A 144,179-nucleotide genomic window follows, 5' to 3' on the forward strand; every position below is an offset into this window, starting at 1 on the left:
GATCTATATGTTGCTCTAGCACACCTAATTATTGCCATAATCATATAGTTTATAGGAGACATTTTTAATGCAGCGTGGCAGTGCGATTAGCTGAGGTTTAGCTCTAGAATTCAGAGAGCATGATCTCTGACGTGTGACTAGTGTTCCTCACAGACTACCATTCACATCAGGATTTCCAAAAAACATAAATGTAAACCAACTGGTCAGAAATGCAGTGAAGGAAAATTGCTGGTAGCTTGAGTGAGCTAACGATATGTGTGATTAATTCACAGAAGGAAATCCAACGACTTATTTCTTCATTATGTCTCTAGCCTATTGATTGTATGACAGTTCTTCAGTTCTTCTCAGTCTTCAAGATAACACAACAGTGGGGAAATATAGTCAGATATTAATAAATATCCTAACGCTTCCACACTTTATAATGGCAGTGAACAGGAAAGTTTAAAGCTCAAAAAAGTGCACCCATCCATTATAAAAGTAATCCATACAGCCACGGGGTGGTTAATAAAGGCCTTCTGAAGCAAATCTATTTTTTGTAAGAAATATAACTATATTTAAAACTATAAAGTAAAATATCTTCCGTATTCAACTTGCGCAGAAAGTATAACGCCTCTCGCAGTTCAAAATGCTTATGCCATCCTAGTCATCCGTTTAATTTAACTCTGCTTGTGTTCATCAGAAAGAAGACTGTCATATACACCTAGGATTGCTTGAGGGTGAGTAAATCGTGGACTAATGTTCATTTTAAAATAAACTAATCCTTTTAAGTTGTAAGAGAAGGCTCTACAGTGTAATTATAGAAATTAATTACAGATGTTATTACATGCAGGTATTTTTTAAATATAAGTACGATGTGAAAACATGCATGTACACAATAAGTGCATTGTATCAAATTAATAATTTAAATTTCAGTACATTGTAATTAACGACACCTAATATAAAAGATTACTCTCCAAAGCCATGCCTTCTTCAAAACACATGAACTCATACAGCAGAGTCTGCAAAGCATCACAAGACGGCATTAAATTACCTCATGTCTCAAAGCACATAACATTATAATAATAATGAACGTACACAACTTACAGAGCTCTTACTTGTAGCACCTGACTGCTGCAGATTAATTAAGTTGACAGTGAAACACATAAATGCGAGTCTAAGGACGTGAACAGCTCTAGGCAGAACGTCACGGTTGCCATCTTTTAATTATGGTAGTTATGGCATAAACGCAGCATAAGCTCATTGTTTTGGTTCAGGAGGAACTGTAAAAGCGGCTGCTGTTTGTTTGTGGGGCTTGGTGTGTCTATTTACCAATCCACATAGCCTTACGTAAGGCGCCGAATCTGATGACATTGGATGTTTGCCTGGCCAGGGTGCACAGAGGTATGGGAATACATGTTGACAGGCAGGTAGGACATCATATCATTGCATTTGTTTTTCATAGGAAGACGCATGTACAGGTTTTGATATTTAGACCACTTCTATGATTGATTGCCATCAGGATGTAAAAAGGGTTTCAACCAGTAAAAGTTTGTAGTGTGATTGTTATAATAATATTAATAATAATAAACAATCATTCCATGACCATAGATGTCTCCTGCTGTTCTGCAGTCTCATAAAATGGGCCATTTGAGGACAACGGGGATTGTTTTGGCACTCTTCTAATAATATCCCTGAAGCTTAGACAGTAATGCAAAGCATCAAGTGGCTTTTTGCCACCAAAGCTGGTAACCATGTAAATAACACTTTCTTTGATAAATATTTTTTATAGTCTAGTTTTTATAGTCAAGATTCCAAGAAACAAGATAAAATAAATATATATATATTTTGTTACATTTTATTAAAATGTAAATAAAAATATCTTTCAAAACCACCAGATTTTCAGAATAAAAGTTTAAAAGTTGAATAAAAGTTCAAACAAATACAATTGTATTACCCTTTACGAGTACAGTTTGTCCACAAAAAAGATGGTCCAACTGTATTGTACAGTAACAAAGAGAACATGCTTGCATTTTGTTAGGGGCATCATGATAAATTTAAGCCTGTGTTTTCCCTCTTTTTTTTCTTTCCTCTGGTCTCCAACGTCCTACACAATCAATCAGCGCCTCCCCCTCACCCCCTTTATTTCCCTGTCTGCTGGATTTCGGATCACTGAATGTAAATCCTTGACAAGGGTATCTATATATAATATTAATGTGCACTGTGGAGGGTTCCCTGTGAACAGAGAGCTGACTGCCAAATAAAGAGTGATCAGAGGCAGGTTACCCATCCTCCCTGGTCCTCTGCAGCTCTCACCCCCAGGATGGATGGGGCATCATTAGGCAAAGGAGCTCGGCCATTCTCCACAGAAACGGCCAAGTCGGAGGTACCCATCAATCTAGTGGCGCCTGTGCTCCCTCAGATACTGTCAGAGTGTTAGGTGCGGAGGGGCCTGCGTTGGTGTTTGAAGACCCTCTGTGTCACCTGCAGCTCGTCTCATCTGCAGGCATCTGGGGTGGTCGCCGCCAAACTCTCCTATGACGCTCACTCCCCCTTCTAATTTATTTACTGCAGGAAATGGCCACCAAGGAGAAAACGGACAGGGAAGGAGAAAACAAAAATGTTGCCATATACCCACCAGTGAAGTGGCCTCCGGGCCTGGGTTTCGCTACAGGGGATGGATACAGAGTCCCTGAGCGGTTAAAGTAACCTTTGCTAAGCCAGCAGAATAGTTGTTACTTAAACCAAATTCTTATGGGCGTATAAATCCACATCACATTCTTACGGCAGACTCGCACCACAGAAGTCCCAAAGGGGCAACAACGATCATGCAGTGTTAATTCAAACACTTTTTTTTTGTATCGTACATAATTATTGTATTTTGCTGAAAATATTTAACATTTGTCAATACAAAAAATGGCCAAATTAGAGAAAACATTCAAACATTGGTACACGTACTATTAACATATACAATTTCAAAATGTTCTAAATGTCAGAAGAAAGCCTTTTCTAAAACATCTTTAAATGATTTCTAGCACATAGATGAGAAGGGAAAAGCATTGTCACATCCAAAAGATGATATCGCACACAAGAACAAAGCCTGCTGGGTATTGTATCTAATTGATTTCACTGTTTGTTATGTTAATCTAATAGAGAAAACTGTGGGATATTTAAATCAAAAGGGAGAGCTGTCAGTTCAGGTCCAAAGAGGAGAACACAATGATACTGAATTCTGCGTCAGGCTATTGGTAATCAATCGGAATGGAGCAGGCATTGAAAAACTGTCTGCTTTGCAATTGTGCTCCGTTTGAGCAACAATTTGAAAATAACAGCGAGAAAAAAGGGATTGTGACAAAGTCAATATGGAGAGCCGTTTGAAGGACAAATGAGAGAATTGCAAAATACCCGGGTCTTTGTTACCTTGTCTGGCTGGATGCACGTGGCAGCGGCATTGAGAAGAGCTGAATGGAGCTTTCAAAGAGCAACACAATCAAAAGCCAATAATGCAACAGCTGAACAGAGACACATGAATATTCTAATGCAACCACTGTGTTGTACAGCAGTAAATCAAATGCCCGAGGGGAATGAGCTAAGTGAATATTTCTCAAGCATTTTCAATATTACTAAAATATTAATGAGAGAACTTAAATAAGAAAATCCCTCCCTGGACCTGCTTTACAATCAAATTTAAAAGCGGAGCCCTGTGTCAGCTGTAGTAACATCATTAATATTATGGATGTTTCTGTAATCATTGCATCAGAGGACTGAGGCTCTGCATTTCTCCCCCGAACGGCATTACTGTAGCGAAATGAAAAATGACAAATGATTTATCACATTTTGTACATTTTGCAAATACATCAAACCGATACAGTGTCACACTGTTACTGCTACGTTTTACATTATTTAGGCTAAATGGATGAGCAACTTTCTTAGAGTAAAGTATCAAAAGTGGACAATATTAATAAATGTTAAGTCGTATTTGTTCTTGAACAATGCTTATCAAATTTGCAAGTCTTTGGGTAGGGAAATGTACATTCAACCTTAGTTCAACCAGTTTACAGTTGAACAAGTACCAGTTGATGTCAAGCACCATAAAAGTAGTCTATACAAGTTCCTTTTCCTTTTCAAAATTTCCTTTTTATCTTTCATCTTTAGGAAAGGGTCATAAATCCCCGTTTCAGCAGTAGTCAGTTCTCACCACAGTTTTGAAAAATCCTACAAAAGAAGGCATGTTGAGCAGTTTTATTTCGCTCTCATTAAAGCATCAAAGCTTCCCACAACTCAACATTGCAAAATAACATGACACGCAACACATCATGGTTTTGTAAGCTCACTGTAAATTGCACAAATACATTGAAAATATATATGAACACGCTGTTGCATCTTTGATGAGATTTGATCTGAGGTTATTTTGCTATGTTTTATAAGCCGTTTAATTGTTTAAAGGGTTGTAAAGACCGGTACACACTCTTACAGTGTGGGTGAATCGTGTTTGTTTTAAAGACTCAGGATCTAGAAGAGAACTTATGTGACGTAGCAGCACCTCTCAGCAGTTGCGGCCTAATGGTTAGAGAGTCAGAGTAGTAACCCGAAGGTTGCAAGTTCGATTCTCAATACCGGCAGGAAATGACTGAGGTGCCCTTGAGCAAGGCACCTAACCCCGAATCAAACCACAGAAAAAATGGCTGCCCACTGCTCTGGGTGTGTGTGTCCACGGTTTGCAGAGAGTGGATAAGGACATGGAGTCTCATGAATAACACAGATGAGTCATCGATGTACTATTATACAAGAAAACGCCACCTCCTGAGACAAATGTAAACCCGGAAGTTGAAAATAGTGCATGAAGTATAAAATTAACTAGTTTTCTCCTACAATTAAAACTGACAGACGGTAGCATTGACTTCTACACACATAATGTCCAACACACATAACTCAGTTAAAATCTCAGAAAATTTGGTTTAGAGCTTTATGACCCCTTAATTATCATCCAATGGTATACACTTAATTAAAAATATTTTTAAAAAATGTAATATAATGAGTAAATCTAAAATCTTTAAGTTTACTAAACTTGACAATAACAACGGAGCAAATATAACCTTGCTGGGAATACCAACATCAAGTGTATTTCAGTTAATTTTATACATTAAATCTATGTACACAAAAGTACAATATATATTTACTTTTTTTAATTGCGTACAAATACAGAATGATTCATATTTTCAAGATCACATTTTAGTTAGCTTGTTTATTGTAGAAAGTAATGCATGTCTGCTGTATTCATAACAAAATAATTTTTCCATTAATTTCCATTGTATAAAAAAAAGGAATAGTAAGAAACTATGCTAAACTTCTCTATTTGTGTTCCACAGAGGCAGAAAAAAATTAAATAAAAAATATGTTGGAACAATATGGTGAAGAGTAAATGACAACAGACTGTTCATTTTTGGCTGAACTGTCCTTTTAAGATATTAAGTTTTCAGGACAAACGTCTCCTGTGTAGTCGAGTCTTACGGTAATACTCTGTTCTCTTGCTGCCATCTCTTGTCTTGTTCTATAGCTTACTCATGCTTTCTCCCTTTCATCTTTTGTACTCAGCCTCCGCACCATCCTGTCTGCCAAAGGAGTTTTTCCAAGGAGAACTTTTAGGGAGGGGAAGAGGAGAAGGGGGTTTAGGAGCCGGAGTTGAGGGAGAGGGGTATCTGACTTGTTAGTCCACCACTGTCCAATTTGTTGAGGGTGGTGCGTTTGATTAAAGCAGGGGTCCCTCCTGCTGCTCGCCCCTCCCATCAATCACAATGATAAGTCCCAGAAAGGCAACATATTGCCTGGGAAGAGGACGGGGAGGGATATCAATTTCACTGTCGTGCCGTTCTTACTCCCACCCCAAACATCTCGTGCCGTTTTGGTGGAAGTGCAGACTGCCAAGGAGGAGGTGAAGGGGAGAGAGGATGTAGCAGTTCTGCTGGGGTTTGAGGGGGCAGCCAGGGCTCTGGGGATTGAGAAGGGGGCAGGTTTGCAGTTAGAAAGGCTGGTCAGGGTCAGTCGAAGTTTGTTAATGTCTTTTTCTTTTTTCCCCTTTTTCAGGTTAAATATGGTAGGTTCTAATACTGGACTCATTTGTGCTGACGCTGTTCGCACCGGGCCATACGCCGCATGAGGCTGCACAGGCTAGCTTCCCCCCGTTGTGCTGAAATACATATGAACTGCTTCCCCTGTCTTGTTAGCAACGTCTATAACATTAAACCAGCTGCCAATCAATAGGTGTACAAAGGTGTGGATGGCAGATAAAGGTGAAGGTCATGATGACTGGCTTAGCTCTAAGGAAAGAAAGAAATGCATGACCACGATGTCATAATAGGTGGTATTCTAATGAACTTAAATTACTTGGTCACATTCACCCTCCTTTACCGACATGGCCTCTTATGCAATAGTCATTTAGCCAGAGATTTAGATTGACTAAAAAAGCTTTAAGACATTATGCACATTCGTTCTATACAGGTAAACATTAAACATGATGCACTATTATATATTTTCATATACTGTGCAACTGATTCATTGCAAGTAATTGCCTCCAAAAAGTTTGTATTTACATATATACATACACATATGTAGAGTATACATACATATACATACATATATATACATATATATGTATGTATATGTATGTATACTCTATATATATATATAATATATACATACATACATACATACATACATACATATATATATATATATATATATTATACATACATACACATACATACATACATATATACATATATATATATATATATATATATATATATATATATATATATATATATATATATATATATATATATATATATATATATATATATATATATATATATATATATATATATATATACTCTACAAATTTAGACAATTCGTTTATTTCTTTGTTTCTAGGTTTCTTGTAGTTCCTAAATAAGCTGGAATTGACATCTGTGAAGTGACAACATGTCTTTTTTTCTTTGATAATCTTTTTATATCTCAATTAGACTTTGCTAAAAGTGCACTCGACTCTGCGTGGACCTCAATCAATTCTTTTTCATCTCCCCGAGCTGTCGTCAAACATAACAAGATCACAGCGGGGAAGTTCATGTCACCAACTTCCCCCCTGAACATGATAACTTCATCTGCCGCTAGATTTCTCCACCAAAGCTCCCATCCTGTCACATTCACACACTCAGTCACGTACAACCGTTACCAGCGTTTGCTTTCCATCTAATGGAATCAAATGCTGCAGAAACCCTGAACGTCAGCGCTTTTCATCACTTTGCATGGACACTTTATTGTCCTTCTCTGTGCCTTTTGAATGATAATGATACAAATTACAGTTTGGCTATATTAATAGCTAAACCCGAAAGCAGAGAAAGAGAGAAGCGAGGAAGGGGGGAAAAAAGGTGTCTGCCTTTTCACCGTTGCTAAGTGCTAACGTGGGATTTCCTGAGCCCATTGTCATGTCAACTGGACCGGCAGCTATTCCATTGTGATGATAATGGATTCGGTGTTGTTGGCTCAGAGGTCACAAGGTCAACATAAGCTCCTTAATGGACTGTGAAATAACTCTAACTGCATTAACCTCCCCAGATCACATGGTGGGGAAAACACTCTCTCTCCTCAAATCAGAGGCCTTTATAGGCGCCACGCGATTGGATTGAATTTTAATTGGCAAGGCGTCCACCTGGCAGCACTGCAGAGATTTTAATCTTTCAGAAAGGTGAGATAGGGAAAGATATGGTAAACAGACAGAGGTAACGGCTGACGGGGTTGTGAGGGTGAGAGCTAGAATATGGAAGGTCACTGTGGCTTGCCTTTAACAAAAATGACTTTTTACTTGTGCGAGTTTGCATTTTCATTGCTTCATTGTGTTTGCATGCTTGAACCATTGGGCATCTGTGCTCACATCCAAGAGTGGGCTTCCCTGGAGACAAGAGCCAGGAGGGGTGTCACGTCCTCACGTATGGCAAAGGGAATTGAACGTTTAAATCACTGTGATTAGCGAGAAAAATTACAAAAATTCAAGACAGTTGGAAAAAAATGTAATTTCCACAAAAATTACATTTAGTCACATTATATAAAGAATGTGTAGGAAATATTACTTATGTGAATTTAGCATACATAAAATGCTGCCTATTAAATGTTTCTAAGACAAAAGAATGGAATTAAATATCAGTGGATTTTTTGAAGGAACAAGTGAAGAAGAATTTTACTTGCCTGACAGGACAAGAAGATGAGGACAAGTAGTCAAACGCCAATAACAAAAAATATCTAGGAAATCACCAAAATGCAAGAATGATTCTACATTCATTTAGTCAGAGGCGGACAGTAGTGGAGTATTTTTACTTTCTACTCAAGTCAATTTTTAAGTTTACTTTGTCAGTGTTTTTCTTTGGAAAACTTTTACTTCACTACATTCCAAAGCATAATATATATATAATGTCATACGTTTTACTGCACTACATTTCATAAATAAAAGTTGTTGTTTTCTTACCTTTAATACTTAATTACATTAAAAATGTAGTAATCTTTTTACTTTTAAAACTTTATCATGTAAAACTTTAATTACTTTTGAGTAAAAGTATACAGTACTACATTTTTATTGTAATTAAGTATTAAATGATATTCGATAGGAAATGTATTGCAGTAAAAAGTACAATATTATGTTTTGTAATGTTGTGAAGTAAAGGTTTTCCAAAGAAGAACACTGATAAAGTACATATACTCCAAAAACAAAAATACTTGGAAAGTAAAAGTACTTCAATACTGTCCGCCTCTGCATTTAGTGTAGCCTAAGTGGCGATCAATAGTGGATAATAATGTAGTATAATCAACTGATGGTAACAAAATTGCGCTGTTGAGGCTCGCACAGCCTCATGAGGAGAAATGAAAACGAGTGCCGCTCACAAATAGAAACTCAGTAACATACTGCGGTAAAAGAGTTTTTATATTTACAACAAAATATGAAACGACAATAATATATGTTAAACAACATCTAACGAGCAAGAGTGCTGTTTTCCTGAATACTATAACGATTAAAAATGTGACACTGATTTTATATGATAGTTCCATAAACAATTAATTCATATTAACTTACTTACATTTTAGATACAATATTGACATATTGTATTGTTTTTTCTAGTTTTTTTATTTAATTTCAACAACGAAAATAGGTCCAAACAAAGATCACAGCAGAACTATAACGCGTTTCACAGCAATAGTGTGTTCCTGAATGATTCAGCGTTTTGAATGAGTCGGTTGAGTCAAAGATTCAATGACCTGTTCATAAACAACTGCCTCATTCTTGAATGATTCAGCCATTTCAACAAATCAACTCAATGACTCACTCATTAAGACGGTCGCCTGTGCCACCTACTGGCAGTTTAGGTTCATGTTTAAACATTCTATCCAAACTTTATTATTTGTATATTCCAAAAACATTTAAAACAATCTCATAATATTATTTAATGCCGTGGTCATTTTTCAGTGTAAATTATTTAATTTGACTGGTAACAGCACTATTGTGTCTTATTCCAGTTTATTTTATTGAACAAATTTAAAAATCTAAAATTAAAGTTGAAGCATAGCCTAAATTTAATAAGATTAGGGGGTGAATGCCCTTCATAAAAGGTAAAAATATCCCAAATGTGACAAATATCCGGAGCCCTGAATATAATTTTGTGGTTGAAACGTTAAAGAGTTTCGAATTCTCTTGTGATATATTCACTTCACTAAGAAAAATTCAACTTGACTGAGTGTGAAAAGTGTTTTACGAGAGTTTATTTTCTAAAAATCCACAAGGCCAAATGTGTCTGTGTATAGACGAAGAACCAAATCCAAAAATAAAGTATTAAGCTGAGGCAGGACTCTGGAAAGGCATAATACGCTGTACGTCTTTACGGTCAGTATCAAGCCACTTCAGCTAGGAAATTAGGGCATGCTTCAGGAGAACTCAAAGTGCCTCCAGCCTCCTCCAGAGCAAATTGCAGGTGGCGAAATGAGGTGCTGAACTTCACAACGCTGATGGAGCATGTTCCGTGTGAATATAGGATAAACATCAATTAATTTCAGTCAATAAATAACGCTTTGAGGTCTTGCATCAAAAAAGCCGAACAATTACTTTTCCATTTTTCTTGCCAAATGGGCTGATGAGGGAAAACAGGGGATCCGGCCGCGTAAATCAGTCTTAATTTTGCCTTCCCCATTAAAAAGCCGCCATTAAGACCCTCCTCGCCTCATTTCATCTTCTTCTTGTTTCACTTTTTCAATTTGTGCGAAAGGGGGAGTTCACTCATCATAAAATTTCACTTTGGCTGGCCTATCATTTGCATCTGAGCCAATAAATAGCAATTAGCATTAACAATTAAACCAGAGAGTGGAACCAATGCCCGCTCCCTTGGAAAGCTGATGAATGGCTACGGGGAGGCTTTTTTCAAAGGGAGCTGGGGGACATTAGCTTCCGTGGCCTTGCCGTAAAACCGTGCGCTCCAGGAAAGGAGTACATCCCAGGCTAAATGCTGATTTATTTGGCTCTAGACACATCTCTTGTGGGGGCCGAGAGGACGCTGTGCACGTCTGTGGGTGGCATATTTGTGTGAAGGAAAGATTACGAGGAATTTCCATCCAATCTGCCGCCGTGGCTCCCCGCTAAAGTACATAAGTGTTATGTGGCGCATTTAGTTGTAGAGAAATCTCATTTTATCCTCGCATCTAGGTGAGACAGAGTTTTGCCCTTGCACATCGCAAGCATACGTTTCCTACGAATCCAGACTATAACCGTCTTGGCTGTACTTTTCTCAGTAATAACCAGAGCACGACACCTCACGCAGTGTATTATCCGCGGGTGGCATATGGGTCTGTTTGGCCTGGTGTAATATGAAAGCACATTTTTAATGTTTCGTTTTAGTGACCCGTTTTATTCCCCCTCAGCAGGAGATGAAAGTAAAGTGCAGGTTTGAGAGAAATTGAGAATAACCTCTAATGATAAGATTCAGACACTCTCTAATGATTCAAACACAGCACCTCTGAGACGACGCCAGACGAGAAATTGCATCGGTTAATGACGTGATGACTTACTGCACGAGACCCCTCCTCTCCAGTCTTGTATGCCTGGATGCTTGGCTTTATGTACACAGTGGGTACGCCGTTCAACTCAGCTGAAAAGGAGATCATATTGTCCGTGCCTTATGATTGCTTTCGCTTGCATTAATCATCCAGTAAAGCACTGACACAGCGGTATGGGCGCCCTGCCTAACAAACCATAGACTAAGGACAGTGACACCCAAAAGCGAAAAAGGGGTTCTGGTGAAATTGGAGGAGAGCGGCAGTCATTCTTTTTTTTCGTTCTTTTTTTTATTAACATCACAGGCCCATTAGAAAGCTCCTTGTTCACCTTCAGTGGAGCAGCAAATGAAGAGGCTCCAGAGCACAGGACTCCTACCGTCTCCACGCGGCCACGGCGCAGGCCAGCGCCAGTCATGTTGTAACGCTTGTAAGAAACAGATGTTCCTTCCCTGACAAATCTCCCCTTTTGATTTATTATTCATTTGCTCAGATCACAATGGAGAAGTCTTTGGCTCATTAATTAAATCCCACGCAAAAATAAAAAATAAAAAAAACCCTGACCCTCACAAACTTATTACCAGCAAAATGACTTTGACACATCACAACTGAGAAATTTTTAATGAGAAATTTGAGAGAAACAAAATAGCATTCCTGAATCTCTCTCTCTCTCTCTCTCTCTCTCTCTCTCTCTCTCTCTCTCTCTCTCTCTCTCTCTCTCTCTCTCTCTCTCTCTCTCTCTCTCTCTCTCTCTCTCTCTCTCTCTCTCTCTCTCTCTCTCTCTCTCTCTCTCTCATATGTGAAGAACCTTAATGTTTCTTATTCCAACAATAATATAATATTAACTATAATATATAATATTGCAGAATAATTATATTTCATACATGATGACATTAAAATTCTGCAACAAATTCTCTATATAAAAAAAGAAAATCCTATACAAATAGTAGAAACATTATATCTTCATGTGATGATAAATAGCATGTTAGAAATTGCAAGACATCTCATGTGACATCATTCAATTCTATCAATGGATCTATCAGCCTACTACTGCTGAGCACTGACTGTGTTTCTGTGGTGTACGTCATCGCACAAGTAGCCAATCATGTTCTGCTCTTTCTGACGGCTGCGCCCTGAACGTCAGTCAGTGAGGAATGCTGTAATGTATTTATCGAAATATCGAAAATGTGTTAAAAAATCATATCACCGTTATTGAAAAAAATTATATCGCGATATATATTGATATTGAATTATTGTCCAGCCCTAATTGAAACTCACCATTGACAGCTCAATAAGAGGGGCGGGATAAACGGTTGTCTTTCAAACTCCCTCTGTACGGCGTGCACGCAATTTGATAGCGCTACAACCAACCAGAGCAACGAAGGTGAAGCAGAGCTTGTTGAAAGATTAAACTTTCGCCGTATGCGGTCAGCAAAACTCTGAACACATCTTCCCTTCTTAAGAATGACTTAAGTTTCTGTGTTTACTAGTAGCACGCAAGTGCAACTCGGCCATCATTATGTTAAGCCCCGCCCACCGACTCTATATACGATGTGATTGGCCCGACCAGAGTTTGGCGTTAACACCTCAGATGTGTATTGAGAGTTGCTAGACGACACTCGCAGCAGATTAGATTTGCTGCAGCTAGGGTGCGTCTAGATTTCTAGGCTAGAAAACAGTAGTTTTCATTTCTTAAAAACCAAATAAAAATCGTACTGACCCCAAACATTAGAAGGGTAAATATAAAGCATTTTAGTAAAAGCAATAGGCTAACTCCAACCAGATATCAGTCAATCGTGACAGCCCGCTGTGCTTGTTATTAAAATCACACTACATGTGAAACACAAGTATATTGTGTGCAATAGCTGCCAATTCCAGTGTGTCAAACGATCTTTTAATTAGTCCTTTTGCTTCACTTGTTGAGAGCAATTAAAAATGAGGAAGCTGTCCCACTGGTCAATCTCCAAACTCTCACCAAACACAACGCCGCTCTGGGGGAAGTCATCGCACAGTTGGATAATGCAGATGTCTATGTCACACCCCAATTAGAGTGCTCTCACACTCCTGAAGGGTGACAGTCTCATAGCGACTGCGTGCCAATCACATTTTGTCATTTCTATGACATCATTTCGCAATAGTAGCACATGCCAAGTCATCCGCTGAAGTCTAATCTGCATCCTGCTCATAAAAATAAAAAAATAAAAAAATAAAAAATTTATTGCAAACTAAAATTGATTGTGTTGTTCCAGTACAGAAGTTTATAATCTGTGCTGTAATCCCTATAAATCCATTTGTGATACAAATGTGAACTGTGCTTTTTATACAGGCCTATGCCCAGAGCCCTATACGAGCGCTGCACAAAATGAATCTGACACAGGAATTTTTAGGAGAACTTTAGCTGTTCCTGACATGTCTGGTGAGATCACATATCCCAAGGACTGTCAGACAAGATCCGAGGAGTTCCAGTAGGTGAAGGTCAATGCAATAAAAGAGTACGGGCCCTAAACAGAGTGAATGGTCACATGACACTAAACTTCCTCATTACATCTTCTGGAGAAGATTAAATACCTATGATTGGCATCAAAATGGATAAAGGTTTGATCTTAATGTTGTCCCCAGTTTCCCCATGCGACTGCTTTGTTTGATGAAAGAATGTAAAAATACCCCTCAAGTCCCGGCGTTTGAGGCTGTTCCTGATGCAAAAACACTCTGGGAGCAGCTAAAATTAAGCGATGTCACTTCTCAATGACACTTTAATGATACTGGAGCTCAATGAAAGAGTTGGGATGCTTTGGAGCATCTGCTGGAGATAGTCAAACACACACACACACATCCAAATGACAGAAACTTCCTTTGTCCCTGCTGCCACGAGGACCGTGGGGGACGAGGCCGGTCTAATTAAGTCAATCCGTGGGGAGAGCTGGTGTCATTTCTACTTGGCATCAGCACTCTGGCACTGGCAGCATGGTTGGCATTGAGCATCTCGGAGGAGAGATGGAGAGACAGATTTGAGGAGAGAGATAAGTAGGAGACATGTAACTGATTTGGCACGCGCCGAGTGCTTTGGCATGTCTGTGGTTCGGCGGCTCCTGTCTCTCTCCATCTCCCCAGGCTCCTCAGTGTGTTTGAGTAAGCACTCTGTGTTCAGACAGCCCATGCCAGCAGAGCAGGTACAACATGTCTTAATAGAGTCAACACAAACGACAACGGGAGCCTGATGATCAGTCGAAGAATATCATCAATTAAAATGTCCATAGATTAAAACCAGTTTCACTCATTTTTGAGTACAGGAAAACAACTGGCTACATAACGGAAAAAAATACAAATGCGTTTTCGGAGGTATTCAATAGCAATGTTTTGGTGCAACCTTTGGCTTCCATGTTCTCACAAAATGTGTTTTTCATTGCTGTAACTCAGACTCAAAAAGTGTACTGTCATGACAAATATTAATAAAAAATATTTACCATAAATAATCTAGCATTCAATACCAAAAAGAAATGATTGAAACTACTGATTTTAAGCTACATGTGTCAAATTGTCACCACAGTTAAGTTTGGAACATACTCTGCAAGAACAAAGACATTTGTTTGTTTTCTCAAGGTGGCAAGAACCAGAACAAAGTTCGTTCTTGCCAGTACATTCATACTTCACGAGAAAAGCAGGTGCTGATCATCTGCGTTTCTCCACATTAACCGCACCCACTTTAGATGTCTGACCAATCACACAATAGTTATCGGACACCCGCAAGAAAAAACTTCTGCTCAGGCGATGTGTCGAGAACAAGCAGCGAGAACTCCCGAACCAGGGCTGGGAGAACAAAATGACGCCAGTTCTCCCAGCCCTGGGAGCGAGAACTTTTTACTCTACTTTTTACTTTTACAATATTTTTTACAGAACATTTTACTGTAAATGTGTGTGTGTGTGTGTGTGTGTGTGTGTGTGTGTGTGTGTGTGTGTGTGTGTGTGTGCATGTTTTTTGACATATGAGGACACAAATGTGTATAATGACATGGGTATGACATGGGTATTACAAGGAAAGGGTGAAATATGAAGACATTGGCCATGTCCTCACTTTTCAAAATGCTGAATGCAAAATTTTTTTAAAAATTTAGAAAGTAAAAATGCAGAATGTTTCCTGTGATGGGTAGGTTTAGGGGTAGGGGCAGTGTACGGGGATAGAAAATACGGTTTGTACAGTATAAAAACCATTACACCTATGGAATGTCCCCTTTTGTCACAAAATACAAACGTGTGTGTGTGTGTGTGTTAAACTGCAGCATGCACTTGTTGAACATTCAATAAGGGTGTGCTCATGTTAACAACTGCCCAAGAGGTTTTAACATGAATGTTTTGTGGTAAACCAAGAGGGAGGATTACAAAGAGGCTCTAAAACATTTTTGTTAGTGATTAGATAATGCAGAACCGCATGAATGCCTGGTGCCACACCGCACAAGAAGTCAGGATGATGCATATCCTCTCTGAAAGAGTATTAATAAGGGTGTAAGTAGGCTTGACCCCAGAGTCCACTCATATGGTGTCTACCCGATGCTGAATGAAGTCGGAAAGGGAGGGACGGCTCCTGCCAGCCTGATAACATGGGGGTGTTGGGCAGGGTGAGCAAGGCGAAGAGCTTAAGGGCTAAAGCAGGCCAGCAGCTTGGTGGATCGCACTAGCCCGGGGAAACAGGGTGGCACGGCCGAGGTGCTGTCCGGCGGGAGATGACAGGAGTGGACAGGATGTCACAGGCAAAGCGCATGCCTTCATCCCCGCGCTCCTCCTCAGTCTGGCAGCTGGCCCCGCTCAGACACAATGTGAAGAGACAAGCCAGAGATGTTCTCTTTTTCTAAATGTCACATGAACTCGCACAACACAAATCGGATGGAGAAAATCATGGCCGCAGAGTCCCTGTGTCACATTTCATGAGTTCACGCAGTCACAAATGCCTCCATTTTCAGCGTTTTGGGGCCTGTTGTCTCCTTTTTTACATCTACGCTAAAGTCTCTACAGGTAGAATCTTGCCCGTAAGCGCTGTCCAAGGTTTCCTCCACGGTGGGAGGAGATGATAGCTTAAACTGTTTGTAAAACTGAGTGTTCAAATAAGATAAAGGCAAGGTTGAACAGAGCAAAGTGGACAGGTAGGTCTCGGGTAACATTGTAGAATCCACAGCTTTATTCTCATGAAAAAGAACTGAAAAACCACAGTTTAGTTAGGGGGGGAAATGTAGCCTCATGTTCATTGGGAATACGCATTACACTAGAAACCAAAGCTGCACTCACACTGCCCAACCGCTAACATGACAATGTCTGCAGGTTTATATGCTCTCATAAAGCATGTGAAATTTTCTCAGGATCCCTAAGGCTTTCCCTGCCAGTGGCATGAGTTTACACGTTTTAATGGAAATGTTTTCCTTGGGTACCACTCTATTCTCCTTTCTATTGCAAAGAAATTTGTCTTTGCATCCCATCGCGTATAAAGTAGTCAATCACTGAGGTAAGGAATGATTAATTTATGGCTCCTTCCTGCCTTCCTTCTATAGCTTCCAAGGGAGCTATATGAGACTTTCTGGCAGGACGTACCACTGACCTGGATCTGTTACCCGCTAAAAGTGCTCCACAGGTCTAAAACTGTAATTTATAAGAACTAAATAAATAAATAATAATAATAATAATAATAATAATAATAATAATAATAATAATAATAATAATAATAGTATAGTAATTTATTACAAAAATTTATTTGCATGTAGATTTTTTTTTTCTAATGAATAAGCTGAGCTATATTTAAAGGCTTACAATAAATACATTATAGACAAATAAACAGTTAAAAATGCTACTTTTGCAGTGTCAAAACAACAAAAGAAAAACACTGGTTGTAGCCTATAAATCTAGAGACGCACCCTAGCGGCAGCAAATGTAATTTGCAGCCAGGATCATCTATCATCTCTCCATTGGCTTCCGAGCATGAAAAACCAAACTCTAGTCAGGCCAATCACATCGTGTAGAGTTGAGCATAATGATGGCAGAGTTGCGACGGTTCCGTGTGAATTTCCTGCTAGTTCCAAACAAAGAACAGCACTGAAGTCATTCTTAAAAAAGGAAGATGTGTTCGGAGTTTTGCCGACTGGATACGGCAACATTTTAATCTATCAACTAGCTCCGCTGGTGGGAAAATGCATTGGACCCAGTCACAACACGCTTGTAATTGTAGTCTCACCACTGATGGCGTTCTGGTTGGTTGTAGCTCTATCCAATTGCGTGCAGAGGGAATTTGAAAGAAAACCATTTATCCCGCCCCTCGGATTAAGCCCTGCCAATGGCGTCTTCCCAGACCCAACACATTGATGTGGGTCTGGCTTGTCAGGCTACACTGGTTTCTTAACTAAACAGATAACTGCAATATTGGCAGTCTCAACTTTGACAACTTCCTTATTTATCTAACTTTTTAGAGGAAAAAAATCCAAACTTCATGAAGTTCTGTTTAAGTTCACAGTAAAAACACCACATTTTTGCTGCTGTTTTCCTTAAACTTCTATTTATTTAATCTACTCTCAGACTAAACTAATGTAAAATTGTTCAAATAGTTAGATGGAAAACTTCATGTTCTCCTGTTTAAAATGATATATGGCACTTGATGCTAACTGCTAGATTGGATGAGAAAAACAAAGAGAAGAAGTAGAGATAAGCCAGGCGCCCCAAAAATGTTCTAGGTCTTTAAGGGTTAAATCCATTTTTGTAGAATATGCTAAAAATAGCATTGAGTTTGTGTCACGTTCAGAGGACAGCACAAGTATTAAATATATAATTAATTATGTTGCCTATTGAATTATTGGACTTGTTTTTCAGTCAAGTGAGGCAACAAGCTGATCAATTTACTCTATAAATACAAAGCACACCTTGCAGATCAGCTTAAGGGGAAATGTGCCACACTGATGTAAGGCTTGTGAATAAAATTAAACATTTGATATATTCTGCTAAATGCTGTAATAAATAGAATCTAATGAATTCTGCTGGCAGAAAGTTTCTAAATGAAGCAACACCAAATTTAGCATTTTAACTTATTTACATTTCATATTCTTCACCTTTTTCAGACTTACCAGTAGAAAGTTTGAAAGTGTTTTAAGAAATGAATAAATAGTGAATTTCTCAAGCAATATTTTTGTCCTAATTTCTACTATTTCTTTCTATAACGTCCATCCGGTTTATTTGACAGAACATTCTGCTTTCAGTCTCAGCTTTCCATGATTATCTCAACAATAAGAGGAACAAATCTTCACATCTAAAACTGAATCTAAAACACACAAAATCATACAATGGCATAATTTTGATAACATTATGTTTATGTTAAATGCAATGCAATGCATTGTAGTAAAATATTTCAAATTATTTATGCCCTAAAGTTTATCAAATAGGCTACAAAAACTCTAAAACATAAGGCAATCTTGAGGACTCTCTTTCACCGGTCATTTGCTGAAGAAGAAAAACAACAAAAGACCTTCAGATCCTATTAATTACTGCAGACGCACTACAACGATTAAATACACCAAGCTGAAGCTACAGATCAGCAATTTATATAAGAATGTGACGCTCTGACTTTGTGTCTGATAGCGTGCGTGATATGAGATTATGGTATTTGCGGGCATTTGAGATAGTGGCGCGTGTTCTTTTGAGACTGCCGTTTGAGTGACAGTGTAAAGGACTGTTCATTAAAACATTGTGATCGTTCTGGTTGCTACAACTCCCAGCGCTTCATCTTTACCTGAAGCCTTCAAGGACACAGCAGTGACACAGACGCTCCAGCTACAAGTTACATGGCTTTAGGCCAGATATCTGCTGTGTTCTGTTTCTGTTTGTGTAGATTCAATTTGACGTCTCACTCCATTTTTTTCTCGTTTTCTCTCTCTCTCTGCTCTTTGCACTTTGCTATATTTTAAAGTTTCCACTTGTCAAAAGGTAGCCACAGAAAAAGAGTATGTTTCTCTTGATGGCTTTTCTGTTATATAACTTTTTTTCTTCTTTGCTCCTTAGCTTTAATTTTATTTTCCAGAGTTCTAATCTGAATGGCCAAACCAAACAACATCTGATTTCCTGAATATCAGTTCACTACATTACATTACAGATGATTTTGGATAAAATGAACCACTCTTATTAGATTGATGCTTGTATTTCTTTCAACCCCTTTTTTCTCTCTCTTCAACAACAGTCCAAACTGAAACTGGCTCTATACTCCACACAAGGGCAGCTGAAAGTCAGCGAATGTGTGCTGGAGTCGGATGTCACATGAAGTCTACATTGTGGCAGCTACGTGCAGCGGCCTGTGGCTCTGGCTGGAAGAACAGGCAAAAATAGATTGAACATGCCGGTGCTCTGCTTGTTCCATTGCTGTGTGTTTGTTACTTTTTTCCTGCAGTGTTAGACTGAGCTGGGACAAAAGGAGACGCAGACTGCAAAAAGGTGCGATTTTGACAGATGAATGGGGCTGGCTGAAGGGGAGCCCAAATGAGAGACTAAATCAGGACAGAGAGAAATGCAGAAGAGTGTGTTTTAGACTCTCTTCATACCTGAACTCATCAGGGAGTCTGTGTGCGATTATAGGACATATTTTTTTATGGTTTTGAAATAGACTTGTGCCCTTCATCGGCAAGAAACAAATTATATCATAGCATAACTATGTTATATGACATATTGTTACATTTCTATGGAATAATAATGGCATAAGTGTAATAGAATAAATTGCATTCAAGTGCATAAGTCTCAGCATTCTTTTTAAATAAATATTTTACACAAAAAAATGTTCAAGCCACAGTAAATTGTGCTTCATGCAGTAACATCTGAATTAACATTTTTTTTTCTTAAGATAATAAATGATCATCCTGAATACATAAAACTAATGAAGGGTGCATTTTTCACTTTTTGTAAAACAGTACTTTTGTTCAGCTAAAATACATTTTGTGAATTTGCAAATAAATGTTTGGAAGGAGACAACACAAGAAAATACCAGTTCTTAAAGCCTCGCATTGCTATAACTTTACCATTAAATTAAATATTTGTGTCATATGCTAATTCTCCTGTATTAATTAATTAATTAATTAACTAACGAATTAGTAGGCAAACACAGAGTCTAGTCTCATTCTTAACTCTCTCCATCATGGACTGTAAGCCAAAACTGTTTAGATTTATCACTTTCAAGAAATATGTGAACTCATGAAATATAATGTGTCATGACCATGGCTATATAACCTCAATATTAAAATGTTGTGGTTTATAATTACAAAACAACAACAAAAATGTTACAATAAAAAATAAATTAAAAACTTATAAATTAAACACTATATAAATAATAATTTAATTTCAATAAATTAAACACTATATAAAACTATTATATATAATTATTATTATTTATTGTAACATTTTTGTTGTTGTTTTGTAACTATTATAAACCACAACATTTTAATATTGAGGTATATATGTACATATATACATTTATAAAAGTATGAATGCTTGATAAGCAATCACATACCAAGTTATTTCATATTTACTTAAATGGATATTAGTCAGAGCACCTTTTGACTGCTCAAGTAAGAACTAAAGAGAGTTTAAATCATGTCCTAATTACCGCCCAGCTATGGAAAGTAGAGCGCTCTGATTTGAATTTGCCCTGCTTCTGAAATAGCTCCCTAGGTCCAATTCAGCGTTTCACCAGAGCTGATGTACTGTTTGCAATATTTAAAGCCCAAATCAAGTAAGGCGGAGTTTCAAATAGGAATGAAAAGTAGAAGAAGAAAAAAATATTCACACAGTTATTATTTTTTAGATATATTTTGGCTAAGTTAATTTAATTTGAAAGCATTTATTTATGCTTGCATTTGCCTTATGGCTTATCTGCTCTGTTTTAAGACATTAAAAACAACTTTGCATCCAAGTGATTAAACAATATCATTTAGGCTAGCTGTTTACAATAAATAAAGCAACAAGAAAATGAACCTCAAGCCTCACTGGTTTCAAAGCCTGGGAGATTTGTCCTTTGACATTTTATTAGTAGCAGCAGAAATAAAATACACTTTTTTTTTGAATCCTCAACTTTTAAAAGATGTTGGTCCATTAAACCACTGCAATTAAGTTGCTCAAAACTCCCCCCTCGTGCCATTAACTGCAATATCTAATTAAAACTAAAAAAGGGAGTCATCTTTGATTGATAGGATCTCTTTTCACTATTTTGCATTTTAATGTTCATTAATAAACTTTTATTGTTTGGCTAATTATAAATACCCCCTTTAGATAATTACTTTTTGCCTTTTGTTGTAAAGTGCACTCACTACATATGGAGAGGCAGAATCTGATGAAGCCATGCGTTACTTCTTATTTAAAATATTCAAAATAAATAATTGTTTATGGGTTTATGTTTTTTTTTTTTTTTGCATGAGAAGTCAGAGATTTTCTTTGAAACTGATATGAATCAAATTCCATTTTTCAGCCCTTAATTCCTTAATTCAGCCCAAAGGACAAAGAGAGCTATTCAAAGCAAATATTAACTCACCAGTCAACAACTATAAGCAGTCATCAAAAATTCACTCTGAGCACACTATGCATAATTCGAGTAAATTATGCAGACATTTTCTTAAGTAGTCTATGAATAAATACAATAATCTCATTCACTAATGATTGCATGAATGCAAATTTTGTATTTGTACCCACAGAACTTCTCATAAAAAATGTCCTGTCTAATTCATGTGCAGACTCACATGAATTTGTTCTTAACCTTGTTCTAATGTTAATGAATTTGGAGTATTCTAAATGAGTGACCGCATGGCCTAGGTTGGTAATAAGCATAAAACACGACCAACCCATCTCCATATAAGGGCTTTCCACACATCCTTTCCCACAACCATTCCGTCACTTTCAGTAAACATGACGCTCTCTAACAGGCTTGTCATTGTACATACATGTATCTGCATTGTTATATAGAGAAATATCGCAGCTCAACCTATAACCTAGATTTTCTTACTCTTTAACTGTATATGATGAAATATGATGGAAATGAAATACTGTCAAAAGTATTGGGACACCCCTCAAAGTCATTAAATTCAGGTGTTCCAATCACTTCCATGGCCACAGGTGTATAAAATCAAGCACTTAGGCATAAAGACTGCTTCAACAATAATTTGTGAATGAATGGGTAGCTCTCAGGATCTCAGTGAGTTCAAGTGTGGTGCCGTGATAAGTTGCCACCTGTGCAATAAGTCCATTCTTGAAATTTCCCCACTACTAAATATTCCATGGTCAGCTGTTAGTAGTAGTAATTGGGAACAACAGAAACTTAGCCACTAAGTGGCAGGCCTCGTAAAATCACAAGGTGGGGTCAGCGCATGCTGAGGCGCACAGGTCGCAGAAGTCGCCAACTTTCTGCAAAGTCAAAAACTAGAGACCTCCAAACTTTGTGTGGCCTTCAGAGTAGCTCAAGAACAGTGTGTAAAGAGCTTCACTGAATGGGTTTCCATGGCCAAGCAGCTGCATCCTTACATCACCAAGTGCGGATGCAGTGGTGTAAAGCACACTGCTACTGGACTCTAGAGCAGTGGAGACGTGTGCTCTGGAGTGACAAATCACGCTTCTCTGTCTGGCAATCCAATGGACAAATCTGGGTTTGGTGGTTTCCAGGAGAGCGGTACTTGCCTGACTGCGCTGTGCCAAGTGTAAAGTTTGGTGGAGGGGGGATTGTGGTGTGGGGTTGTTTTTCAGGGGTTTGGTTTGGCCCCATAGTTCCAGTGAAAGGAACTCTTAATGCTTCTGCATACAAAGACATTTTTAAAAAGGTCATGCTTTGTGGGCCCCTTCCTGTTCCTTTCATACATTTTTTGTGTGCTTTGATCATTAAATAATAATTATTTTATTTTTTATAAAGAGTTATAATTTTGCAGTGTAAAATTACAGCGAACATAAATATTTAAGTATTTATTCAATTTAGTAAATAGCTGAAACATTCACAACAAACTGGCAAAATAAAAGAGTTATAAATGTATAATTCATATATTTCTGCATCAGTATAGAATATCTTTACATCTGTTTGTGGAAATAATGGTCACTCTTATTTGTTAAACACAAAACAGATTTCGCAAAGTACACACGACTTCATTATAGAGAAAACAATGAATAAAAATAAGATATGACAAAAATATATTAAACTAGGTGAGTGGATAGTTACAAAAATTACAAATTCTTGAAAAAATATCTTTGGACTACTTTTTTATAAAATCTAAATGTTAATTAAATATTAATTAAAAAGGTACAAATTACTTTATGCTCTTATAAAATACAGATAAACAATTCAATATTCAGTAATTCAGACTGATTATACAGTTATGATTATTTAATTATCACGACAGGACAAAGCAACAGGCCGAATCTAAGCAAGTGACTGCCTGTCTGAGTCTGAGACGGAGGCGGCACGAAATTCGACAGGAAATTTGACCTTGTAATTGTCTATGCAGGAAAAACCCTGACAGAGTCCTACCCCAATAGAACACCTTTGGGATGAATTAGAACGGAGACTGCAAGCCAGGCCTTCTCGTCCAACATCAGTGCCTGAACTCACAAATGCACTTCTACAAGAATGGTCAAAAATTCCCATAAACACACTCCTAAACCTTGTGGAAAGCCTAGAAGAGTTGAAGCTGTTTTGGCTGCAAAGGGTGGGCCAAATCCATTAACCCTACAGATTACGAATGGGATGTCATTAAAGTTCATGTGCATGTAAAGCCAGACACCCCAAAACTTTTGGCAATATAGTGCATCTCTGCATCCCACCAAAATCGAGGCCACCCCAGAGTAAAACTTAAGCCTGTAAAAGCCAGACAACAGCTGGCAAAATGTTTGTTATGTAGTAAGGGTAGTGGCAAAGGCTAGGCAAGTATTAAACTCCTTACATAATTTTAGAAAACGAGAGAAGGGAAGAAAACAAGAGAGCAGCGGGCCCAGTGGTAGAGTAGATTGATCAGGGCTTGTAATGGGGCAGTGATAACCTTGTGTAATGATATGTTGCTGTGCTTGTGATTCCTACGCCGGCCGCAGCCGCCGTGCATGATGGATCACAACGGCGAGCTGATAGTGCCATTACTCACTGACACGCGCACCTGCCTGACACCCATCCCCTCTGGACACAGCAGCCCCCCCAGAACCCGGTCCACCGAGACACTCCACTGGAATTTCTGCAGTCCAGCAAATCCCGCAAAGTTCCCCGGCTACCTCCCTGTGCCTCTTTTGTAGGACGTTTCCCTTTTTCTCTCTCTTTACCTAATGTTTCCTCTAGTTCCATGTAATCTTTGTCTCTCTAGTGAGTTTGAGTATTTGACCTTTGGAATTTCAAAGTAAACTTCAAAGTGTTTCTCTAACAGCCTGCAAGTATTACAAAAAATCTGATTCTAAACAAACGCAATCATATTTAATATTCTGATGAATAGAAATTTGTTGTTCTGAATTTCAGTACAGTAACAAAAGTAGCGCTAGAATAAAAAACACTCCCATGTGATCTTTAGGGACTGTCACTATATCTTCCTAATTTAATTTCACCCTCATCTTAAAGAAATGGATCTGGAAAACTGCACAAAAAAAGTCATCACTCGCTACCACAGAAAACAAGCCCTCCAGCAGACTTACAAAAACATGTGCTACTCAAAGCTGGGCCATAATAAACACACGCTAACGCTAAAACGGATTGACTATTTATCCAATTTTTTTTGTCATATTCTCATTCAGTTGACTCTTTTTGTTAATGTAAATCAGTGCCATAATAAAAATAAACATATGTATACACATATACACACACAAAGTATACATTTCATCAAGTTTTTTTTTAAACGCATTTTTACATTTATTCCAAAATAACTAAAGGCTGTAACAATTTAAACAATATATATTATTTGTTACTAACGTTCAGCTTTTCTTTTTAATAGTCAATTTTTAAGCGGTCATTAAGCTTGTACACACTGATCACAGAAACAAAGATGCACCCTGATTTATCACTAAAATTCCTGTCATGATGATTTCAGGCCATTTCAAGTTTGATTTTGATGTAAAAAATAAATAAATAAATAAATAAATAAATAAATAAATAAATAAATAAATAAATAAATAAATAAATAAATAAATAAATAAATAAATTCTAAGTGGCTGAGTTGTTTACTTACTTTTTAATTAGCCTTCCCGTTAACGCCATGTCTTCATTCATGCCGATTCCAGTGCCTGAAAACAAGAGGCGGGATTTAAGACACAAACCAATCATATCCAATTATAACCCGTCATATCCAATCACGGGGCCATTGGCTCCTCTCACGTGACTTTTCCAAATTAATTTGAATTACTTAATAAATTTAATTTAATAATACATTTAATCAATCGACACTGCTACTTCATAAAAACTGTACCTGCAGGTGTCGCTGTTGGACCCTGCTACTTTATAAAAACCAGAGACTTCTACACATTTGATTTTCAAATTCTGTAATACTTGCGTTGTTTTATTTTTGCAATATCGATTATTTTCTTATCTAGTTTTTTTGAGGAGACATTTGAAGAAATGCCCCTGATATATATTATATATATATATATATATATATATATATACATATACATATATACATATACACATATACACACACACACAAATAAATTAATAACACTGATAAATGTAAGCTTTAGTAAATACTGTACATTATAATGAGGTGATGCCTTTTACTGCTTATCAGTTATCACCCATAACATAATAATTATAGGCTTATTGAGGCTAGAATTCTGATATAATAATAAGATAAGAGAGATATAACATGCGATAGATACGGCAAACAAGATAAACAATATCAAAATAATAAAAAAATTATCTTGCAAATAAATGAGAAAAGTATGATGGCCAGGTCTCTCTGTGGCTCGTAGTTCAGAGGACCTTCATGACAGAATCACAGCCTTTTACTCTCACAATGTGCACCTCAGCAGAGCACCAATATTGGGCTAGCAAACGTATCAACCCTCCTGATAACTGCACCCTACTAGCCCTACTAGCCACCCAAACCGCAACCGCCCCTAGCCTATCAATCACGACGGGCCAGCACAGAGAGCCTGCCTCCCCTGCCACTGGATGATGGAGGAGGGGAGAACTGGAGCCCCATGCATATCAGCCGCTGCATTTGTAGCCCTCCAGGAGAAGAGCAGGTGAAGGGCTGAGAGAAAGAGTGAGGGTACGCATGGGAGTGATAAAACACTTGCCACTGCTCCATCCTTTCGTGCAGATGTTTCCGTAATCGGTTTCCCTGCTTGTTCATGTAAGAGATCACATCACTTGAAAATATTGTGTTTCTTAGGAGAATGTCAGGCTTACAGAATCATTTTAGTCATATTAATTTGGAGATATTTTATAGCTAGAGTCGAGGGTGCAACAGAGCTAAAACACCCCCAGGGAAGCCCATTTGATTTTATTTCCTTTCAAAAAGCACATACAACTACAAACATAAATCTTATTTAACAAACAGGCTGTTTGCATTATCAAATATATTCTGTGCATAATGCATTTTGGCATAATTCTGTGTGTTTTTGTCTGTTTAAGCGCTGTATGAAGTAGCTTTCTGTGTTCAGCTATGTGTGTATCACAGACAGGAGATTCTCTTTTGAGTCTTATTGCGCTTAAATGTGGTAAAAGCATTTGCATAAATAAGAGTGTGATCATATATTGTAACTAGCCAAAGAATTACGGGGAAAAATGGATGCTGCTTTAATTGCATTTAATATTTTTTTGTGTTAAACTAATCATGCATTTGAAACAGCCTCACAAACTGCTTCAACACATTTCTGTTACAAATTTACACACATGTACAAAGTTTATAGTTTACTGATGTCAACGGTATCAAGATGCAGTGAATCATCTTTTTAAAGTAATTTGGTAAAATAACAATTATATAGTATGCATTGTTATGCCACTAAACGACAACACGTGACAGCTAAAATGATTTAATCAAGAGATTAGTTTTTAAAAAAAATGCTGATTCATCCAGTAATTAAGCAAGTGAAATGATAGAATCATTCATTCAAACTGATTTTTTCTATTTTTATAATTCAATCATATTAATGAAACATTTTTAAATGCAGCAATGAATACTTTGCAAAACCCTCTAGTTAATTGCGTTATTTTGTCAAGTTGTCTTTTAAGAATTGTGGGAGAATCGCAATCTCTATTTGAAACAAAAAAAATCTGGATTCTTAATTTTTACAGAATCATGCAACTCTATATAAATACATATGGTTTAAGCATCATAAACAAAAATAATAATTTTGTGTCATTGTATCCTAAAGTTTCAAACTAGAAATTATTTATTTTTGTTTTTTAAACACACCTTTTAAGAAAATAGGAGATCATGGCTGCATGAGGTTTGTACAAACCTTATTAACTGCACATAAATAGGATGAAATATTGGAGTCATTTAAATTGTATTAGTTCGCTGTGTATTTCAATTCAAAAACTCTCTCATCAATTCCTGCACTTTGGAGATAACTGTAGTAATAAACACTGACAATATAATTTGACACATCTGCATTCTCCACCAAAAGATCTTAACTAAACATATTTTCTCCGATTCATGGCATTTATAAATGTCAAAACATTGTGCATATCCCTCTTTCTCTCTGGCAGTGTTTAGCTCGTAGCAAGCCAGACGAAAGGAGGATTACACTTTATTGGGGGAAAGCTGAGAAAATTACTCAGCGGAAAAGAAAACTGCTGGCATGCCATCAAAAACTCATCCAGAAGAATTACCATATGACTCTTTACCACTGACTGCCAAGAGAGGGAAAAAAAAGGCTTGACTTGAAAACCGTAGGAGTGTTTTGCGCTTCTAAAGGCACACGCTACAACCGCGCGGCTACATCAAACACTTGAATAAGCATGCATTAGTATGCTTGTTTTAATCTTGGATGGCTCTGTGCTATTTCCAGCACCTATTGTGAAAATGTCAAGTGGTGAAATTGAACCAGGTTGCAGATATCTGTGGCTGTCACAAATCTGTCTAAACAGGTTCTGACTGTTTAAAGAGATTCCAGTGAGAACCGTTTACCATATTGCCTATTGACTGCTCAAATTACAACTGTCAGTTTAACTAAAATATTATTTGACTTATTTTGATGACTTTGAAAGTGCATGTCAGGGTTGACGTTGCCCTTAATATCAAAATAATGTCCATTTCAGCCTTTATAACAGAGCATGGTGCTAAAAGGAAGTGGCAATTGTCAAGGTACCTGTAAATGCAATTCTCAGACTAGAAATGCACTTTGACGTGAAGCCTGTCAGCTTCTACTAAACATGTTTGTCGTTTTTTTTTTCTTTCTTTTGCAGTTTTGTTGTGAAGACTATCGGCTCCTCTGTAGTTGAGTGCTTTCTGTTTATGAGAAGTAAAACATTTCAGAATATTTTTGAAACAGATGTCTGTTGATTGGATTTGTCTCAAAAACTAACGTATGACTGCCGAGAAATCCAAATGATTCACAAAAGAGTGAATAACATGACACAAATTGAAGTTTAGTGGCTAATTAGCTTTAAATGGGCCACTTAATTGGTCTCGAATGCAATGAGAAAAACATCCATATTTCACTTTGTCTTCATTAACGCACTGGAAAGTGCTCATTTGATTTATAATAATGAAGTTAAATAGCAGATATTTATTTCTTGGCCTAAAACATTTTACTGAAGCATTTAACGAGATAAACTGAGGAAACAAACATGTAAATATTGAAATAAAATGTTGCCATGTTGAGCACACGGATCAGTGATGAGACTCTATATTCTCATTAAGCCATTAAAGCCCTTACAGAATGTGTCGCTTTTTAGCCCGTCATACATTTGTTACCATATGACGGCTCTGGAAATTGATGCAAAACCAAAAAAATGCAATTATATGCACCCAGAAAGAAAATCGGTTTTGATTCAGAGATCCAGCAATGGTAGATGTTCAAGAGGAAAGAGCTGGAGTCAGGGAACAGCACTGAGCTGTGGAAGGATCACAGACTGGCCCTCTTGAAGATGGCACCTGAGGGATTCTTGCCATATGTTTAAGCTTTGTCTTGTCCTACAAAGTTAGTGCGTCCTTCATCATGCTTCGTCAAAGAGGAGCTTGGCTGTGACAAAGAATACGGGCTACCGGTGAGAAAGAAGGATTCAGTGTGAGGTATCGCTCCTAGCTGCTTTTAAACAGGGCCAACCGCTGCAGTGATTATGGCATAATTAAAGAAGCAAAGCCAAGAGATTATCCACCTGGTTATGGGCTCAAGTCTCTTCACTAATAGGGCAAATGAGCAGCTCCAGCTTGCAGGTTCGGGCCAGCCACACAACCGATTAATGCAGTTTATTGGGATCTGTTAAAAGCATTAAGTAAAGACAAGAGCAGTAATTCGTCATGTTTAAAGGCGGGGAAATTAAATCATAGCAGAGGGAAATGAGCATAGATAAAGCAAAAATGCTCTTTTAGAGGTTACCTGTTTGCAAGCGGTGTACTTTCACGCACCGTACCCCTCCCCTCCGCGAGTCTCCTGGTGGACCACTTTCATTCTCCTTTAAGTGGGTAAATTGGAAATAATTGCCTCAACCGTAAACAGAATTTGATTAAAGGACAAAAGATACCTGTGAGAGCATATGAGAGGGAATTAAATTGGATTTGCGTAACTGCTAAGTGTGGCAAGAGCCGCAAACCCACTTTCTCATTTACCCTCACTGGCAGCTGCGCTCAGCACTGCTGGATGTAGCGACACTTCACGTCCATGGGACAGTTTTTCATTAACATCCCTTGATTTTGATTGTTAAATCTTTTTACAGCTTTTCCTATATTATGCTACATATCATTATGCTCATTTTACATTCCAAATTTTGTCTTTTGCTCTTTTTTTAATATCATAACATAACCACACTTTTATACAACTAAAGTGCAGACTACTAACTTTCAGCTTCATCCTCCTCTCCTTGTTTTTAAGCATTCAAGTAACTCGAATAAACACCAACAACAATTCTAATCTTCAGTCAAATTATGGCCTCACTGAATAAGCAAAAAAGCACTCTGAGAATATATTTACCGCCTTCTTCGGAAGGAAAACAGGTAGCAGGCAGCTGAACTTTGGAAATCCATGAAACTACAATGGAAACAATTTACAAGCTTTTAATTTACATAAACATGCAGCCTTGTCAAGCAAACATGCTTGCCATTAAGCACAGAAAACCGGAAAACAATGCTACATTTCTGATGGAAAGACATTTTTCAACATAATAGTAAAATCCAAAAAGACTCTCCGGTCATAACTCGAATAAACAGACATGCAGAACACAGACATTAAAATACATACAAAATCTGCAGACTGTGTCATCGTTAATGCAACTTTAGCAACCGAACCTATAACCGTTAAAATAACTTCTCACTCACACACAAGTTTGGAGGCTGGAGTTTTAAATTGTAAAAGAATAAAAATAAAGCTAGGTTTTTTAATGTTTTGAAGAGTAGAAGGACAAAACGAAGCCATGGTGCAGGGTCTCATTGTGAAAGCTTGCATATTTTCCCTCTAATTAATTTTCCAAGGACAAAAGACAGGAGTTTTGCTAGACTCCATAAATTATTACAAAAGACAAGAGAGTGGGACCATCCTCTCAAAGAACAGTTTCTGCTTTGTCTAAATTGTGTGGTGTTCTTTTGCAGAGGTGCTCAGAAATGTTTTACCATTTCATGGTAGGGGGGGCCATCTGCTGGTCATATTAAACAACAGATTTTTCAAAGAGCTTAGATCTTGATCCAAGAATGTATATTTATATATATTGCATTTTATTTATAGGTGAATAATGTGCCATGTATATTAATTGCATAAGCATTTGAAAAAATAATTTAATTTGTCATTCAATGGTTTAAAAGCAACTTTGTAACTGTATAAAGGATAGTCTGTCTCTAAAGATTTAAGCTCCCTGTATTGATGCGTCTGAGCTTTAGTGTTTATATTTGTGGAGTAAATGTGTGTTTCTCAGCTTTTGTTTCTCTCCACCTACATTTGTGAACTAAAACAAAGAGGTGGTAACTTAGTGGAAAGTGATGAATAGGTTTGCTGGCACCATCACTCGTACAATGAAGGTGCCAGAGCCGGGTGCAGAAATGTTCAAAGTCATTGTTCCCCTGGAGACGGGTCAGCATATTGGTCAAAGCCTGATGCGACTCTACTGTGCTTTATCCTCATGTGCACCCGACCACCTCCACCCAGAGCCAAGCACTGAGGATTCTCACATTTATTTTGAGTAAAATCTCCCTCCCAACTGCATCGTATGCACAAACATCTCCTTGATGTTTGCAATGCGTCCTTTGATGTTTACCTGCATAAATAATGTCTTTGCTGCGCCTTTGTAGAATAGATCATGTGTGTAATGTTATTCTGAATATGATACATTGTTAGAGCGATAACACATCAAGACGTTGCCCCTGCACTATGTACATTTAACTCGGTTGGTCCTTTACAGACACTTGACTGGGTAAAATTGTGTAAAATAATGCAAACAGCCTGTTTTAAACCATAACGCAATATTGATTTAGCTTAAAGAGCTATTTGTGATCCTTAAAATTTACTTTCTATTGATTATGTAACCTTTTGTATTCAGGTTGAATTGCATGGTCATTGAAATGAATCAACAACGTTAATTAGGATATTAAATTAAGCATATTTTAAGACACATTACAACACATTTTGACAGTCAATAACTGATTTCAGTGGATGTAAAAACATTTAAAATTGTACACAATATACAAACTATTGTTTTAGTTTATTTATATATATAAACTATAACAGATGTTTGTGTGTATGTGTGTGTGTGTATATATATATATATATACACACACACACACACACACACTCACGTTATAGTTTGTATATGAATAAAATAAAATGCATATATAATATATATAAAACCATTTTATGTTATAACAACAATTAATAATTATGCCCATTTTGTGCTTTATCCATTTAAAAGACAATATTGTATAACTGTAAAAAGATCTGTATTGTAATTGAAACAACGTTTAGACATTGTACTTCAAATAAACAAAGATCCACACCAAAGTTTAGAAAAGTTGACTGGTCTAGTTATCGATAACATTTTTTTCAGTCGTTACACTAATCTCCATGAATTGTGTCTCACTTTAAAAGTTGGGTGTGAGGAACAGAGAGCACGGGTGGGTGCGCGCGCGTGCGAAACTGTCAAAGACACGGCGAGCGCCCTGAGAATCCCCACGCAAGGCACACCTTATTAAACACTGCCTGATAGGGTCAATAGCCCGCTCTCCCAACACCAACCTAGAACAATTTCAATTTTAATAGCTTTTACTATGTATTTCACAGGCAAGCCCCCATTGAAATAGAGCCATCAAAAAGTCCCGCCGACAGATTCAAGCCCGGGAGCTTGGCGTAATTATCCCAGCGGACACGCGCCTGTGTAAGGTAGTTCAACCTCGTTCATCATCTCCAGCAGGCCCCGGACTCTGCCTGCTAATTTCATCCCCAGGATTAGCTTTGCTCACTTGTCTATCTTGTTATATTTCTTGAGGGTGAAATATCGCCTTCCACTTTTAATAAGGCTGAGCGGGGCCACGCACCGTTGCCTGCGTGCGGCATACGCGCGGAAAAAGGGGCAGAAGGGGAGCAAAACTTTGCCGCGCGCTCTTCTGGGGAGTGACCGGAGAGAAAGAGTGAAGGTGAAAGCGTATGCCTGCGATACCTGCAGGGCAATGCAAGCTGTTTGCTCTCTGAATAGAAAAGAAAAGAGGTGTGTAGGAGCTCTGGGCCGTGCGCGCTGATACACCTCCAGAGAATGCCCGTGCGCGCCGAAATTAGCAGACGCTCGCGAGGCGGAGCACGAGCGTGACATCTTATTAAACTTGTGGATCAAATCCGCGTATCCTCAGATCATTTGCCATCCGTTTGTCACCTTCACCCTATACCCCGCGCGCCCTGTGCTTAATTACAATGTATTGTGTTTAAAGGGGCAATTAAAGCCATCACACCAATGGCGTGTTGGACTTTAATTACCCATTGACAATAAGGGTGAATGTTTCTGTGTACTTGTAATAGCTTGTGCCTCGTTCGTACAGTGCACCCGTTTACACTCATTCTTGCTTAGAAAGTAAGTTAGTAAGTCATTAATTAAATCATTATAAGATCATTTAGACCAATGGTTAATGCACATTTAAATCTGTTAAACGTTATACGGAATATTTTATTATTATATATTTATTACTTATAAAAGGTGAGATATTTTCTAAAGTATTTTTGCTATGACAATACTGCTATATATTATGATTTTTTTATTATCTTTTCTGTAAGAAAATGGAAAATAATCGTCATGGGGGGTAAGGAAATATGATTTCTAATTTTTATGTATGTTTTAGATGATTTATAATGTATTAATAATATTATTAATTATAATTTATTTAGTAATCATCCAAGTCATCCTGCAGCCTGCTCTGAAATGTTCTGAGGCCTGATAGTGTGTCCCAGCTCACTGGTTGAGAAACACTGTTATAGAGTATTACTTTGCCTCAACAAAATAGAATAATAGTGTATGCAATGGCCACTTATTACAATGCATTGTGTCTCTACAGGCAAAAGTTAACTTAGTTTAACCTTAAAATAGGTGGACCGTGTTATCAAATATGTGCCTGACGGTCCAGGCCAAAAGCTCAAGGAAAAAAAACTATAGACCTAATTACATTCGGATCACAGTGACATGAAGTATTTCAAAACACTGCTAGCTATTATTCTGTTTCTGCTCACCTTGAAATATTCAAGAGCTCACATATCACTCATTCATCAGGCAGAAAAATTGAAAAGAGAGATGGCAAAATATAATTAACCTTGTTACAGCCAGGTCAAACAACCGATTTTTATTCGTTTTATATGACAGCGCTTTGAGGCAATATTTTCCCAGGGAGACTCATGGCATACAACATAAATTGAGATAAAAATGAAAACAAGAAACCTGAATTAATACTACTGTACTGTATCAAATAAAAAGCTTCTTGGCACCTGTGAGATACCCTTAAGCAGTTTAGAGGTAAATCGCTATTGAACCAGATCCGTTTAGCTACTGGAGCTTATTGCTTCAGACTTTCATCACAGAGGCCGGCTAACATTTGATACTTCATCATCTACCCATGGCCTCACAGGAGCCGCTGAGTGCACCTGACACACACACACAGGTTAAGGATACAATATCTTACAAAGAAGGACATTTAAAAGAAATATTAATGTTCAGGTTTATATATATATATATATAACCATATAACCATATAACCTAATGATTTGGTACAGTCTCTTATGCTCATCAAGCCTGCATAGACCAAAAATAAAGATGAAAAATGATAATATTGTGAAATATTATTACAATCTACAATAATGTTTTCTTTTTTAATATACTGTCAAATTTAAATAATTTCTGTGCTGCAAAGCTGAAATTTTCGTGAGCCATTACTCCAGTCATGACTCTTGAGTGTAATATAATCCTTAAGAAATCATTCTAATATCCTGGTTAATTATCAGTGTTGTGTTAATGTTTTTAAACCTGTGATACTCTTTTCAGGATTCTTTGATGGATAAAATTATTTTAAAAAGAACAGCAATCATTTAAAATAAGAATATTTTATAACAATAAACACTACCGTTCAAATGTTTGGAGTTAATCATTTTTACCTTTCTTCTCTTGGAAAGAAATTATTACTTTTATATAGCAAAGATTAAATCGATCAGAAGTGACAGTAAATATTTATATTGTTAAAGATTTCCATTTTGAAAAAATGCTGTTCTTTTTACATTTTTATTCATCAGTGAATCCTGAAAAATGTATCAAAGGTTCCAAAAAAAAAATTAAGCAGCACAACCGTTACGAACACAGATAACTGAGTATCAAATCATTTTATTAGAATGATTTCTGAACGATCATGTGACACTGAAGACTGGAGTATAATGATGCTGAAAATTCAGCTTTGCATCACAGAAAGAAATTATATTTTACAGAAAACCATTCATTTCTAACCACTTATTATATATATATATATATATAATAAGTGGTTAGAAATGAATGGTTTTCTGTAAAATATAATTTCTTTCTGTGATGCATAGTATATATATATATATTACACACACGACAATTAACACCTTACAGGAATATTGTAAATGTGCACTGATTTATTGTGTTGCTTTAATAGTCATGAAAAGACATAATTTATAAATCACAATGTACCAAATCATTAGGTTTGGTAAAACACTTCATAAAATAATCATTTGTTGGATTTTTTTTAAATGTTATTGATTTAAATGAATTACCATATTTAAAATAAATGGATGAGCAAGTACAAATTGGTAAGTTGATGATTAGACAGTGTTATTGAACTGATCCGGTCTAGGTGTTTCCTGCTTAATTAAGACTCCGCTGTCACATTGTTCATTACTTTTGCAACCCTCTTGTGAGTGAATTGCCGCCGTCCGTTAATATTTACAGCCTAATACCCTCAACCCCGAGAAGCCACAGCACTCAAATTATATGTCAGATAATTAAAAGAATAATTATGAACGGTCAGCAAGGTATGAGCCATATTTCATAGATGATTGTGTATTTATTTTCCATTTTTCATGGTTTAAATGTATTTTGTATGCAAATAAGCACAGGACACTTTTTAATTAACCGTGAGGGGTATTATGTGTAACTTGGTTATAAAATATTTTTGTATTCATCAAGCATATACTAAAAAAACGCTATTTGTATACAATATTTTAAAAATATTGTGGAAGAAAAAAAACTATATTTTAAAAATATTGTCCAAATTGGAATGATATTTACTTATCATCATCACTTATAAATAAAATTGTATTTTATGAATGTGTTCTGTGAGGCACTTGATGACAAATAAGTGCAGCCATACGAGGTCATCATCATATATTCTTAAATTATACAAATGCAATCCATCTTACAGATGCTACTGCTAGTACTCCTAGTCAGTACACCCAGCTCCAGCCCCTCTCCCTGCATACTATCCCCCTCTCACATAAAGATGGTCATTAATTGAATCACATAATTTTCTTCCATGCCTCCCACAAAAGGCCATTTGCAACTTCAGGTGTGGCAGGATAATGGGGGATGATATTTCTATCCAACAATGCCAGGGGCAGACTCTGATCATTTTCTCTTCTGAAGGTTAAACTTAGATAACCTGCCTTTGGCATTTAATCAGCTACTTGTTAAATACTCTTTTGGTAATAAAATAATTTAAAATTTTATTGCTTCTCAAATAAGGCTCTTTTTAAATGGATTTAACGACTTTGTTAAGGCTTTGCTGAACGCATCCCTAGTTAGGCTAGTGTGTAAAAGCCTAATGGTAATGATATGCTTTACAGCTTGCAAAATCGCAATGATATTCATTAAAATGACTTTGGTAATCACTGTGTGTAAATTAGAAATACCCGTCCCATCAGCAGACATTTAAAGGGATAGCATCGCACCATATAGAATTATAAACTATAATTACTAGTATACTCCAAAAGTCTCCATGGTTTCTACATAAAGAAACAGGTCCTTATCTAATTTAGAGGTATCATTAATGATGATACCTCTTAAGTTAATGTTCATTTTACAAATACATTTAACATTTCAAGTTGTATACACTTAAATCAGCCAATGAATGTATTCTGAACAAACATGAATTAACTGTTTTTATTCATTTACTTTAACCTAGACTAATAATGCATACATTTGTTGTTCATTGACAGTGAATTATACCTAGTGCATTAAAGGTAGGGTAGGTAGGAATGATCTAAACACTTTTGTCCAAATTTGTTTAAACTTTCTTTATATGTCAATACATAATTAAAATGTAAGTACTCTGAAAAAGAGAGTATAAAAATTAAGTGACTCTAGACTTTTTAATCTGCAATAAACACCGCTCATTATTTTCATTCGGGACGAAACAAATGATTGGCTTTGGCGACTGTCACGCTCTCTCGCTACCATGGCAACCACTGCTTTCGCTACAGGTTCTGCCCACACATGCGCGCACCCCTAGGAAGAGCAAAAGCATTCAAAACGAACGGTGCTGGGTTTTGCAGTCAGCGAAGGCAAACAATGCAAAAAAAGGAAGACAGTAGGCCTACATGTAAAGGCAATCCACAAAAAGTCTTTGGATAAACAAAGAAATCAAACGTGAGTAAATATGGGCGTGGCTTTCCAACGATGTCAAGAACTGAGGGACCTAAAGGGGCTAAAAAACGACTCATTGCTAATCTTTCATTTTGATTAAATTTTTTCAGTTTATGTTTTCATGAAGCATGTATCACTAGCACATGTAGCTGCCTAATATATCATAACATTACTTAGCATAAAGTTACAATATTATACACTAAGCCATTAGTAGAGATGATAAATACTCAGAGCTAAGTTAGCTTTAGCTACTACTAATCAACAATGCTTTCATCATGGAAACTCTTACATGCAAAACACAGTATATGTTATGAATCTTACACAAAATTCATCTTCACAGTATAACTGATGTTATTGGAATGAAAATGTATCCCGTTTTTAGCTTTGCCTTATAAATATAATTAGCTTGTTACTGAATTAAACAAAAATATAGTTTACACTTTACTAGTATCAGTATTCTAGCTTGATAGTGAGTACTAAAAGACATCTTATTTGTTTATATTCATACTGATATAGTTAGATGTTTTATTACATGTGATTCTGACATGATGTCACTACATGCTCAAGTCAATAATGCGTCTTCTAACTGAGTGGTTGGTGAGGCGCGTTCATGTATTTTGGGGGCGTGGCTTTGGAAAAAGCCCAGAAGGGAGAAGATGGAGTGAATGGAAATAATGAGTTGTCTTTAAAACAGTCGTGAGAGGTCTACAGACACTCAAATTTTATACTTTCTTTTTTAGAATACTTACATTTTAATTATGTATTGATATATAAAGAACGTTTGGAAAATTTGGAAAAAAAAGTTAACCAATTCTTACCTACCCTACCTTTAAAGGTCCACTGAAATTAAAATTTAAGTTTTTTAGCTTTTAGTATGACTGTGTTAGCCCTAAAGGTTATAAATAAGCTAGTATGTTCTAAAACTATGACAAAATTTGCATTTAGGAGATATAAGCATTCAAAATTTACAGTCTCCCACTTCCCTTAAAACGAATCTTCATCGCAGACTTTACCTTCTCGTCAAATCTTCTGTCCAATCAAAATGCTCTCTAGAATCTAAAGCCCGACCCCTTACACTGCCGAAGCTAAGGCTGAAATCAGTCAGTTGTTCACACATTTACTAATTTCTACATGGTGAAAGGAACATAGCACACTATATATGTGATAGGAAACGATTCAGTGTAAATATGCTTTCAGTTGAGGCGAATTAAGTCTGTTTGCACGTTAGTTTCACGCAGCAGCACACACACCCAACGGTTCTGGTCTAAATTTAGACTACAGACACGAGAATGCAGCGCGGATCATATGCGCGAGTCTGCGCAGACAACAAACATATCGACCCATTTGAATTCTGCACAGAATGCTGCATTTCAAAGCGCTATGGAGGAGATTATGATGATAAACTGTTAGAGGAAATTGGCTTTACCAAACAGAGAAAGGTCCAAACTTGTGTTCTAGTCAAACTGTATATAAACTAAACGCTATTGGCCGTTTCAAAAAAGAGGAGGAGCTGCTAACAGCTGGAGCCGTTTCAGGGGAAATTACGTCAACACATTGAATAATGCGGCGCGTTTCAAGGCACTTCAGTGGGCCTTTAACTAATGTTAATTTTACACATACTTTTAAAAATACTTACTTAACATTTAAAGGTGAAATAATAATTTAAAAAAATAAATGAATGTATTATGAACAAACAAGAATAGATACACTATACCTAGATTCATTTTGCAGAAGAACTTTTGGTTGTGCGTTTGGCTCTGCAGATGAATATGGTTATCCAACTGCTCAAGCTATACTAGGCTTAAGAGATATACACGATTTAGATGGAAAGGATCTCAAGCTGACTTTACTGTAACTTATATCCTTATTACAAAGTACTTGAAAATAAATTCCAGCACAGCACTACAACAAACATAATAAATTGTAGTAAATAATCACCGTAGGTAATGCTTGAACTCTGTTATAGAGCTATACATAGGCTATGGCAATTTATTGGTTCAATTAAATACCTTACTCTCTTCGTCGCCGTTACAACATTTCAAATCCCTCAGTTCTCTGCATCTCTGCAAAAAGGTCTAAAATATAAACACTTATAATAGGCTTACCCTAGTGAATTGGGGCAAATGGGGGGGGGGGGGGTCCGAATCATCCTTCTTCACAATCCCAACATTGACTTGTCACCATCTGCATAATCCTGAGATATTAGTTCCTCACCATAGAAAACCACGGCATCACAAGCTGCTATTGTAAACTTGCCGCATCGCTCTGGCTGAGAAGGCCATTGAAAAAGATCACTGCAGCCACTATTGCTTTGTTCATCCAAAGCATTACTAAAATATATATTTTAAATTGTTTACTTAAATTAGAAGTTGCGCTCTGATCTATTATTCTCTCACAGTTATTTTTCAGATTATTCAACAACAAAGTCAAAGGGGGAGGTGACATAAAAAGTTTGAGAACCACTGCTGTAAAATGTTACCAGTTTACAGTTGACCAGCAAAATTTAGTTATTTTAGGTAAAAAGTCTGTCCTAAAAATGGTTGCTTTACAAATATCACTCTTAGTTGGTTAAAGACCATCAAATATATACAGGGCCTTCTCAAGAAATTAGCATATGTGATAAAAGTTCATTATTTTCCATAATGTAATGATAAAAATTCAACTTTCATATATTTTAGATTCATTGCACACTAACTGAAATATTTTAGGTCTTTTATTGTTTTAATACTGATGATTTTGGCATACAGCTCATGAAAACCCAAAATTCAAATCTAAAAACATTTGCATATTTCATCCGACCAATAAAATACGTTTTTTTAATACAAAAAAAGTCAACCTTCAAATAATTATGTTCAGTTATGCTCTCAATACTTGGTCGGGAATCCTTTTGCAGAAATGACTGCTTCAATGCGGCGTGGCATGGAGGCGATCAGCCTGTGGCACTGCTGAGGTGTTATGGAGGCCCAGGATGCTTCGATAGCGGCCTTAAGCTCATCCAGAGTGTTGGGTCTTGCGTCTCTCAACTTTCTCTTCACAATATCCCACAGATTCTCTATGGGGTTCAGGTCAGGAGAGTTGGCAGGCCAATTGAGCACAGTAATACCATGGTCAGTAAACCATTTACCAGTGTTTTTGGCACTGTGAGCAGGTGCCAGGTCGTGCTGAAAAACAAAATCTTCATCTCCATAAAGCTTTTCAGCAGATGGAAGCATGAAGTGCTCCAAAATCTCCTGATAGCTAGCTGCATTGACCCTGCCCTTGATAAAACACAGTGGACCAACACCAGCAGCTGACATGGCACCCCAGACCATCACTGACTGTGGGTACTTGACACTGGACTTCAGGCATTTTGGCATTTCCTTCTCCCCAGTCTTCCTCCAGACTCTGGCACCTTGATTTCCGAATGACATGCAAAATTTGCTTTCATCTGAAAAAAGTACTTTGGACCACTGAGCAACAGTCCAGTGCTGCTTCTCTGTAGCCCAAAAGTGCCTTGACCTGGGGAATGCGGCACCTGTAGCCCAGTTCCTGCACACGCCTGTGCACGGTGGCTCTGGATGTTTCTACTCCAGACTCAGTCCACTGCTTCCACAGGTCCCCCAAGGTCTGGAATCGGTCCTTCTCCACAATCTTCCTCAGGGTCGGGTCACCTCTTCTCATTGTGCAGCGGTTTTTGCCACACTTTTTCCTTCCCACAGACTTCCCACTGAGGTGCCTTGATACAGCACTCTGGGAACAGCCTATTCATTCAGAAATTTCTTTCTGTGTCTTACCCTCTCACTTGAGGGTGTCAATGATGGCCTTCTTGACAGAAGAAGTCAATCAATACCCATGATTGCGGTTTTGAGTAATGAACCAGTTTTTAAAAGCCTCAGGAATCTTTTGCAGGTGTTTAGAGTTAATTAGTTGATTCAGATGATTAGGTTAATAGCTCGTTTAGAGAACCTTTTCATGATATGCTAATTTTTTAAGATAGGAATTTTGGGTTTTCATGAGCTGTATGCCAAAATCATCAGTATTAAAACAATAAAAGACCTGAAATATTTCAGTTGGTGTGCAATGAATCTAAAATATATGAAAGTTTAATTTTTATCATTATGGAAAATAATGAACTTTTATCACACATGCTAATTTCTTGAGAAGGACCTGTATATATGCAGAAGTACTGAAAGTATTATTATTATTATTTTAAATCCAGCTTTCACCTTCCAACATTTCCTTCAGAAGACTTGAGTGTCTGCCCTTCAGAGTCCAGATATGGTTGTGCTTCCTGTCCACTGACACCCATATAAATGGCCTTATTATCGCCCATTGGAGTGGGGGAACCTGGTGTGGTCTGGTCCAATGAATCACCAGCAAGCTTTTCTTTTTTTGGCCAGGCTCCAGCTCTTGTTGTCTCATCAGGTTCTGGTGCCTGATAATGACAAAGTAACAATAATTCACCTGAATTAAAAGCCTAAATCTGCAGTTGAGTGGCAGAGTGACGAGCTAATGAGGTGCATTTGGGTAAATTGTTGACAGTACTCTTCACAGAGAGGGAGGGACTATCTTTAATTTACCAAAGCTGAGACAACAGCGTAAAGAGCAAAGTCAAGCAGATGAAGATGAATACACTGGTTGGGTCCCCGGGAACTTCTGCATTAGTGCATGACAACCTAAATGCTCTTGTCACCAATGAGCGTCACATTCGCCTATGGGCACTTAGTGGGGGAATAAGAAGCCGTCAGGATGACAGATTGCCGAAGACGGGGACTTGTGGGAAAAAATGAGAAATGAACATTTGGTGGCGGTGGCACACGATGTGTGACAGTTATGTGATATGCTCGTGTCAATTTAATAATTCTGTCACCGGACGAGTGGAAAAGAGGGAACGTATGAGAGAAGTCATTAACTTCTTACAGGTCTCCGTATTCTGTGAATGGTTAGATCAGCTCTTCAGAGAAACACAACACATTGTTTAGGCCTAGGTTTGCATGTTACAAATGTGAATGTTTAGGGAAGAAAATCCACATGAGAACCTTGACGTCCTGCTTAATTGGTCAGAATCAAATATATACTGTAATGTATTTAAAATCACATTTCAGCACAAGTAATTTCTTATAGTGTTTTTTTTTTTTTTTGTTATTTCACATGCTGAGGTGTATTTCATTGAGATTAAAAAACATGTGATCATACTGATTCTACAGAAGACTTTTTTACTGAAGTTTATCCAGCAGTTAATGATAAATACTGTAACGTGGTAATACTATACTCTGGGTTATACAATTGGACCTATGTTTGAATTGGGAAGATAATTAGGAAAGGAAAGGAAAGGAAAGGAAAGGAAAGGAAAGGAAAGGAAAGGAAAGGAAAGGAAAGGAAAGGAAAGGAAAGGAAAGGAAAGGAAAGGAAAGGAAAGGAAAGGAGTTCCAACCTCTTAAACGCAATAGGTGTTGCAACTTAATTTGTCCAGCAGATGGCCATAAAGAGTTGATGGATACACTCATGTTTGTATCCGTGCTCGTTGAATAAAATTACTTGTCACATCAAGCTTCTTGATGATTTAATAAATAACATATTTTCCATGCCCTTGTTCTGTTTATGGGTAGTTGACAAATAAGCAGTAAAAAAAAACACACACACACACACACACAAAAAAACGCCACTTTTGAAGAAAAAATACATATTCTGTAGTGTGGAGTCTGATGTTTGAGAAAATATAAGTGGCTAGTGACGTCAAATTCTTTCCCAGTTTTTTGAAAAAAAAATGACTGAAAGGTGTCCTATTGTATGACAGAAATATAGGGGTGTCGCACCAAATGACAAATTATCATGTGCACGTGTGGTCTTCCGTAGACTAACAATACATTGAATAGGGTACTTCAACTAATTAAACTTATCAGTGGAATTAAGTAAACTTACTTGATATGGTGTCACACCAGAGGACATGGTTTTCAGTGACAAAACGTATGAAGATCCACTTTTAGAAATATATGAATGAAAACGGGTAGTCATTTACTAAAATATGTCTACACTTGTAAAATTATGCCTGTTGAGATATTTATTAACATTTTTAGGCTATGCTTTTCTTTTTAATTTATAAGTTGTAAGTCACACCATATATTTAATAATTTACTGCATTTTAAATAATGAGAATACTATAATTATATTAATTTTTATCTTGTGTGGCAAAATGCATGTCACGTCGACAACCTTGGCTTTTAAAGTTAACGTTAGTTTGTGTAAAAATTTGGGACCACAGGCCCTTAGGAAAATTACCCATGGTTTTACCACAGTGACCATACAAAGACAAGGCATTTGTGAACTGCGTGTTTTTTTACTTATAATAAAAATCAGCAGCTTACCTGGTGTTTAAATTACACTTGACAGTTTCTTTCCATCAAGGCCTTTCCCAAAATCCCGCTCAAGCGGTGAAGTTGGGTGATACCATCTTGACAGGGGCTGAAGGGGCGAAATCATCTCAGAAGACGATCAACGGGCGATACCACCACACAAGAGGGGGTGGGGGTCTGTTTGCAGTGAGGGGGGGAAAAATCACCACATGCGGCCAGCGGTATTTTCACAGCCAGGGCTGATCTGACCGCTCGTGCTCAGCTAAGGCGGCTGAATCGCGCATCTCGGAGATATGTACATGAACAGTCCGATCCCAGTAAATTTCCCCTGGAATATTTGAGTGCTTTCCCAGTCAATTAAAGGTAAGTTTGTGTTTGCATTTAGTCTGTTGCGCTGCGCTTATTGCATTATGCGATCTATAGTAGCCAAATAGGAAAGACTTTGTTGCAATCAATACTCTGATCCCAGCACCTCTCCAATGAAAACAATCGCTAAATACACTTTAATACACGAAATACTCTGTCACAGAAAGAAGTGACAGTATTATTATTTTTTTAAAGATTACAAAAACTTTTTGAATAAAAGTAATTTTTGTTATAAAAGTTATTTAATCTCTAATATAACTTTTAACTTAAAACTAATGTAACTTTTTGATTGAGAAATCAATATCTATTTTTTTTAATGATTAATTATGAATTGCAAAGATGCATAACTATATTATTTTACTGTCTGTGATGTAATAATAAGCAATAGCCTATAAGTGTTTTGAAGAGTTGGCAAAATATTAATTTGCAGTAGATTTGATTAAATGTTTTATATCTACATCAGGACATGTTGACAGTGCTAACTGACCTGTTGCACAGAAGTTTAATTCCCTGTAGAGTCTCACACTGACTGAACATAATGTGATTGATTGAGTTTATTTCTGACAGCATTCTCAATTGGAACTTTGTAATGGGTTATTTAGGCTACATTAAACATTTTGTATTGCATTATTAAACAGTGTCTAAAAAATGACAAATAACTGTGGACAGAATCAGGAACTTTTTGCTATCCTTAAATAGTATAGACTAATCTGTTGTTCATAATGTGAAAGAGTAGAATGTTTGATTTGCTGGATTTCCCTCCATTTCCCCCTGTAGACAACACAAACAGACAATTTATCTCTTCTTTTCACTCAAGGACAAGTATTGCCTGCTTTCACAGTGAGTTTCCTTTAAAAAAAAAAAAAAAAAAAAAAATGGCTGTGAAAGCACCACCATTTGCTTCACAACACAATATTCAACTGATAAATAAAGAAAAATTTTTTTACAGCACTGCAAATGCAATGCATGTTCCCTGATGTTTTGTGGATGCATTTGCAAATAAATTCACTATCCAAGTGACAAAAGTGCACTAAACAATATTTATGAAGCTTGCAAGAAGAGAGCTGAGGCTGCAGAATAGTTTGCTTGCATTAGGACGAATTAATATGGCATCTGTAACTCCCACACTTGTGTCTGATCAAGCTGACATGTTGAATTTGAATTGAATTGAATTTGTCTTTTAGTAATATTGTAGTCGTGTTTGCATTTTCCCTGATTGATTTGAGTAGATGTTGCATGCCTACATTCAATGCCTGTGTCTTAGAAGATGTGCTTCATTGAATACACCATTTTTGTATATTTTCAGTTTTGTTTTGCACATAATTATATGATATATGAAGCTTTCTTATACTCGATGAGGTGATGACTCTGTATAAGTTCATGGAATATGAATTGTATGTACAAAATACAATTTCTAGGAAAAAAAGTAAGCATAAAGGTCTACCCCAAAACCTACAATTAGCAGTATTAGTGTATTAGCAGATCATATGAAAACTGACAAATTCATACAAATTTGCCAAAACGTCAAAATAGTTGCTAATTGCCATGATAGTGTTGCAAAAGCCACACCACAACCACTGGAAGGAAAACTTGCTCAGCCATTTGATTTATTCAGCAGCCTTTATTCCTCACCAGCTCTGTCACAAGTAAAATGAAAGCCTTTTTTGCCTGCAAAAGTGAAAACTTTCTGTCAGACTGAAGTAGTTATTATATAAATTAGTAACAAAAGCCTCAGATTAACAAAGAATATCTTGAAGCTCAGGACTGATCTTAACTTCAGCTGTCAGATGACATATATCTGTTATTAAGATATGTATATTGAAAAGAACTGCTTTTTTGTGGGAACAGCTGGTGTTTGGGCTGTGTGAAGCAATGTTCACAACGTTCAGGGCCAGAGGGGTATTTTCTGCACATATCACGGTAGACTGTGTTGACTTAGTAGGACTGATGCCATTGGTGGACCTGTAATGTTATTTAGGACAGTGTGCAGGTCATGTGAATGTGACACTCCATCCATATAAGCATCACGCTTTGATACTTACCAGATATCTTCATTTTTATCCAGTAAGGTATGCTTCTCTTCTGCTGAAAATGAACAAATTATTCCCGCAGTAGCCCAACACGGCTTAAGACTGGACAAAAAGGACCTGTCTGAATGCAACAGGCCATCCTTGAAATGTGATCTCTCGCAGGGGTTCAGGGGTCAGAGGCTAAAGGTGATGAGAAGAATGAAGCGGTGCTATCTGACTGCCCTTCTCAGCCTCTTTGTGTCCATTGAGCCTCTGGCTGGACCATGCCTGAGCACATCAAAGCACTGGCCAAACATTGTTTGCCAGCCCTGACCTTTGACCTGTTGCTATGCTGCGAGCTTTACGCAGGAGTGTGTGCGCGGTGCGCGTGTGCTGGTAGAGAGAGACAGTGGGCAGAGGCTAAAGCAGTAACCTGCTGTGTCACCCACTCCCTGATCAATAATATCGTACAATGAGTTTTCTCTCTGTTTCGGGCTCTTCTGCTAGTCGTCTGCTCTGTTTTATTGTATGTGAGGAGCATGGAATGACCCCAACCCCCACTTACACACACAATTCCCAAGGCTAAAAGTCTTAAAAGCAGACCAACCCCTACTTCCATCCTCTTTAGAGAAGAAAAAAGTAGTGAAAGTAGCACTTTCTTTCTGTTTCAGTTCTTCAGATGCCCATTTTTAAAGATACTAATAGTTTGTCCAAATGTTTCTAATGTGGTTTGAGCTTTATAAGAACTAAGTGTTTCTCCTCACCTAAACTCCAATTTTTAATTTTGTTTTTTGGAATAGTTAGACTTAGTGATTGTTTGAAAAGTTAAATATTAGGCTGAAAGTCTAAAACAGCCCCTTATGACAAACTTATACACTAGGTCAGTGAGATTTTGCGCAACAAGGCTGCATTACAATTTAAAATAACCATTTTCTATTTTAATACATTTCAAAAAAATATTTTACCAATTTAAATTATTTATTTATTTGATGATACTCCAGGCTTCAGTGTCATGATCCTTCAGAAATTATTGTAATATGGTGATTTGCTGCTCAATTGAAAATTCATCTTATCAATTTTAAAAACAGCTGCTTAATATTTTTGTGAAAACTGTGATATATTTTTCAGGATTCTTTGATATATAGAAAGTGCAAAAGAAGAGCATTTATTTGAAATCGAGATGTTTTGTAACATTATAAATGTCTTTACTGTCAACACGGAAGTATATATATATATATATATATATATATATATATATATATATATATATATATATATATATATATATATATATATATATATATATATATATATATATATATATATATATATATATATATATATATATATATATATATGTATATATTAATGTCCAATGGTTGGTTTTCTTGGGTCGGTGTGTTAAACCTGTTGGTGTTTGTTGGACCAGAGTGAACCACATGAAACTGAGGGGACAAATGTGGCTCAGCTGTGATATTTTCTAGCTAATTCTTTAGAATTTGAAGTGCACTGTAAGTAAGACGTGTAGGTAAGACAGACAGATAGACTGAGAGAGAGGCTTGTCTGTAAGAGAGAAGGCCATAAACAGAGAAACAATAGTTGGGTGATGTTGTCTTGAGGGGGAGTCTGGGAAAGATGAAAGACCTCGTCACCTCCCTGTAGGAAGCTCTGTCCGGGAGGATGGGGCTGTTGAGCGTTCTCCCTGCTATCACGTCTTGCTCTTTTATCTCCTCGACTATCTGCAGAGCCTGTCTGCATTAGCATTTGTTTATTTAACTGCCGTTTTCTCCCCCTCAGCACAAAAATGCCAATATGTTTTTATTAGCAATAGCACGGCTCCTAACTAGCTAAAAAAAAAAAGAAGAAGGAAAAGGTCCAAAAGTTTTTGCCTTGAGATCCCAAAGATTCTGACTAGCAACATTATGGGAGCATGTGAATTTCACTTTCTGGTTATAAAAGTTTTATTAGCAGTACTGGTTGATGTTTATATGACATGTTGCTGGTCTTCTTCGTTGTTTTAGGGTGTTACTGTGTTGTGAATTCCCAGTGTGTGGGATGTGTTGGAGCTGAGAGAAGGAACATATGGCAGAGAGCATTTAAAGGCAAGGGGATTATGTCCAAGGGGCTTCTTTTCTGCCCCAGAGGATTTTTCATTAGTGGCTTCAGTGTGTTGTCATTCACACGATTGGGTTCATTGGTGTCCTATTAGATTCATTGGTGTCCTATACATATAAAAGCAGACATTAATTAAAGGAATAGTTCTTAAAAAATATCAAAAATCTTCACATGCTCCTCTTCCAAGCCCGTAAGATTTTTTTTCCTTTATGTATTTCTTTCTTCTGCTAAACACAAAAAAATATATATATTTTGAAGAATGTCAGAACAGTTGATGGTTCTCATTGACTTCGATAGTATTTCTTTCCTACTATGGAAATCAATGGCTCCAGGTAACTGTTTGGTTAACTATAGTCTTCTAAATATCTTCTTTTGGGTTCAGCAGAAGAAAGAAATTCACACAGGGTTGGTACAGCTTTGGGGTGAGTACATGATAAAACAATCTTCATTTTTGGGTGAACTGTCCCTTTAAAATGTGTCATCACTGTCTATTGCAATAAATCAGGACTGACATTTTTAAGCTTCAAAAAACACAATAAAAAGTGATCCATACGACTATAGTATGGTCTATATTTCATGTCTTTTGAAGTCATACAATAACATTGTGTGACTAACAGGCTGAAATTTATGAAATATATCCTCCTGTGAGCTGTTATCTATTGTGACTGATTCAAGTCCGTGAGGTGAACGTGTGAACCAGGGGCTGCGTTTCCCAAAATCGTTGTCTGTCTGATAATGTATGGTCACATTTACCATTGCCTTGCAGAATTTTACAGATTTCACTTGTGTTCAAGTTGGTTAATTGAATTTGTCAAGTTATCCAACAGAAGTTTGAAAGTGACTAACGTATGAGCGATTCTTCTGCATCGATAAAATATTGACAGTGGACAATGGCCAAAATGTCACTAATGTGACCACTCCTCAACAAAACTACAGTTTAATTTGAGGACTCTACAAGAAAGCAAACAGTTGTAACATAGAAGTTATTCAAGGACATGTGATTTTAACTGCACACAAACACTGAATTCAGCTCAAATAAGCTGTTTGGATGTCAGTGACTCATCAGGCAATCAACCTCTCTCCGACGTGAGGAAATATATGATTAGTACAGAACAAGACCAAATCATTCACAACAGGCTGTGCAGAGAGCCAGTTCCCCAAGATTTTTGTAGGGTGTCCAATTTGCAACCTCATAATGTCCCTAATGTGACCACTGACCATTTGTGAACTAGTCTCTCAAACCAGTTTTGTGAACAGGATTCATTATTGGATTTGTTCATAGTTCAAGTGAACTTATTCATTAAAAACATCTGCCTGAAAAGAACAATTTGTTGATCTTAAACAAAAGCTAGGGCATATGTCAAGATTTTCCGTAACTTTCAGTCTGTTCCTCACACAATGTTCTAATAAAAAGAGAAAATCTATAAAATACATCATTCATCCTGTAAGCGCAGCCTTTTCCAGTTTCCATCTATGTTTACTGTTAGTGGTAGGTCATTCTCTCTCTCTCTCTCTCTCTCTCTCTCTCTCTCTCTCTCTCTCTCTCTCTCTCTCTCTCTCTCAGTCTAGGTCAGAACGCCCTGACATTGGCTCATGGTGACTTTATGAGGTTGCAAATTGGACACCCTACAAAAATCTTGGGGAACTGGCTCTCTGCACAGCCTGTTGTGAATGATTTGGTCTTGTTCTGTACTAATCATATATTTCCTCACATCGGAGAGAGGTTGATTGCCTGATGAGTCACTGACATCCAAACAGCTTATTTGAGCTGAATTCAGTGTTTGTGTGCAGTTAAAATCACATGTCCTTGAATAACTTCTATGTTACAACTGTTTGCTTTCTTGTAGAGTCCTCAAATTAAACTGTAGTTTTGTTATTTACAGGTAGGATGTTTTACTGGGACAATAGTCTTTAAAATATTCAATAATGTAATAATAATTCAAAAAATAATTCAATAATAATTTGTATTATTTATGGAAGCTTGTTTTCACAGAATAAAAAAAAAAAAGGTAATTGCACATTTTTATCTCACCTTTTTTTTAAGAATTGCGTGATATAAAGTTGCAGTTGCGAGTTATAAAGTCAGAATTGTGCGAAGTAAACACAATTGTGAGAGAAAAAGTTGCAATTATCTTTTCTTCTTTTTTTTTGTGGCAGAAACAAGCTTCCATAATTATTAATGTCCAGTATAATACAGGGATTATCTTATTGAACCCACCACACAAAATTATTAATTTTGCTTTGATATGCTGCATTTTTATAAATAAAATCTTATAAGTGTCCGGAAAATATATATTCCTTTTTAAATTTTAAGATATTAATTTCAAACATTCAAAGATTCACAACAAATTTATCTTGGAATGATTTTTTACAACAGTAATGACACTATGACAGCTATAAACTTTATTAAAGGGTAAGTTCACCCAAAAATGAAATTGATGTCATTAATGATTCACCCCAATGTCGTTCCACACCTGTAAGACCTCCGTTCATCTTCAGAAGACAGTTTAAGATATTTTATATTTAGAAATATCTTATATAATATCTTCCATACGAGAGCGTATGGAAGTATATGCACACTATCCTGTCCATGTCCAGAAAGGTAATAAAAACATCATCAAAGTAGTCCATATGTGACATCAGTTAGTTAATTAGATTCTCTTGAAGCATCGAAAATACATTTTGGTCTAAAAATAACAAAAACTACGACTTTATACCGCATTGTCTTCTCTTCCGGGTTTGTTTTCAATCCTAAAATAAAGATTCAAACGGTTATGAATCAGCGTATTGATTCATGATTCGGATCGCATGTCAAACTGCTGAAATCATGTGATATTGGCAATCCGAATATACTGTATCATAACTGTTTGAATCTTTATTTGAGGATTGAAAACAAACCCGGAAGAGAAGACAATGCTGTATAAAGTCGTAGTTTTTGTTATTTTTAGACCAAAATGTATTTTTGATGCTCCAAGAGAATCTAATTAACTAACTGATGTCACATATGGACTACTTTGGACATGGACAGTATAGTGTGCATACTTCCATACGCTTCCATACGCTCTCGGACTAAATATAAAATATCTTAAACTGTGTTCTGAAGATGAACGGAGGTCTTACAGGTGTGGAACGACATTAGGGTGAGTCATTAATGACATCAATTTCATTTATGGGTGAACTAACCCTTTAACACTTTTATAGAAAATGATGGCTTTTTTTTACTGAGTAACCATTGTAATTTGTTATAACAAATGCTCTCTATTCTATTAAAGGTCATGGGGAATTCGTATACAGGGCACCTTCAGAGTACACGGTTTGAGGAAGTGCTGCACAACTCCATAGAGGCGTCACTGCGCTCCAACACAGTGGTGCCCAGGCCTGTGTTCTCTCAGCTGTACCTGGAGGCAGAGCAAAGGCCTTATTCTCATGATGGTGAGCTTCTTCTGCGGTATCACACTCTTAAGAATGCATTTCTTTGTTTTTTTTTTAGTTTCTTGTAAATCTCCTAACCAGACATGCGGCGACAAAGCAAGTTAGTTTGTTATTTTGTTGTATTAAAAAAAAAACATACTTTTTCCCAACAGGCCGGATAGATGAAGAAGATGACGAAGAGGATGGCTCCGATTCAAACAGCCCTCCAATCCCATATCAGATGAAGCCTCCACCAGAGGGATCCTGTGCTACAGATGGTTAGATCATATAGGCCATATGTAACAGAGCAGAGCAGATCAGTAGTGACTATTTGAATCATAAGTCAGTACATTTATAGCCATTCTGACTATTGATGGATGATCAGTGATTCTGTACGTTCGCTGTCACTGTGTCCTGACTCTTGACACAATGGTGACCAGACGTCTACATTTCAGGATTCTGTCAGGCGGGTAAAGACCTTCGGCTGTTGTCCATGGCCACTGAGTCTTTGGAAGTCCCTCCTGGATTTCTGCTGGTCGGCGCGAAATCTCCCAGTGTGCCTGATCACATTCTGGTGTGTGCGGTGGACCTACGCTTTCTCCCTGATGAATGCGGACGCAATGCACTTTTAGGTATGACGCACTGAACCTGATGAACCAGAATCTGAATACCCTGCATTATAAAAATAAAAAAGAGTTTGAAAGAGAGGTGGAAAATAGGAATGACTTATGTCAGGGTACCCCAACCTCGTAGGAGTCGGTGGGACATTTTTAGTTCTTTAATTTGGGTTTCTATGGCACTCGGCTCAGCACCCTCGCCCCCGTGACGGGTTGTGGCTATGGAAACTGGGCGCTCAGCTGGGTACTGTCTATACTGCAGTACGTCTCTATTTTAGATAACTGATCTTGGTCCTCAAGGAATGTAGACCGCATCTGTGTAATCGTAGACATCCACACAAAAAAAGCAGATATTCACCTGATGTCTTGTCTGTACTAGGTTTTTCAGGGAACTGCATGGGTTGTGGAGAAAAGGGTTTCCGCTACTTCACTGAGTTTGCCAACCACATTAACCTAAAGCTCACCACGCAGCCTAAGAAGCAGAAGCACTTAAAGTACCACCTGCTCAGAAATGCACAGGGCATTCTGGTCAAGGGACCACCAATCTGCTGGAAAAGAATAGGTAAGACCGAACCGAAATGATAAGACGATAAAGATTTTCTACACTTTATGGTAATCTTATTTTGGCAGCGTGTAGCATCAGTGTGGATTATTGACAACCAGTGATTTGCAGGAGGGTTGACTTGACCCTGTTCGGCATCCTGGGTCACCCTGACCCCTTCGCCAGCGCTTGCCTTCTCAGTCTGACAGGCCAGATGGCCAGCACTGTTAGTTGAGCTCGCTGCTACCATGGTGACACATCAACATTGAGCCAAAGAGCTTTAAAATGCGCATATTCTGAGATTTATTTACACAAGAATGCCTACATGACTGTAATGGCCTGTCCACACACAGGACAATAACTATAGCTATATTCTAATTCTATGGAAATAGGAAAGTCCACAGCACATCTACACATAGAGAGACAAAGCCATTGGAATTTTCCAGCTGATGAACAATAAAAGCCAAAAGCAACCAATCAGAAGTCATTCAGCTTACATTACTGCTACACGCTTCTAATAAATGGAACGCTATTGCAAACTATATGTTTACATTTTCTAAACAAAATGTGGCCCATGAGTTGCATATGTGGTTGCTAGGGATTTTTATTTTCTCATGTTATGTGCAGACACCCGAATGAGACATGCAGTCTCTAATGCAGCTGCTGGACCAGAGGAACAGTCAGGACTTGGACCCTCTGACCCGTTTCCCAGTTCAGTCCACACAGCATTGAACACAATTAACCACTCAGGTAGGAAACAAAGGGTGTTCAGAGGAGGTTAAAAAAAATCTTCTGTATACTAGGGTAGACATGATTGATACAGTAGGTTCTACACTATCTAGCAAGTAAAATCCCTGAATATTGAATTATTTTCTAATCATTTTAATTAGCCAGCTAATTTTAATTATGATTCATTAAGAATATAGACAAACTTTATATTACTGTAATTGTCTAGATTGGCAATATGTGCGTAAAATATTTGTAAAAATATATATTTTTACAATGCATGTCATAATTTAAATACTTTTTTTTACTCTACATTTGTGCAGTAAACACAGAAGATCTACATTTATCTTTTTCATTCATGGGAATAACATGTTGGAAAACATTTTAACATGAAAATTACAAGAAATTACCACTATAACCAGTAGATGGTTGCAGAGGACCACTCATTAACCAATTTGCCATGTCCACTGCCTTTTATATGTTTTTTTGCGTGTTTTGCTTTTAGATTTTTTATGAAATTAATATTATAGCAACTTTTAGCAATTTGATTGCACTGAAGTATGAATTATAGCAAGAGTTGGAAAAGTTACAAATTTATAAATGGAATTTCATTAAATAATTAAGCCCAGATTTTACAGTGGAAGGGAAACTGTCTTGAAATGCTCCTGCATCATATTATGTAACTGTGTTTATGACAAAGAACTACACTGATGCAGATATCATAATCTATTAATTCACACGCGTTGTCCTCTGCTTTTGGCGCTGCGTTGCTGGATTGACTCGCTGAATAATGCAGACTCAAATACTGGGATGAGACGAAGCCTCCTACCAGTTTCATATGAGTTTTAAAGGGGACTGAGGCTATTATAAAATAGTGTATATATTATGGAGTTATTTGCAATTTTTAGGGGGGTGGAAGTTTAAGGGGGCTAAGCCCTCTTAAAATGGGCCTAGTGACCCCCTGAATAGATGTCTTGTTGCTAAATTCATAGTGTCCACTGATATATTTACTTTTTCAAGATTAAAATCTATTTTATCTTTAAACTGATATATTTTACCCTGTCCCCATCACACAGATCTGAACGCCCATCCCCATATATCTGAGGCCTCCCCTCCCATAACCAATGGCAGTCATATTCCTGGACCACCACAGCCTGGAATAGTGGCCAATGGCCCTGGAAGGCCCACAGTAATAGGTAATCCTGTCGTCACTATCCAGCTGTCATTATTCACTCCGTGTTCATATTTCAAGCTTGGATCAGAGAAAAAGGAAACCTCAATTTTTCAGGGGCAGTGCCTAAACTAATCCCCCTTCAGACTTCACACCTCTAATGAAAGAGAGACCCCCTTTTGAAATATTTAAATGCTTTAAAAAGAGGCAGCTGTATTGTCTAGGCCTTTTCCTCCTCCTCTTTTGTTGTTGGTGTCTGTCATTATTCAGCATTTGGGGCTGTAAAAGACCCCTCTCTTTTCTTTCAGCACTCTCTGACTATCACCTCCATAAAGTGGTGCTGTAAAGTCTCTTCCCTGCTCTCTCCTGCTCTCTGTCTGCATTGTAAAATGTGAGACTTCCTTCCTGAGCTTTGGTTTTCATTAGGATTTAACACATCTACCCTTTTTTCTGTTTGTCTTTGCATATCCACTTGTGTTTACAGTCTGGTTAATGTGTAACATAATAATCACTTCCTGTAACACCAAAACCCACTTTTAAAGCAAATTTACATCCCATTGCTTTTAGAATAACAAAAAAGGAAAGTTTTTTTTAAAAGTAAACTTTGTTGTGAGCTTGGAAAAGACTTGTCTGTTTAAAGTTTTTAAAAGCTTTGAATTCACAACATCAGACAGACAGACAGACAGACAGATAGATAGATAGACAGATAGATAGATAGATAGATAGATAGATAGATAGATAGATAGATAGATAGATAGATAGATAGATAGATAGATAGATAGATAGATAGATAGATAGATAGATAGATAGATAGATAGGTAGATAGGTAGATAGATAGGTAGATAGATAGATAGATAGATCGAACAGACAAATAAATAGTAACATGTTAAATTGTAAATATTCGACATTTTCTACATTTCTGTTCATATTTACCAGTATTTATCATATTTGTTCAGTCATATTTACCACTGACCAGTTTTGCTGCTTTTCAAGGCTCCAAGGCAAATTCTGGGCCTCCAAAAAAGAGACACAAGGGATGGTCCCCAGAATCCTCTGCTCATACAGAAGTCACCCCCAAAGCTGCTCCCAACAGCACAACCAATGGCACTAAATCAGGTTGGCACTATCATTTTCTTTACTGACATAAAATCCCCTGCCCTCATTTACCACTAGCTGTGTTGTGAACAAATGTTTCCTTCTAAATAAGAGTGCATATAGTATTTAGGGACATATATGGCTTAGCCCAGAGCCATGGTGGATGTGGGGATGGATATTTTTTGAAGTGCACTGTAATGCAGTGGTGTAAAGCACGCCACCACTTGACTCTAGAGAGGTGTAGACGTGTTCTCTGGAGTGACCAATCACACTTCTCTGTCTGGCAATCCAATGGACGAGTCTGGATTTTGGCGGAAAATGGTACATGCCTGACTGCATTGTGCCAAGTGTAAAGTTTAAAGGGATTATGGTGTGGGGGTGTTTTTTAGGGGTTTGGCTTGGCCCTTTAGTTTCAGTGAAAGGAACTTTTAAAGGGGTGATGAGTTGAGAAATCAACTTTCCCTTGAGCTTTTGATATATAAAAGGTCATGATAATATAAGATTATCCTGTTAAGTTTTAGAGCTGAAAACGTCCTTGTTAGTCAAAGAAAAGCTTTTATAGACACCAGGCCCAGAAAACGATTGTGGACTTCATTCTTACGTCACAGCGCTACGAAACACGCCTCTACAGAACGTGGAGCTGTTCGGGCGATCACTAGCCAGCAGCAATAAACATGTGGAAGAAGATGGCAAGATATTGTGGAAGAACACAGTCGCTGCATAAGCTTCCTTCAGATCCTAATATTAGGAATGTGTGATACTTCATTCCTTTTTAATGAAGTTCCAGCTCACGTGGAGAAGAACGTTTGTGTGTTCGCTTTATTTCACTGCGGAATCGTTTGTAAACAAGTCTCAGGTGCTGGATTTGCAGACACAATGTTGTGCCTTCTATATTGGATCCGACAGGAATGGTGCAACATACTTCTGTGAGTAAAACGTCTTTTTTTATATGTAATAGTACTAGTCCCGGGGCTGTACCAGACCAAAACGTACGCCCTTCGGCAAAAATTATTTCTTGATCTGGGCGCGCACGTGTGTAGCTGAAGCTCATTAAATATGCAAATCTTATCCAATCCTAGCTGTGGGCGTTTACTTCCAAGTCTCCAGTGCGGCACGCCCATCAAAACCCAGCGTTTTGGAGAGAGCCTCAAAACCAGTTTAGAAAATAGCCTATTACTTATTAGTTATGATGTTTTTGAATTTAAAAACCACACGAACTTCATTAGTTGACTTCAGACAACAGTATAAAAAAATAAAAAAAAGTTAGTTCATGACACCTTTAATTCTTCAGCATACCAATACATTTTTGACAATTTCATGCTCCCGAATCTGTGGGAACAGTTTGGGAATGGCCCCTTCCTGTTCCAACATGACTGGCCTGCACAGAGTCCTGACCTCAACCTGATAGAACACCTTTGGGATGAATTAGAACGGAGATTGCAAGCCAAGCCTTCTCATCCAACAAATGCGTCTGACCTCACAAATGCGTTTCTAGAAGAATGGTCAAAAATTTCCATGAAGTTCCCATTTTACTACCCCTTGCAAACTCTGAAGCAGATTGGCAACTACTAACCTTAGAGGTTGAGTATTGGGATTGGTTGTGGGATGGTGGCTATTAATAATGTGTATGTGCTCAGACCATATAAATCAAGTGAGTGTTGATACACTATTACATCTACTAAATCAAATGTGGATTTGTTTGTGTTCAGCTGACAGTGGGGCATCTGGGTGTTTGTCTATGGGGTCTTCTGTGCCCCTTGGCCCGGGAGAGTCTGTCACAGTACCTGATCACCTACTCCAGACTTGTGGACTACGGCCTATCATTTTTAAAGGTAAGATTTCCAAGTGTTTTACTTCTTGCATTCTGGTGACAAAACAATTTTTTTCTCTGACCCCATTTACAATAATGCTAGTTTCTGTTACTAATATTTATTGCATTACAATATACAAAAATAACATACAAACTGGGTGGGGGGTGGGGGGGAATTAAAGAAATTGATACATTTATTCAGCAAGGATTTGTTAAATTGATCAAAAGTGACTGTAAAGACAGACATTTTATAATGTTACAAAAGATTCTATTTAAAAACAAATGCTGTTTTTTTTTAACTTTCTATTCATCAAAGAATCCTGAAAAAAATGTTTTACACAACCGTTTTCAACATTGATAATAATCATAAATATTTCTTGAGCTGCAAAATCTAAAATCTAAATATTAGAAAGATTTCTGAAGGATCATGTGACACTGACTACTGAAGTAATGATGCTGGAAATTCAGCTTTGAATCACAGAAATAAATTACATTTATATTGAACATTTTGTTATTTTACAATATTATAGTTGTTTTGTATTTTAATAAAATAAATGCAGCCTTGGTGAGCATAAGAGAATTCTAAAAACATAAAAAATCTTACAGATCAAAAACTTTTAAATGACAGTGTATTTACAATATAAAATATTAGAAATGTATATAGACTTGTAAAAAAAATAATGTTTTCGGTGGTTTGTGCCTGTTTTGTCTACTGTGTTCTGTGAGCAGTGTCTGATATCGGTTCCCAGCACTTTATCTTGGGCCAGCTGTTCAGTTACACCGCGTTTGTGTTTTTGTCTATAGGGCACGGGACACTGCCACATTTGTGTGGGAACCTCGGGGACGTGCTGGTGAGCGGCCTGCTGCAGAAATGCTATCGCAGCTCCCAAAACCTCCCCCGTGTCTACGAGCAGTACGGCACTGCTCCCATTCAGCCCATCTCCACTGAGATGCTGATCCTGCTGACTGTCTACTATCTAGTGCAGCTTGGTGAGAACAACAGTATTTCAGTATGTTTATGTACAATAGTAAACTTTTAAATCCCTGGAACCCCCAATATTCTTCCCTTCCTAAAATCTATGCATGTATAAAGATTGGTTTGTACGATAACCAAATATCAATTAGAGTAATATTTGATAAAGGTGTTTAGTTAATTAAATAATACAAATATTAAAACTAATATTAATATTTAAAACCAATTTAATATTAAAAACTAAACTTTCTCCAATTAAGTATTTGTGTATGAGCATTATATATATAAGTGTATTTGTCTATCATGTTACAACAGCACCTGACCAGGCTCCTCTGATGGAAGACTTGGAGCAGATCTTCATGCGTTCCTGGCGAGAGTCACACCTGACGGAGATCCGGCAGTATCAGCAGACGCATGCACAGTTTCCACCTCCTCTTCCCTGCCTCGCACAGCCACTCACTCCCTCTCAGCTCCCCTGGCTGGCCAAACTGGCCACCAGCTCATGCGGGGAAGGAGTTCTGGTGCTGGACACGGCACCCTCCCTGGCCGAAGCGCTTGAGGACACCTTTCACAGACTGGTGGATGGCAGACTGAGCCAGACCAATTATGTGGTGATCATTTGCATGAACAGGAGCCAGGAAATAGAGTCATGTGTGGTGGTGTCAGGTATGTGGGTTGCAATGAATAATGCTAGATATTTATTTAAGAATATCACTAGAAATGTGCAGTTGTAAACAGGACGGTTTCTTATATGTAATGGGGGGGGGGGGGGGCCTTCAAGGACAAAAGTTTGTGAACCACTGATACTTCAAGTTGATCTTTTAAATTAGCTTTAAAACCCTAAGCTAAGAGGTCCCTTCCAATCCTAAATTTCCTTTTTTTTTTGCTGTATCAGCCAGAATTGTAATAACTCTATGTAAGATCCATGTAGATGTGAAATGAAAAGAAATTGAAATTGGATTATAATTGTATAATATCTATGTTTTCACACAGGGAAGCATCAGACTCGTGCTCTAGCTGAGAGTCTTCTCTCTCCCAGTGATTGTGTGAGAGAGATCATCCATGAACTGTCTTCTGGGATGTCAGCAGAGCTGGAGTCCTATTTCAGTTCTTTGGGTCCAGGTAAGACCTCCTGTTTGATACATGTATCATACTGCTGTAGTTCCCCATTCAGCGTTTAATGCACCCCTTTACCACTAATTAGATGGAGATGTGGAGGCTTTGCTGGAGAAAGCCACTCCTGAGAATGCCTCCCAGTATTCTGGTATAGAACCATCAGGAGACAGTCCTAAACCCAAATGTGCCGGTGAGACTGACTGAATCCAAGTATCCAAGTATGAATTTAATGCAATAAATACCTTCAGCGTAAGGTGTGTTAACACTTCAGAGTCTGATTTTTCGATAGAATTCTCCGTAGAGTGGCACGAGATTAGGCCCATTCAGCTTGCTGTGGCACGGAAGCTGCTCTCGCACGTTTGTGCCATCGCTGATTCCAGCACACAGAACCTGGACCTCGGCTCCTTCGACAAGGTTGAGTTCTTAATCTGCGTTCCGCCCTCAGAGGTCACCTTTCATCAAGTCGTCCTTCACCTGTGGAACTCAGGTAGAGTACCGCCACTCATTATCCATGACTGTCATCAGTCTCTACTGCACCCTTACAGAAAAAGAAGTATAATTTCAGTAGAATTAAGTGTATTTTCTTATTATAGGCTGTGTTAAAGGGTTAGTTCACCCAAAAATGAAATTTCCACACCCATAAGACCTCTGTTCATCCTTGGAACACAGTTTAAGATATTTTAGATTTAGTCCGAGGCCTTTCTGTCCTTTGAATGTAAGTGTATGCCTACTTGCTGTAGATGCAGAGGCGGTTTGTGCGTTGTGCAATCATGATGCTTACTGTAGTTTTAGACAAAATTTGATCATGCATTTACTCATCTCACTTAAAAAAAAATAAAAAGCTAAATGAATAAATAAAGACTATGAATTGCACGCTCACAATAATAGGCAAACCTGCAATACTTAAATGTTAAATAAGTTTTAACTTTTCAAAGTAAATTAAAAGTAAACGCTCTTATTATTTGTTTAAAAGAAGTGTACAAATAGCACACTTGAATAAACTTCTTTTCCTTACCTTTCTTCTTTCTACAGAGCAATTGTCTTTCTCGTTTCTACCTCGGTTTGTTTGTCACAGACTTGGAGAAATTAAATGAATATTGCAAATAGATCTCACTTCCTGTTGTTGTATTTCAGGGGTGTTACGGGAGTTAGGGCTGAACCAAGACTGCTTGTCACTGAAGGAGGCGGAGCAGTACGTGGTAAAGCTGAACCAGAGTGCAGTGGAAAAGATCAACAGCCTCATTCAGAAATCCAAGATGAACCCCTACACACTCTTCATACTGGTGCATGATCACGCACACTCGGACATCAGCAGGTATAGACCTCCCATGATTCTCCTTGAACCTTAGTATCCTCTTTGCTTGGCTGTTGGTGGAACAGTCTCCGTATCTTTTTTTCTTATGACAGTGGGCAGTGCACTGGAGGAGACTCCAACATAGGATTAGTGGATGGCCTGTTGAACTGCAGGCAGATTCAAGATGCTTCCAACATCCTGACGCTCCATGTGACTTCATTCCCCTTCACCTTGCAGACTCAGTACACGCGCATCAGCCCTTACAATGAAATCCACTGGCCCTCTGGATTCAATAAAGTAAAAAGGCCAAATACTATCTATTTAAATCGTAAGTTAAGCTCGACCACAGAACGTTTTTATTTAGTCTCCCTGGTTTTCTCACTTAGGATGTGGATCTTTATCATGAGAAGACAAAGTACTTTGGTGTATCTGAGCTTCTGGAGACGACCCGCTCTGGGAGCGGCCTTCCTCTGCTACGATATGACAGTTCCTTTGAGAGTATGGCTGCTGCTATGGAGGAGAGGTATGTTTTCAGTGTTATTTTTAACAGCACAGCTATTCATTCATGTATATTTTATATAAGGTGCATATACGCTATGGTTCAAAAGTAAAGGGTCAGTAAGATTTAAATGAATACTTTTATTCAGCAAGGAAGCATTACATTTATCAAAAGTGGCTGTAAAATAACATTTATAATGTTACAAAAGGTTTCTTTTTCAAATAAATTCTGTTATTTTCAACTTTATATTTAAGAAAAGATTCTTGTTTTTTTTTTTTATGTATCACGGTTTCCATAAAAATATTAAGCAGCATTGATTGTACTTTTTTGATAATAATAATAAATGTTTCTTGAGCACCAAATCAGTAGCCCTGACATGGTCATACTCAATTCTAGTCAGAATATGAGTCTGAAACTGCTCCATTGGGCTGTAATTATGGGGCGTTTTTTTTTCGTGGGTTGTTTTCTATGTCCGCGGGTTGAAGCGACTGTTATGTGATATATAGACTCATGGTTGCGAATTTTAGCAGGCAACTTTGCCAAAATAACGCACATTTTACCCCCCCAAACACAATTTATTTCCCAAAGAACCCCCGAGAAGCTATTGTTTAGGGCTAGCAGTTGGCGGGTTTTGTTGTAAAAACTTGGCAACCCTGTCTGCACGCGCGCTGGAATAAACGATCTTTGCCAGTGTTGTAAAAAAATAAAAGAATTTATTGATACACAGAGTACTTACCCAACATGATCATCATTTTTGAGAGAAATAGTGAAGGTGAATGCAGATACAAACAAGCTCTCTGTTTAAGATTTGAACAAATATAATCCAAGCCCCTTTGATGACGTGCATGATTACGTTACTGTTGATCATCTGTCCGTCATCGTCTAAAGTGCGCCCTGATGATTTCATTGGTCCGAACAGTTTCTGTATTCATAATTCCTCATGGATTGAGGCCAGACCGAACTGCCCGACCTAAAAATGTTGTGGGTGGGGCTAAATTCGGCTGGCATCCAGGCTACCAAATCAGCATATTAGCATGATTTCTGAAGGATCATGTGACATATGAAGACTGGTGTAATGGCTGCTAAAAAAATCATATATGATGTTTTTGTTCCCGAAAGGTTCCCGAAACTACACAGCGCAGTGATTCGCACCCATGTCCTGATCCAGCATTACTCTCTGGCCCTGATGGCAACAGCGGGCGGCCAGGCTTTACAGGCTTTGCAGAAGCACATCTCAGTGGAGACTCTGGAGATGGTGCAGTGCCTCCTCAATACATCCCAGCGGTGTCCCAGCCATCACGGTCACATGCTGCTCTTGCGGATCCCCTCACTAGCTCTCGCTGCCTTTGCTCACCAGCGCCTATGCCATGTGCGCAACAGACTCGGCCTCCACAAGCAGTTTGAGATCATTCTAGGGGATCCTTGCTCTGCTCTCACTGTAGGAAAGCACTTCCTTGATCAACTGAGGGTATTTACCTTTAAAACTTTAGTTAAATAAAATAAAATGTGTCATTTATTCTTGGCGTATTTGTCTTGATATCACTAAATCATGGATCCTTTTGCTCTTTAACGGTCTTTAGGTGTGGCTGGAGATCTTAGACCCAGACTGGTGTCCTCGGACATATCTAGAGCTGGAGGCTTTGCCCTGTATCCTCATCTTAACTGGCATGGATCCACTTGGAGAGTCTTTACCCAGGTAAAATGCTCATAGTAACTAATTGTTTTCTTTTTTTTATTTTAGACATTACAGGCATGTATCCAGCTGTTAAATAGGTTCTTTTTTATTGTATGTTATATAATAAAAACCACCATCCTTTAGGAGTTGGTTCTGCAAATTATTCAATGAATCATGAAATTGGCCTTTTAAAACCTTCTAATCTATTTAGTTTGTTTGCCCAAATAAAGATTTGGTGAATTTGTACAGAGGTCAGCTTGACCTTAGAAAAATAATTACCTGTGGCTATTTGAGGCCCTTTTAAAATAGTTTAGATAAATTAATTGTTGTGCTTTCCCAATTTTATGGGTTTATTTTATTAGCACAGGCTATTTGGATTTGTATTACATTCAAAATGTCAAACAGTCACAGGGCTTTTAGCCCAAATTTTAATATCACTTTTAACCTTTGCACATCTCCATGCAAATTTTGAGAAGTGTATCTATTTATAATTTTAAAGCTTAAAATTGCTATAATTTATTCATTTAACACACCATATTTTTGAATTTGTACATAACATACCTGTACACACATACATCTCTTCATCACGGCACCTGTTAGTGGGTTGGATATATTAGGCAGCAAGTGAATATTTTGTCCTCAAAGTTGATTTGGCAAGCATAAGGATTTGAGCAAGTTTGACAAGGGCCAAATTGTAATGGCTAGATGACTGGGTCAGAGCATCTCCAAAACTGCAGCTCTTGTGGGGTGTTCCCAGTCTGCAGTGGTCAGTATCTATCAAAAGTGGTCCAAAGAAGGAACAGTGGTGAACCGGAGACAGGGTCATGGGCAGCCAAGGCTCATTGATGCACATAAGGAGCTAAGGCTGTGTGGTCTGACCGAACAGACAAGCTACTGTAGCTCAATTTGTCCAAGAAGTTCTGATAGAAAGGTGTCAGAATACACAGTGCATCACAGTTTGTTGGGAATGGAGCTGCATAGCCGCAGAACATTCAGGGTGCCCATGCTGCCAACAGTGGGCACATGAGCATGAGAACTGGACCACGGAGCAATGGAAGGTGGGCTGGTCTGATAAATCACGTTTTCTTTTACATCATGTGGATGGCTGGGTGCGTGTGCGTGGCTTACCTGGGGAACACATGGCACCAGGATGCAATATGGGAAGAAGGTAAGCCAGTGGAGGCAGTGTGATGTTTTGGGGCAATGTTCTGCTGGGAAACCTTGGGTCCTGCCATCCATGTGAACGTTACTTTGACACGTACCACCTACCTCAGCATTGTTGCAGACCATATACACCCTTTCATAGAAATGGTAGTCCCTTGTGTCTGTGGCCTCTTTCAGCAGGATAATGGCCCTGCCACAAAGCAGAAATGGTTCAGGAATGGTTTGAGGAGCACAACAATGACTTTGAGATCTGGGGAAATTGGAGGCCAAGTCAACACCTCAATCCAATCGAGTATCTGTGGGATGTGTTGAACAAACATGTCCCATGGACGCCCAACCTTGCAACGCATAGGACTTAAAAGATCTGCTGCTAAAATCTTGGTGCCAGATACCACAGCACACCTTCAGGGGTCTCGTGGAATCCATGCCTTGACAAGTCATGGCTGTTTTGATAGCATAAGGGGGGCCAACACAATATTAGGAAGTTCAGGTCATAATTATATGCATGATTGGTGTGTGTGTGTGTATATATATATATATATATATATATATATATATATATATATATATATATATATTATAGTCTATTTTTGAATATTGTTATTTCCTATTTACTTATTTGATTTATTTTACACCAAAACAAATTTCAATAAAGCTCTTTCTGATTCTGAATGTAGAGCTTTTGAACATGCTTGTTAGTTTTAGTGATTGGATGTGAGAGCAAAATTTGAGTGAACTGAATTGTTCAATTGAGCCTGTTTTAGGAATTGATCTTTAAACAATAGCATTGCTTTCATGATATGTACTTAGGCTTTCCTCTCACCCATGTTGTTCCTTTGTCCCCAGATCTCTGAAGTACTGTGACCTGCGTGTTATCAGCCTCTGGTCTCTGCAGCGCACCACTCTAGAGCAGGAGCTGGGATTGGCTGCATATCTACTGAAGACAAAACAAGACACCCCGCATGGGCCCCACGCACCCAGCGACCTTTCTGAAAGTGACCCTGAAAAACTTAGCAGCACTGACAACGAGGAGGAAGAGGTTGTGGTGGATGGTCAGTATTTCAAAGCCAGAAAACATGAAGTTCATATTAAACTGAACATAAAATTTTGCATAAATGTGCACCATTTATACACTAAATTAGACGGACATTTTCATGGTCAAGGCATGCCACAACTACTCTAAACATTCATATAGTCAGAGAAAAAGAATATCAAGCTGTTAGCTCAGCCTCATGCCGTCTGTGTTTTAACACAGTCTTCATCAAAGCTTTTGAGAGGAAGAGGATCCTCTTCCAAGACTCCAGCAGCTCCTCACTGTCCTCCCAACATCTCATGTAAGAGGAAATGGAGGAGCTTAATGACTGAGAACTTTCTTCGGGGACATTTCCAATAATTCAAAACATCATAGATGAATCAAAATCGATATCTAAAATGCATTTAAAATTAACATCAAAGGATAACTTTTTAACCAGCTTTGTATTGTTACAATGTCTGTAAATAAACAATGTGTACTTTCTCCATGTTAGTTTATGTTATAGTTGTCTTTTAATTGTTAGTTAGACTCGAACAAAAATGCTTGTAATTATTTTAGCAATTGTTTGTAAGTTACTGCAACACTCTTTCAATTTAACTCCAAAAACATCCTGGAAATAACAATCAATTTTTTCTGATAAAAACTGATCAAATAAAATGATATCCTGAGTGGACTGCGTAACTTCACTTTAATACTAATTAACCATGGGAAATGGGTCTGATTTGGGACTTGGGACAGTGATCTGTGGTTTTGCTTTCAGGAAGGGTTTCCAAAAATTCAAAGGTTTTTACTTGCATGTTTTTTAAGGGATTCTCTTACACTGACCTTACCTCTCTCTGGTGGTCTATAGTAAACAACGATCTCCCTAGACTGGGTAACCAGGCCTCCCCAGCTGGCTCCCAACCCCCACAGTCTGACTGGACTCCTTTGGATCCAGAAAAGCAGCCCAACCCGAGGCGGCAATCCAAATCCACTTCGTCCGGCTCTTCGTCCACGCGCGCCTCTCCTCTACGGCAGAGCTGCTCCTGGGCATGCAATCTAAGCCGCCCGCCTGTGGTGCTGCTCCCTAAGGCTGTCTACGACCTCATCACCACTGTGGATTCCAGTGGCCTGCCCAAGTCCACTTCCTTCCTTCCTCACTCTTCGGTAGAGTGGGCCAGCTCCTTTAGACCCCTCCTTAGTAAGATGATGACCTGCACAGAGCAGTCGCTGTATTATCGCCAGTGGACTGTCCCTAAACCCTACCACATGGACAGCAGTAACAGAGCTGAAGGACGCACTGATAACTTCCACCCACGAAAGCTGCTGCTAAGTGGGCCACCACAGGTAAACAAGGGTTTGGAGCACTGGGTGACAATGTCGATATAAGACTGGTAGGATAAAATGGCTATTGTTGTGCATGTTTTAGGTGGGGAAGACTGGGGCGTATCTGCAGTTCCTGGGTATTCTCTCTCGTATGCTGATCAGACTGATGGAGGTGGACATCTACGATGAGGAGGACATTAACTGCAGTAAGAGTTATTCATTCAGGAATCGGCTGGATTTCACCGTTTGTGCTGTTGGCTCTTGATTCACTGAGAAGAACTGACTATTTGTTCAAGAGTCAGACCACACTGGTCACTAGGGATGCAACAATACAGTTAGTCCATTACATACCTCGGTTTTTAACCATGGTTTTCGGTTTCGGTTTGGTTTTTCGCTATTCTATTCTTAGTCAACAGGAACGGAAAGTGTTTTTAATGTTTTTATTGTAATACTCTCTTTATTTTACTTAATAGACTTGAAAAACCTTACTTAAACTTAACTTAAGTCCCATGGCATGGATTTTTTTTTCTCTTTTATAATGTTTCCTGAGGTCTACTTATATTGTCATATAATCAAAATGTCATAATATAAAAATAAGAGGCATTTTTCTATACTGATATTAGCCTTCTGTCTTGAATGCTCTGTTTCAAGGGGCGTGTCTGCTGTGAACTTCAGTAAAAACACCCACTGTTGTGATTGGTTGACATCTTTTAATTTGAAATGAGATTGTGGCGGAGGGGGCGTGGTTTAGTCAGACACAAGCAGCAACTGCAGCACTGCCAGTCCAGAGACAGACAGAGAGCTGGGGAAAGATTGCTGAGAAAGTGTTATTTTACCGCGTTGTTGAGAGAGCTGTGCGTACGCAAATGTTTTTTGTTTGAATCTGAGCGCTCTGAATAAACACGAGTGAACTTTGCAACATTATTTCTCTCACAAAATGCTTTCACCACAACTAAGAACAAACACAACATCAACATGAATGCAGTAAGAGCTTCTGTTGAGCAGATTAACAGCGTCATTTATTATATCAGCAGTTTGGACAAGTGTGCACTGCAGATATATACGTGTGATTGACAGATCCAGACATTATAAAGAGTGTTCTTTGATCGCTCTCTGTTGAATCATTTAAATAACAGATTTGTTTCATGCTACTAACAGAAACGATGTGAAGTTGATCGTTTTAGTCACTGGCTTGATTCACTGATGCATCAAGAAGGCCATCGGTGGGCTGACAGAATTAAACGATTTAGAAAGAAAGTCTGTGTGAACTTGAATGATTAGCTACACATCAGAAATCACAGGCATTAATGAACACTGTTACTCGCTGTTTGTCGATTCCATACGGTAAAGCCTGTGATGACGTCGCGACTGATAAACTGAATCCATTCCCTACTAATTCTCTGGGCGGGAAAAGCAGAGGAAGGGCCGGTAACCTGTCCTGGTATGACGTCATTACAGGAGAATTCAAGATCAGCTCGTCTGAGCTCTCATTTTCTCAAAGGCAGAGAAAGACAGCCAGAACTCGGTTTACACCAATCAAAATTTCTAACCACTTGGGGACAATATTCAGGCTAGGGGAACTCATATTAATTTAGCAAAACCTCATAAAATAAAAATGTCATGTCATGGGACCCTCAAAAAAACCTTGTACACATTCCTAGTGTATTGTATAGGATTAGTGTGTGTCGCACTGGCAAGACTGGCATCGGGGCTTGTGGCATCAGGATGGTTGCGGTCCATCGTGATGTCGGTCATCCGTCACGGCACAACCCTACTGAACATGACGATGAACTTGGACCGGCCTTTATTTGTTCGTGCCGGCCACGACCCCGGCAACTATCAGAGGCCCGGCGTTTAATTGACTACAGGCTTTTATTTGAGGAAATATGGTATATTTATTTTATATTATGCAATACACTGGGAACGTGTACAAGGGTTTTTTAAGTAAAGTTTTAAGTTTAGGTAAGGGTTTTCAAGGGTCTTAAGTGAAATAAAGAAAGAGTATTGCAATAAAAACATTTTCTCCTTAACCCTTTTCTGTTCCTTTCGCCTAACAATATAATACCAAAAAAAAACGAACCGAACTGAAAAAACGTGGTTAAAAACGGAGGTATGTATTGAACCGTGGACTAACTGTATTGTTGCATCCCTAGTGCATATGATTGGATATTTGCTTATATCACCGCGTAGACTCAAAAGCACACTCAAACAGAGCCGAAATAAACTGAGAGAAATATTTCAAACGGAAAGGAAAATAAATAATTAATTAAATGCAAAACCGAAAAAAACGCAATTAACAAGCACATATTGAACCGTGAATGCCGTACTGAACGGTTCAATATTGAGAATTGTGGCATCGCTACTGGTCACGCTGTATTTGTCATACTTAAGATTTATGTGTTTCAGTACACGTACGAGAACCATTAATGAACCATAATTCGGTTCTGGTATTGTAAAACCTTTTTCTGAATTCCTTTTATTCAAATTCGTGAGCACTAAAGTCCTAAAGCTGTCTTGGTGTCCTATAGGTATCAGTGAAATTATTGTTTTTTTTCTCCAGATTGCGTGACAGATTTGATGCGATATCATCAGCCCACTGCATCGTGGCCCAGCACAGACACTGTACAAGGGATGCCATTTGATTACACCATTCATGACCCTCAATACGAGGACATTAGCACTGTCTACTCACCAGACTTCACTCCGAATTCAGATGGTGAGACCAGCAAGAAAATCATATATGATTTAGTTGAGCCCTGCTGTTGTAGTTCTGGCATGTAAGTAGGTATTATTAAAATAGTTTTTGTCTTTACTGCTTTAGATGGACACTCCAGGAGACAGGAAGATGTGTACCTACGCAGACGAACGGCCCGGATAAAACTCTCTAAATATGCAGCATACAACACGTACCATCATTGCGAGCAGTGTCACCAATATATGGGTTTCAATCCACAGTATCAGGTGAGTCCTTGTACACTATCACGATGACTAACAGACAGTGGATAAATGGCTATCCACCTGTCAATCAAAGTGGCCACGCCCTTAATTATGCAGAACTTTAAGGCTTTATATAATGTAAACGAATGAGTTATAAAAAAAAAATCACCCCCCTCACAGTTGTCATGAAGGGCACAATTAGCTGTATAGACCAAAACAATTTGTACCAGGCTGTAAACATGTTTTTTTCTGCTGTAAAGTTGGACATTTTAAAATGGGACTTAAGATTTTGCTCCATTCTGGAGCCTATCCCTAGTGGCCAGTCGAGGAATTACAGTTTAAGCCACTTCCGTATTGGCTTCAAGAGAAACTGTAGGAGGTTGCCGCTTGATTATGATGTGTGTGTTTTGGTCTGACTATATTTTGAGATGTTGATTTTCTGTTTGTAGCTGTATGAGTCCACCCTGCATGCCTTTACATTTTCACATCTTCTACTGGGAGAGGAAATCCAGCTCTATTTCATCATTCCCAAATCCAAAGAACATCACTTCTCCTTCAGCCAGTCAGGAGGCCAGTTGGAGAGCATGAGACTCCCCCTTACTTCTGATTGGGTATGGACTAGTAGTGAACAAATTTTTCTATGAGCCCATTTTTCTATGAGCGCATGATTAAAATTTTACATTTTCACTTCATATTTTGTATGTCTTCTAAAAGCTTAACTCATTTTGACTAGCTTTTGACTATATCATTGAGAAATTAACAGAACAACAATTAAAGCTAGATTTGATGTTTGTAGAATCCTGATGCTATCAAAAGTCCAATTTTCACGCCCACCACCGGTCGCCATGAGCACGGCCTGTTTAATCTGTATCATGCCATGGAAGGAGCCGCCCACCTGCACATTCTAGTGATTAAAGAGTACGAGATGGCCGTCTACAAGAAGTACTGGCCCAACCATATAATGCTTGTCCTGCCCACTATCTTTAATGGAGCTGGAATAGGTAACCACCAGTAAATTATTATCCTGTTTAATTGATGTCGATGTCAGTAAGTCTTTAATAAAGTTGCCTTCTTCTCAGGAGCAGCTCATTTCCTGATTAAAGAGCTTTCCTATCATAACCTGGAGTTAGAACGGAGCCGGAGAGTGGAGCATGGAAATCGGCCACAAGATGTCTGGCCCTTCATCATCCTTGCAGATGATTCCTGTGTCATGTGGAACAGTGTCGATGTTGATCCAAAAAGGTGCATAATTTTGTTTTAATTTACACTTTATTAATCTTACATGCACTATATTGCCAAAAGTATTGAGACACCCCTTCAAATCACTGAAGTCAGCCACAGGTGTATAAAATCAAGCATCTAGGCATGCAAACATTTGGGAAAGAATGGGTAGCTCTCAGGATCTCAGTGAGTTCAAGTGTGGTGCCGTGATAGGTTGCCACCTGTGCAATAAGTCCATTTGTGAAATTTCCCCACTACTAAATATTCCACAGTCAACTGTTTGTGGTATTATAACAAAGTGGAAGCAATTAGGAGTGGTATGCCACGTAAAATCAGAGATCAGAGAATCAGATAAAAAAAATTTGTTCCAACTTTCTGCAGAGTCAATAACTACAGAACTTCAAACTTCATGTAGCCTTTAGATTAGCTCAAGAACAGTACGTAGAGAGCTTCATGGAATGGGTTTCCATGGCCGAGCAGCTGCATCTGAACCTTAAATCAAGTGCAATGCAAAGCGCCAGATACAGTGATGTAAACCACGCCGCCACTGGCTCTAGAGCAGTGGAGACATGTCCTCTGGAGTGACGAATCACGCTTCTCTGTCTGGCAGTTGCCAGGAGAGTGGTACTTGCTTGACTGCATTGCGGCAAGTTTAAAATTTGGTAGAGGGGTGATTATGGTGTGGGGTAGTTTTTTCAGGGAGTGGGCTTGGCCCCTTCATGCTCCCAACTGTGTGGGAACAGTTTGGAAATGACCCCTTCCTGTTCCAACATGACTGTGCACCAGTGCACACAGCAAGGTCCATAAACATGGATGAGCGAGTTTGGTGTGGAGGAACTTGACTGGCCTGCACAGAGTCCTGACCTCAACACTATAGAACACCTTTGAGATTAATTAGAGTGGAGACTGCGAGCCAGGCCTTCTCGTCCAACATCAGTGCCTGACCTCACGAATGTGCTTATAGAAGAATGGTCAAAAATTCCCATAAACACACTTATAAACCTTGTGGAAAGCCTTCCAAAAAGAGTTGAAGCTGTTATAGCTGCAAAGGGTGGGCCAACTTTATATTAAACCATATGGATTAAGAATGGGATGTCATTAAAGTATATGTGCATGTAAAGGCAGATGTCCAAAAATTGCCAATATTGTGTGTGTGTGTGTGTGTGTGTGTGTGTGTGTGTGTGTGTGTGTGTGTGTGTGTGTGTGTGTGTGTGTGTGTGTGTGTGTGTGTGTGTGTGTGTGTGTGTGTGTGTGTGTCTGTGTGTGTGTCTGTGTGTGTGTGTGTGTCTGTGTGTGTGTCTGTGTGTGTGTCTGTGTGTGTGTGTGTGTGTATCTGTGTGTGTGTCTGTGTGTGTGTCTGTGTGTGTGTGTGTCTGTGTCTGTGTGTGTCTGTGTCTGTGTTTGTATATGTATGTATGTATGTATAAATATGTATATGTTGTTTTTATATATATATATATATATATATATATATATATATATATATATATATATATATATATATATATATATATATATATAAAATTATTTTGTTTTTAGCGTTTTAATCAAATTACTTTTTGGAGAATAATAATTAAAAAAATGATTAACTACTATTTTTAATAAAAATGTTAACTGTATCCTGTCATCAAAAAAGTCTCATAGAAAAGTATGAGTACGGGTCTGATGGAAAAATGGGAACAGAATTGTAATATTGGATATATCCCTATTTATTATGTTTTTCAGTGGTACCGCAGGGACAGAAAGAAACGTGTCCTTGAAGCAGGTTCTTCAGCACATGGAGTCTTCTCCAGATATAACTCAATATGGCTTATGCGGGATGAGGAAGTGGTCCAGTCGTGGAGGTGGGGCTGGGCTGCAGAAAGAGCCCTTCTCGCGCGGGCACCTACACGACTTCCTGCTACTTAATGTGGACCTCACACAGAATGTGCAGTACAACCAGAACCGGTGAGTTCTGAGAATGTCCAACTAAGTTGGTTGGTTTTTCCTCCATTATTGTCCAAATATTCTCATCTTCCCCTAATTCTCTCCACAATAGTTTTACATGTGATGATGTGGACTTCAACCTGCGTGTCCACAGTGCAGGACTCCTCATCTGCAGATTCAACAACTTCAGTGTGATGAAGAAGCAGATCGCCATTGGTGGATACGGTACCTTCATCATCAAGACTAAGGTACGTTTCTAGTCAGCTTCCAAAACCATTTTACTGTATAGCTCTGACAAAAATCACATTTCATGCAACTACTAAAACAACCTCCTTCTGATATTTTTCTGAATTCACCACAGATGACAGATGTCCCCACCACAATCCAACCGTCCCAGTACATCTGTGCTCCAGACAGCAAGCACCTGTTCCTGGCCACACCAGCTCAGCTACTGCTGGAGAAATACCTCCAGCACACCAGTCATCGCCTCTTCCCCCTCAGCGCCCAAAACTACAGCCACCCAATCCTTTCTGTTGACTGCTACCTGAACCTCGGCCCAGAGGTACCTGTACCTTTACATAACATTTTTATAGTTGACCAATGTAGAGCTGCACAATTCATTGAAATATAATTTCAATATGGCTTACAGTGATTTATCAAATCACGAAAGCTGCAATTTTAAAGTAGAGTAGCACGATTAATCGCTAAAAGATTGAAATCTCGATTCAAGCACCCACGCTATCTTATTTCTAAATGACAACGATTCCGCTGCAAAGGCCATTTCACGTCATAAGTGTCAAAGTGTGAACTGCACATATTTTGTTGCATCCAATGTTAGTGAATGAGAGCGAAAACATTGATAAGCGAAAACAAACGTTGCTCACACTCCACTGATACTTGTGTAACCCCTCCTGTTCGAACCGCCCGCTCCAAGCAGGACTCGAACCCAGGTCCGCCGGCATGAGAGTCGGACACTCTAACAAGGAGGCTAGAGGCTGCAACCTCTAGCGTCAGTTGCTAGAGCATCTCTTGAGGAGAGAGGAGTGAGGTTTACTTACACGGTGCCTACTAGCTGGCCTCTGTTACACTTGTGACTGAAACAGGCTTTAAACCTAAGACTTTAAGGACTTTAAAGTACATTTGAATTTAAATCAGCCACTGCTGCTGATCCTGAGAGAGAGCCGCTGCCATGTTAATGTAAAGATAAACTTCTTTTCAACCATACATTTCCTTATTTACATGATACAAACATTTAAAAAGCAGGGGATAAATGTGTACTGGGAATAAAAGTTTGTAGTTTTGGAATGAACATTGATATCTAGCGATCAAAATAGATGTATTAATAAAAGTCATTGCTTATTACACCAGGAGGTGGTGAAAAGAGACTGTTTAAAAAAGTGTTTTTTGTTGAATCATTCATTCACAAGCGCTGGTTCATTTAATAATAAAACTTGTCTGTATGAATGAAACATGAATCCATTCAAATTATTTTCTTAATTTTGTTCATATTATTGTATTTTTTAAATAGACTGGAGCAATTTAAAATGGTCAGAACCTCTAGTAAATGACGTGGCATTTTTAGTTTCCTCAAATGTTTTGTTTTTTGTTTTTTTCAGAATCGTGGGAGAATCGCAATCTCAATAAACAAACAAAAAATGTGTTTCTCAATTTATCTAGAATCGGCAGCTCTTAGTTAAAGGGTTATTGAATGAGGCATTTGAATGAATGAGGCATTTATATAGCGCTTTCAAATGTACAACTGTACACCCAAAGCGCTTCACACTCATGTCAGGGGTCTCTCCTCAACCACCACCAGTGTGCAGCATCCACTTGGATGATGCGACGGCAGCCACAGTACAACGGCGCCAGTGCGCTCACCACACACCAGCGAAAGGTGGAGAGGAGAGAGGGTGATAGAGCCAATTCAGTGGATGGGGATTATTAGGAGGCCATGATTGGTAAGGGCCAATTAAGGGAATTTGGCCAGGACACCGGGGTTACACCCCTACTCTTTTACGAGAAGTGCCATGGGATTTTTAATGACCACAGAGAGTCAGGACCTCGGTTTAACGTCGCATCCGAAAGACAGTGCTCTTTGACAGTATAGTGTCCCCGTCACTATACTGGGGTGTTAGGACCCACACAGACCACAGGGTGAGCACCCCCTGCTGGCCTCACTAACACCTCTACCAGCAGCAACCTGGTTTTCCCAGTTGGTCTCCCATCCAGGTACTGACCAGGCTCAGCCCTCCTTAGCTTCAGTGGGAAACCAGTCTTGGGCTACAGGGTGACATGGCTGCTGGTTATTTTCATGAGCAATCAAAGTTGCCTTGATCTTTTGTCAAATAGTCTAAGGACTAATAAGTCTGTACCATTAAAACATCCTTCAGGTTTCATAGCTTAACCTTCTCCTCATCATTAAGCATTTATTTAATCAAGCTCCATAAACAGCTCATTTGAAAATTGAAAATTAAGAACGTTGTTTTTTTTGTATTTTAAAGTGAACTTATTATATTATTTTATATGAAATACAATATAATAACAATCACAGCCTACATCAGAAAAAATGCAATTCAAATAAACCTTTTTGTGGTTTATTTGTGTCCGTTCCCAGGTGACCATTTGCTTTGTCAGCTCCAGACCTCACTCCATTAACTTCAGCACTACTGGACTGCTCTTCAGTGGCCTTCTCTTAAACTTTTGTGATTCCTTTGTGTCTCCTGGATTTCTCAAAAAGTTCCAGTTCCTGAAAGGTAAAGACCAGGGAGATAAATAATGCATGCATCTATTTGTCTGTCTATTTGTGTGACTTTCTGTTTAATAAGTATTTGCTCTTTTGTGCTCCAGGCGCGACTCTGTGTGTGATCTGTCCCAACCGGAGCTCTCTACGCCAGACTGTAGTTCGGCTCGAACTGGAGGACGAATGGCGGTTTCGTCTCAGCGATGAGTTTCAGACTGCCAACGCCAAAGAGGACCAGCCTCTCTTTTTCCTCACAGGAAAACACATATGACTTTACTTGAATACTTTCCTGAATGTCTATTTATGTTAGGACCCAAAATAGGGATCAACATAAAGAGCCATTCAGGAAAATCTAAGGCCAGGGTAATAGAAATATAACATTTATTGGCAACAGAAAGTAACAAAAAATCTAAACTACAAAGAGTTACTGCTTTTCTAGCTCCCTAGAAACAACAAAACTGAAGGGCCACCAGCAGCTCATAAATGGGCTGAGGCCTCAGGTGTTTGGAATAATCAGGCTCTGCCCTTATCCAATTGGCAACTATACTCAGAAAGAAAAGAGAAAATGAGAAAGAGCAGGGGCTCGTAACACTCTCAAAGCCGAAGACTTAATCACTTTGGTCTTATCAACTGTCCTATATGTATATAATATTAGCTCTGTATATAATGCACTGGATGTGCTGTAAATTTCCTGCTTGCTTGCTGTTGGTGTTTTTTTCTCTTTTTAAGATCATATCATAAAAGATGATAACATTGCATTACGGACACACCCTCAAAACAAGATTTACATCCTCATCATTGTTTAAAATGTATTTATTTACTGTGAACTTTCTATGTATTATTGTTTGGTGTTTTAATTGTTTTTTTTTATCTTTTAATGTCCCCTTTATTGCAGTTATAAAGTGTTAAAAAACAGATTGAAGTATTTTGTTGAAAAGAGTATTTTTGTAGCTGTGTTTGGTCAGTTCTGTGATGAGTGTGAATGAAGGCGTAATGTCAATAAAGTACTTATGTCATACATTTCAAATTTCCAGTTATCCGCTCAGAATTGTTTCTTTTCCAAATGCTTTTGCAGCTGTACCACACTATGAACACTAGAGGGCAGAACAACCACAATCCTTTTCTTAGCTCTTGTGTAATGAATATGCCCAACAGGGAGCACTACATTGCAAAAAATGCTCTTCTTATTTCATATTTTATTCTTGTTTCCAGTCCAATTATCTAAATATTCTTACATCAAGATGCAGTTACTAGATGAGTAAAATGACATAAGATATTTTTTCTTGTTTTCTGGGGGAAAATATCAAAATGCATTTGAGTTTTATTTTCACGTGTACAAGAAAGATTATCTGCCAATGGGGTGAGAAAAATAATCTTATTTCTGTTTGGGACGGAAAAAAGAAACACGAGTTCAATCAGAAACAAGATTATTTTTCACACCCCATTGGCAGATCATTTTGCCTGTTTAAAGGAAAAACTCACTTCATTTTGATTTTATTTTCAACAAAACAAGAAAAAATCTTGTCATTTTACTTACAAAGTGAATGCATCTTGATTTAAGAATTATTATATTTAGACTAGAAACCAGACAAAATTACTTAGTAAGAAGAGCATTTTTTGCAGTGTAAACCTTGGGGTCGCTGCATTGTGAAAGTAAACTGGTTATTTCAAAATATGCTTGAAATATTGACATTGCAAGTTCACAATGTCAGTTGTCCTTGCCTCCAAAAAAACATGCATGAATTATGACAACCTCAGTCAGGTTTCCCTTTTGTTCCCTTTCCCTATGTGTTTGTATTGCTCTTATGGCTTGAAAAACAATATAGAAACTTCTTTACACATTTTTTTCAAAGATATTTTAAGATGTCCACTTGAGTGGAAAGTGTGTGTTTTTGGTTTTAACTGAAGAGTTAGGCCTACTATATTAAACATAATACAGAAATAACAGTAATACTTTGTGTATTTTACAAAACAATTAATACAATTATGTGAAAACTTTGTAATATATATATATATATATATATATATATATATATATATATATATATATATATACACACCAATAATATAATACTTCAATTAAATACTTTTACAATTATTGTAAATGCAATTAAGTTTGTTCCTGTTCGACCAGCACACTGAGAGGAAAAAACTAGCGGGGTTAGGGTCAGATTACTTTTTGAGTAAAGCAATGCATTACAATTGACATGCATTACATAATCAGATTCCTTTTTTGCTGTTAAAAGTAAAGTAATGCATTACAAGTAACATGCATTGCGTTATCAGATTACTTTTTAATGTAACAAGTAAAGTAATGCATTACAAGTAACATGCATTATGTAATCAGATTACTTTTTTGATGTAACAAATAACATCACATGTAACTTGCATTACACAATCAGATTACTTTTTTGATGTAACAAATAACATCACATGTAACTTGCATTACACAATCAGATTACTTTTTTGTTGTTACAGGTAAAGTAACACATTACAATAAACATGCATTATAATCCGATTACTTTTTGATGTTATGTAATCAGATTACTTTTTGATGTTACAATTAACGCAATATAAGTAACATGCATTACCTAATCAGATTACTTTTTTGATGTAACTGCAAATTACATTCTAATAACAGAAATACATTTAAATACAACCAAAAAAAGTTACTGCAGATGAAGTATTTTCAAGAGCAAGAGTCACAGAATTAGTATGAATTGTAATTAAAACTGAAATATAGCTGCGTGATGTCCTATTTTGTGGACAGGTGATTTTCTTCCAATATAAAACCATTATTGGAAATTGAACAAGATATGACTCCTTAGATGTTACAACAATTTGTTTTACCTGCAAGAGTCACCTAGGATTGAAGGAATGGATGGATATTCTGACAAAGCACTCGTGTTCACTGTAGTGGTTGATGTACATTTGTGCAATTAAAACTCATGCATATACAAAAATGGCTTTTTGAATAGATGTCCACTGTAGTGACATCTATGCGTGAAAGAGCTAATACTCAGATAAATTCAGTTTCCATAACAACACATCTGCTCAACGTTATATTCTGGATGGCAAAACGGGTGAATAATTATACCTTCTATGTTCTCAGGGCATGTTATGTAACAGGTACATGTACCATTCATCATTCAGTTAATAAGGGACATCAATGTGTCACTAAAATCTTTTACAGCAACCACAGCGCGTGTCATGTTTATATGGATCCTGCAGTTATGACCACCCACATACATGACTGCAGCTTGCAGTTCCAATCCACATTGGTATCACCGATAGATATCCGATCACAAATCGTTTGGAAAAGGATCCACTCTGGTTACTGAGTATCTCAACCTTTTTTGTCTGAGCTTATTTAAAATATCCATCATATTGTAGTTGTACTTAGTATGTGTGGCATTTTTGGTCTAGTTAAATAGTATTTTGGGAAATAGTTAAACTAAAAAAATTCTAAAATACTGCAGGAATGTTTGAACCTAAATTAACATTTGAACATTGTGTACCTGTAATCAGATCAGTGTATGAATGTGTGTGTGCGTGGATTTGTGCTGACCACATTCATCTTTAGTCATTGAATCACTAGCCTATCTCTATACACAATAGTTTAAGAAGAAATATCCAGTCTGTCATTTGGTGTGAATTTATGGCTTCTTCTTTGAAGCGTGTGAAAATGGTGCCTCGTGTTGCAAGTGTACATTCTGACCGTGTCTGGTGGGGTAAGGGTCAGTCTCACAGAGAGAGTCACAGTAACCGCAGAACCGGCCCCTCCTGAAATGACATGTGACATGATCTGACGGGTCCCTGGAACTGTAACATGTACAACTTAAAAATAACGTTTTTATAATCAGACCTACAGTTGTTGCAGCCTAATTGTAAGTTAAGGCCTTTTTAATAACTTTAACTTCAGCAATTATTTCTGTCATAATTTACAACCTTATAAAAATTCACTTACAGTTTTATTATAACTTAAACATTTTACATTTTAGTTTTTTTTTCTTTTCTTGTTTTGTTAGACTTTTTAGACTACGTTTATTTGTATTATTTCTGTTCCAGACTGAACTTTTATTTAAAAAATGAAAATCCATCATAAAAAAACAATTTTAACTAAACAAAAAGTAGATCAACTTCAATGTGTGTATGTGTGTGTTTTTTGTATGAAAATAGTTTATATCACTTTTTTACATAAACTACAACTGTCCTACAGTGTTTGCTAGTGTACTTGGCACCTGTAGTGCCAAATATGAATTACCAACAGTGTTATTAGGAGTGTGATATTGATTTTATACAAAAGTTTAATAAACTAAAACTCCCTAATCAGATTCCATTTTTGATGTTACAAGTAAAGTAATGCACTACAAGTAACATGCATTACGTGATCAGATTACTTTTTTGATCTTATGTAATCGGATTACTTTTTTGATCTTATGTAATCAGATTCCATTTTTAATGTTACAAGTGAAGCAATGAAAAAGTCATGATATCACAGAAAAACTTTTCTCAATAGCATCAGTTTGTTGAGTTGGCTGTACACATGTTTATGGTTGGTCTATAGATCATGTGTGCATCTTTGTGGGTGATTATATACTAATTGTGAGAAAGCTATAGTGATATCCCCTCTCAAAGGGAGGGTCTGACCGCTTGGGGCTCTTCATGCCAGACCTCTCAAGTTTCGCCTGTGGACACCATTCCAAGAACACGCTTGGTAAAATTAGTATATGAAAACACCTTCAAGCCCAGTATATAGCTCACTGCTCAGTTGTTAGCACAAGCATTGTGTAAGGACTAGTCTTAGCATCATAATAAAGGCTTATTTCATATAAGCGAGTGGATAATGGAATCATGATAGCAGAGGATCAAGTGGAAGGCTACGATGAGATATTCATCCCAAATGAGACGAGCTGGACATGGGTAACATTTGTCAGTTTAGTATTCAGTATGATGGACTAAAACACTGAAAAATGTCTTTCTGGATTTGACATTATTATAGAGACGTACTTTAATTGCTTTATTGTATTTAAAGCTTTAACAGTTTGAGCTTTTTGAGAGTAGCTTTTGTGCTGATTGTAGCCTGAATGATTGTTCTGAAACAGTGATTGCTCTTATTTTCAAATAAGATTCTCATTTTAAGAATGAATCATCAGCAGATTACAACAAAAGTGCATATAAGCATATTAAGCTTTTAATATGCATGTATTTGAGATATGTTGCATATGTGACTATAATTGAACATGATTTGAATATGTATTATGTTATGTTTATTTATTAGTTTATGGAACACGAGGTGTTTTGCCGTCTGCAAATCAAATGTCCGTTTGGCACGAACGGTCGGTCATCGGCAGGGATACCATGAGCGTGTGTCTGCTTACAGTCTGTTATGTGACCTAGAATCAAAGAGCATCGAGTGCGTCATTGTGTCAGGTTACACGGTCATTTCCAAATAGACAGGTTTGCATAACATTTGAGCGATGTCATTCTTCAAAGTGTGTGTTAATAGGATGTCTGCACAATCTTATCATTTAATTAAAAAAGAAACATCAGATGTTTAATTAAAGGTCAGGCAATATCTGGGATAAATCATAAGTGTTCAGCAGGAGCAAGTGAAGGTCAGGAGCTGTATGCTGTTGTATATTCATAATGCTGTGTTCATTATGGTTATGATTCATGAATGATTCATATTTTAAGAACCCTTGTTAGTGTTTGTTTGGAAGTGCGCAGTGATTAAATACAAATACAAACTAGATTTTTACATTTTCTTAAAAAAAATGAATGCAGAACTAACCTCAATTGTGCTATAGGTTGATGGAACACAAAATATGCTTTTAATATTTGACCTTGAGTACTTTGTCCTTATGTGTATCTTTGTTTTTTACAACAGATGCAAGTTTATTGTGATTCATGTAATGCAACCATCTTTTAAGCCATGCATTTGAAGTTAATTATGGCCAATCCTACGTCACGACTGAAATAACTGATGTAAAGCTCAATAGCACTGCAGCAGAGCAAGCATCTGCTTGTGCTGAGACGAGGGAAACGGTTTTGCTATGTTTTGAGATTGAGAACAGCTCTTTAGCTTGATTGACTATAAACAGACATCAGCATGAACGTCCAGCCAAGCCTGTTCTTTGGTTTCCAGTTTTGCACTCTGTGTTGTGTGAGGACGGGTTTAGGAGAGACAAGATATCACCACTCATGTTCCTGCAACTTCAACATGTTCCTGTACTTAGACCAAAAACTCCAGTGGTTTAACCCCCACCCCCCAACAACTGCTTGTTTCCCATCGAACAACCAGTTTCCCACATTCTCTTCCTCATATATCAAGGAAAAACTATATGAAGAAGCCTATAGTGTAATGTGTAGACCTTGAACTCTTAAACCTTGAAACTCTTGAAACAATGAAAAACACAATACCATTTTTATAATGAATATACATTTGTTAATGCCAAGTTACAAAATATATTATTGGGTAGAAACTGTGAATAAAAAATGTTTTTAAAACCCTTATCGTTATGAACATATAGCTCCAAAACGTATAGAATCAAGAAATTCTATTATTTTAATTGCAAGCATTATTGTTATTGTGTTTTATTTTATAGAAAGTGTCCATACTAAAGCTGCAGTCCGTAACTTTTTGCGCTCTAGTGGTTAATAAACAGTTCTGCTTTGTATTGCGTAAGAACATTACGGAGCTACTTATCTTTGTTTATGTCTATGGCGAGTCATGCAGGGACTGTGCTCCTCCACAGCAGCTCTTACCATGCACTGTCAGAAAAAAAAGGTACATTTGGGGCGGTACCCTAAGGTACAAAACCGAAAAGTACTAATATGTACCTTTAAGGTTCTACTATGTGCCTTTAAGGTACTAATTTGCACTCTTAAAGTACTGATATGTACCTTTTAAGGTACTAATATGTACCATTTAGGGGTGAGTAAGGTACAAAGATGTACCTTTTCACTTTTGTACCTTAGGGTACTGCCCCAGCGACAGCAGTGGACCTTTTTTTCTGAGAGTGCAGTCTGGTCTGAAATAGTCCCAATATAAACACTTATTATATATGTACCATAAAAAAAATAATAATAATAATTTAAAAAAACACGGTTTGGAAAATGTATTCATGTTGTACATTCTCAATATATATATTTTTTGTAAATCTTGAACACAAAAAAGTTACAGACAGCAGTTTTAAAATACATATATCTATATAAAGTACATTTTTCAAACAATTTTTATTATATATATATATATATATACGTTTGATTTAGCACTTTTGATTTTTTGAGAGTGCAGAGTTGCATGCTGTCTGTTCACTGATTTATTCTAAATCATCCTAAATCACCATTTCTATAGTAACTTGAAGTTGATTAATATATGTATAATAACACTGTAAAGAGGACACCTTAAAATAAAGTGTAACCGCTTATTTCAGCAAATATTGATATATATATAATCAATTGGAATAATTAATCAACATAGCATGTAATTATCGAATAACATTTTTAATCAAGTGACAGTCCTAACTCCTTATTAGTACAGTGTTTTTGACCTATGAACTTGGACATTCACACACTCAAATATACTTCCTCCACTTGTTTACAACCCAATCTGTCATCCTAACTGAGCAGGATCTCGTTTTATAGCCTATGGTACATACTGTGCTGCCCCAGGACGTCAAAAACACAATGGCTTGATGCAGAAAAACAGGCCCCATTTCACAGAAGAGTCTCACTGTCACTCTTCCCTCTTACAATAGTAAGGTCAGCAGTTTAGTCAACACATGACCCCACGTCTTGTGTCACAGGCCCCCTCTCTGATTGGTGGAGACAGCCCAACCCAGATGACTCCCCCTTCCTCCACGTGAATGTATTCATGAGCTTTCTTGGTAAAGTTGTTTCACCGTCAGTCACGTGCTAAGCTTATAGACCAAAATGTAAAGAGCCATATGGACAGGTTTAAGACTAGAACATATAAGATAGTATTTACATCTACTGTAAATAGTGATTTTTTTTTTTTTTAAATAAAGTGTTACAGTATGACTGACAAGAGACAGCTAAACAAATCAAAATATAGTATGAAATTTAAATATATCAGTGTTTATTAGTATCTCGACTGCCATGTCAACAAATTTTATTCAGTTCCTTTACTATTATTTTTCTGCACTCTTATCACACAGAGCATTAGAAGTCTCCTTGGACTGCTCAGACCCCAGACCCTCTAAATCACATTCACTGATTCTTAGAAACCGAGCCAGTGTTTCTGGAATGTACTCTAGTGTGCTGGTTCATCCAGTGGAGAGATCAATGGATCATCATTATGAAATAGAGAGTGTACTGAGAGTACACTGTGTAATAAGAGTAGTGGGCAGTTCTTTCTTTAGCATAGGCAAACTTCTCTAAGGTTGTTCCCCTGCACAGTGCTTCTTAGAAACTTGCACACACACACATGCACATACCTTTGTCTTTACTCTCTTTTCAGAGAAAGGCAGCAATTTGTGAACTTGAAATACGCACACATTATCCATTGAACCACTCAAACAAACACAAGGTCTGAAATTCCTCTTTAAGGACAGGCAGGTTACCACAGTACACTACAATAGCATCAAGTTTATTACATAATTCGTAAAGATGCACATGGATCTTTGCAATACTAATACACTGTACTACCATGGTTTACCATGGATATTTGATGAAGGCTTTGAAGTTTGCAGAAATTTTTAAAGAAATTACGTATGTAGAGAAGTATAGTGTGGCACTTTCCCCTTCTAAAATTTTAAACTACCATTGTTTTAGATAGTATGGTGTTTTAGACATTTACCATGATAGTACCACTATAATCTCTGCAGTACCTTTATTAAGTAATGTAAATGCAATGGTACTTTCATATAATCATTCAGTATTAAAGTTATAGGCTATTAACATATTAACATTACTATTCACTGTACCATGTAGCCTATAGCCTACTCAAATCAAATTAAAAACACTGATATTTTATACAAAATAAATCACCACACAGAAAATTACTGTATATACACATCTGATATGCAGCATGCATTTTTGAGACACAAATGCCTGTAATTAAAACCTTTTGTTTTGACTGCATGTAAGGGTGGTGAAACAATAACCAGAAAACCACCACCACACACACACACACACACACACACACACCTACAGTCTCTGATCAATCTCTCTCTCATACACACACACACACACACACACACACATCTGGTTCGCTATTTTTGTAGGGACTCTCGAACAACGTAATGGTTTACATACTGTACAAATATTCTATTGACCCCCCCCCCCACACACACACACACACGAACACACTACTGCAAATTTTCGTTTGCCACTGCTGCTGTTTTCCTGCCACGTGAGCAGACTTGTGTGCGTGTGTTAAATCCATTAAACGCGTGCATTAAATGCAGAGCATTTGACATTGACAACATTACTTCACCGCCGTAGTGGCAGATTCAGCAAGCAATTATAATTACAGTAGACAGAAAATAGACAGAATAATGAATTTGACTATTGAGCGTTCTAGTCGCGTTGCGTCGCATAAACAACGCGTTTGATTGGTCCACGGGGTGATGACGACGTCATGACTCCATCCACAAACGTGAGAGACGCGTCCCGTGCATACATTAGACTGCTACATTAACTGTAAACGGGAGCTAATAGCTGGTTTTCGCGTCGCGTATTTATCAGTGTTGATGGGCGCAAAGGGTTAACTGTGATGTCAGTTGCAGAGGCAGGGACTGCTACTCACTGCAAGCAGTTCCCACCCTGCTTTAAATACAACGCCAACACAGACAGTCAGAGAACAGTGTGTCAAACGTTAAAGACAAAATACAGCGAAGAGCAGCGAACATCAACTGGATTCAGCAGCGCCCGAACATCCACTAAAGTGCATTTGAATGGCTGTCTCATAACGCGTCTGCCGCATCCCACGTATGTATTACAGGGAATTCTCAGGCTTCTCATTTCCATCCTGTTTATAATCATCCTGTTTATAATCATCATCTAAAGTAAATGCATGCATTTGTTTGGTTTCATATATTTATATACACACAGTGAAAGAGGCTTATCTTTTTATAGCACAAGGGATGATTGTTTACATTCTTTGGATCTATGACTGCAATGATCCGTGACAATTGGTTTCTATAGCAATCATGCAGTTATCAAGAAGATTTATATTACTTGACTTAGAATGACAACAACAATTCTGCTTTTTTTTAATGTACAGCAGTATACTTAACTGCACATTATTATGTTATTATATATCTATTATATATATGTATGTATGTATGTATGTATGTATAGATAGATAGATAGATAGATAGATAGATAGATAGATAGATAGATAGATAGATAGATAGATAGATGTAGGTCACCTTTGCCTTCCTTGTATGGTGGATATTTTGATCGGTTGAAATTAGTCTTTAAATGTTTGTGGGTATGGGCAATTATGCAATAGTTGTCCTGGAGCTCTAGCTTTTAAGCATCATGCACTGTATATTTGAATGCCTGTGCTATTATTGGCACCCGTATCTAACAGCAGAACCATTGGAGCCATGTTGTGCAGACCCATGGTGTCTGTGTATACCGGTATGTGAAGGATGAGTCTGTTGTGTATGAACAAAGAAGACTTACTTACAGGTTTTTACACAATCCCAGGGTTACATAGAAGGGCAAAATATTTGGGTTAATAAGGTTGTCAGTTTGTTCTAAGAGCCGGAGTCAAGGAAACCCTAAAAAGATTAGGGACATTTCCAGGCCTGGATAAGTCTGTAGCGAAAAAACATTCTAGTTTTGCATTTACCTCAAATATATCACTGTTTGTCTACTGAAGGTCATTTGTACAGTCCTAAATATAAATGTTTTATTTTCAGGGTTGGTAGAGCATGCCAGAACCAGGCTTCATTAAACCCTTGGCAATGCTTAAGGAACACCACTTGTAATTCTTTTTTGAGCAATGTGATTGTGTCTATCACTTGCAGTCTTTAGGGGGCACAATGATATTTTACCTTTCACCTAAATTGCTAAACAGATCTTGTCTTGATTTAAGCAAGACAAGAAGTTTTTGCTCTACAGGTTTTTTCTTTCTTTTCCAGTAAACCTGCAAAACTTTGCAGTCGTAGAAGACTATTTATTGTAGCAATTTTGAATATGTAATCATACTTTCTGTACACACAGATGGCTCCTTAACATAACCGTTACTTTTTTGTTGATGCGAGTTGACAGTGCACTTTCACACTAACAGCTATTCATTTTAGTCACCCCATGGCATGCTCTTTAAAAGCTTGAAATCTCTCCGTTTCAGAGTCAGACCATGAACTACGTGGGACAGCTGGCTGGTCAGGTTTTCGTGCAGGTGAAGGAGCTGTACAGAGGCCTGAACCCTGCCACCCTGTCTGGCTGTATCGATGTCATTGTGGTGCGTCAGCCTGACGGCACTTTGCAGTGTTCCCCTTTTCACGTCCGTTTTGGCAAGATGGGAGTGTTGCGCTCACGGGAAAAAGTGGTAAGCACTAGTGCAGACATGCTTTAGGGTTGCAGCGTACAAGATATTCATATTTTTGCAGCTTACAAATTCATAGATTCATCCTGTGTGTGTGTGTGTGCGTGTGTGTGTGTGTTTGGAATCTTCAAGCTCCAAAAACAAACAGCAAACACCAAGTGTGGCTTTAAAAGTTTTGGAATAGTGTCTTACTGTGTTTTTTCATTGTGCTTGTTTGTCCCAGTGAGGTTTGTCACATGTCACACAAGCACATTCGAGCTTCTGCAAGAACCAGTGAGGTTTGTTCTTGCACATCAAGCAAGCATGTTTAAGCTTCTGTTTACCATATTAGACTGGCTTTGAGTATGTGTGGCGATCAATTTTTATATGTGAAAACAAGCCTCAATTGAATCTGTTCATTATATAACGCGATCCAGTCTCTAAAGAAATCTTGGATTAAACTATTTAATTCATATGGATAACATTTACATGTCTTTTTGTACTTTAAATGCGTATGTTTTGGTTGCGTGGACTTTAAATGGATGGACAAAAGTAAAGTGTATGTTAAAGGGTTAGTTCACCCAAAAATGAAATTGATGTCATCACCGTAATGTCGTTCCACACGTGTAAGACCGCTGTTCATCATCGAAACACAGTTTAAAGCTACACTGTGTAACTTTTTTAGTTTATTCCTAGCTAAAACACGTAGTTCTTTCAAAAATATATATGTTCATTAATGTATATTTACTTCTCTCAAGTAATAAAGTATTCTCGTACGTTTATAATATGCCATTGAAAATACATACGGGTGAGGGGTTCGAATGCTGGCCGCCATGTTGCCCCGCCATCTTGAAAGTACATTAGCCAAAGAGGGACATACCCATAAATTCAAGCTTTGCCTTTCGCCTTTTAACACTCGATGGCACCATGGCGAATGTGAAGAGGGGGATTGCCATGTTAATCTTGGACTAAATCGGCCACCGTAGGAGTTAAAACGAAATCAGAATTAAGAGGAACAGAAACTATTATTCACTGGATGGTCATATAACTTTTCACTGCTAGATGGGGGAAAATATCACAATGTAGCTTTAAGATATTTTATATTTTAGTTTGGAGTTTCTCCAAAAAGATTCAAACGGTTAATGAATCAGTAAATCGATCAATGATTCGGGTCGCCAATGTCACGTTATTTCAGCAGTTTGACGCGATCCGAAACGGCTGAAATTACGTGACGTAAGACAATATAAAATATCTTAAACTGTGATCTGATGATGAACGGAGGTCTTACGGTTGTGGAACGACATTAGGGTGAGTCATTAATGACATCAATTTCATTTTTGGGTGAACTAACCCTTTAAAAATAACTTAATTTGTGTTACGAAGACGTGAGGGTGAGTCAATGACATTAGAATTAAAAATTTTGGGTGAACTATCCATTCAAGAAATGGTAATCCTGTCCAATGTCCAAAACGTCTCTTGTCACATATCAAGAAATGTATCGCAGCCATGGACATATGGACTTAAATATAGTCTTTTAAGTTGTAGACTTAAGGGAACAGCAGTTGTTTGAAGATGAGATAAAATTAGCATTTCCATTGGCTTTGTGTTGCACATGGCTTACTGTTGTAAATTGTCTTTATAATAGTTACAGTATTCCCTGTTCCCTTTCTCCTTAGGTTGACATTGAGATAAATGGGGAGCCGGTCAGTTTACACATGAAACTGGGTGAAAATGGAGAGGCATTCTTTGTCAAAGAAACAGAAAGTGATGAGGTGAGTACTGGTGTCCTGTACCAAACAATAAATCCTAGCGTTGTTTTTATAGCGGTCATTGTGCACTGAGAAATGTAACACGATGTATAAAAGTCTCTTCTTTAGTACTATGGTTTGAAATCCGAACTTGTTTACTGGAAACAATCCCACTGCATGCATTCTGTTACCTGAGCTTGAACGCTTTGCTCTAGAACAGACCCTCTCTGCCAAGGCCACCGTAGTCCTGTGTAAAACAGGACCCATCAAGCTTGAAAGAAAGCCGGCCAATTTAAAAGGGCAAAGTAATGCACAGGAGAAAAGCCCTGAAACACTGTCCGGCCGCTGAGATACCAAAAGCTCTGTGCACGTAATGTTGGTTATCCTCCTGGCTTAGTCTTTCCCTTCCCCTCATTGCTTTCTGACCACAGATGTTTTTTTTTGCTCATCACAGGCACAAATGCCTGAGATGAATATCTGCTGAGGTACCCTGTGTTCAGTAATTGCTAGAACGGTTGCCCTGGTTAGCGCTCATGTGGAACATTCTGTCTTTTGAAGGATTGTGACAGTGGCTGAAAAGAGCACTTGTCCTAAGATCCCTCAACCCTTGCCTTTTATATTACTGAAATAATGTTGTTCTTTTTGACTTACATTAGTGTAACAATATTATGGGGTTATATGTTCCTGCCTGATTTAATCGTATTACCTGCTTTTATGTTCTAATATGTTTGTGTTTCATGACTAATATAGCCAGTAGCAAAAAGAGAGAGTTGTCACTGGATTGCATGCACAGGAATGTGAAATTGCTACCATCCTGACTAAAGTAATATATGTAAATATGATATTCTGTTTAAAATAAAAGTGTTACATTTAATACATTGGATCGATCTATCTATCACTCATGTATGCCATTATTTGATAGTGAAAGTGGAGTAATAGTTTATGACAGTACAGTTTATATTCAGTGAACTTGGAATTGTCTTGTTGCCAGTACAAAAAATTTAAGCTGCTGGAGGGGATTTTTTTTTTTTTTTACCATAGACAAAACGTCAGATGACATATATTACACAAATAGTTATCCTGAAACATCACACTTGTCTCTGTGTCAGCCAAAGGCTCTGTTAAGGGGAAGAAAAAAACATTAATGCATATTAGCCATTCAGAAGACTTGAGTTTGACTGTTTGGGGTGCTACTAAATAACTCACTTTATAGCCCTATCTCCTCTAATGAAAAGTTATGTTGAAGTGCTAAAGAAGTGGTTTTCTGTATTAATTGTAGTGATGGTCCCTGCTGTTGACCACATTCATAGGATTATCTGCTTGAATGGGAGTGATAACTGATGTATGAGCTGGCAGTGTAGGCAGTATGGTTCTGTAACATAATGTTATTTATTTGGTTCTGTTGCTCTCTAACAGGCATGCACTTATGTCTTATGAAGCCGTGACTTGCAGACGATTCAGAATGAGTTTCTCTGTAATGAAACATGCGGCGATCTGTCACATGGCATTACGGTTAGTGTTGTGCTTCTGTGATTTAAGCAGACACAGACCAAATCTAAGGCTACAGTCTACACATTCATGTTAATATGAATGAATGGTTGAGGAGATGCAGATTTTTGAAAGGGAACTGTTTGCCTACAACACAGCCAATCAAAGTCCAATATTAACTTTTTGCAACACCTGCCCCCAGCCAGTTTCATGCTATACACAGTAAATATCAGTAATGGAACTGTATATCATTATTCAAAAACAATAATAAAAAAAATCTTGAATATTTGCTACAAACAAGACAAAATAAAAAACAATCCTCAAAAAGCAAAAACTCCTTAAAGCATGCCAACATTTCATAAAATGTATTACTCTGTCTACAGGAGATGGTGCCGTCCCACTTGGCTACGTCACCCATCATTTCAGAAGGCTCTGCCCTGATGCAGGCCCAAGTGGGAAAAGGCTTGTCTCGTCTGTCTGAGTCTGGAAACGGAACCTCTATTCAAACCCTGGGCCCCATGCAGGCCCCTGGTGACAGTTCAATAATGAAGAAGAGGAGGAAGAGGAGGAGAAAATCTAAAATAGACAGCATGAAGCGAGAGGACAATGGAGACTTTTCAGAAGACGAGGACATGTTTACCATCGACATGAGTTCTGATGATGACACAGAGGCTACATGCAGCAGGTCAGAACAAACAGCATGGAGAATGTTTTTTAATCTGAGAAATATTATTACCCACATCATGTTCCATTTTGTTCTAAGCCTCTATGAATTTCTTTCCTACATGGAACACAAAAGCAGAAAATTGTAATATCTATGCTGTTCTTTTCCATGCCAGGGGTTGTCAAGCTATAAAAATGAAAAGAAACGGGGTGTATTACAGAAAGATCCTAACTTTATAATCCCATCTTTTTCTCTGTTTGGCAAATTCAGTTAGGACCTCATTCAGACAAAAGCTATTATAGAAAGACATTTCTTAAGTGCATAATTGTATCTTATCTGCGGAGAGGAAGCATCCTAACTTAACAAAAAAAAACCCCAAAACTGTCTTAAAGGACAACTCCGGTGAGAAATGAACCTAGGGTTAATTAACAGATGGTTACCGAGTAGATCGTTCTCTGGGATGTGTTTTCATGAAAATCGAATGTAAAGAGTTTTATCTTTAAAAACAGATTAGCTTATAACTATAGCTATATGCACAGTATCACAGTGCACTATGTTTATAAAGTATCTTCTTATTAAACTGTTTGTACTCTTACAAAGTTCTCAATGCTTCGGTTTTCATGTAGGGACCCTCATTATGCTACTGTGTTAGTGTGAGGCTATTTTTAGCCTTGTTAGTGGTATTAACTAGCGATTTAATTTCACTACTCTGTGCCCCATAGACTAGTGTTATAAGCTAATCTGTTTTTAGAGATAAAACTCTTTACATTCGATTTCCATGAAAACGCATCCCAGAGAACGATCTACTCTGTAACCATCTGTTAATTACCCCTAGGTTCATTTCTCACCGGAGTTGTCCTTTAAATTTAGGAAACCCCCCCCTGGGGTCCTATCTTCAAAATAATTTGAATTAGTAAAATCACATAATACCCTGTCTGAGAATGGCTTCACATTTAATAATGATATGTTTGATGGTGGAAAGGCTTTTTTGAATGCACAGATGATGTGCTACACTTTGACAACAAAACACATAAATGATTACTGAGTCCCACAAAATATATTGATTGGCTTTGCCTTTTGTATCAAGCTTATCGAAACTTCTGTTTCTGCAACACTTAATTAATCATTTCTCCATTTTAATCTCTAGCATTTACTTCACAGTAGCTGCTTGTGCATCATTGGTTGCTTGTTAACAGACCTGAGAGTTGATTACTAAACTCGATTTACTAACTAAAGATTTTGTAAGATAGAATAAGAATTCTGTAGTAATTCTGTAATAATAATTTCTGAAAAATCATAAATTAACTTATCAGATCTTAATTTAGGATTTAAGATAATGTAATATGACACCCAGAAGTAGACCATGTGACTTATTTGCATATTCAAATGTATCACATTGCAATTGTTTTAGAGACATTTAAAATCCAATGACACTTGGTATCACTGATGTTAAACCTGATGTGGGACATTTTGATGTGCTATTATGAGTTTTGAGAGCTGCGATGGATGTCATTGTGAAGTTTTTTTGCGCTTGAAAGCCCCTGGTCACCATTCATTTTCATTATATGTGGGTAAATGGGGATAGTGGTCTTGCCAAGATCTCACATTGAATCTAAATCTCACTTTTGTGGAGCTTAATTTTTTTCCTATATAGAGCATAGAGGACACACACATGCAACATTAAAGACAAAACAGATGGTTCTGTAATGAGAGATCCTCCTTCTCTTAACCCCTAAAATCACTGCAAATTATGTGATTACAGAGGCATCATTTGTTTGCTGCATATATGCTGGAATGATTCCAGTTGCATTGGTCTTAGGGTTTGGGCTGTGTCTGTTTGTTCACTTTTCGAATAAACTCTGCAATGGAGAGAGAGAGAGGCAAAGTGGAGAAAAATAGGTCGCCAGTCCTATTGCTGAAGTAAACAAGTGGCTCAAACAGCCCTTCCAATGTTTTTCCACGAAATCCATGAAACCATGCCAGTTCTGGCTCCAGCTCGAGGGGAGTCCTTTGTAATACTGGGCAATCTAGCATTACCCACACATATCCAAGAAAAAAAATGATTTGCAAAATAAATCAGTTAAACAACATAAACATCCTTTTCCCTTCTTTCTGTCCCAATGGACTACAAATTATGTATTTTATCTATGCAATCTGGATAAGCAACTTCCACTACACTACATGCCTTGCATTACCAAGAATCTGTTTCCCAGGTACCAGTAATAAATAAAACTGTAAAGGCCACTGGGAAAGCGCTGTTCACAAGGCCAAAAAGAGTCAGCTGGGAATGACTGCAAACTCAAGAATGTGTTGCTTAGTAAAGCAGCATTTTGAATCCAGAGACTAGCTCTTTAGAAACCCCACAATGCTCTTTGTCTTCCTGGAAGAATTAGCATGTTGAAGAAGACAAGCACTCAGATTATCTCTGGGTATGTCTAAGAGCATGGAATATCTGAATGTACTTTAAAATGTGCTTGTGTCACTTAAAATCCTCGAGCTCCTTACAGAAGGATGGATTTTGATTGGCTGTTTCTCTGTGCCATTATTGTTATAGCTGTGGTTTGAACTATTCTTTAATATTGAGTACAATTTTTAGAACTATATCTTTATCGCAATCTTTATAGTTGTCGTCCTTGGTGTAAACAGGATTTTACTCTTTCCTTTTGCGGGTATATATACTTACATGTTTGCATATACTGTATGTGTTTTCAGAGCCATGTCACATGAGCTGTTTGCTGAGCAGCTGAAAGGAACTAGCGCATACACACAGTCTGAAGGGAAATGGACTGGTGTTCAAAGGTATGCTTACCAGTGTTTTTCAAAAAGGAGTATATAGAGGGAGCCAAGTTCTGGTCACATCGTAATTATGACAAAGTCACAATTGCATGATATAAAGGTGCAGTACATGTACTGTTTAATAGAGTGCAAAAGAGACAACAGTGTACCATGACCTGTATGCAACATCAAAAGAGCCTATCAACTGGAGACCCCTGTCAGCCAGTCTGTAACCCATTCTTAATCTTTGGGGAAAAAATGTTTTGTGTACTTTTAAAAAGAAGAACAGACAAATATGGTGTGCATTTCAAAATATTGTCCTTATTTAGTAATCATTACAATCACACGTAATCATTGTCTGACATGTCCACTGTTTCTGCTTAAGGTGCACTATGCAGTATTTTTGCAGTAAAATATCAAAAAAACACTATATATTTTGATCACTTGAGTTCTTACAATATCCCAAATGTTTCCAACTATTTGTAAATTGTGAGAAAATTGCTATTTTAACTAAGTCTGAGGGAGTCGCCTGTCAGCGTTACCCTCAGTTTGCGGTTTTATTCTGCAGAAGCACTTTACCCTTAGCAATGTGCAACAAGTGTCACAGCGGCCACTGAGCGAACACACAGAGTAATGTCATAACATCCTTTTAAACACACTTAAATGAATCTAATAAGCTAAATAGATCTGCGTTACCTCATACGGAAATGGTTCCAGGTGTTGTGTCGACCCCCTGGCAAATTATTACCCCCTTCGTTGAAGTCACTACCTGATTGCCTAATCCTAACCCCACCCCTAATCATAACCCCTCCCCCACAACTAACCCTAAACCTACCAATACTAGGGGGTTAATAATTTGGCGGGGGTCAGAATTCGGTACAACACCGGCAACTGTGTCCCTTCATAATAAAAGTCCCGCTGCTCGCTAGCCGTGTTTGCGTAACACTCGCTCCAGCGGCCTTCCTCAGCTCCTTCAACATTTGGTCCTGCTCTGCTTCATACTACAGTAAAGTTAATAATCACATTCATGAAGATGATTTTTGCCTGAGTCATATCGCAATTCTTTTCCACTGGCTGTGAGGTGAAGACCACATGTCCCAAGATTCTGCGCTTAAACTTGGCGTCATCAAACTACACCTTTGTTTTGAACAGGCGCCCTCTAGCAGACGGAAAAGTTACATAGTGTAGTTTAACTGAATACTTAACTGAATAATAAACATAAAATGCAGTCCAATGGGCTTGTTTTATCACCACAGTAAAGGAAAACCCCAGCATATGCTGCATTGCTGACTGTATCTGAGACTGAATCGATATAATTTATGTAGTAATATATATCAGTCATCATCAGCAAACTGTTCCCCAGCTATAGCATGATGATTAAACAAATGATATATCATGCCACAAACATGCCAATACATTTAGCTGTATTTAATCTACAACATACTTACATAATGTTGTGCTTATATTTTATTCTTTCTATATATGAGATTCAAAATAATGGGCATTTGAATCTAAAGCTTTGTTTTTTGTTTTGACCCACAGTACAGGGTTGGAGAAGACATGCTCTTTACCCATTCCCACCAATGCAGGATTATCTTTTTCCTGCCCTCAACAAACAGCCATGTTCCAGTCCACACACAGGTAACCACCACAGTCACCATGTTATGTAATAAAATCTGCAACAAAGCCGTAAGGTTTCACTTAAGCCCAATTTTGAGATTTTTGCTTTGTTTGTCAAGCATGGAATTCAATTTGAGGAATGAAAAGGCATTGTTACTAGCTTATTTCACAACAGCTGTATAAATACAAAGCTACAATTAATCAAAATATTTCTCAATGTCTCCATCTCTCATTCCTCCCTACAGCAGTCCAAATAGCTCCTTGCCATCTACACCCAAGAGTGATTCTGAGTTGCTGAACAGTCAGAAGGGAAAACTAGACAACCCTGAGATGCTGTGGACATGGGGAGAGCTGCCTCATGCTGCCAAGGTACAGTAGTCACCAGCTATGCCGCGTGACCACAACAAATGAACAAATTTGAATCAGTTAACTCTACGTCTTTCTTTTTACACAGCCTTCATTCCTGCAGCCCCTGCCAGAGCCCATGGTGGTCATACCAAGATCAATGCCACCGTCTGAAAGCACGCACTTCAGAGCCATCACTGGGGATGGAACGGGGGAGTCTCGAAGCAATGATGTGTATGTGCCTGATCTCAGGGCTGGAGGGGCAACATCTGCTCCTGCTGTAGATGTGGAGGCCATCAGTGTAGCCGCCCATCTTATCACAGAACTAGAGGAGGGGCGTCACAGTCCTGGGGCTCATGGCATTAGCAAGACAGACTCTCCATCAAAGAGAAAAGGTGTATATACCATGTATACTGTATATATAATTTGCATATTTATTTTATATGCCATTAAATATGAGCGCTGAAAAACAATGTTTGACTATTTAAAACATATAATGTCACAAAACATCAATTCCTAGACAAAAGAAGCCGGCACTTGGGATCAGATGGAATATACCTGGATGACATCACAGAGCTGGAGCCTGAGGTGGCAGCCCTGTACTTCCCAAAGAGGTAAATTTTACACTGATTATGTTTAAACAAACAGTTATCAAATATCATGACTACACAGAGAGCCTTTTAGCCATTTACTTGTTCATTTATGAGCTAGGTGTAATGTCAGTATTTTAAATTATATTTAATTGTCAAATTTATTTCTGTTGTTCAGTGATGGAACAACTTCTGTGAGGGGAGGGGCAGATCCGAGAAGTGCAAATCAGTCCCCTCAGTCAGTGGGCAGCAGTGGAATGGACAGTGGGGTGGACAGCTTTTCTGACCAGTTAGGAGACTTGCCTCATATTGCCATCTCTCTGTGTGGAGGACTGACAGAAAACAGAGAGATCACTAGAGGTAAAAGGAGTACCATTGAAAAGTTTAGGGTCAGTTAGATGTTTTAATATCTTAATAAAGGAGTTCCTTAAAGCTCACCAAGAATGCATTTATTTGATCAAAAATAGAGTAAAAACATACTGTGAAAAATTATTAGATACATTTATTTCAATTATTTTATATTTTAAAATGTAATTTGATGTAAAATGTATTTACTGTCACCTTTGATTAATTTAATGCATCCTTGCTGAATAAAAGTATTAATTACTTTTTTTACTGACCCTAAACTTAACAAAGGTAGTATAAAACAACATAGTTTCAGTTCCTGTTCTGTTATTCTGTAGACTCTGTATCCTGTTTTCTAGCTGAGGAAGTATTTAAGCAATTCAAGTCTTCATAATTTTTCATCCACAGAGGAATTTGAGGAACGAGCAATATCTTATCAGGAGTTTGCAGATAATCCATCCATCATTGATGATCCCAACCTGGTTGTAAAGATTGGAACTAAGTATGTCATATGTGTGCCACATAAAAAATATAAAACAACAACATATAGCATAATTTAATTTACTAAAATATTGTAAAAGTACTACGTAGTTTATTTAATATATTTTTATTAAAAAATATATTTAATATATTTGTTCTCCCCACAAAGGTATTATAATTGGACCACAGCTGCTCCTATCGTACTGGCCGTGCAGGTTTTTCAGAAGCCCTTGCCAAAGGTAAGGCCTGCATGAACAACACACATATGTTCAGAAACGTCTTTAGGTATTCAACAAACACTGACAATGTGACCTCATAGTAATTTAAATAAATTGTATAATTTAAGCTTGTTAATACCAAACAACAATTAAAATGTATTATTATTTATTAATTTCAAACATTGGTTGATTGGTGATGTATATACACTGTTTGTACTAGGTCAGGGGTTCTCAATCCCCGCCACCATTTTGAAGTGCATTCCACTTCATGAAGTGGACAAGGGAAGTTTATATGGACAGACCCTTACTCCCTCGATATTGACAGAGGGAGCGAGTCTACTTCATATGTATACTTCAGGCAGCTTCATATACCACAATGCAACGCGATTGTATCACGTTCAATTTACCCCACCACAAACAACTCTACGATATTTTAAATATTTTTTTAAAACATTTAAAAAAAACAAATACACCTATATACATACAGAATGTTGCAGTAAACAATTTTGTAAAGGAAAAAAAAAAAAAACGCCAGTAGTGGACAAAATCCGAGTGAACGAGACAGAGGGAAGTTTGCGAGTGAAGGGTATATTAAAAACGAACTGGAACGCAGCATATGCAGGACAGTGGGCCTCGAGCACCAGGGTTGAGAATGCCTGTACTAGGTGACTTAACTTTAGTTTCATCAGAAAAAGATACTTGGTATCATACAAAGTTTTCAGTCACCAACACATTAAATGGCATCTTTTAACAAAGACTGTCACTATAATAGGGGAACCATTAGGAATTTGCTTACAAAGCAAAAAAAAAAACATTATATAATGCATTTTATTATATACAATGTAAATTATTTAAATAAAAAAAACATAACATTTATATCTAATTTATAATTATTCAGAATAAATGTAATACTCACATTAAAAATATTTCAAATCAATTACACTGCTTTACAGTTTACCTAATTTTACAGAATTCTCTATTTATTTGATTCATGTGCCCCCTGCAGGCGCATTACAACAAAGAAAATGTTCACTTGGAAATATTTTTGTCTTGCATATACTACTAATAAAAATAAACTACTGCGCTCCACTGGATGTCTCACTTTTGAATATCTATCATTTCAGTTTTTATTTAAAAGTTTGCCCTAACTCAGTACTGACCAAATGAACAGATTATTTAAATAAGTAAATAATAAAATAAATCAGTGATATAAATACACTGTTTTGTTTCTGTATTGTTTGTCTTCTCCCAGCGAGTGTTTCATTGCTTTTTAAAGTCCTTGTGTATACTGCACCCCGGCTCTCATAGCACTCCAGGGCATTTAAATTTTGTCTCTTCCCTCCTCCTTGTTTTTCTTCTTCTTTTTAATTGATCTCCCCTCATCCCATCCCATTGTGCGCAACTGCGCTAAGTATTCCTGTCTGAGTTACATCACCTCTGCTCTTGGTTTCTTCACATACTGTTTTCCTAGCGTGTTCGGCTCTAGTCCTGTACGTCTTTGTGAATTTGTGTTTATTTATTAGCTGCATGTGTGTTCAGTCGCAGTCATCCTGCCATTTAGTTTTTGAGTTTTGAGTATCAGGGGCTCTGTGCATTTGCTCCAGGCCACAGTAGAGAACATCATGAAGGAGAAGATGCCCAAGAAAGGAGGACGCTGGTGGTTCTCATGGCGGGGCAGAAACAACAGCTCCAAATCGGTATGCTTGCAATATTACATATAGGGAATAATTGTGAACTGAATTAAAGGTAAAGCGTTACCAGATTTATCCTAAGACATTTTGACTTCTCGCAGGTTTGCAACTATTATTTATGTAATAAAAGTAATCAAATATGTGATTCTTACTGCAACAGGAATCAGCATCTGACCAGATTGAAGGTGGAGATGAGTCTATAAGAACAGGAACTGTGAGCAGGTAAAATTTAAACTATTACATTTAGAAAAAAAGTTTTCAGCTGAAGCACAGTTGTATAATGTTCAGCATGAAAATTCAGTTCAGTTTTTATGTTCAAATCAATGAAAAATACAAAAGACAGATGAAAATGTGAATGAAAATGCGAATTCATTCTTCAACAGAAGAGGCAGGAAGTTGCAAGTTAACATTCTAAATCTGGCTGGGCATTGATATTTTTTAGTAAATTTATAACGGCATCTGGCAGTGGTGGATCCTGGCATGGGCCATATAGGCAGCTCAGCTGCCTAGGGTGGCATGGGGCACACAGCTTTCAGACACAACTTTATCTTGCCTCAGAAGGGCTTTTTTACTTCAGGTGAAGAGTAGGCTAATGCCACTAAATGGAAGTAAGCTGATTTTAGTCAGCCTTCTCTAGTTATTTTAAGTGCTTATTGTAAATGTGCAGTCATTAAATTATTTTATTAAAATTGTATTTTGTTGTTTTTGTATATAATTGTACAATAAAAGAGTATCAACAGCTCCATTTATAATCACTAAAAAGCTGGCACTCTTTGTTCATCACAATATCACAAAATTACATTATGATAAATGAATCTCTACACTACACAATCAATCTATTATTTACATTGTGTATACACTCTGTATATTATTTTGAGTGGATTCGCAAACTTATAACTAAGCACGGAACAAAAACTGGTGTGTTGCAGCCTTTAGGTATGAGACACAACCAGGAGGTCTACTGTCATGAGGTCTACTTTAAGATTTCTATACACAGTAACTACAAAATCAGGACTCAAAAATATATATTATATCAATCAAAATGTGAACATAAATGCATTTGATGATATTAAGAATATAAGTTTATAAGGTATGCATAATTTAGGACTGTCTGGTGATATTTTTTACTAGATTGAAGGATGAGTCATCATCCAGTGATGATGACAGTGGAAGTGCTAAACAGAATCCCATGAGCAATCAGCCTGAAGTTCTCCACAGCTCGGGAGGCCACTGGTACAGGAAGACTCTTCGTTTGTCCACAGAACAGCTAGTAAGCATCTCCATTTTCAATAAGCCGGTAAAGTCAATCAAAGACTACAGTAAGTTATGGAAACCCACGCTAAAAGCATGTTCCTCTTTTCTCAGGCCAGTCTGCACTTAAAAGATGGCCCCAATGATGTGGCCTTCAGCGTCACCACCCAGTACCAGGGCACCTGCCGCTGTGAGGGCACCATTTATCTGTGGAACTGGGATGACAAGATAGTGATTTCAGATATTGATGGCACCATCACAAGGTGAGACACCTCTCTGGGGAAATATAATAGGCTAGATGGATGCAAAAAATTAAGTATGCAGTCTAAATTGCAATGTCATTTTCAGGTCTGACACCCTGGGACACATTTTACCAACTCTGGGTAAAGACTGGACCCATCAGGGCATTGCACGACTCTACCACAGAGTCAGCCAGTAAGCCCCACACCATACGCATAGCATGTGACATCTATCAAATGTGAGCAAAGAGATTTTTGGTTGTCATTTTAATATGTCTAATATATCTATTGTCAAACAGGAATGGCTACAAATTTATGTACTGTTCAGCTCGGGCTATTGGCATGGCTGACATGACCCGGGGTTACCTGCACTGGGTTAATGAAAGAGGCACTATGCTACCCATGGGACCTGTGCTGCTTAGTCCTAGCAGTCTGTTCTCTGCATTTCACAGGTTGAAACACACGTAAATCATAAATAGGCTTTAAAAAATAATGTTATTGCACTATAGTAACTGATGTATTTTCTTTCAATTTCAGGGAGGTCATTGAGAAGAAGCCAGAAAAGTTTAAAATCGAATGTCTGACCGATATTAAAAATCTGTTCTATCCAAACAAAGAACCTTTCTATGCTGCTTTCGGAAACAGGGCAACAGTAAGTGCTAGTAGCGATTATTTGCTAACATTCCCTTCCCTTCATCTGACATATGCAAATCTCTAAATAGCGTTCTTCTCTCTAGGATGTTTATTCATATAAAGAGGTGGGAGTGCCTTTGAACAGAATATTCACTGTGAATCCTAAAGGAGAGCTCATCCAAGAACACGCAAAGACCAACATATCATCGTAAGTCAACTAATGAAAACATCTAAAATGCTAAATCTTTGCATAATTGTCATTTTAAAAGAAAAAAGAAAACATTTTGCACTAAAGCTGAACCTGTTTTGGAAATCATTTTATTTATTTATTTAATTTTTTTGCATTGACATTTTAATTATAATTAAAAGGTTAGTTCACCCTAAAATTCTGCCATAATTTCAATCTTTTCATCATATAATCGAGTCTCTTCAGAAAATTTGGACTAAACCAATCAATTCATATGGATTAGTTTAACAATCTCTTTGTGAACTTTTTGAAGCATCTAATTGGTAGTTGCATGGACTGGAGTGACAGAAATCAAATTTCATTTAAAATATATTAATTTGTGTTCCGAAGATGAACGAAAGTCTTGGAACGACATGAGGGGGAGTAATTGATGATTTTTTTTTTTGTTCATCTTTGGGTGAACTAACCCTTTAAGCAAATTTTCCCTTCCAAATTTAAAGAATTTAAATTAATCCAGACGTTTTACTTATAAAGTCACTGAAAATTAAAAGGATGGGATGATTTTGAACTTTCTTTTTAATGTACATTATTTTTTATGATAATTAAGCTCATATTCCATTCCAAATTCTCATTGAAATGCAGCTGTAGGTTTTACATCGGTGTGTCTTTGTAATTTGTTATTGAAGATTCTCGAGAATCTAATAGTAGATAATCCAGAGTTTGACAGTCTGAAAGTGTTTTTTTGTTTTTGTTTATTTAGTAAATTTATCATTATATTCTTGCATGTTTTACAGCTATGGCCGTCTGTGTGAGGTCGTAGACCATGTCTTCCCTCTTCTGATCAGAGGGAACACCACAGACTTCCCCTGTTCAGACACTTTCAGCCAGTTCACTTTCTGGAGAGAGCAGTTACCAGAAGTAGACAAGCAGGATGAAAATTCAGAGAGCAGCTGAAAGGACATAAGGCGAACATCACCTACAAACTCAGCTCTAACGCTGCACTGCCATAGGTATTACTCTACGCACAAGCAACTTAGCACTTTGCAGACCGCATGCGGCCCTCTGCCTGTTTCTTCATTATTGTTTTATTCTTTTAACAAACATTTAACATTTCTTTGTGTTTTAATGGTTTGTTTAACTGCCAATATGCTGAATCTGGTAGTATATCACGCGGCTCTAATTAGGGATTTTTTATTTATTTTTTGTTAATTGATAATGGTAGTTATTTTAAAGTGCCAAACATATTATTCATAACCAACAAGGCATATTCTATTATTTTTTCCCCCGTCGGATTAGTCCAAGGTTTTTAAAGATGTATATGAGGGAATACAATTATTTTAGTACATAGTATAAAAATGTTTTTGAGCATTTGTGATAAAACATTCTGAGAGAAATTTAAAAGTTTCATGAAAATAGAAACAATAATAAATAAACTCAGTTGTAGGTATAAAGCCAGCTAGTATATCTCAGGTCAGGTGTTACAGATTTTTCACAAGGTTTTCTTTTGAAACGTAAAGTGACCTTTCATAAGAGAGAAAAAAAATCAACTATGTCGGTTTTTGTATTTTCCTTGACATCTAAATGATTTAATGACTCCATTTCCTTATGAACAAAACAACAAATGCAAGTGGTTATTACTTAATTGTCATCTTGGATTATTTCTTACCACACACTCTTTACATTTTGCCAAATGTTTATTAGTAAATGATAAATTTGCATTCCTTATTATTTGTGTATTTTATGTAAAGTACATATCTCTGACCAGCAGAAATTAATCATGCAAATGTCATATTGTCATATGTCATACCCATTTGCATGTTAAAGAAAAAACAAAAACTACACAAAAGCAAACATCAATGCAAAGAACACTCAGGTCATGAAATATATTCTACCTGTATTAATTCCTTCATATAAGTATCATATTTAATACATCTTAATCATTTTCATAAAATATAATTTACACACACCTGAGAAATATTTTTTTTTAAGTCAAGTGATTGCTTTCCTAATTTTTTTTAAAATTATCTTCTTTATATTTTACCAACACCAAGCACTTCTACCCAATGGTATGTATTGTTTCTGTCTTCTCAAAGGATGAAATGGATTGTGTGTTATGAAAGCACTGTATAATAGAATATATATTATAGGTCTCTGGTGATAGAATAAGGGTTTTGTGTAATACGTAAATGGACAACAAGCTTTCTATAGTTGTTGATCCAACTTTCATTTAACATAAGTGAATGGATAATCTGTGGTTTTCCAAGGTTATCAAGGAGCACATTAAATAAGCACTGATGTGATGCATGAATGATAAAGGGGATTTAGGGACTGGTTTGAAAGAACTGTGTTTTTATGTAAATCATGTGTTATTGTTCTGCAAATAAAAATAGAGTATATGATATAGATGTGTGGAACATGAAAATGCAGTTTGTACTGATCTCTGATTGGTTCAGTCGGCGATACAGACTTATTATAATGACAGACTGCTACAAACTTCAACACTGTGAATGATCAGGTCAAAAATAGTTGTTTCTGCTCTCTCTACCTGTCTTACAACATTTAAATTCAGTTAATTGAGATGTCTTATTTCTAAACAAAAAAATAACTGAATAATATAAGACTATGGTTCCCACCCCATGTTTCCTGCTCATATGAATAGTAACAGCCATAACATTCAGTTCAGTTTTTTTTCTCTATTGAGTTTAATATTCTTTCTGTGAAAGACCTTGTTGCCTAAGTTGTGGCAGTTGAGTTTGTGTGTCATTATGTTCAGTGTTGAGATGTAAAACTACTGTTGTGTGTATATTTTAAGATGCCAAATCTCAATATGTAAATTAAAATCCCACTACATGAATACAAAAGCATGATTCCTTGTTTGTCTGAGTAGTAACGAAACAACCTACATTGTAGCTAAGCAAATTGATTTCAGTTTACAGTTTCTCATCAGTACTACTACAATCACACTGAACACTTCTTCAGATTTGATACGATGAGCTTCATTTTCCCTTTTCACGCAGATACTCGGCTGAAATACATGCAGAAACTATGATCAAAAAACATTAAACTAGAGCAGGAAAATGAATTGAACTTTTGGTTGGAATTGTAGCCTACCTAGTTTCTCAACTGCTTCCACACAGATACTTGGATACATGCTCTGTGAGTATGTGGCGACAATCACATACAGTGCAGTTCTCACCAATATCAGGCCATGTCCTTCCTAAGCAAAGACAATAAAACAAAATCAGTAAATTAATTCTGATGTGATGACATGATGGAAGAAGTGATGATGTGTTCTATACCATTTATCTGTGCTTATGGGTCAATACATTTATTTGTTTGCAACCATAAAATAACGTTTTAACAACGTTGCAGGGTGTTTATTTTTCTTCTTCTTTCGGCTTTTCCCTTCTGGGGTGCCACAGCGAATCATCTGCCTCCATCTTGTCCTATCCTCTGTATCCTACAGGTGTTTATTTTTAAATAACCTAAATGTAACTTATAAAGAACGTTCCATAATTGTTTTATTTAGGTTATTATTTAATAACCATGTAAAATAACCTTACAATTAAAACGTTGCAGATGTTTTTGTGTAATGACATACTGAGCTCTGAAATTTGTTTAAAACGAACATTTTGTGAGTCGTTGTTTTGGTTCAGGAGTAACTGTAAAAAGCTGCTGTTTGTGGAAATTGGTGACTGTATGTCTACTACTCTGCATAGCCTTAAGGAACACGCTGATAACGTGTCATGTCTGCGCAAAGGTATGGAAATATGTTGACTGGAAGGTAAGACATTGTATTCTACGGCATTGTATTCTACGGAAGCTTATTGCATTCACTTGAGAAAAAAAATCTACTCTGTTTTTCTGAATTAATGACTTAATTATCTCAGAATAATGAGATAATTTTTCATGAATAATTTTTTTTTTGCTCTGTTTTTCTGAATTAATGACTTAATTTTTTCTTGAAAAAAATATTTTATTCTGTTTTTCTGAATTAATGACTTAATTATCTCAGAATTATGAGATAATTTTTCATGAATAATTTTTTTTTGCTCTGTTTTTCTAAATTAATGACTTAATTTTTTCTTGAAAAAAAAAATTGTTCTGTTTTTCTGAATTAATGAGATCCCTCAAAATCCAGCCAAGAGCTCTATTTTAGCTGGATTGCATGGAAGTAAACATGTCCCGCCTTTCAAATTTAATCCGGATTTATTTTACTTTGGGTTTGAGACATTGTCTTTAAGTAATAAAAATTGTATTGTTTTTAGTGCGTGAGCTTTGTGCAGACACCCCAAGACAGCAGAAAAGAACATTCTGATCTGCTTGACATTGCTATTGCACTGATCCAGTATTTTCAACAATTGCCTGATTGTCTCTTGTGTCACCACGTAGCCAGCCTGAATGCATTTCAGATGCATCATCTTAACACGATCACATAGTAATGCGTATCAATAGTACGTGTGTGAAATCGTGTCTAATGTATAACGTCTGGAATGTATATTGTGTGGAATGTATACTGAGATAATGCAAGTGCTAATGATTAAATCATCTGCAAGTGCAGATGATTTAATATGTCTTTCGCGTGCATATGATCGGGCTCGCAAAGCATACCATATCTGATATGGAGAAACAGGCAAATTCTTGAGGTGTCTGCACAAATTTGACGCACTAAAAACAATACCATTTATATTGCATAAAGACAGCAGCAATGTTTCAAACCCAAAGTAAAATAAAACTGGATTAAACTTGAAAGGCGGGACATGTTTACGTCCATGCAATCCAGCTAAAAGCAGGATTTTGAGGGATCTCATTAATTCAGAAAAACAACAAAAACTTTTTTTCAAGAAAAAATGATCTCATAATTCTGAGATAATTAAGTCATTAATTCGGAAAAACAGAGCAAAAACTTTTTATTCATTAAAAAATGATCTCATAATTCTGAGATAATTAAGTCATTAATTCAGAAAAACAGTACAAAATATTTTTTTTTCAAGAAAAAATTAAAGTCATTAATTCAGAAAAACAGAGCAAAAAAAATATTCATGAAAAATTATCTCATAATTCTGAGATAATTAAGTCATTAATTCAGAAAAACAGAGTAGGCTACATTTATTTTTCTCAAGTGAATGCAATAAGCTTCCGTAGTATTCGGACCGAATGCAATGATTGGAAGAATATTTTTGGTCTTGAGACTTCTGGTTTTAATATTAAATTCACTTGCTATCAGCATGTGAAGAGAGTTTAAACCAGCATAACAAAAAGTGTATAAACATGTTTTGCCTTTACACTACATTAAAAATACGCAATTTATACCTTTTTCTAATTTCCAAATAATTTTTTTTAAATATTTTTTAATATTAATATTTTTGTATATTAATATTTAGTTCTTGTTTTTAATATTTTAAATAGGTTTAATTAAACATGTAGAGTATATTTAGTGTGTTACTTACACATTTTGTGTATATCGAGCGTTTGTCAGCACGCACGCAGGTGTAGAGCTTGTTCCTGAAGTTGAGTCCTCTCTCCCTCGTTACGTTCACCTGTTTGAATGAGTCTATAAACATTCGTGATTGTTCTGGACAGACCTGTTGAATACATTAAACTGATTGAACTAAATGGACACTTTGTCTTAAACAAATAGTATACATACAACTTCAAATAACATGTTTATCTGTATGAAAGCAGTCTTGAAGTACTTACTGTAAAATTAGACGCAGCCGTTAAGTCGCCTGTTTTAGCCACAAGTATCGCTGCACACTCGACATGTTTCGTGTTAATGAGACTTTCTTCTAATAACTTTGGAAATGGGTTCATATCATTAATGTCTAAGAAATTACTTAAACAGTATTCAAAATGTTTAGTAGATAGGTCGCATTTAACGGTAACGCCACCCTTAACAACCGCCTGGCTGAACTGAATCTCCAAGGTTACCAAGAAATGTACGCTAATTAATATTCATAAGTGGGCGTTTTATAAACCAAGTAAGTTGATAAAATATTTAATCTGTTTTGAACATAAATACCCAGTATGCTTACAAATTTAAATTAATTTTATTTGCATCTGAAACCTGATTTTGTGCTTAGAGGGCTTTAGTACAATTCAATACTAGAGTTTTTTTTCTCAAAACTAATACTTGGCTACAACGAATATCAAAACCTAGCAAGAGAGAGAAAGGAAAAAGGGCAGGGGGAAAAAACTTTGCAGAATATTTAACAAACTTTATTACATGTATATTTAAAACTAAAACAAATAAACCTAAAAGACAAACTCAGTGACTCAGTCTCTTGAGTAAACATTCTTCATACTACTCCAACTCAGCAAAAATATACAATATTAAGACCTTATCTGAATGCTTTATGGCAATCCAGATATAATGGGCAGCGTAAAATGTGCAGATAGTCCAAGACGCATAAATTAACATAAATAAAACTCAGTCAAGCACAAAAATCAACCGTTATTAGACATTTAACCAATCATCCCTTGTTAATCCCCTAATTTGTACCTTCGTAAATAAAAACTAGTAAGCTCTGCAAAGTAAGTTCCTTTCTTGTTACACAGACAAATAAGCTGTTATAAGATTTTAATAAAAATTTCTGGTGCAAATGAATTATAAAATGGTGAAGTTAAATGGAAGAATTGGCAGGTAAGGCAGACAGATAATTAATTAAAACAACACCACCTGGTTTAGTGTTCCTGATGAGAAAATTCAAGTTCAAAAAAGTTCTCATCAACTTCAGATCTAGGCAAATTACGATTATAACAAATATAGCTTTTAATACAGCAATAAAAGACAGTATATCTGAAGCAAAATATAGGTCCTGAGATATAGCTGCATCCAGTGGTAAATCATTATTTAGGCAATAAAACAAATAACAAATAAAAATCCCCTTTTCATTCCTGTCCCTTTATAAAAAGCAAAACTTGGCAAAGTTGTGAAGGCAAACTTGTCTTCCCTGTCATCACATATTCATCAGTATGCTCCACGGAAGTAGAGGACATCTTAAGGCAAAGGTCAGTCTTGAAGATCTCCAGTTAGTGGTGAGATGATGTGCTTGAAGTGCCGTTTTGAAGGATCATCTACTCTCCTTATCATTTGGGGGCTTTGTGGTCAAAAAGCTGCAGGTCAAGCCGAACCCAAACCTCTCCGGTGGGAACTTCATGAAGCAGCAGCCTCCTTTCGGACGGACCTTTATTCTCAAGCTCTTTCTTAATAGTGGCTACAGGAACCTCAGTGCGACCTAAGAAGTCTATAGAGGGAGAAAGAGAAATGGAACAATTTAGGGAATGTGTAATAATTATACATGTTAAAATAGCTTGGTTTAAGACTATTTAAATTAAATCATTTAGTCTTGTACTCGCTATTTTTATACTAACCATCTGGTGAAAATTGCTCCCGCTCATATATTGTAATGCAGAGGACATCTTGATACAGATCTTTAATGTGAAACTGACAATTGAAGTTCCACTTGGGGTTGGAAGTGTCATTGATGGTTCGGGAAGTGTAGCCCTGAGAACCCATGGTCACTTCACAGTATGAATTACTCTTTCCTTTAAAAAAAAAAAAAACAAGTTATTATACTATAAGATATTGTGGAACATTAAAGGGGTACTTCACCCAAAAAAGAAAATTACCCCATGATTTACTCACCCTCAAGCCATCCTACATTCGGAATAAGAATACAATCGGAGTTATTGACCTTCCATGAGGCGTGTGGATTACTTTTATAATGGGTGGATGCACTTTTTTGGGCATCAAATTTTGGGCTGCCATTCACTGCCATTGTAAAGCTTGGATGAGCCAGGTTTTTTTTTTCTTTTTAAATGTATAACTCTGATTATATTCGTCTGAAAGAATAATGTCATATACACCTAGGATGGCTTGAAGGTTAATAAATCATGGGATAATTTTCATTTTTGGGTGAACTATCCATTTAATGCATATATGGGGGAAGATCATGAAATCCCTCACCGTTTGATTTGGAGGATTTTAACTCCTTTGCCTCCAAGATGGTGACAAGCAGGCGACCAATTCCACTTCCCTTCATTGAACGAGCTGTTAAAAATAATAATGATTAAAAAATTTTTTGTAAAAGACATGACCTTGGGATACTTGTTATATTATGTAATAATTATTTATATTTTAAAGACTATGGCATACACTACCATTCAAAATTTTGGGGTCAGTAAGATTTCTTTAATGTTTTTGAAAGGCGTCTCTTATGCTGACAAAGTCTGAATTTATTTGATCATAAATACAGTAAAAATATATTGTGAAACTATTATAATTTAAAAGAAGTGTTTTCTAATTGATTTTACCTTAAAATGTAATTTATTCTTATTTTCCTATGGAAATCATTCAAACATGCTGATTTGGAGGTCAAGAAAAAAAAATCTTATTATCATCATCAATATTGAAAACCTTTTCTTTTTCAAAATTCCATACTTTTCAGACTCTCTGTAGATTTTCAGACCACACTTAACATAAATGGTTCATACAGCATTATTTCATATTAAGCATATAGTAGTCATCTGTAAATATCTATATACAGCACCCCTAAAATGAGTAAAAAAATAAATAAATTATATATATATATAAAATAATGATAAGTTTATGCTAGGTTCAAGGGTCTATAAAAAAATGGTAAAAATTGGATTTTGTTAGGGCAGCACGTCATATTTCAAGCCCTTATGCCTGTTTTAATGCATAGACTGTGGCAGCCAAGAAAGCACACTGTGAAATGGGCTGACCTGGAAATTAACCAAATCAAATTCCATACTTTTCCAAACACAATAGGAAGTTGAAAAGAACCGCATAAAATAGATTTGCATTCTTTGCTAGTAATAATTTCTATAAGAACCGTTAGACCCCAAACCTTTGGATGGTTGTGTAAGTAGTAAGTAAGTAGTTCCAATTTTTTTTACACTGATAGGACTTTTCCCGTTTTTTCTTCTCCATCTCAAGGAATCCTTCTGATGCTGATTTGATCTTCTGAACCCATGCAGTCCTAGCAGGATTTTAGGAAGATATTAAACATTTTGTAGCATAATAAAAACTATATATGCATGTATATCTTCCTAGAAGCAGATAAAATAGTTTGCATTAAAATTCTGTCAGTTATTCTTGCACTGTAATTTCAGCAGCGAGATTGTTTTTTCCCCCTTCTCGCAGTGTGCCGATAACATTCCATGAACGGTTCATAAAACATCCCATGTATGCAGTAAATAGTGTCTTGCTGATAAGACTGAAACTGACCTTTCGTTAATGTTCTCAGTCTTCAGTGTGTACACACGATCTATGTGGGAAATGTGGAAAACAGGCTCATCACTGGAGGATTCTGACGGAAGCTTCACTAGGACTTCGTTGAGAAACACAGGCTGGGAACACAAACATACACATTAAACAATATCCCAGTGTTTTCCCCCAAAGGTTTAACGATAAAAAGAATACTTCTCTATAGAGAGGATTGGAACCCTACCATCTTATAAATCTTGTACTGGGTGTTGGATTTGGGGCTGAAGAGCTTGTCCGTTCCTGAGGAAGTGAACTGTCTGACAGCTTGAGTAAACAGCAGAAAGTCATTGAACAGAAAGGCGTATAACTCCTTATTGCTCTTGGTCTTGATAACCTTCCCACTGTGCAGCAATTTACGAGGACCCAGACAGTTGGTTAGAGAGTTGAAGGTCAGATTCTAGACGGAATAAGTGGTAAAATAGAAAAGTAAGACATTTACTTGTACCTTTAAAGCATTATATATGAAATCTAAGCCAAAGTCTTTGAACCAATCAGCCCTCAGAATATTTTACACCACCATTTAAGAGTGCAGAGTGGAGTATCGGCTCCTGAAAATTCATCTTTGCATCAGAGAAATATAAAGGACATTTAAAACCATGATAAAACAGAAAATAGTTATTTCTAAATTGTAGCAATATTTAACAATATTACTGTTTGTACTGTACAAATAAATTCAGCCTTACAGAGCATTCAGACGTCAGACTATGATTGATCTTGCAATGCATGTTTTACATTTTAATCATAAGCTACTTCTTGTACCAGAAAAAAAGATGATATAGAAACTTTTTCAAATGTCACATGAGTAAACGCTGTGCTTTCTGACCTCTGTGATGCCTTCACACTGCACATGGGATTGGATCCACTCCAACCTGTCAGAGTTCTCCTTCTCCCTGACCCCCTCGTTCACCTGAGAGCACAGTAGCTCTGCCTTCTCCAAAGCCTCTAGCAACTGAGTATAGTCCACATGATTCTCTGGAGTACTTTCCAATATCTGGACACACAAATACACACATGTATTTAATAAAAACACACTAATCATTTGCTTTCACTATCAATATCGAAAATAAAAGCTGTAGAAAAATAAAATGAAATGTCTTTTTCCACAGTACTCACATTTTTAATATGGAGAGGGTAGCGGGTAATCCTTTGCATAGGTTTGAGTAAAAAGCTGGACAAAGGCATTCCTTTACACCGGTAGTCTGTTGCAATTTTCTGAAAAAACGAACAAAACAAAACAAGAAATAAAAAAGATCCTCTCTTATTAGGGACATTTTCTAACCAAACACAGGTTTTATTAAGTTGGAATAAATTAAATTAAGTTTTCAACTGAGAAGTTTAAGGATATCAATGTGTCTTTTTTGCAAGTGAAGTATGTGTGGCTACCTTGAGGAAAGTTTTGAAGTCTGGCTCCTGATCGGTTCTCTGTTGCAGAAGCGCTGCTCCATTCAGCTGGCAGCTGCAGAAGCGGATGTAGGCCGGCATGTGTGACAGCTCAGAGGCCAGGACGTCCCCGATCATGTGAACAGGCATGTTGTCCCCTCCAACCTTTTTCCTTGTCTTCAGGGCCCTGCCAAATTGAACCAACACACACATGCATGATACACTGCATACTGGAAAAAGAAGCATATTTTCAAGTTAGCCTCACATACTTGAGCATCTTGGAGCTGCACTGGATAAGCTCCCTCCAGTTGACAAATATCATGTTCATTTCAGCCTCAGTGAGACGGCCTGATTCAGACATGGGCTTGTGGAAGACCTTAAAGAAACAAGGAAGAAAGAACAAAGTAGTAAATATAATTTTATCATCAGCAAAAAAATGCTCTGCAGAGTGCTTTTGTCATAAAATTACTTTTTTTCATAAAATAATAATTTTTAAATAATGTTTCATTCTAATAATTATACTTTATTATTACACTACTTGGGACTTTTGTACTTTAAAAAAAATTATAAGTCACAATGAATAACCCCAAAATACAAAAAAAAGCTTAAAGGGATAGATCACCCAATCAATTTACTCACCCACAAGTTGTTCCAAATGTGTATATATATTTAGAAGAATGTTTGTAACAAAGCATATCTCACCCCCATTGACTACCATAGTGCTGTTTTCCTACTGGAAATGGTAGTCAATGGGGGCTGAGATCTGCTTGGTTACAGACGTTCTTCCAACTATCTTCCTTTGGAACAACTTAAATGGTTACTTCAGCAATTTATGTAAACGGAGACATAAATTGTGGCCTTGTAGGGCAGCGAAGCAAGTTCATTCTGGGAATTGTTGTCTATCATCCCCATGAGACAAATACATGTTCTGTCTTTTCTTAGTCTAGAAGGCACCAAATTCAAAAATAATTCACATTTCTATTACATTAATGACCCAATTTAAATACAAAGCTTAATGATACATCACTAAAGTAAATCATGACAGAAATTACAATTTAATTTTCATATAAACAAATATAGACTTTCCATAAATAATATACAAAATAATCAAAAATAATCAATAAATATATTAATACATTTTATATTAAAAATATTTGTTAAATATAGCTTTGCATCATTTTGGTTTACTCTTTAATTTTGTGGCGCCACTAAAACTGTCGGTGCCTTTACGGTAAAGTTGCTTTGGATAAAATGTGAATATACAATCTGTTATTGTGTACCTCTAGGACCAGCTGTAGGTCTTCTATGTATTTCTCCTCAGTTTCAATTAGCTCATGGATGTACCCTTGCCTTTTCCTCTCCTGCGGGCTCATTGAATCCAAAGTGGTCTGGTCAGCACACCCTATAAGAAAACCATACAGGTGAACTCACCCAGAAACTTGAATCCCATAAACACAACAAAATACACATATTGACAGCTCCATGAGATCCTTCAACAGTCTTTTTGCAAACACACTCAAAACCAAGCAGAATAATGTCAGTTGCAGTGTATTGATGACACTCCAAACTGCTCCTGCGTGAATCCTTACCTGCTGATGGTCTGTCCCTTTGACCATCCATGGTGTCTTCATCATTCACATTCCATAGCCGCAAAAACAGCAGTTTACCCCCTGAATGATCGCTCATTTTCTTGAGCTGTTCTTTGTGAACCTGCTCATTTACTGCAATGAACACTGCAAGCATGCAGGATTACTCATTCTGTTTTCACCCACAATACAACAGCAGGATAAGTGATAACTAGATGGAAGTGAAGATTAGCTAAATTAATTCTGTCAGTAAGTCTCCAGAAATTCATGGAGGTTTTATAAGACAATATAGCCAATATAGTTTCTTTTAACTTTATTTAAACTTTTAATTTGTTGATAATTTATTAAAGTCTGCATAAAATGGAAGTTGTGTTAGTAATTTCTTACCTATTGCGACATATATCTGAATGAAATATATCTATATGTGAGTGACAGGTTGTCCCAACCCTCGTATCATCAGAAAAGAGATATCATTGTAAGAAAAGAAAAAGAGTGATGTGCATGTATAAATAATATATAATAAGTACTTCAATATTATGTCCATTTTGATTCAATGGCGAAAATATAAACTATTTATAATGATCAAAAAATTGGACCAAAACATATCTGTATTTTACTTCAGATGATAAAAGTTGGAATATTTGTGTGCTATGTTGTTGTTATTTTTTAATGGGTATCTGGAAATTTATTTTTTATTTTTACATTGGCACTGAACTCTTATATTAAAACAATTAAAAAAGAACGACTTGTGTTTTTTCAAAAGACTTTAATGTCTAGATTTCTTCAAATCAAATAAGTACAAGATCCAAAGTATTTGAGATATTTGAATGATTATTAACAACATCCAATAAAATTATATTAAAGCAAACATTCGTCCACAATTTCACAACTACTTGCATAGTTTCTAGAATAATATTAACAAATCTGTTTATACAGAAGCGATTCATGCACAAACAAGGCATAAAATACATTAAATATGTAACAATACCACCTAAGGCAGAAGCATTGACCTTAAAATAGCAGCAGCATAACTATAACACTAAATACACCACAGACAGTAATACAAGTTGAGTTTTGTTTAGTTTTTACATTGATTTCAAACAAACTGAATACAAATAAAATGTAAGCAAAAGAATGAAAAGGTGAAACTGCCTCGAAAAAGTGACAGTTGTTTGTTCTTTAAAATGTCAAAGTGCTTTCAATAGCCAGAGACCAATAATACCGTTTAAAGCTGCATTAAAACTACAATTCATGCTAAGTGTATCACAGTTTCACACTTTGTAACATCCCTTAAAATGACAGAGGTGCAGCAGTTCTAATGTAAAGTCCCATCTTATAAAAGAAGCTGCCACACTGAAACTTTAAAGCAAATTAAAATTTAAGAAAATTCGCAAAAAGAAACACCACAGAAAGACTCACTATCCCTCTACTTAATCAGTTAGGATCGGTCCAGACATTCAGTCAATTGAATGAAAAGCCGTGTTTTAGTTTAAAACAAATGAGATGGGTGAGGAGAGATAAAGGAGGGTGATTGGGTGGGTCTCTCATGGGCGAAGGGAGGAAAAGGTGTTACCACCCTACAGAGAAGGACACAAATGAGAAGAAAAAAGTGGAAGGGGTAAAGAATGTCTGAAAAATTGATTGTATCTAACTATGGAGGAGGAAAAGAAAAGTCTAACATTAGTTACTACATGTCTAAATGGGAATTACTGGAAAATATACTTTCTCTTATAACCCCCCAAAATAAAATTAACCAAAAGAGCACCATTAAATAACACTAGGTATTGGTAATTACAGTAGTGGATAAAAATGTTATTGTAATAAAGTAATAAAACTGTAATACACTGTCATGAACTCAATCTCTTTCCGATAATAAACACCCATATTTAAACAGCACAAACTATATATATATATGTATATATATATATATATATATATATATATATATATATATATATATATATGTATATATATATATATATATATATATATATATATATATATATATATATATATATATATATATATATATATATATATATATATATATATATATATATATATATAATCTGAACCCAAGTTAACTTTCAAAATAAAATAAAAGGCAATCAAAAACTTGCAAAATAATTCAAAACACAGAACCAAAGTAGGCCCCGTTTATGGGTCTTTACTTACACTGTTGACTGGGGTCAGAATCTGAGGTGGTCACTTTCACATAGTTGGTAGGAATCAAGCCTGTGACCCCATTGAGTTCTCCTTTCCACCAGTCAGGATCGCTTTTGTCCAGCACATTAATAAGTTGACTCTTCGAGAAGCTCAGCTCGTCCTTGTTCGCTGCAGTGTAGTCATATATGGCAATGACTTGGCCGACTAGAGTGAGGAAGGACAGAGAGAGCAATGAGGAGAGATACATAGAGAAATAAAACAACCTTGGATAGTTATGCCGTTTCTTACCAGCCGCAGATGCAGGTGTAGATTTGCCACTGTTTGAGCCCAGGAGCTTGACATGCGTAGCAGGGAACCAGCCCTTCTGACGCTTCTTCCCCCTGGCCTGAAGAGACAAATAAATAATTTTGCAGCTAATTTAAAAAATATATATTTTTATTTGTCTGTCTATCAAAGTAATTATTTGGACAATACGTGGAAAAAATTACAAGTATCCAGTTGGGGAGGCATCATGAAAATAAAGATTTGATCAACTCCAAAGGTCTGTAAAATGAATGAATTTTAGTGCATTGATTAACGCAAGTGGTTTTCAGGAGGGGGGTAACAGCTGTCACCTGCAGTTCCCCGAGCCACCAGCCAGAGGGGTTCTTGGTGAGGATGAGGATGAGCTGGCCTGGAGTGAGATCTAACTGCTCTGCACCTGCAGCAGTGTGTGCCGTGGTCACCTGGGCCACTTCTACAAACAGTAAATTGTAAATTACAAACTACAAACTGTAAATGAATTACTATAATTTTAATGCTGCATAGAAATGTTACTCACCCGGTTTCTTCCCCAGCATTCCAGGTTTACCAGATAGACTTGAAGTCTAATGAGAAAAACAAGTTGTATCACAACTAACAACATGTATAAATGCCAGTATCCCTAAAAATATAAAAATAAAATTACATCAGTCTCCTTTGGCTTGACATAATTGGAGGGGAAGACTCCTGATCTGTCTCCGATGCTGCCTCTCCACCACTCCCCCTCTCTCTCTGATACCAGGACGGTGTCTCCCTCATTGAAGGTCAGGTCTCCAGGCTCAGGGCTCTCGTAAGTGTACAGCGCCACGTATTCTGATGATGGGATCAACATACAAACATGGTTTATAGAAACTCAGAATCATAAACCTGTGATGTGTTCATAGGCATAACAAACAGACACAAAACATGCTAAAAATTAATAGACATAAACACTATATACATGTCACACACACACACACACACACACACACACACACACACAAAATGAATATTTGGGTTACCCACAAGAAAGATTTAAATCGTGTTGAACTAATTACTAGAAAACTAATTACACACATACAACACTGTTACAAAGTTTGGGGTCTTTTTTCTAAAATAAATGAATACTTTTCAGAAAATGCATGACATTTCTAAATTAACGCTATATACTTTGACATTTATATGTAAAGAATTTTAAATGAAAAAGGATCACATTTTCACAAAAACATTAAGCTGCTTTCAACAGGAAAAAAATAATAATTATAATAATGATAATACAAATAAATCAGCACATTAGAAAGATTCCTTAATGATCATGTGATACTGAATACTGATGTAATGGCTCCTGAAAAATCAGCTTTGCCACCACAGGAATAAATTACATTATAAAATGTATTAACACTTATTTTAAATTGTAGTAATATTTTACTGTATTTTTAATCAAATTAATAGAGAGGAAGAAACTTTGTCCAAAATCATTACAAACAGTAAATTGTAAATTACTGTTTGTAATAATTTTTTGCTTTACTGTTTGCAAAGATTAAAAGAATCTTCCCAACTGCAATCTTTTGAATGGTAGCGTGTAAACAAATAATAACAATAAGCATAAAAAATAATTATTAGGTGACAGCAACCTGCATAATGTGAATTTTAGAGATTAGAGAATTTTACAAAGTACAAAAAAACATGTTTTTGTAGTTTATTATTTAATCTATATAATCATATAGAAATGTCTCTTAACATGTTGCTCCTATGTAAATATCTTCTCTTACATTTAAGGGGAAATTTTACCTTCATAGTTGGATCCATCTGTTGTATCAGATCCATCAGTAGAACTATAGGGGGGGAAATAAATAAATATCAAGCAACAAACAAGATGATCAAATAGTGTTTCAGTGTCAAAATGAGAAAGCAAAGCAAAGAAAAAAATTGCGTCTTTGCGCAACACTGAGACCTCAGGAAACCGGTGAGTTTTAAGTATGAAAGTTTAAAAACAGCATTCACATTTACACTTTCCACAGACAAAGTACATGAAACACTCACAGCTACACACTCATTTATAAGGTCAAAAAAGTAAGTAGCAACATCACAACCACTTCAGCATGGTGTGTGTATTTACTCTGCTTGTGTGTCACTGCCGCTCAGCACTGTAACATAGGTTTTGGGGAACCACCCCTTAACGCCACTGAGCTCTCCCAGCCACCAGTTCTCCTGCTGCTCCAGAACTGTGATCACATCATCTTTGGAGAAGTTGAGATGGTTGTCCGTCTTTGCAGTCCAAGAGCACAGAGCCTGAGCTTGCACATTCCCCACCACCTGAAAACATGCAGCAAATGCCATTGCATTCCACTACAAGGAAGTTGTACCCTATATAAACACTAAGTGGTAATTTTCCAGGAATCCTGCATACCTGACCATGGTTGGAAGGGGCAGAGCCTGTGGCATGGGTTGGGGTGAAAGCAGAGCTCAGCCGTGATCCACTCTGTCCGTCACTCAGTTTGCTGGTGAAGAAGGTGTTTTAGAAAATTCCACATTCTACTGTCATGCTCAACAAGAATTTAAAATGAAAGCGCATCTCTATGAAATATTTCACACAAAATCATTATAATCAATTGATAGTTTTGTTTTATTTATTTTTTGCTTATTTTTTTATTATTAGAATAACAAAAATATGACATCAGACATTGTTTGGTAATATTTGATAATTCCAGACTTGGTGTGAACAGGTCATGTACTAAAAATAAATGTAGCTTCTTTCATATAAAAGGCATGCAGTTTGTAGCTGTGAATGTTTTCTGCAATGGTACTGTAGGTACATGCACTTTGTCTGTGAGTGTACATAAGGAAAAGTGTGTACAAATTATTGTGCTACAGATGTAAATGAAGCATATTCAGTTTAATGACCACACCTGACAGAAATGTTGACCTGTGGCTTCAGGGCTTGTTTGGCCACGAGTGGAGCCTCAGATTTGGTCTGCTTCTCCACATAGCTCTCAGGAAACCAGCCCATCTTCCCCTGTCGGCTACCGTACAGCCAGCCCTGCTCTCGCTCTACGCTCTCATCCACCTAAACAAACACAAATCCTGCTGAACAAACTCTAAATCTCATAGTGTGAACATGGAGCACTTTCACAGCATGTTGTATGCTGTAAAGCAACCTCCACCCAAATTGCTGAGACCCTTACATCTTTCTAGAAGCAGCTGAAGACTCACTTTTTTTCTTTTTCTTGCAAGCACTTTACCACACTCTTTAACAAATGAATGTTCACACTCTCTCACTCACTCACACACACTCTCACTCACTCTTACTCACTCACACACACAAAACATTTTTCTTCTCTACATTTCTTTTGTGAAACTGACCTCAATTAGGTCATCGCTTTCGAAGGAGAGCTCATCATCGTTTCTGGCAGTGAAGGGGTAGAGGGCTTTAAATGTTGTCAATGCTGCTGATCTTCTGTGCTGTGTGCCAAGAGGATGTTTGCTGCCTGAAATCAGGAGGACATTCATTCCAAACATACCAGAGACGACTCGACTAGCCAAGCTAGTAGATTTTAAAACACACGGTACACTTTTTTCTTACCCTTCCTCTCCTCCAGGCCACGAAGAAGAGCAGCAACAATGTCTGATTTGACAGTGGCCTTCTTGTTCTGTTCATCATCTCTCAGCCTCATGGCCTCTTCCTCCTGCTGTTTCCTCTTCCTCTCCTCATCCTGTTTCTTTTGCTCCTCCTCCCGACGCCTCCTGTCTTCCTCTTCCTGCCTTTTCCGGTCTTCTTCTTTTCTCTTTCTCTCTTCTTCTAGTCTCTTTCTCTCCTCTGCATCTCTCATGGCAGCCTCCTGTGCACGGTGTCGCCTCCTCTCCTCCTCCTCACGTTCCCTTCTTCTCTCCTCTTCTCGTCTCTCCTCCTCTTTCCTCCTCCGCTCCTCCTCTGCCCTTTTACGCTCATCGCGCTTCCTCTCCTCCTCCAATCTTAACTTTTCCTGCCGTCTTCTCTCCTCCTCCAGTTTTTTCCTTTCTTCCTCCAGTTTTCTCCTCTCCTCCTCAAGTTTCCTCCTTTCTTCATCTCTCCGTCTGCGGTCCTCCTCTTCCTCCTGCCTCCTTTTCTCCTCAAGTCTCTGTCTCTCTTGTTCTCTCCTTTCTTCCTCCTCCTCCCTGCGCCTCCTCTCCTCCTCTTCCCGGGCTTTGCGCTCTCGTTCCGCTTGTTCTTTAGCAGCCTGTAACCGAGCTTGTCTCTCCCTCTCCTCCTCCTCACGAAGTTTGGCCTCTCTCTCCTCCTGTATTTTCTTCTGTTTCTCCTCCTCATCACGCCGCAGTTTCTCCTGCCACTGCCGCTCCTTCTCCAGTTTAATACGTCTGCATCAGAAAAGAAATCAAGTGAGGCTTGTGAAATCATGAATGCTTTTAAATGGCTCTGTAAGTGTGAGTGTATTATAAGAAATAATTTCTTACTTTTGCTCTTCCTCTTCTCTCCTCTTCTTTTCCTGTTCCTCCTGTTTGCGTTTCTTTAGCTCTCGAATTTTTTCTTCCTTAATGTTGCGAAGTTTTTCCAGAGCAGACTCTTGCATCCTCTGGCTCTCTCGGAGATCCTGATAAACAAACCACAAGATTATGACACACTGAAATCAATTCATGTAAGAGATACCCAAAAAGTCCCAAAAACTGAAGTCCAATTTAACACTGGTACCAGGTTTCATTCATTGGTTTACATTAGCATATTTTTGTATTCATAATTTTTAATAAAAACAAGCTTTCTTCTAAAATAACTTTCCTTTTCTGCATCCTTTAGACCAGTGGTTCCCAAACATTTTATAGCACGCACCCCTTTCTAATGTTTAATAACTATCAAGCACCCCCACCACCTTATTTCGGTTAAACATCAGATTTTTAATAGCAATAACTAAAAACTCTTAAATTTTCTGATCTACATATGAGCATTCTAAGACATTTGAAAGTTAAAGAAATTATGAGAAATAGCTTTAAAACTAAGTCAGTGGACAGTAAATTATTTATTTGTCAATTCCTGCTCTCTCCTCATCTCCATCACTCCTTATTTTGCCCTGTCTCTTCCCCTCCTAATGCATTCAACAAAACATGCCATAAATTTATAGTTAGAATATTTTTTTATCTGAAGAAAACATATTCATGAATGTTTCTTGTCCTCTCACATTGACAGTATAGTTAATTATCACATGAAATCACATTATAAATTAAACAAAGGTTTATTAGTTTGCCTGATTATTTTTATCGGTAGTTTAACAATTTAATCCTAAAACAGCTGCCAAATATGAAATGCTTAGTTTAGCTACCACACAATTCCTGGAGGAGGTCCATATTCCACGAGTAGGAATATAGTGTGTCCCCTTTAAGAGCTGCGCGTTCCCCGTTGAACTGTGTGTGTGCGCCGAACTGTGCCGCGATTCACGTAAACAGTGAGAGAAACACGCCCTTCGTCTCAATCAGCTCCCTAGTTCACTAGTCAGGGCACTGATCAGGACATAAGTCAATGGGCTGACTCCCTGATCAGTGCCCTGACAACTGAACTAGGGAGCTGATTGAGACGCACTTACGGATTCAAGAGCGCTGGTGTTGTTCAGAAAAGTAACCTGCGTATTAGTTTTAGCCGATTGTAATGTATTTAGTTCAATAAAACACATGTACTGCAAGCGGTGATGGTGTTAATGATTTACCTGAGTGAGAATGAGCTTGCAGTGAATCGCGCTCGGACTGCAGAGAATGTGCTCAGTGAAAAAAAAAACACACTTTTCTTTCGACCTAAAATGGGCAGGGCTTTGAAGCAGACGCGCTTGTAAAATGAAATGAAAATACGATTTACTATAATTTACTACATCTTGTAATGTGAAATTTGTATTTATCAATAATACTCTGACACGTGAATTTTATCCAAGTTAGATTAGTACAAGTTAGTTAAAAAATAAAAAAAGAGACAATTTTCTGCCATTACAAACATTCTCTCGCGCCCGCCCGATGGTCAGTCTGCGCACTCCTAGGGGTGCGCGCACCCCAGTTTGGGAACCGCTGCTTTAGACCATAAAATAATATTAACCAACAGCCAAATAGTTAATTAAGCACTGTTTTATCAAACTTGCATACATGCTCTATTTTAATATTTAATGTCCAATTTTCATGTTCCAATTCAATGTAAACTAGAGTCTCCTCAATTAATATCCTGTTTCAATCAGAAGTACACTATATTGCCAAAAGTATTAGGACACCCCTCCTATCAATTTAGGTGTTCCAATCACTTTCATGGCCAAAGGTGTACAAAAAGAAATACCCTAGCATGCAGACTGCTTCTACAATAATTTGTGAAAGAATGGGTTGCTCTCAGGAGCTCAGTGAGTTCAAGCTTGGTACCATGATAGGTTGCCACTGGTGCAATAAATCAATTCTTGAAATTTCCTCACTACTAAAACAGTCAACATTTAGTGGTATTATAACAAAATGGAAGCCACTGGGAACAAAAGCAACTCAACAATGAAGCGGTGTGCCAAGTGAAAAAAAAAAACAGAGCGGGGTCAGCACATACTGAAGGCACACAGTGCACAGAAGTCGCCAACTTTTTGCAGAGGCAATAACTACAGACCACCAAACTTTGAGGGGCCTTCAGATTAGCTCAAGAACAGTGCGTCGAGAGCTTCATGGAATAGGTTTCCATGACCGAGCAGCTGCATCCAAGCTTTACATCACCAAGTGCAATGCAAAGCTTCAGATGCAGTGGTGTAAAGCCACATGACAAACATGACTGCGAGTTTGATGTGAAGGAACTGAACTTGACTGACTGGCCAGCACAAAAATTGCCATAAACACACTCCTTAACCTTGTGGAAAGATTTCCCAGAATAACTGAAGCTGTTATAGCTACAAAGGGTGGGCCAAATCCATTTGAAACCCTACGGGTTAAGAATGGGATGCTATTAAAGTTCAAGTGCATGTAAAGGCAGACGTCCTAAAACTTTTGGCAATATAGTGTATGTCACAATAGAAAGATTCAAGGGGGATTCAATGTGGATTTACATTGACTTTAAAGCTATAATGTACATTAAATCATGGTTATTATAGTAACCTAAAACTAAAGACCATTAACAAAAATTCTGTTACTTGAAATCAATGTTAACTAAAAAAAATACAAACTTTTTTTTAACTTTTATTGTACTAAAATAAGTAAAACTAAACAAACATTTTAAAATGACAAAAAGTACTACAACATTAAAATTAAATTGAAAACAGAAAAAAATTAAAAACACAAAATATGGCCCTAATATCAATTAATCTTCTTGAATAATAATAATGGGAAAAAAAATTATATACATATATATATATATATATATATACATATATACATACATACATATATATATATATATATATATATATATATATATATATATATATATATATATATATATATATATATATATATATATATATATATATATATATATATATATATATATATAAAATTATATTTATATTATAAAATATATATATGGTACATGAGTGACCATATATTTAAATGACCTCTAAAACGACTTCAGATGTAACCAAGATTGCATAGGCAGAAAAAATAGGAATCGAGTTAAATGCATTACAAATTGAATTTTATATTGACTGTAATACATCCCTAATAATTTGTGCAGTAAGGAACTATTGGTAATGCACTAAAGGTGAAGCTGCTAGTAAGAAAGAGCAGGAAAAGGGAAAAAGAGATGTGCAACCTTCAGAAGGAAGAAGAGATTGCTGAGGCAACTCAGTAAAGAGAGCAGGCCTTTAAGCATGCAGTCATCCATTTCCTCAAACTGCAGCGAAAGCCAGGGAGAGACAGACAAGTAGACAGACAGACAGAAAAGCTCTACAGCTAGTGATAAAGACACAGGGACAAAAGCATAGGGGTTATTCGCATTAGTGTCATCAGTAGAAGTCTAAATGCTGTTAAGAATGATTGGTTAAGAAAGATTTGCTACAGAAACGCTGAATCCTTAAACCTGGGGAATTATATATTTTGTCAAGTTAAAATCTTCTGTGGTTTAATTGACATCTTTTAAAGTTTAGCTAGTCTATTAAACCATGCGGTTCAAATTATTTTGATCTAATTGGTTGACAATAATGCATTAATTACAGCTGAGTGATAATAATAGATTACCTGGATTTCTTTCTTATACTGATCCATGTCTGCTAATTTTGTTGCAGTCTCCTTCTCCAAAGAATTAAGCTGTTCTTTAAGCTTTCGACAGGTAAGGTCCTTCTCTTCCATATTCCTCTGTAAAGTCTTCACTGTTGCAGCTGCAACATGGAGGAAAACACAAGCAGAAACATTTTAAACAATTTGTTTTAAACAAAGTTTTATAATTACAGAAAACAAGGTTCTTTATTCAACATATTGATGCTTACTACAAGTTATTCCTGTCTTACACAATTTCAGATGCTTTTATCACAAATGGGATTTAAAAAAATAGACATATGATTGACCAATGTCTCTTACTAGGGAGGTTGTTGATACTCAGGCTGTGGAGTCTGTCACTAAGTTTTTGCTGTTCTGTGGTTGACTGTCCTAACTTTCTCTTAAATTCCTGGGGGTGGGGAAAACAAATTAATAAATGGAGATCATTTTAATGCATGAAGAGTGTGTGCTGGTATGGATGCAGCAGTCAGACCTCTAACTGTTTCTGCAGAGTGTTGATTTCAGTGATGCAGGAGTCTCTTTTCTGGTTGATCATTTCTAGCTCATTTTTATGGATTCTCTTTTTGCCTTGAGCATCTCGGAGCTTGTCAGATATTTGTTTTTGCTTGTTGCCCTAAAAACAATGTGGGACGAAAATCTCTTTATCAAGCATTCTGTCCATTTTCCATTTTAATAATAAGGAATTATCTCGTAGTTGTACATAGAAGAAATATGTTAAATTTAAAGTCTAGTTGAAATCTAGTAATCTCTAAAGCCTCACCACAGCCTCCAACTCCATCTCCAGACTCCTCTTCTTGGCTCTGAGCTTGATGATCTCCTCCTGCTCCTCACTCTTCTGATTTTGGAGCTCCTGCTTTCTTCTTCTCTCCCACTCAATCTGCCGTTGGCGCTCCAGCTCTTTCTTGGCTGCCTGTAAGGAGCATCATAGTATTTGTCAGTAAAAACAGTTTTTTTTATACATCATTGAAACACATTTTGGGAAATATAAAAATGGTCTGAACCTGACACATTTTCAAGGTCACCCCCTCACCTCCTTTCTCTCCAACTCTTTGAGCCTCTCCTCCTCTCTCTGTCTCTCCAACTCCCTCTGTCGCTCCAGTCTGAGCTCCTCCTCCCTCTTCCTCTTCAGTTCCAGCTCTCGTGCCTCCCTCTCTCTCCTCTCTTGCTCCTCTCTGGCCTTCTGTGCCCTCCTCTCCTCCTCCCTGCGCTGCTGCTCCAGCAGGGCCAGTCGGCGCTTCTCCAGCTCAGCATTTCCAATCTCCATATTTTTCTTAAACTTATCTTCAAAAGTCACTAGATACAGAGAACACACAATTAAATTAAAGTGAGCTGCAATGTTCAAGCATCAACTTTCCATAATTTACTGATTATAAACAAAACTTATGCCTCTTGTTTTACTTTTAGGTAATTAAAACAATAAATTATATTCATATATTTTATTGTGGCTTAAGTGTCTAAATAATATGCAGGGATGAAAGGAGGGATACTACATGCTTAAAGTAAGTAGGATGTAAATCACAGTCAGTAAGAACACCATAATGAGCATAATTCAACATTTAGGAAATTCAAAACAATTGATGGTTTGAACTTGTGTGCCTAATAGAAAACATCTGTTTTGATGTGAAGTGGGAGGATTTTTTGTAAAAGCAGCGCGTCATAGATATTTGCATTATGTAATAATGGGTGTGATGTACAAGCCGTACAATTGTTCCTTGATTTCTGTGGAGGCTCAGATTCATAGAGATCCTCAGCCAGACTTGCGTAGATCGAGGGAGTGGTTCCATTTACAGAGTCACCTAGCTTCCCCCTAAAGGTTCATATGTATGGAGAAAGAAAAAGCAATTCACAAACTAATTCAAAATATATTGTACATTCATGACCAAAGTCTTGTATATAATAACGTTTTCAGCCAATAGCATATCAGGTTATCTGGTCAGCATTACCTCAGTGATGGGGGCACCAAGTCTGAAGGAAGGGCCATAGGCAGCGGCTGTCCCATTTTAGCCATGTCTACCAGATGCATGGCAAGAATAAACTCATCAGCCTTCAGTTTGCCATCCTTATCCACATCAGCCAGATTCCTGAAAAAAAAAAAAATTGTATATATTTTTTAGGGAATTTATTAAATATTTTGACAATCTGTGATTTCTGACAATGTTTTATGCTGACATAAATATTGTTTACATATCTGTAAAATATATATATATATATATATAAATGGAAAAATTTCACAATAAAAGCTTTTTCAAAAGTGGATATTTGAACCCACTTTTGTACATGCTTCATAATATTTGGTCTGTCAAAAAATGTGTATATATTGCATGCAGCTATGCTTGAATATATGGCAAATAAAAAAAAATAGAAATCGTAATGGCTCCGAGAAAGATTTCTTTTCAAAAAATTTGGGATGCACCGAAATTTTAGCTGATGGAAATTATCAGCCGATAGTGAAATGTCCTATTTTTGCCCAAAAGAGAAAAATCACTGTGACATGTGAAGCTGCATTCAATATTCTGCTCGATGCAAGTGTGGAGCTCAGTTGCTCATGGACAATGCGAAAGCTTCACTCATGTACTGCTCATGCTCAACGAAAAAGCAAAGTATGCTCAAATAACACACCAACATGAAATTTCCACTAGTAGTAGACTTGTTTCTGTTTGCAATAGCTCTGCTGTGCTGCTGTAACATGGTATAGTGTCGCTTGACAGCACTGGTAGACGGAACCATCTCGTTCACTGATTCGCTCCCTGCTACAATCTACTCACATACTCTAATATTAATAGCTTTGTAGGGCTATACATTATTTGGATAATTAGTCAAAAGTTAAATCTTTTAAATCTGATTCTGCTGCCTAGAACTGAATAAAGAATAATATATTGAAAATATATTTTTTAAATATTAAAAATCACCAAATTTATTGTTACTTTATTAAAAGTGTGGCTATTTTATTGGCTTGCAATTGTTTAATTTAGTATAATTAAAATTATTGAATTTTCATAAAGTCTAATATTAATACAATTACATAATTTAAAGGTGTCATGAACTGGCTTTTTTTATACTCTTGTCTAAGGTCAACCAATGCTGTTTGTGTGGTTTTTACATTCAAAAACATCATAGCCAAGTAATAGGCTATTTTTTTACACTGGTTTTGAGGCTCTCTCCAAAACGCTGGGTTTTGATGGGCATGCAGGACTAGAAACTTGGAAGTAAACGCCCACGACAAGGATTGGATAAGATTTGCATATTTAATGAGCTTCAGCTCCTTTGTCAGTTCACATGAGGGAGGGATTGTTTTGAAAGCAGCAACCAGAATTCTCTCGATCACAGGGCTCTTAAATGTCTTTATCAAACAAACACAATGATTTCGTTCTTATCCACCCCCGATTAATTGGACTATTATTTTTGTATTACATGGCCCGCACGATCGGTCGATATATAAGTGCGAACCGCGCGTACACAACACACAGACGTGTGTGCCCTTTAAATGTCAAATCAACAGAGATAACAGCGCAGATCAAGAAAGACATTTTGAGATTCATTGGCCTGCCAACGAGCTTCTGTTTTGGTCGCCTGTCTGGAAACCACACAACCCCGGGACGTTGGGCTTTGCGAGCCCTGGCCCATACGTGTCCAGCATGCTAAAGGTATATTCTGTTAGACACGTACACATAATCAAAACAATCTCTAACAATGCAATACTATTACATATAAAAACACGTTTGACTCACATAAGTGTGTTGCACCATTCCTGTCTGATTCAAATCCAGCGTCGACCTGAGATTGATTTGCAAATGATCCCGCAGTGAAATTAAGTGAACACCATGTCTTTCCCACGTGAGCTGGAACTTCATTAAAAAATTCAACCACACATTCCTAATATTAGGATCTGAAGGAAGCTTACTGTGTTCTTCCAACCAGGAATAGCACAATATCTTGCTATCTTCCTCTGCATGTTTATTGTTGGTGGCTAGTGCAAAACGATCGCCTCCATGAGTCGGTGGGCGGGGCTACTGAATTAGACGCACTGTAGAGGCGTTACGTCACAAGATGACGTAAAGATGCGCACACAATCTTTTGCTGAGCCTTGTGTCTATTAAAGCTCTTCTTTGACTAATAAGGACGTGTTCAGCTCTGAAACTTACAGGATATTCTTATATTACCATGACCATTTATATATCAAAAGCTCAAGGGAAAGCTGATTTCTCAAATGATCACCCCTTTAAAATAAGAAATAAATTATTTAAAAAAATTTATTTTGGTTTCGGCTCAGAATTTTCATTTCGGTGCATCCCTACAAAAAAATGCTTCCTGGAATTACTGGGAAATGAAAACACGTACCAGATGGCAGCTAGCTGAGTCTGAGTAAGCAATGTTGTAGCCATTGCAGTTCTTACTTGAAGACCTGTAGAAATAAGATTAAAGAAAGAATATCCTAATTACCATATTCATAAACATACTTCTCTCCTTAACTTTTTTTGTTTTGTATTATATCAGCTGTGCTTTAAAAAAACTGTCAACCAGCTAGTTGATACTGTTGCTGTACTAACATAACTGGTCTGACTAGCTAATCTATATTCTTAATGTGACAGCGCTGGAACCCACTTAAACCACCAACAGGTTACCACATCTAAAAACAGTTTTCACATAGAAAAAAATTGTGCTCTTCACAAATGACATGTAACAAAACAGCTTGCCCTCGAGATGTAGGCAGTGGGCTTAAACTTAAACAATGCCATAAACTTGTGAAATCAACCCCACAAAGTCATGCTTAACTCACTTCCTCATTCCTGAAATTCTCTAGTAGTTGTGTCTTTGTCATGAGGTATGTAAGTGATACAGTCATATGCTATGCAGATGAGCCACATGGGTGTGGATTGCAATCTTACTGCACTACTACTGCAGCCTTCAGCTGAGGTCTCTTAACAGGTAAATTTATGAGATTATGTTGCATTTTAAATGTTTTGTCCTCAGGAATCATTAAGAAAATCTACAGTAGCGTAGTACTAGCTGAACTATCCTTTTGGCAATTCGTTGCACTCCAGTAAAACAACTGAAAAAATAAATTCTCCACCCTTTATCGATTTGATTCTTTGAAACTTATTTACAATGGAGTACCTGTAAGATAACCGATCATTTGCTTGTCCAGGCTATTAAACTGCTGCCTGTATTTAAGCCGTGATGCTTGTGGGACAGCCCAATCAGAGGGGCCGGCCTTAGGAGAGTTGCTGGCCAATGATGTGGAGGGGGAAGAGTTTGAGCTGTAGACGCAAGTACACAAGTCACTTTGTGTGCAGATAGTATTATGTACACATTCAGTGGATTAAAAATAGACTACAAGGTTCACATGTGGAAGTTCCTGACCTGCTCGAGCCCAGGTCTAGCAAAGATGGGGTCTTGTTCATTGGAGTGGTGGAGAAGCCCAGTGGAGAAGAGGAAAAGGAACTTGACAGCGGGAGAGCTACGGAAAAACAAAACAAAAAAACAAACAATTGAAAGAAAAATGTAGTCTGTGATGCTCTTTAAAATCTTTCAGAACAGAGTGTACAAACCATTGAGAAAATAATATATCATTCACAAGTCAAAATAATACTGCAACATTTTGTGAACAAAACCAGAGTATATGCTACAAAGTCATCATTTTTGTTTATGCATAAAGAGCTTCTTGGTAAATCTACATATAGCTCAGTCTCATAGGTACAAGTCAAACTATTCATGACAAAGGAAGACTGAAGCAGAAGAAATGCTGACTTCAGTAAGAGCAAAGAGAAAGATCAGTGTAATTTCACCTTTAGCACACTGTACACTTACAGAGGCTCTTGGCTTTACAACATATTCACAATGACACACTATATACAGTATGATATACACTACTAATGTTTGGGGTCAGTGACATTTTTAAATGTTTTTGAAAGAGTCTCTTTTCTTGTGCTCTCCATTTATTTGATAAAATCTCTAAAATGTTACAGCTTTCTTACTGGAGGTGAGAGGGATTTGGGTCGGCTGTAGAATGGCAATAGGTCCGTTAGGCAGGGCTGGAGTGCTTATGGTCGGAATCACTGGCATCGACAGACCTGTGCCCATCATGGAAGTCATGCCTGGCATGGGGCTCATGCTGGTCATTGGTATATGGGTCAGAATGGGCACGTTGGGCATCATGGGTACATTTGGCATAGTTCCCATTCCTGCAAAGCCAGAAAGAGTGACTTTAAACAGACATACTGTCAGATAACAAAACATGATAATCCACTAAATAAAGTGCTTGAGTGCTTTTTTCAAACCATTCATTCTTAAAGCAAGACCTCACTAGTTTAACAAGCACTGAATTTAGGAGCTACATCTCAAATCTCACAAGTTTTACAAATTATTTCTAGTATACTTTGAAGGTGGTTATAGCCATCTGTTCCACATTACAACTCAACTGAATCTTGTGGCCATCAAGCTGTGCACCTGCTGTCATAAGAATGAGGTCATGAGGAATATGGTTTTCCCAGCAAATGGGGAAGTATCTTTCTACACTTGTGTATCATTGCTTTAAACTAAAATATTGTAATAGTTTTTATTAAGACAAATATTTTTGCATGAAAAACAGGCATAACTTAAAAAGACTTTTGCTACTGTGCCTTTAAGACTTAAATGACCTTTTACATAAATGACCTGCATACAAAGCAGCCCAGGTTGCTGAAAACTGAATGTTGATGTTTGAACAGCATTCATGCGTGACTGCAGCCAGTTAGAGTAATAGAAGAAAGCATTGTGCTGTTTTGTATTGTGGTAATGAGTAAGGATATCAATTAGATTAACATAAATAATCTGTAATTACAACAAAAAACTGTGTAAAAATGCTTGTCTTTGTATCCCAATGCCCTCTCAAATCGTTGCTTTGCTGGTAATAGTGTAGTTTGGCAGCGCACCGAGAGGTGTTGGTGGCATGGTTGGAGCTGGCACAGGTGGCTGCTTCATGATGATAGGCAGAGCTGTAGGAAGATTATGTCCCTGCAGTTTCATCTTGATCAGCTTCATGGCTATAGAAAACTCCAGCCGATCCATCCTACCATCTTTATTCATATCAGCCAGGGTCCTGCCAAACACAAACAAACAGGCAAGCGATCAGAGCTTTTTCATTCAAAACAAAAACATAATATTTATTTTTAAACAGATTGTGAATGGTCAGGATTTCTCACCAGATCTCAGCTAGCACAGGCTGAGGAAGCCCTGATTGAATGAAGAAGTGTCGTGCCTTCTCCCCTACACACAAAAAAATAATATATTTTTAAAAATGATATTAATAATAACAAATAAAAGTAAGCCTTTATAGCAAAAGGTTTTTAAGATTTTAAAACCAGCAAAGGTTCCCAAGCACATACAGTACCTGTAACAAAGCCCTGCAATGGCGAGAGGGTGTCAAACTTCTGATCATGTTTGTCCCTCTCCTCTGGGGTTATGGCCCAAATACTCCGACCCCCTTAAAATAAAAGGGGTGAGAGAGAGGGAAAGAGAGAGAGGGGGAGGGGGAGGGGGAGGGGGAGAGAGAGAGAGAGAGAGAGAGAGAGAGAGAGAGAGAGAGAGAGAGAGAGAGAGAGAGAGAGAGAGAGAGAGAGAGAGAGAGAGAGAGAGAGAGAGAGAGAGAGAGAGAGAGAGAGAGAGAATTAAACTACTAATAATGCACGCAATGCCACAGTGATGCTGCTAACTAATTCAGTCCTCTAGTATCACCAAGTACATTTACATGCAGAGTTTGAGCTACAGTTAGCTTTTGCAGAGTCAGGTTGTTTGAATGATAAATACATGGCACATCATTTCTGTCTTTAGCAGCAAGCAAACAATGACAAGAACCCCACATTTTGAGTCAGACGAGAAAGTTAAAAAGACACATTATTACTTTAATCAGACTGATAATGCACTTAAAAAGTAGATGTAAAAGCAGTTAGTGTCACTCTAATATTTATTGAAATTGCAGTTAAAGTCTGCTAAAAGCAGCAATTGACATAATACAGTTTTAAGTTCGAACGCAACACATGCATTAATAAAGTGTTTTGTAAGATTAAATACAATATTTAATAAATACTTAATGCATTTTTTTAAACGTTAATTTTCATGTTAATTTTTCTTAAAAAAAGAAGAATGATATGAATCTGCCCATTTCTGTATAACCAGTCATATATATTCCAGTTAAACAATTTTGTTAAAAAGTATTTATTTGTATTTTTTATATAACTTATTACACGTAAAAAATAGTATATGCTAAAATACCCCCTCCTCACCAACCACACAAATGTATTATAGAAATAATAGTGAGCTGTCATTTTAAATGACAAAATGAAGAGGAAGTGACATCATTAGAGACTTTTCAGAGGAGCCAAGTTCAAAAATTGGCATGTTTTACTGTCACTTTACATTTACAATTTGATTAATCAAATGATGGAGTTATGTATGACTAGTCACTCCATCGCATAACACAGAAAGAAACTATTTTTTCTATAAATAAGTCATCCTTGACTTTTGATTGCTAATGATAATAGGGAGAACAGCAGCCATTTTGGGCTCAAACTGTCTGAATATCCTAACAATTTATTTTCAATGATTTTATCTTGAGATAGCAAAGAAGAAAATATGAAAGCATCGTCCTCAAATGGAACAGGCAGACATGTCGAAGAATAACTCATAAAACTAAACTTTAATAAACAACATAATTTAAAATACATACAGGGTTGTCCGGTCTTGCTACTCAAATGTATGTATAAATGCGCAAAAAATATTTTAAAATGTATATTTTAATAAACACAAGTCAGTTATTCATAAATTAAATCAATAAGAAATGACGTGTCAGTTTGACAGATGGGCTGCAAAGCAAACGGTTAGACCACTGGTGTGTGATCATGCTGCAGTGTGGGAAAGCAGTATAGCTCCTGGTCTAACCGTGCACACACTGCAAATATGAACGTGACATGATAAATAGGAAAGACTCTTGCTCTAGTGCCATTATGGGGCTAAAGGTCCTCTGTGTGCACACACACATACACAAATCCTATTGGTTTGGACACGTGGGTAAACACACACACACACAGAAATATAAAGCAGAGCTCTTACCATTCATGGCTGCAGGTGGCAGGGATATGAGGAGAGCGGTCCTGATCTCCTCGTCTCAGCTGGCTAGCTCAGTCATCTGCACCACACACACACACACACACACACACACAGGGAAAGAAGAAATGTCCACCCATTAATAATGCAGGCAGGGGAGTGCAGGGCTGTCGCCATCTCCATCCTGCACTCTCAGACTGAAAGAGAGAGAGAAGAGGATGTGTGAAGGAGAGAGGAAGGGTGAGAGGGAGGGGATGAGAGCTCCAAACTCCCCATACAAATGATTTCAACAGAATAATGCTCTATGCAGTATCTTAATAAACAATGACACTTTGATTACAAAGTTTATGACCGACTGCTTCGCTATCCTCCTCCTAATGACATCAGATACTTATTTTAAAGGCTATCCAGTTCATGCTGGAAGGGTAATGAGAGTCATACTAAAGAGTCACACTTAGAGAAGTAATGGTAATTCCTCTCAGAAACAAGATTTTAACAAGGTAAATGTATGAAGATGCTCAAAACACCTTAAAGGGATAGTTCACCCAAAAATTTATTTGTAATGTTTATTTGCTTACCCCAGGGCATCCAATATGTAGGTGTGTTTGTTTTTTCAGTAGAAAACATTCAGTTTTTTTTAACTCCAACCGTTGCTCGTATAATGCATGTCAATGGGGTCTAATTCTTAATAGACCCCATTGACATGAATTATATGAGCAAATTTCATTTTTGGGTGAACTACCCCTTTAAGCCTTAGTCCCATAATGAAATGTTTTCTAGGTTTATCCCAGTAAGCCTAATGTTGTTTGATAAAACCATGCACAACCCATGCAAATTTACTGAATAAATGCGGTTCTTATAGTAAATGTCAGTAGTGAGAGTCTGCCAAGAACTATGATTTACACATTAAATCAATTAGCCAGACATTATCTCTGCATATGCGCATGCATGCACTAAGCCACCATATCTACAGATCAAGTGAAGATATGACAATGGCTGATAAATATATTATATATATATATATATATATCAGGGCTGGGTATTGACACAAAGTTTCACAATTCAATTCGATTTGATTCAATATTGATTATTTTGGATATACAGTATATCAGGTTGGTACAATACATGGAACATTTTCTCAAGGAAAACAAATCTCTAAACTAATGCTAAACTATGGGAGTCCGTTGATACTGCATTAGCATACTAAATTAACTAATTTCTATATGTAATTTCTAACACAAATTACACTAAATGATGTTTTAAATAAAGTTATAATATTAACTTTACAATTACATAATCATTTCTACCCCGATGAGTTTATATATATATTATATAATTTAGATTATATAATAATATAATTTATTTGTTTCATATCAATAATCTTAAAGCACAAAAATGATCGTGATTCATTGGATGGGTGGAGCGCTACAATGTTTATTTCATTCATTGACTGAAAACAGGATGACTAATCGATTTAAGAATTGATACTGTTTTGTAAAAGTGAGAATCCATTAAAATCGAGAAATCTATATTTTTTACTCAGCCCTAATATACATTAGGGGTGTCTCCCGACTAATTTTTGGTAGGATAGGATTTAAACATTCGAATCAGAATTGTCGAATCTTTCTATAGTCGACTGATAGTCGGATCCTCTGTGTGTGTGTGAATGGGTTGGGAGGGGCACACCACTAGTCAGTGTTGTAAACTTTATATTAAGGTTTTAGATCGGTGGTCGAATCTGGCTCCGCATATCGATGCATCGAATCTTCGACTATTTTGGGTCCACCCCTAATATACATATGACTTATTTTGGGTCTATTTAGACTGAGACCAGTACTGACAATGTCAGATAACATACCTCTCTATATGCACAAAAATACAATTATTTATAATACGATTTATAAATAAATCATATTTATACACATCCATATTTACATTAAACGCATATATAAAACAAATACATAACACAATCTCAAAATCATTTCTGTATCAATATATCATGTATATAATTATGTAAAAGTTTGGGGTCGGTCAACAATACTTTTATTCAGCAAGAACACATTAAATTGATCATGGATTACAGTAAAGACTGTCAAATTCTGTCAAATAAATGCGGTTCTTTTGAACTTTTGCAGTACTACTGTTTTCAACATTGATAATAAGATTTTTTTTTTTTTCTTAAGCAACCAAATCAAAATATTAGAATGGTTTCTAAAGGATCATGTGACACTGAAGACTGGAGGAATCATCACCACCATCGCAGTAATAAATTACATTTTAAAATATATTTAATGTGAACAATATTACAGGTTTTTTTGTACTTTTGATCAAATAATGCAGCCTTGCTGTGCACAAGTGACTTGTTTCAAAAACATTTTAAAAAATCTTACTTAAAAAATCTTAAATCTTATTTGCTTTACAAAACCCTGTATGATACGTTTTTTTTTATCTTGCTTCATTCTAGGAAAAAGGCAGAACAAAACAAAAATTTGTGTGAGTAAGTGTCCATATGTCCGATAAACACATTCGACTGAGGGCAGGTAGTCATGCACCATAATTACTCAAGACTGCCCTACCACAGACTAGTCACTCAAAACACCCACATTTATGACTATTTTTAGTTTACACACCCCTTAGCAGCCAGGTATCCAAAATATTGAAACATCAGCCTGGATAATGTATAGGACTACAACTAATCATGACACTCATCTAACACACGGGTTGTATATTTGAGAGCTGTCCATTTTTGAAAACCAATTACTGATAGCAGTATGTACAAGCACTAAGAACACTGGGAAAGTTGCTGACAGGAAGTGATGTGTGGCGGTAATGTGGAAGGGGTGTGAGAGCAGACCTATAGAGGAAGAGAATGTGGTCAGACAGGACAAGCTTCCAGAAGACTGCCTAGATAAAGCATTCTTGTCATTTGTGTCATATTAGCCCCCTTCTCTCACTCTCTCCCAATCTGACACACTGGTAGTGTTCACAGTGGGTTCTTTTAGTGTGGTGGAAAGATTGAGATTAATTTATTTGCATTATATTTTCATGACGCAAATCTTTGCATATGTTAGGTATGATGTTAGGAAATTTATGTAGTTATATAGACAGTTCGGGGTCAGCAAGTTAAAAAAAAATCTTTTTTTTTTTAAATACAGTAAAAACAGTATATTGTGAAATATTATTACCACTGAAAATAGCTGTTTACTACTTTAATATATTTTAAAATGTATTTAGCTCCTGTGAGGGCATTACTCCGGTCTTCAGATGTCACAGAGGTCTTTCAGAAATCATTCTAATGTGCTGATTTATAGCTCAAGAAACATTTCGTCTTATTGAATTATCTTACAATTATGTTGAAAACAAATGTGCTGCTTTATTTTTGTGTGTCTGGAAACTGTGATATAACTTTTTTAGCATTCTTTGATGAATAGAAAGTTCAAAATAACAGCATTTATTTATTATATATTTTTTTAAACAAATGTCTTCACGGTCACTTTTGACCAATTTAATGTGTCCTTTCTAAAGTATTGATTTCTCATAAACATGACCCCAAACATTTAAATGGAGTGCAATTCTTATTTTAACGGTAATAACTAAATTTAATTTAGAAAATACATTTCTCATTAGTTTATCTCTCTTTCTAGAACATAGAATCAAAGGGAAACCACTAAAACCACTGTGTTTCAGAGAGCTTTGAGAGACCAATAGTATTTCATTGAAACTTTGGATGTTATTGCAATTTTGCATAACCTGATTCATAGCTTATAATAGATCTAATATTTAGCTCTTTAATATGAACAAAACATTTCCCTCCATAATGAACAAAACATTTCCCCTCCACATTTTCCTTACCATTAATTGATTTCAGTAACTATTACTGTGTGAATTCTTCAGAAATACTGAAACGCCAACAAAGCACAATGTAATTTTGTCATTCTAACACATATATTAATGATGTGCATGATGTGAGAGATGCAAAGATAGACTGTGAGGTCATTGCTGGCCATGTTCTACCACCTCCTGCCTCCACCCTGTGTGTGATTTAACAACCACAAAGGAATGAAGGAAGTGGGAGGAAAGCAAAAATGAAACAGGATGTCAAGAGGTCACAAACAATGTTGTACAAATACTCTGTTGCCCATGGCCTTGTAGTCAGAGAGGACAGTAAGTAACATTAAAAGGAACCTATTATGCCCCTTTTTACTAGCCTGACAAGCCAGACCCACATCAAGATGTTTGGTCTGGAAACTCACCATTGACAGGGCTCAATCCGAGGGGCGGGATAAACAGTTGTCTTTCAAACTCCCTCTGCACGCGATAGGATAGTGCTACACCAACCAGAGCAACGAAGGTGAAACAGAGCTTGTTGATAGATTAAACATTTGCAGTATCCGGTCGGCAAAACTCCAAACACATCTTCCCTTTTTAAGAATGACTTCAGTGCCGTTCTTTGTTCTTTTCTCAGAGAAAAGCTTAAAGGGGGGGTGAAATGCTGTTTCATGCATACGGAGCTTTTTACACTGTTAAAGACTTGGATTGCCATCCTAAACATAGACAAAGTTTCAAAAACTAATGTTGAACGTTTGATGGAGTATTTCTGTGTCAAAAATACTCCTTCCGGTTTCTCACAAGTTTCGGAGAGTTTTTTTCAAGTATGGCTCGGCTTGACGTTACTAGAGCGGAAGGTCCTTGTATGGGCTGTACGGGCTCTTCTCCCAGTAAGGGTGCGCGCGCGTGTGTGACTAGAGCGAGAGAGCAAATGCACGCCCTTAAACACGCCGCGCCGCGCTCCACTTTATTCCTATGGGTGACAGGACTTCACCAAATCATACCAAAGAAGTGTGTTTTTGACGGAGCGGTCCCAGCGATAAAGGTTCGGTCCTGCTTTGGAAGCAGCCGGTGAGTAAAACTGCTTCAAATGTCTATGCTGTTGTCGCGTGAGTAAAAATCAGTAAACGACACGATCGCGTGCTTCGTCATTCAAATGCGCTAAAGGACACCATTGTTTGTATAACGTTACACTAGTCTGACGTGCAAAACCGTTTTGCTTGCTACTGCTAAGGTTTAGTCGCATACAATAGTCCATAAACTGAATCATGTCCTCATAAAATGCGAGTAAACACACACAAATGTTGACAGGCCACTAAATACAGTACATACCACAGAGACGGACGTCCTGCTGTTGCTGTTTCTCCTGTTCAATTTATTTCAGCCTCCGAATGATTCTGGATCATGTATCTATTAGCTGAGATCGATAGCCATGGGTTCCTCCACGCTTGAGGATGTCATCGCTTTGCGCGCTCGTCATTCTTTAGCTCCGCCCACACGATACGTCTCCAGGCGCTCTGTTTTTTCCGGAAAGACTCGGTACAGTCCATATTTCTTAATAAAACTAAAGACTTTTCGGAGATATGAAGGATGCAATACTACTCTATAGGTACTCAAGATTGACATGAGATTGACTGAAACTGAGTGTTTCACCCCCCCTTTAACTCCAAGTCTTCCAGAGTCACTGGTTTTGGTTTTGATAATCATCTCATCTCTATCGCGCAGTTCTTCATCATCAGCATGCGTTTTAAAGTAAAGTTTAGAGTCTAAACTTCTGATGTAAGCCTTTCTGAGTGCACACATGAGTTGACGTCAGAGCTGGATGTCAGACTGCGCGTCCCTTGAGTATTAAACTAATTTCTCTTTCATGTTTTATTGCGCTTAAACTTTCAGAGCATAATATAGAACCTACTGCTATATATGCTGTTATGAATCAAACAACAAAAGAAAAACAGAAAATAACTCACTGGTCTTAATTGAATAACTTTACTAGCTTTAATAAGAATACAGTTCTTACTTGAATGCTCTGGCAAGGAGATAAACAGGGCACTGTGCACAACTCACACAGGACAGGGTCTATGCTAATAGGGCAAAGTTCGTCAGCAGTTCTGGGCGGGGCTAATCAATGTGACATCACATTGCTAGAATCTAGGGTTTGTTCTGAGTCACTGCTTTATGTGGAAAAGGAATGAGTGGTAGTGCACAAACCCCATGTAAAAGTGAATTTTGCATTATAGGTCTCCTTTGAGACCAACAAACCCTGTCTGTGTGTCAGACCTTTCACTTTTGTGCTTGCCACTGAATTCTCAGTTCTCAGAAAATGAAAGCATTGATTGTAAAAGAGAGCTTTGATCAATGGAAAAAAAAAAAATAATAAAAAAAAAAATACCTCTGGCAAAATTACCAGAGATGCTAAGGGTGATTGGCACCACAGATTCTATTTCCCTAAACTGTTCCTTTATATTTGTAATAATTTATTCATTTCAAAATAAATATGTTTATGCTGTGAGCCTTTATAGCTATTATTTAAAATCAATGCAATCAAAAATGAATTAGTCACAGGCGAGTGAAATCGTGAAATTTAGCTAATTGTCATTGGTTAACAGGCAATGAAATTATAATCTGTGCTAAAATATTTTTTTGCCTTTGAACAAGAGTTAAGGGAACTGTCCCAATCTGACATGCCCTGCATCGTCAGTTTATCATTTGCATGTGATTTTAAGCCTTGCCCATTTAAATATAAAACTGCAAGAAGCAAAAGAGAACTCAATTCAGTACTTGCGCGCTGTGTGAGAAAGCCCGAATTACTATATTGCTGCTGCTGTCTGTTTTTATAAAGTTAATCAAACAAAAAAGAAAGAAAAAACAATCACTCACAGCTCTTAACTGAATAACTTGTAACTTTAATAAGGATTCATCTATACTTTACAAATACGTGAAAATGCAGTTATTTTACATTTGATTACTTTAATCAATTTCTGACATATATTCTGTATCTAACTACTTTTAGTTCTACCTAAAAAGAAGTAATATGCTGTTTATTTCATTTTTATCTTGGTTTCATTGTTTATTTGTTATATAGCTTGTAGTTTGATTATTTTTTCTGATTACAGACTTGTTTATTCGTCATGAATATTGTTTAGTTAAACTAAAGAATGTACTAGCCAATGGTGACTCGAGCTTCAGTGCATTGTAAATGCTATTTTATTATTAATTTCTAGTGTTTAGAATGTAATCTTTTAACTGAACTACATTCATATTGACACAGAGTTGTTCTATATTCTGATTGATGTTGTCTGATGGCTTTATGCACAGAAGGTCATGCAGGTGACATCACTGAAGCCTGAACAAATACACAGCTGTGTACATGCACACTGTACATAAACACCACACTTAAAATCATTGGACCTTCTTAAAGATACATGAGGGCTCAACAACAAGGATCTTTCTACTGCAGTCATCAGGCCAGTAGTTTACATTTTTACCTGCCTTTCAATTTACCGAGCTGTACTATAAATTAAAAAGTCAGTGTTATTTTAGTATTATTTATGTGTAAAGAATAAACCGAACAAAACATAAAAATGTATTTATGTTTTTTCTTTTAACTGTTCATATACTTATGGCATAAATGCATTCATTTTCAATTTTTTTCTGGACTGATGCTTTCAATATCATCATAGATCATTCTCACAATTTCACGATACATAAATTATAACTTCAATACGATACCCAACTAAAATATCTTCAACGGCGAAAAGTGAAATCAATTAGAAGCACTCACTTCCTGATGGCTGAGCGTACTGCGCAGCCTCAGACTACTTGTGGAAAGTGAAATCTAAATCACGTTGTTTCATTTTTTTGTCCTGTTGCTTTTGGCTCACTATCGGCTTCTCCCCATTCTTCTCCCTTGACTTTATGTCTTCACGTCCCCCCGACTGCCTCATAAACAGTAAAAGATCGCCAAGCGAGCGTCTCCTCCTGTCTATACGGTAATTTCTCTACTGTGCAGCAGAGTTGTGTTGGTTATGACGCAATCGTTAGCCTATTTTTTTTTTTTACAAAAACAGCTTCTACAGAGCGATAGTGTAAGACACAAAGTAATGAAGCCTATTATATATTGTCGTGTTTCTTTAGAAATAAACAACGGACAAATGGAGTCTTTAAACGCCTCAGATATAAAATTATTCACTGTCAAAATGATGCAAAAATGAATGGGAGTCAATTGGATGCTAACAGCAGGTGATGGCTTGGTTAGCAATGGCTGCACCTATGGGAGGTACGCTTTCCGGGTGCTAGATTACCCCCTTGATATTACCCCGGTTCTGTCAACACTGCATTTAAAGGGGTACTTCAGCGCTGGGAAGATGAATCTGTATTTAAACTGGGTCATCAATGTAGTAGAAATGTGAAATTATTTTTGAATTTGGTGCCTTCTAGACTGAGAAAAGACAGAAAATGTATTTTTGTCTCATGGGAATGAAAGACTACAATTCCCAGAATGCTTCGCTGCCCTGTGAGGCCATTCCCAAAGCCACCAACTTGATTACTGTGACTGAGTTAGAGAAGACACTACAATTAAAAACTAAACGTGTGTGCTCAATATAATGAGTGAGTCACTGCGCGAGTATCACAGCACTGAGCACTGACTGCAGGAGTGAGATAAATGAGCTCTCGTGATGAGAGCTGAGGTAATCGCGACTACACTCGCGGCATAGATTCACAACGCGAGTTCAGTCTTGCCTTTGCAAGCTTAACTTTCATAGAAATTAATTTAAGAAGTTAAAAGACTTACATTGCTCACCATAGCTCCGTTTAAATGAGTGCCTGTAGCTGCAAGCTGAGCTTTCCCTGCGAGCTGAGTTTAATCTCCCATCCCCCATGTGCGGGCTCAAAACATGCGGAAATGGCTCCCTCTGCTGGCTGTAGTCTTTAGCCTTTGGGCAAACATTCCTCCTATGATGCAAATATCGTCAATTTGCATCATAGGAGGAATTTTTTCAGTAATAAAATGCATAAATCTCTTGTCTCAGAGGGATATGAGGGGGGAAAGCACAATCATTTGAATATACTCCAGGGTTTCTACTGATACAAAGCCATATGCTAATCGCTGAAGTAACCCTTTAAACATTGCATACATTTTAAAATCTTGCTAATTACTTAAAGGGATAGTTCACCTAAAAATTAAAATGTGATGTTTATCTGCTTACCCCCACGGCATCCAAGATGTAGGTGTGTTTGTTTCTTCAGTAGAACACAAATTATGATTTTTAACTCCAACCGTTGCTCGTATAATGCATGACCCCATTGACATGCATTCAATGGAACATTCTTCCTAGTGTTGTTCAGGAGGCAGACATACTGTCAGTTTAAATCAAGGTTAAAAGCACATCTCTTTAATCTAGCAAAAAACAGTATTTCTATAAACTCAAATCAGTTTGTTACGCTGCATAAAGTATGACAACCGGAACCGGGAACACTTCCCCACAGCATCCAATGTACCGTTTATATCGTAAGAATTATGGCATCTACGCTAATATTAGTCTGTCTGTCCAATCCTTATCCTGAGTCTACTGTAGTCAGCCAGATCCAGGCACAACACTGCTCTGTCAGCTACACAATCCCCTGTGAGGCCTGGTTGACACAAGAGCCATCAGTCAACAGGAAAGACCACGATAACCAAACAAGTCCAACTGCTTAGAGCCCAATGGCCAGCTTTGTCTCCATACCAGCATGATGAATTTGATTTTCAAGCAGAAGGACCTGTATAAAATGGTAATGATATGTGATGCAGCCTGGGATTAAATCACACCATGTTTCTTTATTTGGCAACAGGAGAACTGGTCCGACGACTGAGCCTGGTTACTCCCAAGGTATTTTTTTCTCTATTCTGTCACCTGAAGGGGTTTGTGTTCATTACCACTGTCACCTCTGGCTTGCTCAGTTGGGGACAATATCCAACAATACTGATCTGACAGCAAAGACACTATTAGATGAGAACTGAACTGAGCTGGGCAATGACATCACCGTTTTCTACAGAGCTTTTTAAAGGGGGGGGTGAAACACTCAGTTTCAGTCAATCTCATGTCAATCTTGAGTACCTATAGAGTAGTATTGCATCCTTCATATCTCCGAAAAGTCTTTAGTTTTATTATATTTATAAAAGAAATATAGGCTGTACCGAGTCTTTCCAGAAAAAACTGAGCGCATGGAGGCGTATCGTGTGGGCGGAGCTAAAGAATGAGCTGTCCTCAAGCGTGGAGAAACCCAAGTATGCTATCGACCCATGTATGCTATCGATTGGATTCAGCTAATACGTGATCCAGAATCAGGCTGAAATAAATTGAACAGGAGAAACAGCAACAGCAGGACGTCCGTCTCTGTGGTATGTACTGTATTTAGTGGCCTGTCAACATTTGTGTCTTTACTCGCAGTTTATGAGGACATGATTCGGTTTATGGACTATTGTATGCGACAAAACCTTAGCAGTAGCAAGCAAAACGGTTTTGCACGTCAGACTAGTGTAACGTTATATAGAACAACAATGGAGTAACGTTAACCTTTAGTGCATTTGAATGACGAAGCACGCCATCGTGTCGTTTACTGATGTTTACTCACGCGACGAGCCAACAGCACAGACATTTGAAGCAGTTTTACTCACCGGCTGCTTCCAAAGCAGGACCGAACCTTTATCGCTGGGACCGCTCCGTCAAAAAAACACTTCATTGGTATGATTTGGTGAAGTCCTGTAACAGCAGTGACAGAGGAAATCCGCGATGTTGTGAAGCTTCACGTCATTTCTGCGCACCCTACCGGGAGAAGATCCCGTAAGGACCTTCTGCTCTATTAACGTCAAACCGACCCATACTCGAAAAAAACTCTCCGAAACTTGTGAGAAACCGGAAGGAGTATTTTTGACACAGAAATACTCCATCAAATGTCCAACATTAGTTTTTGAAACTTTGTCTATGTTTAGGATGGGAATCCAGGTCTTTTAACAGTGTAAAAAGCTCAGTATGCATGAAACAGCATTTCACCCCCCCCTTTAAAGCCAGATTTATTAAATGACAATCTTTAAAATGGAACTAAATCAACTAGGCCGAGAACAAATGTATCAACATAATATCGTAGGGATGAACATCTATTTATGTTCATCCCTAATCCCTTACCATGCTTCACACAAAACAAAATTCTAGAGCGAAAAAGTTTGTTAGCTTTGAA

At 37.3% G+C, this 144,179-nt stretch overlaps 4 protein-coding genes and 1 long non-coding RNA gene across 10 annotated transcripts in view; 2 read left to right on the top strand and 3 right to left on the bottom strand.

Annotated features, from left to right (window-relative positions):
- Positions 1-5,201: 5,201 nt before the first annotated feature.
- On the bottom strand, positions 5,202-43,717 carry LOC137090585 (uncharacterized). The gene is made up of 4 exons (XR_010907907.1): positions 43,636-43,717; positions 41,497-41,705; positions 25,242-25,296; positions 5,202-5,965 (listed from the first exon to the last, which is right to left on the bottom strand). It is a non-coding gene; the product is annotated as an uncharacterized lncRNA (long non-coding RNA).
- Positions 43,718-43,847: 130 nt separating this feature from the next.
- Positions 43,848-76,394, top strand: greb1 (growth regulating estrogen receptor binding 1). The gene is made up of 32 exons (XM_067455209.1): positions 43,848-43,986; positions 51,386-51,545; positions 51,698-51,802; positions 51,980-52,156; positions 52,521-52,703; positions 53,310-53,432; positions 54,485-54,604; positions 55,573-55,695; positions 57,384-57,506; positions 58,289-58,474; positions 58,773-59,123; positions 59,451-59,579; positions 59,662-59,763; positions 59,863-60,060; positions 60,708-60,888; positions 60,981-61,164; positions 61,254-61,390; positions 62,486-62,834; positions 62,947-63,062; positions 65,052-65,257; positions 66,089-66,564; positions 66,647-66,749; positions 69,104-69,259; positions 69,365-69,504; positions 69,930-70,091; positions 70,277-70,481; positions 70,560-70,722; positions 72,427-72,648; positions 72,740-72,875; positions 72,989-73,189; positions 75,242-75,380; positions 75,475-76,394. The coding sequence occupies exons 2-32, from the start codon at positions 51,389-51,391 to the stop codon at positions 75,636-75,638; spliced, it is 5,517 nt and encodes a 1,838-aa protein (XP_067311310.1). The 5' UTR covers positions 43,848-43,986; positions 51,386-51,388; the 3' UTR covers positions 75,639-76,394.
- Positions 76,395-85,013: 8,619 nt separating this feature from the next.
- On the top strand, positions 85,014-103,158 carry lpin1a (lipin 1a). Of its 3 annotated transcripts, XM_067455216.1 has the most exons (22): positions 85,014-85,324; positions 86,697-86,897; positions 87,118-87,172; positions 88,550-88,645; positions 90,493-90,794; positions 93,486-93,572; positions 95,091-95,189; positions 95,414-95,537; positions 95,623-95,908; positions 96,034-96,127; positions 96,282-96,463; positions 96,857-96,950; positions 97,098-97,167; positions 98,751-98,843; positions 98,998-99,059; positions 99,969-100,107; positions 100,203-100,351; positions 100,437-100,523; positions 100,627-100,779; positions 100,865-100,979; positions 101,065-101,168; positions 101,942-103,158. In XM_067455216.1, the coding sequence occupies exons 2-22, from the start codon at positions 86,800-86,802 to the stop codon at positions 102,099-102,101; spliced, it is 2,649 nt and encodes an 882-aa protein (XP_067311317.1). In that variant the 5' UTR covers positions 85,014-85,324; positions 86,697-86,799; the 3' UTR covers positions 102,102-103,158. The 3 variants fall into 3 exon arrangements, with proteins under 3 accessions (XP_067311317.1, XP_067311316.1, XP_067311318.1); XM_067455215.1 differs by lacking the exon at positions 87,118-87,172; XM_067455217.1 differs by lacking the exons at positions 85,014-85,324; positions 86,697-86,897; positions 87,118-87,172; positions 88,550-88,645 and adding an exon at positions 90,038-90,133.
- An 877-nt stretch (positions 103,159-104,035) lies between these two features.
- Positions 104,036-107,063, bottom strand: pfn4 (profilin family member 4). Its single transcript, XM_067455218.1, has 4 exons — positions 106,848-107,063; positions 106,598-106,732; positions 104,259-104,364; positions 104,036-104,172 (listed from the first exon to the last, which is right to left on the bottom strand). Exons 1-4 carry the CDS (start codon positions 106,959-106,961, stop codon positions 104,144-104,146), a joined length of 384 nt encoding a protein of 127 aa, XP_067311319.1. The 5' UTR covers positions 106,962-107,063; the 3' UTR covers positions 104,036-104,143.
- A 281-nt stretch (positions 107,064-107,344) lies between these two features.
- Positions 107,345-144,179, bottom strand: part of itsn2b (intersectin 2b) — a 38,675-nt gene continuing 1,840 nt past the window's right edge. The window contains exons 2-39 of one of the 4 annotated variants that reach the window (XM_067455211.1): positions 133,140-133,215; positions 131,422-131,514; positions 131,234-131,297; positions 130,964-131,130; positions 130,028-130,234; positions 129,414-129,510; positions 129,168-129,310; positions 128,391-128,454; positions 125,996-126,133; positions 125,756-125,859; positions 125,083-125,345; positions 124,813-124,962; positions 124,525-124,665; positions 124,353-124,440; positions 124,014-124,153; positions 120,303-120,439; positions 119,434-120,206; positions 119,214-119,338; positions 118,760-118,917; positions 118,261-118,351; positions 117,970-118,166; positions 117,642-117,685; positions 116,518-116,684; positions 116,392-116,437; positions 116,186-116,307; positions 115,860-115,956; positions 115,581-115,775; positions 113,100-113,221; positions 112,089-112,195; positions 111,823-112,006; positions 111,553-111,651; positions 111,263-111,430; positions 110,624-110,836; positions 110,401-110,522; positions 110,070-110,152; positions 109,117-109,200; positions 108,522-108,695; positions 107,345-108,394 (exon numbers count right to left, since the gene is read on the bottom strand). In XM_067455211.1, coding sequence (XP_067311312.1) covers positions 108,237-108,394; positions 108,522-108,695; positions 109,117-109,200; positions 110,070-110,152; positions 110,401-110,522; positions 110,624-110,836; positions 111,263-111,430; positions 111,553-111,651; positions 111,823-112,006; positions 112,089-112,195; positions 113,100-113,221; positions 115,581-115,775; positions 115,860-115,956; positions 116,186-116,307; positions 116,392-116,437; positions 116,518-116,684; positions 117,642-117,685; positions 117,970-118,166; positions 118,261-118,351; positions 118,760-118,917; positions 119,214-119,338; positions 119,434-120,206; positions 120,303-120,439; positions 124,014-124,153; positions 124,353-124,440; positions 124,525-124,665; positions 124,813-124,962; positions 125,083-125,345; positions 125,756-125,859; positions 125,996-126,133; positions 128,391-128,454; positions 129,168-129,310; positions 129,414-129,510; positions 130,028-130,234; positions 130,964-131,130; positions 131,234-131,297; positions 131,422-131,514; positions 133,140-133,146 — 5,532 coding nt within the window. In that variant the 5' untranslated portion in view covers positions 133,147-133,215 and the 3' untranslated portion in view covers positions 107,345-108,236. Of the gene's footprint in view, positions 108,395-108,521; positions 108,696-109,116; positions 109,201-110,069; positions 110,153-110,400; positions 110,523-110,623; positions 110,837-111,262; positions 111,431-111,552; positions 111,652-111,822; positions 112,007-112,088; positions 112,196-113,099; positions 113,222-115,580; positions 115,957-116,185; positions 116,308-116,391; positions 116,438-116,517; positions 116,685-117,641; positions 117,686-117,969; positions 118,167-118,260; positions 118,352-118,759; positions 118,918-119,213; positions 119,339-119,433; positions 120,207-120,302; positions 120,440-124,013; positions 124,154-124,352; positions 124,441-124,524; positions 124,666-124,812; positions 124,963-125,082; positions 125,346-125,755; positions 125,860-125,995; positions 126,134-128,390; positions 128,455-129,167; positions 129,311-129,413; positions 129,511-130,027; positions 130,235-130,963; positions 131,131-131,233; positions 131,298-131,421; positions 131,515-133,139; positions 133,216-144,179 lie in introns of all 4 variants that reach the window. The other 3 variants (XM_067455210.1, XM_067455214.1, XM_067455212.1) reach the window with 3 other exon arrangements.

Source organism: Pseudorasbora parva, chromosome 10 (genome assembly GCF_024679245.1).
Source record: "Pseudorasbora parva isolate DD20220531a chromosome 10, ASM2467924v1, whole genome shotgun sequence".
NCBI lineage: Eukaryota > Metazoa > Chordata > Actinopteri > Cypriniformes > Gobionidae > Pseudorasbora > Pseudorasbora parva.

Bases quoted from the DNA above. Each gene is read 5' to 3' on its own strand.
- greb1 (XM_067455209.1), top strand. From the start codon at position 51,389: ATGGGGAATTCGTATACAGGGCACCTTCAGAGTACACGGTTTGAGGAA. The intron at 59,124-59,450 runs GTATGTGGGTTG...GTTTTCACACAG, and splicing joins GTCATGTGTGGTGGTGTCAG to GGAAGCATCAGACTCGTGCT. The intron at 59,580-59,661 runs GTAAGACCTCCT...ACCACTAATTAG, and splicing joins TTTCAGTTCTTTGGGTCCAG to ATGGAGATGTGGAGGCTTTG.
- lpin1a (XM_067455215.1), top strand. From the start codon at position 86,706: ATGAACTACGTGGGACAGCTGGCTGGTCAGGTTTTCGTGCAGGTGAAG. The intron at 96,128-96,281 runs GTAAATTTTACA...TCTGTTGTTCAG, and splicing joins GCCCTGTACTTCCCAAAGAG to TGATGGAACAACTTCTGTGA. The intron at 99,060-99,968 runs GTAAAATTTAAA...ATTTTTTACTAG, and splicing joins AGAACAGGAACTGTGAGCAG to ATTGAAGGATGAGTCATCAT.
- pfn4 (XM_067455218.1), bottom strand. From the start codon at position 106,961: ATGAACCCATTTCCAAAGTTATTAGAAGAAAGTCTCATTAACACGAAA. The intron at 104,365-106,597 runs GTAAGTAACACA...GTCTTTGCTTAG, and splicing joins GCTCGATATACACAAAATGT to GAAGGACATGGCCTGATATT. The intron at 104,173-104,258 runs GTAGGCTACAAT...CATGTATTTCAG, and splicing joins GGAAGCAGTTGAGAAACTAG to CCGAGTATCTGCGTGAAAAG.